Here is a 144179-nt window from a genome sequence, read left to right on the forward strand (position 1 = left end):
TATCTTTTAATGCTTTAGGTGTTCTGATACAAAGTCCTGACACTTGCTCTTCTGGCATACTCAACCATTGTTAATTGGAGTGTGTTGTTGTTGTTGGAGTGTGTCTTTGATGTTGTCTCTCCATCTTCTTGGTCTACCTGGTGTTCTTTGATTTCTTTGGTAGCTATAATAAAATGTAATTAGGAAACAAAAACATAACCTATCACATGCTATATGTCTTATACAGTATTTGCACATATTGAAAAAGGATTTTCTCTATAGATATATATAATCTCTGTTTATTATCAAGCAATTTATGTAGCTAGTCCAGCTTGGTCTGTAGGAACTTCTGATTGGCAACCCAACATAAGGCCTGGAAAGAGAAAAAGTCCCTGTTTGAGTTACCTGGTGACTCACACAGTGGAATCCTGCTCCCACTTTATCTTGAGCTGCATCAGTAGCCTTGATGCATTTGCTTCTCTGGAGCCATTGATGTAGATTCTGATAAAACAATGGGAAGAAAGCCCAGGGAACTAGGGAAAGGCTAAAGGAAAGAAAGCCCAGGCTGGTTGCTTAACTGAGAATGGGACTCTGGTTGCAAGTAAGAATAGTAGTGGCTAGAAGCACTTGTGATGTCCCATGAGGTTAAGAGGAACCCACTGAGCCAGACCGATTCTAAACTTTTGCCTGGTAAAACTGAGTGGAGACTCTGCCGGTCAGATTAATTAGGCTGCCCCTCTTCTCCTGGCTCAGAAAATTCACATTATTGTTGAAACCAATGTTTACCTATTTTAGATAAAACCTGTGTTTTTCACCACTTCAGAATATAATAACTTGAATTTAAAATTTTCAAATATAAAAACAGCATGCTTACCATACTTATTGCTGTGCATATTATATTATATTTAATACATTATTTTAACTTTTCCCTTTAGTTAAGCTATTTAAGTCTGTGATATTTGATGTTATTAAGGAAATGAGATTTTCTATTAGAAACAGAAAAAGTTGTATTGTTTCTGTTTGTCACTTGTACTGAAAACAAGTAATAACATTTGATTCTACTGGTTCTGGGTAATTCAGCCCAATAATTTGAAAAGTTCCATGCAAAAGACACATACACACACACACACACACACACACACACACACACACTGTGTATGTGTGTGTGTATGTGTGTGTGTGTGTATACAGTGTGTCCCTATATAGGGACGCAGTGGCTCAATGGCTAAGACGCTGAGCATGTTGATCAGAAAGGTCAGCAGTTCAGCGGTTTGAATCCCTAGCACTGCATAATGGAGTGAGCTCCCATTACTTGTCCCAGCTTCTGTCAACCTAGCAGTTTGAAAGCACATTAAAAATGCAAGTAGAAAAACAGGGACCACCTTTAGTGGGAAGGTAACAGCCTTCACCTTTGGCATTTAGTCATGCCAGCCACTTGACTACAGAGACGTCTTAGGACAGGGCTGGCTCTTCGGATTTGATGAGCACCACCCTCTAGAGTCAGGAACGACTAGCACATATGTGCAAGAGGAAACTTTGCCTGTGTGTGTGTGTGTGTGTGTGTGTGTGTGTGTGTGTGTGTGTATTGAACTATCCTAAAAATGTGAGTTCCAAGTGTAGCTATAAAAAAGAGAAAGACATTGCAAACTCCAGAACTTAAAATATATTATCCACTTAGCTTTTGTTAGCCTTTGCTAACATCGTCAGAGTGTAAAAATGACCATTGAAGAGATATTTGCCTTTATACATCATTGATCAATCTGGCTAATATATGTGTGATAGGCCCATCCACCTGCCTCCCTCCTGTAATTAACTCTGTCATTTTTACCTTGGACATATTAATTATTAGAGACTTAGCTGCTGTTGATTCCGCCCCTATCAAGCACAGCTTGGGCTGCTCATCCCCAAGGAATGCCGCTGAGCTGTCCACTGTTGCTTTAATAGCATTCTCTCCAGCACCCTCAGCATTCTGGAATACTTTCCAGAATATTCCTTCCACTGTTTTAGAAACCCAAAGAGACTTTTTACTATGCTGCTACAAAGAATGTATTGGCTATCTTTATAACTTCAGTATTCCCCAGCATGTTGTAATAATAATAAACTGATGCCCTTAAGCAAAAAAGATTCTCATCCCTGCATTAGTACCAAAACTGAACAACCAATACCCAACAAAATAAAAGTACAGCAGTAATAAGTCCACTTCCAAAATAAAATCAGCTTCAGAAGAACAAGCAAGACCAAGAAACTGTTGAGAAGATCACTTTCAAGGCTATCACATTCTGCTGCCACAGGCTCTGAAAACTGATCTTGTCTTTAAAAGAGAAGCTGTAGTTAAAGTAATATCATAAACAAACCCTAACATTAATGAGATGACATTCATGTCTTAAAGGAGTTAAAGTAAAATAATGTCATCAACTTTCAGAAAGCTTTGAAAACTTTAAGTAAATGCATGATAATTTGACAATATAAAATAAGAAAATAACCTGTCATACTGCGGCTTTTATGTCAATCCTTCAACTGTGCATTAACTTCCATAATTTAGTCACATGAAGAGAATAAATTGACACTCCATTAATATTTGAACCTATTTTGATCACCATATAGGAGAAAAAAGTAATGCAACTCCAAATTCATATGGTGTAGGAGACAGTTTGTATGTCTATTATAGTGGTAGAGCTATTGTAGCTGGATTGATATATGTATGGATAGGTAGATATATTGCAAGTAAAATAAATTTAGAATTATAATTTGGCATCAACCTATAATTGTTCAGCTAATTGAACTTAGAAACTAAGTACACAGTAGAGATTGACTTTAAGGTTCTGATGAAATATTGCTGTATTAACAAGGTTGTACTGCAAAACATTTACTCATAGTAACATATATTCACTAACCCAGGAATCTACTTTGGGAGTCCAAAGGAAGCAACCACAAATAATTATATCATTTGCCATGGGAACTGTTACATATAGGTACACTTCGTTGCTATGGCAAATGGTACTTAAGAAGTCTAAATAGCTGCAAACAAGAGAGCATGTTATTCAGGTATGCCTGCAGAAATAAAAGCAATTTAAAGGTTTTGTGTTACTTCTTTCCACCATAGCAATGTACATCAAAATTCAGCAGTCAATTCCAAACTACAATTACTGTTCATGATACAGGTTCTAAACCATTTATCATACTTATAAGACATTGTATTACATTATTAGTTGGCAAACAGGTACACCAGTGGGAATGGCCAGTCATAAAACACCCATTTATTATGAGAAGTGATCAAATTGCACCCCAACATAATCTCTAACTAGAATTATTTTACATTTTTTCTCTTTATAAAATAAATAGTTGTATTTCTAGACAAAGTATTGAACTTTAATCTCCATTTTATATTGGAGGAATACCTATTCGATCTATGTGTGGCCAGAGGTATTGCTAGAAATAAAGAAAATATTAATAATGATGTCTATAGCATGCTCTGTTATAAATAATATTTTCAATGTTTAATTTAAAAACATTGCTAAAAAGTGGTTGAGAGGACCAGGGTGCCAAGGGAAGTGTTTGGGCTATCATTTCTCATGCTGGCTCTCATGTGATGAGCATCAGATTGAGAAAAGAGCAACCTTAAGCCATCTAGATAAAAAGGTACCTTAAGGCCCTTCTGTACTTTTGCAACATTGAAGAATGTGCATTTAATTATAACTGCACTGCAATAGATACAGAGAGCCAGTCTGATGTAGAGGCCAAATCATCAAGCTAGGAACTGGAAGACTATGAATTCTAGTCCCACTTGAAGCACAAAGAAGCTTGATGGCCTTGGATCAGTCCTTATCTTTCAGCACTAGGAAGCGGGCAATAGCAAATCATTTCTGGATCTTGCCAAGAAAGCAGTTACCTTGTCTGGACAATTGCCAGGAGTCAATGCAGATCTTAAATGTGCATGCACATAGACACAAAAAGAAACTTATGCAAACATAAATAGCAATATGGCATTGAATTCATTAAAGTATATCCAAAGAACAAGTACAATAACTTGTACTGGTATGTATAGATTCTGGTTGAATAATATTTGGGAAATATGTTAGGTCTTCTCTTGTCACTTACATTTATAATATAGCAGCTGTATATATATATAGTGAATACAGATGGAAGAACATTTAAATGCTCATTGTTTTTATGTAAAATATCTGGCACGTTTATATTTTAGTTATTCATCAAATAAAATGTTCATTTATGGGTGAAAGAAAGGATATGAGAAACAGTATATACCATACCCACGCATATTAATGCACATACTGTATATAATATATTCAGCTCTGTATTGAAATTAATAGTCAGAATAAAAATATTTTATTACGTATAGTAGATCTTTCTAACTTCTTTGATTGAAACTAACATGATTCAAACAGCAATCCCTCAATCTTATTGATTATGTACCATCAAGTGGTTGTTAACTTTTAGTAATCATGTGTTCATGATCATGTGATCATGTGATCATGTGATCATTTTCAAGAGCGGAGGTGGCGCAGTGGTTAGGGTGCAGTACTGCAGGCCACTTCAGCTGACTGTTACCTGCAGTTCAGCGGTTCTAATCTCACCGGCTCAAGGTTGACTCAGCCTTCCATCCTTCCGAGGTGGGTGAAATGAGGACCCAGACTGTGGGGGCGATATGCTGACTCTGTAAACCGCTTAGAGGGGGCTGAAAGCCCTATGAAGCGGAATATAAGTCTAACTGCTATTGCTATTGCTATTCTCCATGAGTATCTGTTTCTGATCCAGATTATCACATCTTTTATCAGTGTACTCATCACCACTGTAACTGAGTCCATCCACTTTGCTGCTAGTCCTCCTTTTTCCTTTCACTTTTCTCAGCACTTAGAGCCTTCTCAAGAGACCTACGTCTTTGGGTAGTGTGTCCAAAATAGGAAAATCTAAAACTGGCCATTAGTTCCTAAAGTAAGAACTCTGAACTGACTTGTTCCCTAATCCAGCTGGTTGGTTTTTTTTTGGCTGTCGACAGTATTCTCATTGAAAAAGGAAAGACAAGGTCACTGAAAGAGAGGTCAGAGAGACCATCTACATTAAGACTAAACAGAATTTTATTTATTTGGCTGAAATCCAAGCAGAGCCTACCTTGTTAGATTTCAGGATCATTAAAAATAGAAAATAATCCCCTCTGTATCCCCTCTGTCTTCAGCATCTTCAGTCTATTTATCTAATCATCTTCCACTAAAGATATATATGGAAGATGATTTGATAAATAGACTGAAGATGCTGAAGACAAACAGCTAGAGATGACATGCAAGGGACGGTTATTTAAAGAGGAGATTTCAGCAGAAAAGCCTTGGCTTACTAGAAGGACTAATTTACTTTGAAAGCCTAAAGGCAGGACATAAATAAAAAGCAAGTAAGCAAGTAAGCAAGCAAGTTTAATTCTTTGCATCCAGCGTAAATTCTTTGATTTTCAGAATATATGCCTCAGGTCTTCAAAATATGCTATAAATATCCCTCCTTGAGTCAGCCACATACCCAAACAATCAGAAACAGAAGATACAAGAAATGATCTTTTGGAGATGCAACCAGTAAACTGATGGTAGCGGGAAGCTGCATATCAGAGAAGTAATTGAAAATTAATTCACATTGAAGATATAAAAATTATAATAAATATTGGTAACTCATTTGATACCCTAGTCAGCAATGTTGCTGTTTGTATTAATCCCATTGAATGAAGACCATACTAGATGTTGCCTGTGACAGTAATATCTCTTCTGATCTGTCAAAGAGGTCTGTATGAGTAGAGTAGAGTATAATAGAATAGAATAGAGTAGAATCGAATAGTAGAGTGGGACGGGGGTCTTCTATTCCAAGCCCCTGCTTGGGCAGGAAACCCTATACCACTTCAGACAAATTGTTATCCAATCTCTTCTTAAAAACTTCCAGTGTTAGAACTTCTGGAGGCAAGTTCTTCCACTAATTAATTGTTGTAACTGTCAGGAATTTTTTTCTTAGTTCTAGGTTGCTTCTCTCCTTTGCTAGTTTCCATCCATTGCTTCTTGTCCTGTCCTCAGGTGCTTTGGAGAATAGATTGACTCCCTCTTCTTTATGCATGCGCGTAAGCCCCGACTGGCTCAAATGCAGGTAAGAAGTTCGGGTAGGCGGGCCCTCTGGAGCACCCTACGGAACAGTACCTGTACTAGGGTGTACCGGTCATATCCCACTGCTGGTCAACACCCTGTTTCTATGGCTGAGAGAATGACTGGCCCAAGTCATTCAGTTGGATTTGGTCCGGCAGGTTTCCCTGCTGTTAATTCAGGGCCTTCCCAACAAAACCAAATTTACTTGGATGGTAATTTATAGCAGCTGCTAATTCTCTTTGCCATCCTGACTTACTCTAATTATTTTTCAGTCTACAACAATGGTTTTATTTTCATTTCTCACTCATTTCTCATGTTAATCTTAATCTTACATCTATTAAAAGGTCATTTTCTCTACTTCCTTCCAGTGTCTAACATGTGTCTATACTAGAGCAATGTCAAGTACAATAGAAAAAAGACAGATTTTTCTTTTCTTCTACTCCAGGGGTGTCAAACTCATGTTGTCACAGTGGTGTCACATGACGTACTGAGACTTTTTTCTGCCAAGCAGAAAAAAAGCAGGTGAAGCTTGGCAAAATCAGAAAGCAGCAGGTGAAGCTAGGCAAAATCACATCAGATACCTGTACAATTAGCACAGGAGCCCTCCAAGGCTGTGTATTTTCTGCACTTCTCTCTATACACAATGGCTGCATCTCAAAAGATCCCTCTGTTAAAATACTGAAGTTTGCAGATGATACAACAGTAATTGGTCTCATTTGAGATAATAATAAATCTGCATACAGATGGGAGGTCAAACAATCAGCCTTGAGGTGCAACCAGAACAATCTTGAACTAAATACACTCAAAACTGTAGAAATGGCGGTAGATATTAGGAGAAACCTCCCTATATTATCACTTCTTACAGTACTAGACAACACAGAATCAACAATAGAAACTTTCAAGTTTCTAGGTTCTATCATATCTCAGGACTTAAAATGGGCACCTAATATCAAAAATATCATCAAAAAAGAACAACAAAGCATGTTCTTTCTGCACCAACCTAGAAAGTTCAAACTGCCCAAAGAGTTGTTGATTCTGTTATACACGGGAATTATTGAGTCTGTCATTTGCATCTTTATAATGTCTGGTTTGGCTCTGCAACCAAACAAGACAGACACAGACTTCAAGAGATAATTAGAACTGCAGAAAAAACAATTGCTACCAACCTGCCTTCCATCAAAGACCTGTATACTTCACAAGTCAAAAAGAGGGTTGTGAAAATAACTTCAGACTCCTCACATCCTGGGTATAAATTGTTTCAACTTCTACCCTCAAAATGACGCTATAAGGCACTGCACACCAGAACATATAGACACAAGGACAAGGTTTTTTTTCCTGATTGCCATCACTCTGCTAAACAACTAATTCCCACAACACTGTCATATTAGCTACTAAGACTGTATTACTATTCTTCTTCTCTTCCTTCCTAGTATATATCTCTTCCCACTTATGACTATAACCATGTTGCTTGTTTCTTTAAATTTTATATTGTTTTGTTTCTTATTGCTTATTAGTAATCTATGATTATCACTAAGTGTTGTATCTTATGATTCTTGATGAATGTATTTTATTTTTATTTCTGTACCCTGAGAGCATATGCACCAGACAAATTCCTTGTGTGTCTAATCATACTTGGCCAATAAAGAATTATATTCTATTCTTAAAAGGTCATTTTCTCTTCTTCCTTCCAGTGTCTGACATGTGGGAATGCCAGAGCAATGTCAAGTACAATAGAAAAAAGACAGATTTTCTTTTCCTTTACTCCAGGGCTGTCAAACTCACATTGTCACAATGGTGTCACATGATGTATGGTGACTTTTTTCATCTTTGATAAAGTGGGCGCGAACAGCACACGACACATCCAGCCCATCGGCCAGGAGTTTGCTGTACTTCTGTAACTATTGTTCCTACTGCTCCAAGTATCCAAGCAATGCAAAATTTACAGCTAGTTTATATTATAATATAGCACAATGTCCACGAAAACAATACCATACTAAAATAAATAAACAAGTTAGTTAGGTTCACCTTAACTTTATACAACAGTTTACCTTTCTGCTTTATGAGGTGAGCATGTTATTATATATTCATACAGCCTTATCCACATCTGTATAAAGAGGGTTAATATTCACCTTTCCAAGCCTCATATTAGATTTGAACACTAATTATAAGCAATTATATCAGACTCTGCAATGTATGTTAAATATATTGCTGCAGTGAAACTTACAATACAATACAATAGCAGAGTTGGAAGGGACCTTGGAGGTCTTCTAGTCCAACCTCCTACCCAGGCAGGAAACTCTATACCGTTTCAGAGAAATGGCTATCCAACAAAATCTTAGACTTCCAATGTTGGGGCGTTCACAACTTCTGGAGGCAAGCTGTTCCACTGATTAATTGTTCTAACTGTGAGGAAATTTCTCCTCAGTTCCAAGTTGCTTCTCTCCTTGATTAGTTTATACCCATTGCTTCTTGTTCTACCCTCAGGTGCCTTGAAAAATAGTTTGACTTCCTCTTCTTTGTGGCAGTCCCTTTGTGGCAACTTAAAAAAATCTTAACAGATTATTGTGGCTTTATTTTTCAATGTGAACTTGGGGCATTTAATAGTTGGTATATAAATCATACTAAGAATCTTGGTAAGTAATCAAATTATTTTGGTGCCTCACTTTGAACACTATATAAGGCCAATTAAGATATATTCTGGGAAAATAGCCTTTGGGCACAAATATTTTTTGCTAATGAAATGCATCTGAGGATGAGTCTTAATGCCTAGCAAATAATTACAAATGCCTTTAATTTTGTGCTTATCATAGATCATACATAATGAGGAACTATATATACTTATATTCCAATGTACAGAGTATCCTTCCTACTTCTGGAACTCTCAGGTATGTTGAAGCTGAAACTTGCTATTTAACTTATTTGGCAAGCACATATAGGATCTAAATGAATGTTCATATAACAAAAAATGGTTACAGCTGTCAATATCTGTATGTAACTTGAAGACAACTTGTGTAAAATTGATATATATCACTTTCCTTTCAGTTACCTTTCTGCAAATGTTCTTTTAACAAAATTTAATTAATAGCTAGTCTCTTCTAAAGTACCTCTGCAAAATCAGATGCTAGAAAACAGGCACATTTTAAAAAATTAGTATTATCTCTAACATTAGCATTATATCAGCATAAACCCAATTTAAATCACTCCCTGCTGTGCTCCGGAATTAAACAATCCCTTTAGGCATCTCCAGCTGTTTTTAAATGACATCACCTCAGTCCTTCTGCAATTCCCTTCCATGACACTTTCACAAGGTTCACATTGCCAAAACAGCCTTATGGATTTTTCAGTATTCTTCTTTTGGGACCATGATGGGCCTGACTACTGCTTTTAATCATCTATGTTCTTTATATTCCTTAGCAAAATATCACTCTTGGGATTTCAGCTGCACTTTAGTGATATTGTTATGATACTCCCACTGCCTCTCATGAATATGCCTCTTGTAACATAATGGAAATAACAACTGCAACAGCAATAAGAAAAACTACAGCAACAGTATGGATTTCTTTCCAGAATATTTCTATTGCTATAAAACATCCTCTCCCCAATTTATTTTTGTTGTTGTCTTCAGTTTGAGTAAAAGGTCCTTTACAAAAATTGGATATATCTAATTTTAATTACAATCACCTTTTTATTGTTCTTGGATGCTCAAAGTTTATCTATCTATCTATCTATCTATCTATCTATCTATCTATCTATCTATCTATCTATCTATCTATCTATCTACCTACCTACCTACCTACCTACCTACCTACCTACCTACCTACTACCTACCTACCTACCTACCTACCTACCTACCTACCTATCATATATCTTTCTCATTTTTGAATTGCCTGTTTCCATCAGGGGCTCCCTTTAAGAGCTAAAATGTGCCACCCTTAAAATTTAAAATCTTATGCAAACTGGCTCTCACTGTTGTGTATATTGGGAAAAGTGAAAGCACATGAAGGTTACAATTTCTTTAGGTTTTTATGAGGTTAAGGCAATGGTGGGTTCCGGATCCCGTTCCAACCGGTACAGTGGTGCACGGATGTGTTGTAGCTGCCAGTGACGCTTCCACAAGCCTCTGCAATGCTCCAACTACTTGGCAGAGCATTGTGCAGCTGCTGTATGCGCCATGTGCGTGGACGGAAATGCCGAAGGCTTCAAAGGACAAGTAAGGAGCGCGGGTGGGTGGGTCCTCCGGAGCACTGTACCGGAACGGTTCCTGGTGCTCTGGACAGGCCGCGGTATGCCCATACCGGGGCGTACCACCTGTAACCCACCACTGAGTTAAGGTGTCATAGTTCTCTAAACTTAGGTAGAAAATAATGTAACAGTTGGGAGGTAAAATATATTTTTATTTTCAAATATTCAAAGCAATGCTTTTGCATTTATATAGTATATGTTTTTATTGTAAATATAGGCATAGATCATCTTACTGTTAATATGGAAATTACATATTACAGTATACATCATTCAGCAAAAGAAGATGGGATCATCAATATCACACGGGAAACTGTTTCACAAAAATAGTCACTGACTCTTTAAATCATAAATATGGAATATTTTAGTTCAATCACATTTTTCTTTCTGTTATGGATATAGTCTGGTACACATTCAGTATACCGGGACATTGAACACAAAACTACAGTAGCTTTTTGCCATTTGTTTTATACAGTTTGACACACACTTTTACTACTACTGGTTCAAATAAGAAAATTAGAAATGATTTATTTCAAAAATTCAAGTCTTCTATTCATGTAGATTTGTGAAATTTTTTCAGCTAAACTTCTAAGGTTTAATTTGCATGAAATTTGCATACTATAATTGATTTCTTAGGCTACCACATTTGCCTATTCTGAAATACTGTAGTAATAAAATAAAAAGAAAAGAGATGAGTCCCTAAGAATCTCTTAGATTTCTGCTAGAGGTTTTTTGGCAAAAAGCAGATATATACCTGAATATTCTTCTTTAATAGACTGTCTGACTCACGAACGTCTGTAAGCAGCTTGTAGATTATTTCCAATGCATTTTTGTCTTTTAATACAATTAGATACCATGTTTCCCTGAAAATACATGTCCTGAAACTAAGACCTTGCCAGATTTTCGCAGTGGGCAAAAATATAAACTCTCCCCTGAAAATAAGCCCTAATGAAGGGGTGGGTTTAGCTAGAAAAGGGGGCAGCCCTTCCCTTCCCCAATCACCTCAGGGCTTCTTGGCCCCTTAATCGGATCAGCTGGGCTGCTCCATTCATAAAACAGCTGATTCATGGGTGCCTCCAGCAAATGCGGGTCGCTTTTGCAGCCAATTGCAGCTGCAAAAGAAGGCGGAGGCCAAGCAACACAACCCAAATGCCTCTTGCCCTCCTTACATAATGGTGACAGTCACAGCTCGCAATTCCATCCATGGAACAGGAAAAGAAGGCATGGAAATCAATACACCTGGGACATTGGAAGAAGCCCTGCGAGGAGATGCCGCTGCTGATGTGCAGGAAATCCCCCCCACCTGCAGATCGTCCTTTTAAAGAGAAGTTTCACCAGGATGAAGGCGACACAAACGCCACCTTCAGCCACCTCTTCATCCTGGTGAAACTCCTCTTTGAAAGGATGATCTGCAGGTGTGGGGGAAGATTTCCTACACTTCGACAGCAGTGTCTACTCACAGGGCTTCTTCCAATGTCCCAAGTATATGGATTTTCATGCCTATAAGAGGTCACTTCTCACCTGCATATTCACATTGAAGGCTCAAAATGGGGCATTTTTGCAAACAGTTTGAAAATGTGGAGGAGAATATTCCTGCCTCTCACCCTGTTCTGAAGGTCAGCATAGACTGAAAACAGGATAAGAGACAAAATCCCCACTCCCCATTTTCAAGTGATTTGCAAAAACACCCCATTCCGATCCTTCACATTATCCAGGATTGCATGATTGAAGGCATGGGATTGGGGCGTTGGTTCTTACCTTCTCTGGGCAGGTGGAGACAGTAGTAATGCATGGGTTAATTCAGTCAGTAACCAATAGAACTGAGTCTACTAAAGTGATGTCATCAGCTCTAAGGAGCATGCGCTCCGCTTTTCTTGACGAAGGAGATTAGTAGACTGCTGTGTGTGAATAATTGCTTTCTCTCCAGACTCAATACCATATGCTCCCTGCACACCCCTGCGAGGTAGGCCAGAATTCCCGGGTGGGGATGACCGCTGTCTCCACCTGCCCAGAGAAGGGGTGCATCAGGTAAGAACCAACGCCCATTCTCCTAAGTTGGTGGAGACAGCAGTCATGCATGGAACGTATCAGAACTGGTGTGTCCCTGGGAGGGCATGAGACTGGCCTAGGAGCTGGAGAAAGGAAGGACCTACTGGAGCACTCACTGTCCAAAAGCTGCATCAGTCGATGCATACCATTGTAATGTCTGATAAAGGAATTAGGGGTAGCCCAGGTTGCCACCTTACAGATCTCCTCCACTGAGGCCTGCTGCGCTCATGCCACTGGCGTGGCTGCACTGCGTGTGGAATGAGCTGTAATGTTGGGTGGAGGAGGGAGATGATGCGAGATGTAAGATTGAGCAATGACAGATCTGATTCAACATCTGATCATGGAAGGAGAGGCTTTTAGACCCTTGTTGGTTGGATGAAAGGAGACAAAGATAACTTTGCTGCATCAGAAGGCAGCCGTCTTGGCGATAAAACTTACATCAAGAGCACGCCTGACGTCTAGCTTGTGCCATTTGCACTCCAGACTGTGAAATGGAGCCGGGCAGAAATTTGGAAGGGTGATATCCAGGGAATGATGGAAAGCTGAATTCACCTTTGGGACAAAGGTGGGGTCAATGCGAAGTACCAAACGGTCTGGGTGGAAGACAAACAGGTCGGCCCGGATGGACAGGGCCACCAACTCTGACACCCTCTGTGCTGATGTTATGGCCACCAGAAAGGCAGTTTTGAGGATGAGGTGTTGCAGAGTTGCCACCCTGAGGGGTTCAAAGGGCGGTTCTGTAAGGAAGTCGAGGACTTTGGTCAGATCCCAAGAGGGGAATCAGTGCATGACAGGAGGACAGATATTGGATGCCCCTTTGAGGAACCTGTGGACATGAGGGTGCAAGGAGAGGGGTTCATCCCGGTGGAGAGAGAGGACTGAGGAGAGAGCTACCACCTGCCTCCACAAGGTATTCGGAGAGAGTCCCCTATCAAGACCCTGCTGCAAGAATTCAAGAAGCTGAGGAACTGCAGCTTTCAAAGGATCCTCCCCTTGCGCCAGCTACCATGATACGAAGGTCTGTCAGGTAGATTCATAAGTCCTATTGGTAGCTGGGTGGCGTGAGACTTGAATGGTATGAACCACAGTCTCGGAAAGGTTATCTGCCCTCAGGACCACCTGCTCAGCCTCCAAGCGGTTAGGCATAACCAGCGTAGATCTGGGTGGTGAATGGAGCCTTGTTGGAGGAGGGATGGAATCATTGGCAGGAGCCACTGAGGTTCCACTGAAAGATTGATCAGGTCCGCGTACCATGGTTGGCGCGGCCAATTGGGGTCGACTACGATGAGCTCAGCCTCTTCCTCTAGCATTTTATGAATCACCCTCTGTATGAGGGGGAAAGGAGAGAAGGCGTTCAGGAGACCGCGAGGCTACCTGCACCTGAGAGCGTCCATCTCTTCCATGCCTGGTGTTGTGTATCAAGACAGGTACCTGGGCAGCTGGTTGTTGGCAGATGTTGCGAAGAGGTCCAAGGCTGGAATCCTGTACCTGGCCAACAGCTGATGAAATATGTGGTGATTCAAGCTCCACTCCACTGGGTCGATCGTTATGCAGCTCAGCCAGTCTGTTGCAATGTTGTCCGACCCCGAGATGTGCTCGGTGCATAGGGAGAGAAGGTTGGCCTCCGCCCAAGTTCCTAGTTGAAAGGCAGATTCCTTGAGAGAGATAGCTCTCATCCCCCCCCCCGGCAGTTGACATGCGCCTTGGCTGTGGTGTTGTCTGTCCGGATCAACACATGTGAGTTTTGGAGAAAGGGCTGGAAGTGAAGGAGAGCTAGATAGATGGCCCTCAACGTATGAGCTTTGAAGTATAAAGACAGTGAAATCAAAGGGGAAACAGGAACAAATGCGTGGTTTCAAAAAACTCTAGCCTCCGAGCAGCAGAATTCAAGTATTTTCCTTTCACGCTCTTATGTTGTCTCAGATTTAGGAGGGACAAAGTTCTTAAATGGAGTTTAATAGCAAATAATAGACGATTTTTGTTAGAGTAGAGAGGGAAATTTTAATCCTTAAATTGAAAAGTAAAGCAAGAAAAAGTCGAAGAAGAAAAACCGGTCCATTCAGTTTAAGAAAATGGGAGAGAGAAAAAAAATGTTGGGAGCACTTCAATCCACAAAGTGTAATTACAAAAAGAAAAGCATACTAACCAAAACAATCCAATGGAGATCAATTCCGCCACTTACTTCTTCTGCTTAAGGATTTAATTTAGCATAAAAAATAAATTCTTTTGGGCAATCCTTTTCAAAACAGAAAGGATTCACCAGATTATCACACTTTCTCCTTCCAACTTCATCAGCCTAGGCTGCCTTTTGTCGCCAGCTTGAAGGCCTTCTCTTGTATCAATCAGAGATTTGCCTGGTCCCTGAGATCAGCAAGACATGGTCTTCCTGTTCACCGTCTCTTCCGATTGGACCACCCAGCAGCAAAAGTATCAGTGGCAGTCTCAGAGCATCGAGACCGCACGTCTGTTTCGTAACATCCCGGCTTTGGTTTGGCTCCGGGTGTGTGGTATATATATATATATATATATATATATATATATATATATATATATATATATATATATATATATATATATATATATATATATATATATATATATATATATATATATATATATATATATATATATATATATATATATATATATATATATATATATATGCCTACAACTTAAATCCTGTGCAATAAATGAGCCATGAGCTCATTGGGGGATAATAATTAATGGACATGTAATGAAAAGTCATTAAAATGACAATGACTAAAGTGTTTAATTTCCATTGCTCAGGCAGCTATAGATGATATTTCAAGTAATTGACTATGAAGTTTAAATTACATCATTGAGTATGTGTATGCGTCTATGTGGGAGGGGAGGAGAAGTGTACATATATTCATCTCAAACATAATCATCTGATAATGCAGTATTTTATCTTTATAAATATTTTAGTACTGAGTAAAATGTATTACATTCACAAATAAATGAGGCCTAACGATTTGGTTGCTGATGGAGAAACGTCATCCTATAAAAAAAAGTAACTTACTTCATTTGGTATATATTTCATATATTTCACATAAATATATTCCATATAGATACAGTATTTTTCCATTTTTATACTTCTACATAAAACCATGTGAGAAATATACATTTAAGCTACAATAAATTTGAATCTGATTTCACACAGTTTATGATTACAGCCATATTCACAAATATTTTCTCTCTCAAAGATTTCCCGTTTGAGACTATGAAACTTATTAGAAAATTCATTTTTTTTGCAGTCATGATTCTTCTTCATGAATACTCAGAGAAAGCTTAGTAGTACTATTAAACTTTGCATTTGAAGTTTACTACAGGAGCAAGATTTTTTGAAAAAAAATTCATTAGATTTATGCAAATAAATGTTGATTCAATTTGAATGGGAGATTCAAATATAATTTGAACTTACTTTTGACTTGAGATTTGAAATCTGTTTATTTGAATCAATCTGAAACCAGACATTCAACTGAAAAAATTGTAAAACACACAAATTTGCATATATATATATATATATATATATATATATATATATATATATATATATATATATATATATATATATATATATATATATATATATATATATATATATATATATATATATATATATATATATATATATATACTTAAAGTCACAACCCCTGGTATGCCCAAGTGTGGGAGGAAGGTCACACTTCCACTCTCTGTCATTAGGCTCGTCACAAGAGTCCATCCAGACAGAAACCCAATATTTTTACTGTTGCCTTTGTTATATTTGTGTTTTTATTTGTGCTGATAAATAAATAAAGGAAGACTAGTATAGATCTATTTCAAGCTATTTAGCTCTCATCAGCTAGCCATATCCTTACTGGGATTCGAACCTGTGCTCTATTGCCTCCCAGGCAGGGAGTTAACCATTTGAGCTACAGAGAACGACTCCTTTTATCAGCCAGCCAGGGTGGGAGGTATATACTTAAAGTCACAACCCCTGGTATGCCCAAGTGTGGGAGGAAGGTCACACTTCCACTCTCTGTCATTAGGCTCGTCACAAGAGTCCATCCAGACAGAAACCCAATATTTTTACTGTTGCCTTTGTTATATTTGTGTTTTTATTTGTGCTGATAAATAAATAAAGGAAGACTAGTATAGATCTATTTCAAGCTATTTAGCTCTCATCAGCTAGCCATATCCTTACTGGGATTCGAACCTGTGCTCTATTGCCTCCCAGGCAGGGAGTTAACCATTTGAGCTACAGAGAACGACTCCTTTTATCAGCCAGCCAGGGTGGGAGGTATATACTTAAAGCCTAATGACAGAGAGTGGAAGTGTGACCTTCCTCCCACACTTGGGCATACCAGGGGTTGTGACTTTAAGTATATACCTCCCACCCTGGCTGGCTGATAAAAGGAGTCGTTCTCTGTAGCTCAAATGGTTAACTCCCTGCCTGGGAGGCAATAGAGCACAGGTTCGAATCCCAGTAAGGATATGGCTAGCTGATGAGAGCTAAATAGCTTGAAATAGATCTATACTAGTCTTCCTTTATTTATTTATCAGCACAAATAAAAACACAAATATATATATATATACACATACACACAAATACAACACAAAATGTAACAAAGGCAACAGTAAAATATTGGGCTTTCTGTCTGGATGGTCTCTTGTGACGAGCCGATGGACAGAGAATGGAAGCAATTAGCTTCCTCCCATAATTGGGGCATACCAGGGATTGTGACACTAAATATATATATATATATATATATATATATATATATATATATATATATATATATATATATATATATGTGTGTGTGTGTGTGTGTGTGTGTGTGTGTGTGTGTGTGTGTGTGTGTGTGTGTGTGTGTGTGTGTGTGTGTACACGTACACACACACACACACACACACACACACACACACACACACACACACACACACACATATATATATATATATATATATATATATATATATATATATATATATATATATTAGAATGGGATGTAAAGGAAGGTATAATAATCCATGAGAGAACAATGATCCAGGAAGCTACAATGTTTTATTGAAATATTCCCATGTTCCCCTTCAATTTTAAATCAAAATATTTAAAAAATAAAAACGCATTTAGCTTTTCATTTGGGTATCATAGGCTTCTATTTTGCTGTTTCTAATTTTGCTGTTTCTAATAGGTTTTCATGGTGCCAGGCATCTGGCATAATTTTGACAACTGTGTCCTTCACTACATGAAGTGCATCCTTAACACTGCTGGTAGGAATATAGGCTGGACAGTGTACTAATAGAATAAAATACTAACAAAGTTTCTACATTTGCAAAGATTGATTTTTCCTAGACATGTCAACTTTGCTTAGTTCAGACAAGAAATACACTGAGATAACTAATTCTACTGTATGTTAAGATTACACTTAGCAGTGCATTTGTCCCTCTTCAAATTTGCAGCCCAAGAAACTAGGCAGGGTCCCTTGCTACATTCCTGCTGTGGATAAATCACCTATCATATCATTCTCCTCACTGTGGCTCTTTCCCATGTCTCATTAGGTCATTCTCACATATGATTACAGGAAAACTGTTCAGGGAATGGTCACCTAGATGTTTTGTAGAGTACTGTGACTTTGTTACTTTCTAGGTTTTCTGCTATTTAGAAGCCTTTTTGGTAAGCTTGGTACATCCTAGGAAGAAGAATTCTCTTACCACTATCAGGATTCAGTTGTATTAATATGATAGACTGTTAGCAATACTCAATTGGTTAATTAGAAGTAGTAGAGATAGACATTTCCATAGATTCACTAATGCTTACTTTCTGGATTCCGAGATACCTTTAATTGTACCTTGTCTGCCTCTTCATTGTATCTTTTAAGGCTTTTCATAATAATATATGATTTACCCTATAGATCGGCTATCTTTCTCCTTTTCCAATAACTTGAGGCTTTTCTCTGCCCTTTGACATATTTTCTGTCTTGCTCAGGACTAGACTGTGACATATCTTTCTCTCTTGTATCATTTTAATCATATATATTGCAAAACCCTATGTTTTTCTTTTATATAGCTAGAGGGCCTGTCAGAATGATGTGTGGTTGATTCATTTTACACACCTAACTAGATTTTCCTTGCATGTTTTATCATTTAACTGAGCTGCTGACTTCTCTTAGGTTCATATAATGTGTCCCTCAGGGAACTCAGGTTCTATGTTTTAATAGTTTGAGCCCAATAAGCAAAAGCATCTGATTTTATAAATTATAGTTCAACCACAATGGCTGAACAAGCATAATCTTTCTCATTCTTGGATATGATCATCCTTATTCTTATTTCTATGGGAAAAGATAGTTGCTAGAGATACATTCTCTCTTTTTTCTAAAGAAAACCAAAAGGTTTTTTTTGAAAACCAACTTAAATAAGATAATTAAATTTTAATACTTATATTTCAACAGAATTACCACCTTCTTGAGTTATTCATTTAGTGTTTTGAAGGGTACCATGGTTTTCCCCATGGTACTGAAAATATTCTACATGTATGCATATGTAAAATTCAGATTCTAAATTCAGATTTCTATGAATGTAGACTCATACCAAATTGAAATTTCAATTATTGACAGCATCAGGAACTCAATATCAGCATCAGGGATTGAGATCAGTGTATGTGAATTTCTTACACAATAAGCACACAAGAAGAGTGTTAATGTTTACTTTAACAGATTATCAAATCTATAATTTATGAAAATTCTGTGCTATCAGCCTCTTTGTGTACAATTATTTAAAACCTTTCATCACTAATCACAACATTAATGAAAATGAACATCTATGCATGCTGCAACTCATTCACAATTTTCCATATCTGTTTGTCACTTCCTCCTAGGCCTTTCCATTTTCTTATTTTACATAATAGACAAAATATTTGTTATTTTAAACCTCCTTATTGTGATTGCTAATCATATTTGATTAGCCACTTTGATGTAGTAATTAACTAACTCCTGGTCTAGATGTCTGTGAGTTATACCTTAGACATGAAAAACCGGACGGGTTACTTTAGGCTAGTCACTGTTTCTCAGCCCAACCTCACAGGGTTGTTGTTTGGGGAGGAAGGAGTATTAAGTGTGCTTGTTTCCTTGAGTTACTTATAAAGTAATAAAGGCATGATATAAGCATATATTTCCTGGATGTGGCTTGTTAGTTCTTGATAAAAGTAACATATGAAAAAAAATGCTGGCAAGTGAGCATACTTGACATATTTTGACTAATATCTGAACTAGGATAAGCCACTTCTGCTTGGTTTGATGTTTGTATACCTTTATTTCAATTCTGCATGCTTGCTGATGAATTGGGTGGCCTTAGCAATATGAATAATAAATAAACAAACAACATGAAAATATAATGAGTTCTGAGACACAGTGAAAGCTGTTGGTAAAGTTTCTATGGTTATTTTATTTTTCATTTCTTAATCTTGTCACGTATTCATCCAGTCAGTAAGTTATATAAAATATAAATGTTCTCTCTCTCTCTTTCTCTTTCTCCATCTCTCTCTCTCACACACAAACATGCATGCACACAAATATGTATAGTTACAATTTACCATTTCTTTTCCTTTTTATGTTTTAAAACTGTAGCTCAACAAAAATACTGCTATTTGGAAAAAATAGAATACTGATAGTAATTTATGTCTTCAGGTTTTCAGATACTAAATTTAATGGTTTCCCCAAAGATAAATTAGCTCATGTCAAAAATATAATTTTTAGAGGAAAATCAAAGAATAGTTTTTAAAAAAATCTCGGACACATTTTCTCTGTATATTTTCTTACTCTTTTTCACTTGGTGTATTGTTGTTTGTTTTGTTTATAATAATCTTGGATTAGGAAGTTAGTGTAAAAGCAATATAATGCAAATTATGCTAACATGGGAATTCTCCTACATTATGTCAATGTATTTCTTACTTCAATGAATATGTGGTTCATAAATCTACAGTATGTGTAAAAAATAACTGCTGTTCATTTTCATTATTTGAAGGAACATCTATAAGTCTCTTAGATAACCAATTGGTAATCCTCAATTCTAATTTCACATAAGAGTCACAAAACTCCCAAAAATAGTAAAGAAAAAAAAACCATTTATCTTCACTGCAGTTTCTGAGAATTGTATCAGCACTGTCAATCATTCTCAATGATTTTTTTTAAAGTCAATCCCATTGTTCATTGGATGTCAAACATACATCATGAAGTACAGTATGTTAGTACATAGTGAACTTACTAGGATTCAGCATTTTGTTTTTTTTAAAAAAATACAATAATTCTACATATTTAAAAGTTAGACATGAAAGGAGCATGTCTTTGAGTCTTTAAAATAACCTGTTGTTCCAGAAATGTGCCTAGCCAAAGGAATTTTTTAATTTTTTTCACATTTTTGAACTGCCTATTGCCTTTCCCATTGTTGACATCCAAACACAGCAGCCATTACACAGCTGTATATGTAACATCGGTGGACCTCCCATGACATCATCCTAATGGGCCTCCTCCGGATCCCATCTGCCAGTCAATGCCGACTGGCGACTACACGGAGGAGAGCCTTTTCTGTTGCAGCTCCGACCCTGTGGAACGATCTCCCCGTTGAGATTCGTACCCTCACCACCATCCAGACCTTCCGCACGGCCCTTAAGACCTGGCTCTCCCAGCAGGCCTGGGGATAAGTTCTTAAATTACCCGCCCGAGTGTTGACTGTTGAATGCAAGTTGTGTTTTATTATTTATTTTGTTTACTCACTGTTTGTCTTTTATTATTGCATCCCCTTCCCTGTGATTGTAAGCCACCCTGAGTCCCCTCAGGGAGAAGGGCGGCCTATAAATCTTAATAAATGTCTTAAAAAAAAAAGTCTAATCATTTTAGTTGGTTCCCTACCCTTAATGGATATTATTAAGACTTGCAGGCAAAGGCAGGTCTTGACAGCTTTGCAGGAAGCTAGGCGGGTAGTAAAATATCTGCTGCATCTCAGGAAGAAGTTCAAAAGTGCAGAGGCTACTACTGAAAAGGTATGTTGGCTAGTCCCACTACATGGCAACCCTTGAGGAAAGGGACCTGGAGGTATCCACTGTGTCAGATTTAGTGGACCAAGTGGATTTACTCAAGGAGAAGTAATCCTGCAAGCTTTTTATTAATATATTAAAAATATTCAGGGCGCAAAGCAAAGCACCTTATGCATTCATAGTTTGTAACTCAGTATACTCAGAGTGTCAGGCGTGCCTCCTTCAGTAACCAAGAAAGAAATTTCCCAACTCCATTGTTTGTGGAATTAAAAGTACTTTTACTGGTTATGAACAGATAGCAGCGAAGTAAAGCAAGGTCTGAGTCAGAAAAGTGCAAAATCATGCATATCAAACATTTGCCAGCCCCCTCCCTCCCCCAACCCATTGCCCAATCTGCAACTCCCTTAGGTGAAGCAGAGATTCACAGACCAGAGGTGGGTTTCTGTAGTGATGGCGGTGGGAGGCTCTGCCCACCCACCTGGACGCTTCAGCGCATGCATAGAAGCCATGGCACGACAAAACCGCGAAGCACTTACCCGCAGAGACATAAGCGCGTCGCTAAAGCCGCGACGTCATCACCACGCGGCATCATCGCCGCGACAACAGCGCGGCAACAGAAGGGCGCTTTAAAACGGTGCCGCAGCAGAAAGCCGATTTCAATTAAGGTAAGGGTTAGGATTAGGTTCAGGGGTTTGTTTTAGGGTTAGGTTTAGCGTTAAGTTTAGGGTTAGGTTTAGCGTTAGGTTTAGGGTTAGGTTTAGGGTTAGGTTTAGGGTTAGGTTTAGGGTTAGGTTTAGGGTTAGGTTTAGGGTTAGGGTTAGGTTTAGGGTTAGGTTTAGGGTTAGGTTTAGGGTACTGAGTGCTTGGGAATGCGCGGATTTGCCCTCCGCAATTATGTCATCGCGGTAGGGTCGCGTTTTTCCTTAGCGCCTAGAATGGCGCGAATTAGTCTTCGCGCTTATGTCTCCGCGGATAAGGGCTTTGCGGATTTGTGGTGGAACCCATAGAAGCGTCATTTGAGCCTGTGTAGAAGCATCATTCGAGCGTGTGAGTGCACATGCATGAGTGAACTGGTATTAAAATAAATTGAAACCCACCACTGGCACAGAGATATATATTATGTTATGTTATATGTTATGTTGTGATGCTATGCTATGCTACGCTATGCTATATTATTATTGTATTCAAGATACACTATATTGCCAAAAGGATTCACTCACCCATCCACATAATCAGACTCAGTTGTGAGCTAATACTTTTGGCAATATAGTGTATATTCTTATAGAATATACAGAATAAAAGAAAAAGGAATGAACTGCTGGGATAATTAGAGCATTAAGTTACAACATATGTGATAAACCTATTATCCTTCAGATCTTGATCTGCAAATGCCAGTAATTCTAGCCCTGCCCCTTAGAAGACTTGAAGTTGTAACATCTGGAGGACTACAGATTCCTCAATTCTATATTTTAGATTTTTTTAAAGATGTAAAATATAACTATGATTCTCAGCCTTTTCTTAACCACACCCTTTAAAAACCTTTTGTGGCCATGGACCATGGCCAAGGACTCCCAAGACTTAACTCAAAATTTAAATCATAACATTTCGTCAAGCCGTCCTGAAGCCCCTGTGACAACATCGCAGCCTCCCTGGTCTCTGTAGACCACAGGTTGAGAACCACTGAAATATCAGATTACATATCTAAATAGTTTATTATCCAAGCCTTTTTATTTTTATCTTATTTGCTGCAATGACCATTTTACCCTTGCAGTGTATTTTAATGTCCATATTTCCCACTGCTTACACATGAAATATAAAATTTCATGTTATATACATTTAAATGCATTTACATCAGAATCACAAGAACTTTGGTTGTCTCAAGTTCATTAATAGCTTCGAGTTTGTTAGCTTTTGTGTCCACACGTGAAACTTATGTCTAAATACTTTGTTTACCAAGATTGAAAAGATATTGCTAAATATAATACTGTGCACTTCTGCATTGATTGCCACATCTATTTCTAGGAGAAAATAAAATTGCTGTAATAATCATGCCTTACATCACTGTTCCATCAAACACCAAGGGATTAGAAACTGCAAACTCTATCAGGACAAAATGTAAACATTTACCATCTCTGTCATAAGAATTCCCAGTGTTGTTCACACTTAGTGAGTCACTTTTCTGCAGCTAAATACCAGGCATATTTGCTGTTAGCTATTATGATTAAAAGTGATGCCTCCTTTAACTTTACAAAAACAAAAAACAAAATGGAGAATATAAAATGTTCTACTAAATAACACACTCACAAAACGCAGCACACAATCTTTTTCTATAAGTCAGAATAATGAAGCATCTTTTGTTACTATGGCCGATATCTAAAATGAAATATCAACTAAATTTAAGAAATTAAATGGGGTCTTACAAAATGTTATCGATATTTTCAGCTTTCTTCAGCAAATCGTCTCCCCAAATCTCCAATTCCATGAGGTGTTATAGTTATGAAACCACCACCCCATGGAAGCTGCCATGAACTTCCCAACAGATTTACACATTATGCTAAGGAGAAGTGAATAATATTTTTCAGCCTGTCAGTAATATTTTAACTTTGTGTCCTGTCTTTGGGCTACAGTTGGGGGCAGCATAACATCATCCAAATGAGTAGCGACACCATTCTCAGTTCATTTTTTTACATTTGGGAGACTTTAATAATTGAAATGGATATATTAAGAGAATTTATGTGTTGTTCTTTGAAATCCATAAAGCGTATAGTATCAGTGAATGCTTCAGAAGTCATCAGATGCTTTAAGGGGGAAAGTAGCATTTGGAAAGGAGTGGAACAGAATCCCTTAATTCCATCCAACCTTCCATAAACTAAAGGTCAAAAATGCAGCCTCACCCAATCATTAAAACTCTGAATGTTGCAAGTGTAGTCCTGGGTGAAATTTAAAGTCATTCTAGTTGGTTCCCTACCCTTATTGGATATTATTGACTACAATATAATTCTTCGTTGGCCAAGTGTGATTCTTCAAAGTCAGATTTTTAGACTGGATTTTTGTCCACCTACCAAATCCTTCACAAGAACATGGGATAGGCAGATGTTGTTATTTCATGGTATTAAAAGTATTACTGCAACTTATTGGGTAAAGAACAACAACAATAATATTCAGGGCAGTTGGCTGCAGGCCAGCAGCTGCAGAACTACTGGAAGAAAAGTTGTTTACCCATTGCAAATAGATAGTGATTGAAAACAAAGAAATAATCATCTGTTATTACAGACCAAGTGCAAGAAGAAGAGGATATTTGAAATGAATGCACTGGTTCTGGAAAGAACAATATACAGAATCAGAGATAACAAAACAGTTAGCTGTTAGCTAGAGGCTAGCACAGTGATGGTGAACCTTTTCAGCACTGAGTGTTGAAAAGGGAGCATGTGCGTGCTTGTTGGGACCACAACCCAGGGGCATGCTGGAAAATGAACTTCTGGTTTCCGGCATGCACATGTGTGCTGGCCAGCTAGTTTTCCAATTACTGACATGCATGCATATGTGACAATCAACTGGCTGGCTCATATGCTCACACCGAAAAATGGAAGACCAGCTCTTCCAGTTTCCAGTACTGCTGTACGCATGAAGGCCAGCTGATCATCACACACACATGCATGCCAGAAACCCAGAAGAGGGACAGGTGACGCTGCACATGCCAGGTGAGATGGCTTCGTGTGCCATTTTGGGCATACATGCCATAGGTTCACTACAGTGATGGGTTTCAATTTTTTTTTAGAACCTCTTCTGTAGGTGTGGCCTGCTTTGTGGGAGTGGCTTGCCAGCCATGTGACCAGGTGGGAGTGGCTTACCAGCCATGTGACTGGGTGGGTGTGGCCAACTTGTAAAATGTGGTGAAACTCACTTAACAACGCTCTTGCTTAGCAACCAAAATGTTGGCTCAGAAACTCTGGCATTTGAAGTCCACAAGTCTTAAAACTGTCAAATTACAAGACCCTTGCACCTCTAATTCTTTAGAAAAAAACCCCAGGGGTGTTCAAACTTGACAGCTTTAAGACTTGTGGACTTCAACTCCCAGAATTCCTCCTCCAGTCATGTTGGTTCAGGAACTCTGACATTGAAGTGTGCAAGTCTTAAAGCTGTCAAGTTACAAGACCCTTGCATCCCTAACCCTTTAGAAAAAAAATTCAGGGCTGTTCAAACTTGACAGCTTTGAGACTTGTGGGCTTCAACTCCCAGAATTCCTCCTCTTGCTCTTCATCTTGATGATGTGCGGATGGGCGGGGGAGGGAGCTGTAACTGGTTCAGAACGGCACTGTAAATTTGTGGAACCTCTTCTATAGAAGAGGTTAGAACTGGCAGAAACCCAACCCTGGTTCACGTTCATGGGGCTAGGAGATCAATGTTAATTTATAATTCGAAATAAAGTATTCACAGAAGCAGATTGGAAAAACTGTAAAGGTTTATCAAGAGTAAAGAAATCAAAGCCTTGCCAGAAGTAACTCAAAATATAGAGGCAAACCAGGGGAAGTTGGCAATAGATGAATCCAGCAGAGATATACAATTGTTTTCATTTGGAAATAAGGCACCTTCTCTTTCTCAGGAAGAAAAAAGACCTCTAACTAAAGAAGTAAAAGAATTGAAACAAAGAATAACTGAGCAATTAGAACAACAGAAAAGCATGAGAATAAGGCTGCCAGCATTGATGCTTCCTCCAAAGAAACTGCTAGCAAAAGCGTTAAAAGATGCAAATACTGCAATATCAAGTATAAACATCAACACACTGCAAGAAACAAGCCAATTATTGTATAGCACAGCTGCAATTATAGCTGAATATCTGGGATGCAAAATCAACAGAGAAGAAAAAAAACCCCAAATCATTCATTCACCGCAAAAATAGAAAATTAGACTGGAAAATAAGGTCAGTGAGTTAAGCTCAAAAGCAAGCAAGTTAGAACAGATGGAATTTTAAAAGCTGATGAACAAGAAGACCAACAAATATCTAACCAAGAAATCAATTGGAAAAAATTAAACAGAAAACAGCTATAGCCAAGAAGATCATCAGATAGGAAGCTATAATTTCAAATTATAGACAGAACCTCCCATTTTAATCCAATCAGGAACATTTCTACCAATCTATCGATGAAGAATCTGCAGTGAATCAGTGAATATCTGACAAGGAACAAACAGTGCAGTTCTGGGAGCAGATATGGGTAACCCAAAGAAACACAACAAGGATACAACTTGGTTAAAAGAGGTGATAATAATAAAAAAAGAAGATGAAATGAAAGAAATAGTAATAACAGCATAAATGGTAGAGAAAAGAGCAAGGAAGATCAAGAATTGGTCAGCACAAGGTGAAGATGAACTGCGTGGTTTTTGGTTGAAACACCTAACTGGTCTATACCCAATCATTGCCAAGCAGTTTAACAATATACTACAAGAAAGTTAAATTGAAGAGTGCCTAACATCTGGGAAAACCTACCTGGTAATGAAAGATCCAGCAAAAGGGGCAGCACAAGGCAACAACAGGCCACTTGGTACCTGCTTACTAACAATTTTTGAATTGCTAAGTGGTATGGTAGCTGAGGCAGTCCAACAGCATCCAGTTGAAAACAATCTCTTTCCACCTGAGCAGAAGGGAAACCCAGCTGATTTTCAGGTACTATGTTTTGCTATACTTTCATTTTCTATAGTATAGTTTCATATACTATAGGTTGTTATACTTTTATTAGCATACTTTAAAAATCCCATCAATTATAATTTATCAAATAAACCATAATCAGACAAATCACAATATAATATAATATCAAAATTTAATGTGAAGAAATACAGAGGAATGTTTCCCCTGACTTCCCTTTGGAGTGATACGAAAATAGCCTTTCCTCAAGCTATAAGTGATCCTCAGTTTATTTTGACCCTGTCCAAGGATAGCATTAGGACATGTAAAATCTGTTAACTTTATCGTTGTGTACATTAGAAGGAAGATAACAGTGGCAAGCAAGGAAATAAGGAAATGATTTCTTCCTCCTTCTTTGGAATCATATTAAAAGGAAAATATACCTGACTATGGTAAATAGGGACATATTTGAGCAGGAAACATACATTTTGAAATTTTCTCTGCTTCCCAATTCTGTTAATAGAGAGTTGAAAAGAAATATGTTCCATGTTTTCAAATATTTGTATTTTTCTAATATATGAATTTATCTGTTGTCATTGCTGTTGTTATGAGAAAACAGAGGCTTTCTGTGCATAGCAATCTCTGATTCAGCCCATAATTGGATTAATGTGTGAAAACATAAATTAGGATCTACAAACTACAATGGCTGGATTCATTCAAAATACTATATACATCAAACTACATTTTAGTGCAGTTTGTGAATTAATTCCTCTTTTTCAGTCACTTTGTATAAAAGCATAAATATTACTACAGCAAAATGACAACTGTCTGGTGATTCCACTGTGGAAACCTTGTCCTACTATTTTGTACACAAACAAGGGTTGTGATTTTGATATCATACAATGAATAGCCTTGTGCATATATTTTTAAAAGTAAAGTCTTATATTTTTTATTTATTTTAATAATATGATTTCATGCCTATAGAAAATTTTGTTTTGCTTACTGTTGTGGTTATTTCAAACGGCAAATTGATTTCCTCAATATTAGTTGAATATTTACCAATTGCAACTAATTTTATCCAGATTCTGCAGATTTTTTTAAAAATAGTAATAAAGTAGCACTCTTTGAATTAACATTTAAATAAAAGAAAAATATAGTTCCTCTACAAGCTCTCTAAACTGGCAGACTCTTTCATTGCTATTATCACCAATTTGATTTGTAGACAGAAGGGTTTGCTTATTGTTGGTCCCATCCTGAACCTGCAAATGTAATGCCTGGAGTCTCGTGGAAATGATCTCCCAACAGAAATTATGTGGCCAATATTACCATTGCCTTCCCTTGAGTTTAGCAACACTATTAATTACTATCTATGTATTTTAAAATATTTGCACTGCTTTTTATTTCAAAGTTTCAATATTTGACATTTTATTATTATAGTAAAACAAGAAATAAATGTAATAAAACATAACTGATATTTAAAAAAAAATACATTTAATATTTATTAAGGTTTAATCAATTTAACGGAGCGATTGGAAAATCTCTTTCAAACAGGAGCTTCTTCCTTTTAAATCAGCGTCATAGTGAACTGTTCTATATTTTGAGCACATCTTTCATCACTCATCTTTTTTCTCCAAATATAAATGAAAAGAGTAGTAATGAAGACCTGGGGGCATGATCACAATATATAGACAATGCACACAATGACTGAATTCATGAAGAAAGGTCTATGCTATTTTCAAAACTGCTGCCATTGTTTTCATATATTTCAGGAAGAACAGTGCATTTTTTAAACTTTTGAAATATATCATTATGCATACATCTCATCTATCATTGCATTTTAGAAAAGTCTGGGATCCAGTGATGAATGTTTAATTTAATTTAATTATATTGCATCATACAAGTATATCTTGAAGGATCATTAGTCACAGATGCTCAGTAACTGCCTCCTTGTAATTTATTATGGAAATCTGGGAAATGACATTAGAAGTTGAAAGCCATTTACAAGTCCATCATATATTTCTTTATCTAAAAATAAATAGGTTCCTAGGACTTCAGTTGCACTGTTAGGAGAAAAAAAAAGATGCCTATGTATTTTTCCCTTGAAGCTATTTTGCTGATTACGTATGTAAATACTACTATATATTATCAATTCCCTAACATGCTATTTGATGAGAAAATGCAACATATAATAAAAGAGCGGAGGTTTACCTACAGTATCTTTTGGATCATTTGGTAAACTGAGAAGTATTTAATTTTAAATGTTCCACTAATCTATTTAGTTTAAGATGATTTCATTTTAATCTACCAGCATCACAATCCTACAATCCAGGGAGATGTCCTATTAATACTGTAGAGGTTCAAAGGAAACACTCTGCTTCTGAACAATACAAGTAATAATTATAATCTGTGTGAGGGCAGTGATGATGATAGGAATTCAACTATGCAGTTCACAGAACAAATATTATTGTTTTTAATCAACAATATGCTAGGCTAATCCTAAGTATATATGAGTATTTATACTCATAATGATAGATTTATTGATTGTCTTTTCAGTAATAAATAAGATCTGTTTATTCTGTCTCATAGTTTAATCAACTGGTGCATTCATTTTTAAAATACTGCTATTTAGAAACTTATTTTCCCCCTACTGTTTCAATGTTATATTTTAATTAACACTTTTATGGTACATTTAATTGATTTTAGTCAAAAGCAAACCATTCAGAATTTTTAAAAGGATAATATATAACTTTTTTGAGGAAGTTTTTATATGAATGGTTATTAATACTGTTATTCCATTCCTCAAAGTATCAATGCTAAGCAGGTGCATAAAATGGTGTTTCATAATCTATTTCACAGACTTTTTAAATTTCAGTGGTCACTATTCAATATACAAGAATTCTCATAGTACTTATCTGTACCCTCATAAACATAGTGTTTCTCAACCTTGGCAGCTCTAAAATGGGAATTCTGAGAACTGTAAGATGAAAAACAATGCGAAAGCAAAAGAATGCATTAGCCTTAATAATATTATTGTATTGTATTTGTATTTGGTTTATTTGTATGCCGCCCTTCTCCAGGAGGGACTCAGGGCAGCGAACAACTCAAAGGGGAAAGGGAACATAAACAACAGTACACATAATTAAAATACACGAAAATCACACAGCCATACCAGTCGAGAGGGGAGGGGAACTCATCAACCCCAGGCCTGCCGGCACAGCCAGGTTTTGACGGCTTTCCGGAAGGCCTAGAGAGAGGTGAGGGTCCGGATCTCTGCAGGGAGTTCATTCCAAAGGGCCGGAGCTGCTACAGAGAAGGCCCTCCCCCAGGTAGTAGCCAGATGGCATTGGCTGGTGGACGGAACCCGGAGGAGGCCGACCCTGTGAGATCTGACGGGTCTTTGGGAGGTAATTGGCAGCAGGCGGTCTCTCAAGTACCCAGGTCCAATACCATGAAGGGCTTTATAAGTTACGACTAGCACTTTGAAGCGTATCCGGAGACCGATCGGTAGCCAGTGCAGCTCACGAAGGATAAAATGGGTGTACCAAGGTGCACCCACAATCGCTCGCGCGGCTGCATTCTGGATGAGTTGAAGTCTCTGAATACTCTTCAAAGGCTGCCCCATGTAGAGCGCATTGCAGTGAGCTCTAAAAAGAGTGTTGCATATTTATATCTTCCTTTTTAGACTGTTATGTCCATCTAACGGTCCCTTTATTTAGAAATTAGAAAACATTGCAAACATCTGCAAAGTTAGATTTTTTAAAAAATAATCTCTTATCCTTTTGTAGACTAAAAGCTTCTCATAGTAACATACTGCATCTTAGACATTGTTTGTCCCTTGTCCTTTGTCCTCAGCCAAAATCAATCTAATATATAGTATAGGAAGGCAATGAGGTCTAAAAGAGTGTTACAATTTTACTTGTGGAGCATTTTTATGACTGTGAAGATGTGAATACCTATATGTAAAGTCAAGGCTAAATCTCTTTCTTCAGTGTTTCACTTGCATTGTATATATTTCTGCTTTATTTCTCAAAACTCAACTATCAAAGGGAGATTTTTGCTGTGTGTGCTGCTAGAAATGAATTTGGAATTTTGCAGAAGTAGACCTGCAAATGGTGCATCTAAGTCAGAACAAAATTAGCAGAATAAAATCTTACTAGAATTTATTTTCCCATTAGTGGGAAAGAAATATTTTATAGGGAAAGTTGAAGTTAAACTGTATAAACTTTACAATAAAGATTAATTCTTTATAGACATTTTTAACGTATAAAATTTAGACAGCTTTCTAACAGGGCTAAATTATTTCCCATTTTACCTTGCACTTCTAAGAATAACTATGAAACCACAGAATTTTATTAAATCACATTGTCACTTCAGGAACATCTAGAAACAATCTTCTGTTCTTCAAAAAGACTAATTCTATTAAATGGGTCCTATTGTCTTGATGCCTTAAATAAAGATCTCCATTTATGCAAATGTGAGTGCTCTATATATTTGTTGACCTTATTGTTGATACAGATAAAAAGTACAATTATTAAAAATTATGGTTAATTTTAAAAAATTTATGCTGTAACATTCATTGAGAGACCACCTGCTGCCAATTACCTCCCACAGACCCATTAGATCTCACAGGGTTGGCCTCCTCCGGGTGCCATCTACCAGCCAATGCCACCTGGCTATTACCTGGGGGAGGGCCTTCTCTGTGGCAGCTCCGGCCCTCTGGAATGAACTCCCCACAGGGATTCGGACCCTCACCTCTCTCCAGGCCTTCCGAAAAGCCGTCAAAACCTGGCTTTGCCGGCAGGCCTGGGGGTGATGAGTTCCCTCCCCTCTCGACATGTATGGTTGTGCGACTGTTGTTTACTTTTATTATTTGTATTTTGTTTTTTATGTTCCCCTTTTTCCCCCTTGAATTGTTCGCCGCCCTGAGTCCTCCCGGAGAAGGGCGGCATACAAATAATAAAATTCTATTCTATTCTATTCTATTCTATTCTATTCTATTCTATTCTATTCTATATAAAGCCATACCTACATTATTGAGATTTATAGAAATATGATAACTATTTGGGGTGCAAATTTTTGCAGAGACTAGTAAATAAACTACAAGATTGATGAAATGGTGTTTCCACTAAACCATAATCATGATATATACTTCCTGAACCAGTAGCAGCTTCTTTCTGGAGAGCAGTTTTGTGGAAGAACAGTAGGATATACCCAATTCACATCTTGCTTGTGAATATAGATAGTGAAATGAATTCACAGTAGCAGTGTGATATGAGAGATTCTTTCTGTTTATAAAATCTGGACAATAAACATATCAGTTGATACCTGAAAACTGGAAGCAGATAGTTGAAAGCCTGAGGCAGACTGAAAAGTAATCAAAACTATCTTGCTTGAAAAATCTCCACCTACAGGTTTATATATTTCACTGGAGGGAGAAAAACACACTTTGTAATGCTTCTACTGTAATATAGGGTATTACTAATAAAAGATAAATACTGGTTTATTTGCATAAGATCTGTGTCATATGTTTCCCATTTTAATTTAATTTTCTGGAAATATGTTTCTATAATTGGTTGCTTAGTTAACATTCAAGTATTTTCTTAGTCTAAGAGGATTGCTGTAAGAACTTCCCACTAATATTTTGCTAGCTGCTGTTAGAAAAAGAATGCTTCTCTAGCTAAGATTTTTATCGGATCTAGCAGAGCTATTCTTATGCTTTGAAGGATATTTTCTTATGTATACCTGGTCGGCATTATTATATTTTGGATTTTTGGATTTCAATATACTGTAGATAAGGGCAGTCAAATATGTTGTAGTTGTTAAGATGTTATAATTCTCAGAATTTCTAGATAGCCCTATATTAGAACAGGTACTTTAGGTGAAACCCAGTTTGGTGTAGTGGTCAAAGCAACAAGCTAGAAAGGGCAGACCATCAGTTCATACCTACCTGCTTTAGATATGAAACCAACTGGATGACCTTGGATCAGTCACTCTCTCTCAGTCTAAAAAGCAGGTGATGGCAGACCACTTCTGAAATCTTGTCAAGAAAACTGCAGTGACTTGCCCAGGCAACCACCAGTAGTCAAGACTAACTCAAAAGTTCAATGTAATGTACTGTAGGTAAACATATATTTTGGGAAACATTGAAAAAGGGTCATCCAAGTAATATTAAATCAGGTAAATGCCCTAAGATACCCTACATCTCAAGAGAAAATAACACATACATTATTTTGTTAATTTCTAATGCCAACAACATTGTAGACAAGAACTATTATGCAGGTTTTAATAATGTTTAATTTGTTAAAATACACTCCATGAATATAAGAAGCCTTTAACTAGGTAGCTTTCTGTATTTTTGGAACATAAAGGTACATGTTGACCCTATTCAGATAGGAAGCATTACTGAGCCGAGGTGGCGCAGTGGTTAAATGCAGCACTGCAGGCTACTTCAGCTGACTGCAGTTCTGCAGTTCGGCTGTTCAAATCTCACCGGCTCAGGGTTGACTCAGCCTTCCATCCTTCCGAGGTGGGTAAAATGAGGACCCGGATTGTTGTTGGGGGCAATATGCTGACTCTGTAAACCGCTTAGAGAGGGCTGAAAGCCCTATGAAGCGGTATATAAGTCTAACTGCTATTGCTATTGCTATCTAAAATGTCACACATCCCAATTCAAAATGTTTGGGCAGGGTACAACTAAGCAATTGATTCAGTTTCAGATATTCAGCCCACACAAGGCATATTACATTTTAGCATGCAATGCTTATACGTATATGCTATATATACTTATATGTACTTATATACTGCTGTATATACTTACATATGGTATAAGGCTATGTTTGTTAGTTAGTTTGTTTTGTTTGTTTAATGTATTGGCTGTTCAATAAATTTGGGAGGAAGAGGAAGAAGAAGGAGGGGAAAAGCAGCAACAGCTCTACCAACTGCATGCTTTTCTGAGCTGGTAAAAGCTCTTGATTAGTGGCCTCCAAACCTAATGGAGACAAGATGGCACTAGCATCCATTTATTTTACTTCCATATTCAATAGTCAAAGTTACAGTTAGGATTAGAGTTACACAAATGAGAACTGGTCAAGTAAAGTACATGCTGCTGGATATTGTATTGGGGATGTTTAGCTCTTGTTTTATTTATTTATTAAATTTATATGCTGCCTCTCCTCACCAGTAAAGCATGGCAGAAGAATGCTTGGTTTCACCCTCAATCTCAACCCTTCTGCAGAAAGCTCACCTGTGCCTTTTCTCATGATAAACTAAGAGTAAAGTAAAACATAGTTTCTCAAAGTAAACTCAAAGGGCTGTTTAATTTGATCAGACCTTTCAAGATTTTTGACAATTGTGGAATTTAGCTACAATTTTGGCATGATCATAAAATATTCCAAATAACAAGTGCTTCAGTTGACTAAACCATAGATAAGCATTCTCAAGTGACCTTGGGTTTTACAAAAGACAAAAGTCAACTAATCTGGTCCAAAATGATAGTATGATCAGACCTAATTTCAAACTCACTCCTGATATTGATATCTGTAGATACATGTGGCAGAAAAAATATGTAAAATGTCAATATAACAGTCAGTATGATAAAAAGAAAGGAGGTCTCATTTGGTGAATACATGCATTTTTCATATAGCAAGTCCCTTGAATAGTAATATTTTTTAATAGTAAAAAACGAAACCTTGAACTGAAATGCTACTGACTAGCTGTCAGCTCCTAGTATTAAACTAGGATATAATTAAGATTACTTTCTAAATTTTTGGGAGGCAATAATCACACTTATAGGTATTTTAAAATTTTTGAATAGAAATAAAATAGAAAAGTCCATTAAAGACAAATAGCTAAAACAATATCTATGCTTAGAAATGCTTTCTGCATGGAGAGACACTAAATGTTCTTATCTCTGTGAATCACATAGCAAAATTATGACCTTCTTTCTGTTTATCTGTCATAAATGATGCCCTCCAAGCTTTAGAGAGCAATGATGCATAGCAGGAACTCTAATCAAGCAGGGATTTTCCCATATAACTTTTGTCAGATGTGTACTTGGTTTTCCTTGACAAAGATGAACAGAAAAGAAGAAAAGAAAATAAAAAAGAAAAGAGAAGAAAAAAGAAGTGCCTAGACTATGGCTTCAACATGTACATGGATGGGTTAAAAGGTAGTAATTTATGGAAGTATTTTTGAAACAGTGTGCAAAGATTATTATTGAGAAAGAGTACAAATTTCTGTAAGTACAATTTAGTTTTGTGGAAAAAAACCAACAGAATCCTTGGTTTGCATGAAATGTAGTTGGATTAAAGAATTTTTGCATTGCATCTATTTGCTTCTTTTCAATTGATCAATCATACAGATGCTTCTGAAAATTTCAGTAGACCGAAGATTAATTCTTATTAGTTCTATGACAATATTTTATTCACAAACTAAATTGAAAAATTGACTACCTTCGGCGGTGGAGTTTTGTGAAATAATGAAAATCATTATAGTCAGCATGCTTCCCAGAATATTGGTGGTGCTAGACCCAATTAACAAGAGCCCAATTTTGCAAATACTGTATATAACCATTAAAATCCATATATATCTTCATAGCAATAAAATCTCTGTGCACTAAGACCTTGAAAGTTGTAGAAGATCAAAAGTGGGGCCCCGACTGATCACTGTGAAAAACAAAATGTAGAACTGATGTGAACTTTGGACTAATCCAACAAGACTCTTCTTAAATTATAACAATATATCTTTATATTCATATTTTAAAAAATAAAAGCAAGAGTGTGTTCTCTTCTAGAATCAGTAATTTCTAATAGCGATGCTGGTTACAGTTGGGTGGTTAATCCATCTACACAGCATGACTTCTTCCCTCAAGGCTTGGGACTGAATGTAGCATTCTAATACACTCTGGCATTTTCTCTGTACCGACATGTTTTATTTTTTAGGAAATATGAAAGAAAGAAAAATCAATTAGTTCCACATTATACATTAGATAGCAAGAAATATTTAAATATGGATTTTATATACTGTATGTCATTATTAATACAAAACATTTATGTAGTTCCAAAATTGTATTGAAAGAAGTGCAAGCCATTTGTTCTTATGACTTATGAGTTACATTTGTTTTTTAGTTTCTATATCATCCTTTGTTCAAAGCAACAAAACAAATAGAATAGAATAGGATGTTGATTCAAACTCCTGCCCCATTTGATGACAAACAATTTAATAATGTGGTATCTTGCTTGCTTGAAATGGATATATCATTCATCTTAATTTTTTTAAGTACTGCTTGCATTGCAGCTCCAAATTATTTCTAGTGCAGGAAAATATATCACACACAACCCAATCCAACACCCAAATATGAATATGAGATAAATATAAAAATGCTATATACATTCTAATTGATATATGAACTAGTAAGGTGTCAAGAATCTAACAAAAACTTTTACTGGAAAAGGTTGTGGAAGAATCTTAGAGATAAAAGATAAGTGATATTCCAAAACAGCAATTGAGAATCAATATGCTTGTCGGCCACTGATAGCTCAGTGTACGTAGCTTTATGCTTGCTCATGGTAGAGTAAGGATAACAATGCCCTATATCATTCATTCATTCATTCATTCATTCATTCATTCATTCATTCATTTTTAAAAAGGTAGAAGTTTTCACTGTCAGTTATGTCCCACTCCACGGCACAATGCTCATCTCCATTTCTTGGCCGAGGGAGCTAGCATTGCCCAAAGACAATTTACATGGTCATTTACAAATGAGGCAGTGAACATATCCAATACACCTTCCCTTTTCCATACCAAGCACCCATGCCACTTTCATGGCTAAGATGGGATTTGAACTCATGGTCTTTGGTTTTCTAGCCTAGACCAAACCTTAGAGCAATATGGTGCAGTGACAACAATGTTAGTCATGGACTCTGAAGTCACTTTTATGCAGTACACATTTTTTTTTCTATTATAATGTCAGCCAAGTTGTAATCACCACAGCTTATTCCCAACCTTGTAAAATCTCTGATATCCTCCCTGGCCATGAAAATAGGATATGGTTGTCAATAGAAAGAATATTCCAAGAAGAGGCACATCTGGTCAGTTAACTATTAGCATAAGCAGATTCTCTTGGTAGATACAATAAGACAGTGTAACCCTTGGCTGCAGATGATATCCAGCTGCAGACGATATCCAGCTGCAGACATTTCAATTGTAACTGATACTCTTCTAGCTAAACATAAAATAGTTAAACAATTGTCTAAGTCTGCTAGAAACTGTATGTAGTATATACTAGGACAGATGTAAAATCACAGAAGATACATGGTGAGTATTTAAGCTGTATTCCTTGATGAAGCTACATGCTGCACATCCTCAGAAGGTCAGCCATGATTATTTCATTCTTTTCTTCCATGTATAGAGATTCATGCTCTCATGCCAGTTCAAAATATTTTCTGTTTTATTAATTGACTGCTTGATAGCTTCATAAATAAGGTGAAGAATATCTACCATCGTGTTATGTATGCATATCTTCAGTATACAAACTAATAGCCTGGGAATCTTCCATCACCAGAACCAAGTCTAAATAAGAAAATCCTTATCACTGATCTTCCCTCATTTCTGCACAAATATCCCTGCACACTTTCTGAATAGGCAGGTAGCCTTCTCACCATTCAACTTTCTTTCATGATGTCTGATAACAATCCTTACTTGACGTATTGAGAAACATATTTGGGAAACAGAAAGCAACAGAAATGCTTTCTGTCCCTGCTTATATTTCATGCTACACTGCTCCTGGCAGGGAAAATGCAGGATGAACACATGCAAAAAGCATGACAGAAATATACATGTGATACAAAATGGAATGGTTTGAAGGGATATATGGAGGAAGAAGGCCTAAAGGAAAAATAAATGTACTTTTATCCAATACAACATGAGCCTGAGCTATAGAAGCCCTTAAACCAGGCAAAAGAGAGCAAATATATCCTGCACTAGAAAGAATTATCACATCAGCAGTAATGTTCCCTGTGTGAGACAGTTTAATGGAGCAAATGACAGCAGATATTTAAGCTATATGTGGCCTGATGTGTAGAATACTAATCTGATGAAACTACAACTTTTAAAATAACCTAATGTGGTAAAGAAACATTTCAAATTAAAACTTAAAGCCATCTAACATTATTCTATGTCCAATATCATAAACACCGAAAGAAGAAATTCAGTATAGATCTACAATCACAATGATGTGAATACTGGCATCCTTCTACCTTCGCTCTCTCTTGTCTTCTATGTTTAGAAAATTGAGTTATCAAAGTACTTGGTGATCATTGATTCTGTGCTCTGATTACATTTAAAACATTTAGTAAAATATTCTTTATAAGCTGTTATATTTTATTAAGTGAAAATGGAAGAAGTAAAAAAATCAGACATTTTCCATTTTGTTAAAGAAATGAAAAGCTCTCTATAAGGAAATAAGCATTTATACATATGGGTAACAAAAAGGCACAAATAACTGATATTTGAAAGTTTTCTGCCCAACTTAAGGAAACCTTAATGTGCACTATTACTTAATGTGCAAACAATTTGCACTATTGTTTGTGCACATATAAAATGAATCCAGAAGTTTCATAATTACAAAAGATGTAAATCTTGGAGAATAAAAAGGAAGAAATATTTACTATTTCTTTTGATTTGGAATTCTGCTTTCTGTATATGGAAGAGTTTTTTTATTTATATCTGTATTGCTTGCTGTTGTTTATTATTTTAATTTATAGATTTATATTTTGTCCTTTTTCTCCAAAAACATAGGTTAGCTATGTAGAGCCGAGGTGGCGCAGTGGTTAGGGTGCAGTACTGCAGGCCACTTCAACTGACTATTATCTGCAGTTCAGCGGTTCTAATCTCACCGGCTCAAGGTTGACTCAGCCTTCCATCCTTCCGAGGTGGGTGAAATGAGGACCCAGACTGTGGGGGCGATATGCTGACTCTGTGAACCGCTTAGAGAGGGCTGAAAGCCCTATGAAGCGGTATATAAGTCTAACTGCTATTGCTACTGCTATTGCTATGTATACCATGGCTACTCAATTTATCTTTACAATAATGACAACCCTAGGAGCTTCAAAGTTAGTTGACACCTGTTTGTCTGTCTGTCTGTCTGTCTCCCTGTTTGTCTATCTATCATCTATCTATCTATCTATCTATCTATCTATCTATCTATCTATCTATCTATCTATCTATCTATCATCTATCTATCTATCTATCATCTATCTATCTATCTATTTTCAAAGCAAAAGTGTTCCTAGGTCGCTTACAAAATACTTCAAAATCATAAACAAATAATTTTAAATAAGGAGGTTATGAATATTATAACAAGTATTTAAAATAAATGTAATGGGTTTCTAATCCATTATATTTGATAACTCAGTCATAATCCTTTGACAGCACTACTTGACTCCATGAGTAAAAATAATTAACATGCAGTCCATAATCATATTTAAACAGTACATTATAAATAACAGCAATGAAAGCAATTTTAAAGGCACCATTATAGTATATTAACATAATATGTACCTTACAATAACCTGAGGTAATAAAATATCTGCCTAGCACTAAAAATATATATCAAAATATTTGTTATTTCTTTGACACTTAACCCTATTTTTTAAGGTTTATTCTTAGGAAACAGTCATCTTACATATGTAGGATAAGTAGGGGCAACCATTACACAGGTTTGAAAGATGATCTTAAAGCTGAAGTAGCAACATAGAGACATAAGACCCAAACAGTTGAAAAATTAAAAAAAGTAGTTGTCACACATGGTCTTCATTCTTCAAACACTGAAACCTCAGCACACATTTCATTGTCATTATTTAAAGGAAATGGTGAATAGGGATAAATTTTCAGTGTTCTTGTAATTATTATTTTTTAATTATACATCTCACCATGCACAAATATAAAAAAGGGAAATAATGTACAAGTTCAGATGTGAAGATTATTTCAGCTATTGAATTTTTAGCAGTACTTAAGTGACATTAAAGCAAGCATGAAAAACTAATTACCCTGATTATAGTCAGATCTAATATGGTCCTTTATGACTATCCTATACATTACAACTAATATCTCCCTACACTGCTATTTCTTTCAAGTGATTACTATCTTTTTTGAAATCCAATCTGGATTCTAAAACTGTAGCTCTTAGTTAGATTGCTGTAGAACAGACAGGGATGTTATCTAGGCAGTTAGGTTCAATTCATGTAAAGAAATTGTTATAAAAAGTTAGTTTTATAAGATTTAAGTACCGCAGTCAGAGAAGTTGAGCAGGAAACACAAGCTTGACATCACACCAACCAGCTAACACTGACAACACATCCTTCCCCAATACAATAAAATGCAAAGTAGTTGCTGGTTTACCATGGCAATTGGGATCAGAATGCCTGTTAATGGTAACTCCAGTATTCCTGGTTGCTATTGTAACCTCAGCACTACATGCATCGTTAAGCAAGTGATCTCACATGACTGCAATGTGGGAAGAGGTAGGAATCCAGTGAAACAGGCTGAGGAATAAAAGTTATAAGCGGGCAGGTGGGTAGGTGAGCACCAAAGGCATCACAAGTTGGTGGGTGAATGTGTGTGGGGGAAAGTGACTTGCAACCTCCTGCTGGCTTCCCCATTGTCTTTCCTTGTAGGAAGCTAGCAACTAAAAGAACTGGTTGTAAATCCTTCTCATTCAGCACCTTTGCAACTTTGGGCAATCCCTGAACAAATGGTCATAACCCAAAGACTGTAATAGCTTCCATTTTCATTTGGAGGTATGGTTTTAGCTGGAAATGCTTCTTGCTTCTTGCTTCCTTGTTCACCCGAATCTCTGTGATGTGAAACACACTGGACTTAAATGGGATTTTATTCTTCCATTTAAGTCCAGTGTAGTCCAATAATCAGAATTGTGGGTACAATGGGATTGAATGGGGAGGGTGAAGGACTAAACATGCAGGAAAGTAAAATGGAAGTGAGAAGGTGTGAGTATCAGAAACAGAGGTCCCTACCGGTTTGGACCGGTTCAGCCGAACCAATAGTAACTTTGGGGCCTGAGTTGCTGGCTGGCAGTGACACAGGCCTGCTACACCCCCAAACTGGTTCTCCTATGGTGCCGCCATCTTGATTTTCAATTCTGCGCATGCACAGAACAATTTTCATTACAGAAATGTATTTTTCCCTTTCAATCATTTTGTGCATGCACAGACGTTTTTAGATGCAAATGTGCATGCACCTAGCGTGCGTTTGGCATGTGCGCGAGTGAAGTGAGCAAACTTTTTTGTGCACCAAACCAGTGTAATACTGGCAGCAACCCACATCTGGTCAGAACCTCCAATGATAGAGATAAATCTCTTGCTCTCCCACAATCAGGTTTATGTTTTTCCGTGAATAAGTTGCATGACATATCATAGGACACTTTGAAAAAGAATTATTATAGATGTATTTTTGCCTAATTTAATGGGATGCTTGGGAATAAGCTTGTGCAGCACAAATTTGATTTGAAAAAATGGCCAAAAGGAATACCTGTTTGCAACTCTATACAACAGCTGGGGCTGATGACAATTTAACACCCAAATAACTAGATATTTCTTTTAAATTGGAGATTAAACTCAGAACTAATTTTACTAGAGATCCTGCATGCATACAAGTACAGCTATGAACTAAGCTCATTTTTTTTATCTCTGCTGATTACCGCATCTGTTACAGAGTTAGTCTTTCATTTATTTTTACATCCATCTGGCTGGCATTTGTAAGTATAATCTGCTAAAGCTTTCAGTAAGAAGTTTATAAGATTTGCTCTCCTCCTTAATCAAGTTATTTCTCCGCATGTAACAGCAAGCCACCAAATATTTTATAACACCTATCAATAAAACCCATTTTATACCATGTACATCACATATCCTGCAATTTCAATAATTTTCTGTGGAATCCTCAGTATCTTAGTATGGAGTTTAAAAGAGTTCTAATCATCTAAAGGACTTCAGGGTGAACAACTTTTGGCTTCTTTTAGTGCCATGAAATAAATTAGAGTCTAATTTATTTTGATTTGATTCTTCCCATATGTTTCCTTATCATTATTCTACTGATTTACCTAAATTTTCATTGTCCTTAACTTTTCAAGACACCAGAGTCTATGCATTGCATCCAAGTAGACTACTCAACCAACTAGGCCATATATCAAATTGCAAACGACTAAAAGAATAATCAGTCTTATCAGCTGGAGTAGACTATTAATGAATAAAAAAGTTGTGCCATTTCAACAGACCACTACTCTTGAGGAATTAACAGTACATGCAAATCTTAGTTTATTAAATATGTGTCTATATTTAATATTATAGATCTACAATATTACTTCAAGGGTTATTATTGTACACTTTCCCTAAGCTTATTTATTTAAAGTATAGGATATAATTCTGTTCTCTGTCAAATCCATAGTTACTTATTCACCTTCACAATCTCTGACAAAAAACCTTTTCAAAGATTTTGAAAGCCATTAAATACCTTTCTCTTTTTTATTAACCTTTTTGAAAAATTTGACAGGTAGGAGAGCATACAAGGTGAACATAAGTTTCTAAAACTGATGAGAAAAAAATGTAAAAGGGCAAATTCTGCAATTCACGAGTGCAAGCTTTATAAAACATTTCAAAAATCAATTGGCTAAAATGACATTTTATGGTAGACTATAAACCATTATTTTTTTATCTTTGATACTTGGTGCTGGAAAACGAGTCAGATATCTTGATTTTTGAATGAAAGAACAGGTTACTAAAGGAATACTTCCGCCCCTTCTCTTTAAATCATTCACAATTACTGAAAATTAAAATGATTGCAAAGATAAATAAAAAACATTATTTTCACACAAAAAAATATTTGAAACAAATCTGTGTATAAACCTACTCAGAGACCTGAATATATCACACATGTTTAAAAATGTTAGACTGAAGAGAAATTCCAATATTTCAGTGATTCTTTTTAACAAAAATAATGAAATATTTATTTATTTGTTTCATTTTTATGGCCACCCATTTCAGTCAATTAGTCTGGCAGCTTGCAATTCAAAAATATATATTACAGTAAAAAGTATTAAAAACAAAAACCAATAAAACCAATAAAAATATAGGGTCAAGATACTTGGCCAGTTAGAATATAGCTAGGAAATGGGGCCCATGATACATTCAGTGCCCCAAACATTGCAAACTTTGATAAGGTGAAATCATATACAAGATATGGTATTGGAATATTTTACGCTATAATACCAAGAAAATTTTATTGAAAGTCCCACCATTTTTAACTATGATGTTTACCTCAATTTACAATGCAGAAAGAAAATATTAAATATTATATAACCCTATACATTTATTGTTCTATTGAACTCCTTACAATCTTATTAGGTATAATTTCCAGACTAAGGACCACACATGAACAGTTAATCATGTTGTTTCTGATTTTAAAACTTCATCAAGCATTCTCATAAAATATATTGAAATACATTGTAATGATAATTAGGATCAACTTTCAATAATTAATTTTAATTTTTATCTCTTCAGCCAGCCTCAATGGGAAATTGTCCATCAGAAGATGGAATTCTCTGTGGTCTTTATTTTTGTATGTAATTCCTCCCCCGCCACTCCAAAAATCATATATTTACCAGTGGTGTGGTTATTTTTTGGAATATTCTTGGATTATCAGGCTAGGCAGACAGCAGATCAGCAATAGTGGTAGAACTATTTTTTTTTTACTTTGACTTTTAAAAATAAACATGAACAACACTCAAAGTGATCTTAGGACTCCAATTTATAAGGGACAGGAATACTAAATGTAACTGTAATTCTTTCCAGATGTTTTTATACTGGTTAACCAGGATGCCTATTTCTATAAAGCAGATACTAAATTCCCAATTCTTATCCAAAACTGTGTATTTTTTCCCAGTTTTCATTCTGTAAAACAATTTTAATTCAAGAAGGAAAAATTAAAGGGGATTCCCACATAAACCAACATGAGCTCTAAAAGCAAAGTTAGGTTACAAATGTGTGTATCTATGTGTCTGTGCATCTGTTGGGTGTATGTGTGTGAGAGAGAGAGGGAGGGAGGGAGAGGGAGGGAGGGGGGGAGAGAGATAGTATATGACTAAATAAATGCCTGTCAGAAACAATTTACTTTCAGTGGATCTCCTACAGACCAGAAGATTGCACTTGATGACCCTGGAAGCCTTTCATGGTGCTATTACTAGAATGCACAATATTGCAGTTAATAATTCTCTCTTTTTTTTCTGAAAATTCCTTTGGCCTCTGTTTGAATTGTTATGACTAATGGGTCAATAGCTAGCAAGAGTAAAATGGAAAAATGGTTGAAAAAAATACAGAAATGCTATTGAACGATATTGTGATTTCCAAATTATCATCTGAGGTTTTATATACAGCACCACACTAAGGAGCAGTACTTCAGCCAAAACAATGTCAACAGATTTAAATTGGGGTGGGGGGGATCTTTTGTCCATATTCCTCAATTTAACGTAAGGATGATGAAAAGGAGAGAAACTGTAAAAAAACATTGAAATGAAGATATTGATGGGCAGGCTTTAATTCATTTTGCTGTTAGTTTAGCTCTCATGAGGAGGCTGAATGGCACGTAGCTTAATCTAATACCAGACTATGATGCCTGTCAGAAATTTCTTTCAGAGATTACTGCCTCATTTTGTTTAGTCTTACTGCCAGTCTTCTATATCCATATAATCTCTGCAGAATTATTTATTGACATACGTATTAACTAAATTGAGAAGCAGTTTCGTGTAGTATTGAAGATATCAGTCTAGAAATTGAGTTCTTCCTTAGGCAGAAAGCCAGCTATGTGACCTTGGACTAGTCAATTTCTCTGAACCCTCGAAGGAGATAACAGCAAACCACTTCTGAAAAGCCTTGCCAAGAAAACTGCAAAGATTTATGCAGGCAGTCCAGGAACTGGACATGACTGAATGAAGGAAAAAAATAACAGTAAGTTTTATTTATCATAAAATAGAAAACAGATACATACCACACAAATATTAACTGATCATTCATCAACATTCTACTAAACTATCAGAGTAACTTAAACTGCATCTTGCTTCTCAATTTTACAGCAAATTAGTTCCAGATCTCCTTTGAAAATATGTCTTGATATTCATTTACAAATTTTAATTGTAATGGCCACTAACAGAACTTAATGGTTATTGGCGTTCAGATGCCTCCTCTCCCCCTGTATCTATCTATCTATCTATCTATCTATCTATCTATCTATCTATCTATCTATCTATCTATCTATCTATCTATCTATCTACCTACCTACCTACCTACCTACCTACCTACCTACCTACCTACCTATCTATCATCTATCATCTATCATCTATCATCTATCATCTATCATCTATCATCTATCATCTATCATCTATCATCTATCATCTATCTATCTATCTATCTATCTATCTATCTATCTATCTATCTATCTATCTATCTATCTATCTATCTATCAATCTATCAGTGTCTAGCTGTATGTATATTTTGTTATCATTCATTATTGTTGCCTACCAAAATTCTAGTCAATTTGGACAAGAAGAAAAAGAATAACTCGCTTAATATCTTTGTTTATGAGTACAGAGGGATATGAAGAAATATGAAATCACATCTTCCCAGGTCCATACTCTATTCACTGTATAACATGGGTTGAATGCAATGTTTTTAATAATTGAGGAATATTGTGCCCTATTGAATTTAGTAGGTTTACTGTAGTTGCACCATAATGCTTCTGTAATTAGAATATATATATATATATACACACACACACACACACACACACACACACACACACACACACACACACACACACACATATATATATATAGGCTAGTACAGCTTTAATAAAAAGTATACTAAACATAATTTACAATTTCTGAAATAAACTCCTAGATTAAAATTCATATCTTACTGGAAAATTGTTAATGAATTCATTCTATTTATATACCAGTTGTAGTATATTTAACTAGAGGTATATAGTTTGTAAAACTCTGACTAATATGTAAACATTCTATTCTTGGGCATTCAATTGGATGTTTTCACAGGGGAAGCACTCACATATACCTCTTTGACATACTTGCACACCTTCATGTAATGGTTTTTCTTCTCAAAGTCCTCAATAACTATTTCATATGCAAAATTGGAGATTATTTTACTCTGGTACTTGTCACCTTTAAAAAAAAATTAAAAATAAAATACAATACTAATTTTAATTTGGGCTTGGGGTAATTTCTCACAATTATTGGTTGGTATAGAAAAGTACAGAGATAGTCTTGAGGAAGGAATACAGTAAGTAAACAGTTCATCTCTGTGATAGAGCATGGTGTGAGAAAGATTACTATCTTGGTATTAGAAGGGATAGGACACTACTCTGTCAGACGTCAACATTATTTTATTATATGCTACAGCAATAAAGCTCCATTAACCTTTATGCTGTCTGTTTCCTGACCTGGCCTAACTGAAAGGCCTGACAGTTCTGACCATTAGACTAGTAGTTTACTATTAGATGTAATGAAGTACTATTATGTTAGTAAACTGATGGGAATGCATATGTGTGTGTGTGTGTGTGTACATGCAAAGCACACAACACAAATGCACAAAAAGAGAGGAAAACGTGGTCTCTCATCAAAATATTGTAATGTTCAACCTGGGCTAACATTAAACCAAGATAAAGTATTTTAGAGTGTCTGTGTGCATGAGACAGAAAGAAGAAAGGAAGGAAGAGAAGGAGGAGAGAGAGAGAAAGAAAGAAAGAAAGAAAGAAAGAAAAGTACTGAGAGCTAATAATAATCTGTCCCATAATTCAAGATCAACGGGAAGCATAATCTCACACATTTTATATGAAATTCCTATTCTCAGACAACTTTGAACTATTGAATTCATTGTTTCAATGTAAATAGATTCATAGCTGTTCAAGGACATTTTGAAACTACTTGATAGGTGTTCCTTTAAACATAAGCATTTACTTTTATGTCTGTGGACAGGTGTGCTTTTATTTTTCTAAAGCAGTTGGTGGTGTCTGGATGACTAGGTGCTATTTATTCATAAAAATGTTGCTGAATGATGTGCAATTGTGAGATATTTTAAAATGTTTCTGATTCTCATGGAGCAAGTATTTAAAATAAATTCTACATGTCTCTTTACTTTATTACAGCAGTTCATAGTTTAGAATCTCGAAGAACAAGCTCCAAAAGCATTTCTCTCATAATATGTATCAGCTAACCTTTGTTTTAATGAAAACTCTGAAAAGGAAAAAAAAAAACAACTCCAACTGCTCAGAGAATGCCGTGACTAGCTAATATAAAGTTAAAATAGATGAACAAATACTGCTTGTGCATGTGTGTGTGTGTTTGTGTGTGTGTGTGTGTGTGTGTGTGTGTGTGTGTTAAGAGCCATGCTGGAATGTGGAATCTTTCTTCTATTTTAACTAATTTTCTTCTAATTAAATAAATTTTCTTCTGTCTATGACTTTCACAAACAGAAGGTGTTTAAATAATTTATATTATATGTGCTTTAGTTATTTATTCATATTTATATGAGAATAATTAAATTCACACATTTTGCAGATTGACTATGCTAAAAGGATAATGGAAAGTCTTATTTGCAGTCTTAGTATGCATTTCAAATTACTATACATATTGTCCCAGTGGTATTTATCAAACACCTGAATCTAGTAGAAGAGATAATTTGAGTTTTGATTGATTATATTTATTTCTCCATTTCATCTAAATCCAAAAAGCTGTGCATGCTCCAGATCAATGTCTACATAAAGATTAGAAAGCTGAAGTTTATTCCAGACAAGATGAGAGTTGGACAGCAGATAAAAGAAATAGTATGTGATAATAAAAATTTCCTCAAGTTTACCATTTGGATGGTTTAGCCAACATCTACCAGTTTTGGCCCTGAATGTATTCTTTGTCACTATGTTTAACTATAACCATAGCTATTCCTGGAAATGATAGGCACTAGTGACTTATCATTAAGATTATTAGTGTCTATTTTGTATAGTGCTATTATTCAAAATAATATTTGGAAACATTATGTTGTGACTAGGGTGGGATTCAAAATTTTTACTACTGGTTCTGTGGACGTGGCTTGGTGGGCGTAGCAGGGGAAGGTTACTGCAAAATCCTCATTCCCTCCCAATCAGCTGGGACTCAGGAGGCAGAGAACAGATGGAATAGTCAGAAGTGGTATTTACTGGTTCTCCAAACTACTCAAAATTTCCACTACCAGTTCTCCAAAACTGGTCAGAACCTGCTGAATACCACCTCTGGTTGCAACCAAACAATTGATCATTACATTAGTGCATCATTATAATCATAAGTTGTTGATGATACTAGAATTAAACCAATACATTAGGCATTTTTATTTATTGATAGAATAAATATATATAATAAATATTTATTGAGACATATTTATCATTATTAATCACAAATTCATCTTAACTTGCAGCTAATACATGATAAACAGTTATGGACAGTTTAACTTAATTGCTTTGAATTACCATAGAAATTTGTCTTCATATCCTTCCCAATACATATACCAGTAACTAAAATTTCTTAGTGTTCCTGATGTCTGTTACCAATCTATGTTTGGTATGTGGATATGTGAACAAAAAAAGGTGGGAGAGTTTAATAATACATTCACATCCTTTCATATTTATGTGAAACAGTCTAAAAAACAAATAGGTAAAGTTTTCAGGAAAGATAGAATCGCAAGCTGAGGCATCCCACAGCATTCCACATCTCCAGGTCAGAGCTAAAGTAGCTATTATCATTAAAAACAAAGAATGTTAGAAACCAACAAATTACAGCATACAACTTTTCTAAGGAGTGACATGCTTCTCAGCATTTTGCTGTTTGAGAAGATGTCTGGAATATTAAGGAACAATGGCCTATGATAAACTGCTATATTTTAAAGCCCTCATTCTACCTTCAATATATCCTGGTCTGGTGATAATAATTACATGCAATTCTCTTACTACTCTATAATGTTTATTCTGACATTGAGATTGCCCAAGGTAAGCTATTCTTCCATCAAATAGAAGACTGTTTGTTCTTGTTAGGGAATTATTGCACTCAGTGAATAATTCTTCCTACACCCCCCCAACTTTCTCTTAAATATAGCTTTCTTTAGGTGTGTTTCACAGGTTTTTTTCTTGAAAGAGAAAGTCCATGTCCTAAAGGATGCTTCTAAGAATTTCATTAAAAAAATAAAAAAAAAATGGTACTCTTCAACCCAGAGTACCATATGGTTCAACTGCATAATTTAATAGGTTATTTTACTTGTGGGTAGTACAGAGTTTAGTATATTCTAGTTACAGAAATGTATGACTAAGATGCATAAAGAATAAATAATGAAATCAAATAGTTGCATAATACAATAGAAGTAAGTACCTTTACATTTGACATGTTTTCAAAAAGTGCTAAACATGCTTACATGCTTTAACTGAACATCTCAAACCAAAATGATTACAGTATACAATAAAGCATTCTGTTCAAAGATGGCTTTTTTTCACTTGCAATGGATATTTTTAATCCTTTGTTAAAAGCAATAGGTACATCAAATCAAAATATGTGAAATAAGTAAAATAAATTGCTACATATAGCACAACATTTTGAGACTACTGAATAATGCATATATAATGCGATACTACTTTACAAAGTAGAATCCCTTTATGTTTACATTAAAAATGCCATTATATAAGTTTTAAGTACTACTATGAAAAGTATTAGTGATCCCATCAATCTCTAAGAAAAACAAGACAATGACTTTTTAAAGTACATAAAAGGAACCTAAATGTGCTTTCACCTTTAATGCACTAGGCATCTAAAAATAATAATCATATTAATTAAATTTGGGTGGAATTTGCTAATTTCTACTTAAATGATAGTTGATGATTTCATTAAAAATGATGCTTATATGTAAAAATAATGATTACATTAAAGAGTGAAATTATAATGCTTATTTTGTCATCACCCACATATTTTTGTATATGTGTTTTAGCATTTAGACTGATGTGCCTGTATGTATGTTAGTGCACATAAATAAATAAAATAGAACATGCATCCTCAGAGAAGGCTATTTATGCTGCTTTGTTAGCAGAGCATTTATACTGATAATTTATGAGTGAAAGTTTTACAATCTCCAGTGCATTCATAGAGAAACAGAAAGGGAGATAAAAAAGACAAAAATGGATATTCAATCCATCTCTTTCTCCACAAGTCTTCCAAACACACAAAAGACTGGTAATAATTCTCCTTTTCTGGAACTCTAAGATCACAGATCCCTTAGCTCAAGATAAAATTGCCCCAACACAGGTTTTCTCCAGGCTTCCACACCTAAACCTTTGATATAAATTTCAAGATAAATTATTCCCAGAATGACCCATTTTTACGTTAAGCATACTAGGCATGCATATCAGTTCATGAAAACTGTAAAAAAAAAGTCTTTGGGAAGACTTTTTGAGCCTTTCAGTAGTTCTGTCCTGTAGTTCTGTAGTTCTTTCCTCTCTTTTCTTTGCTAAAGGATATGCCTTTGAGGAGATCACAGTACCAATTTTGTCCCTGCCCCACCTCATTTTTGCATCCCGTTCTTTCCTGCTCTTTAGTAAAGCAACTCTTGCAAAGCCTTCTGTCAGTCTGAGAGCTTCTTGACTTTGGGGTGGGGGTGGGGAGTCCACTTCTTTGAATCTGTCTCCGCCTCCTTCCCTTTCTAGCCTTGCTATTGCCAGTGTTCGGGAATGTGGCGAATTGGCTTCTGGATAGAGAAGGAAAGAAGGGACAGAGAAAAACCTCCAAGTAGGTGTACTTTGCTGCTGCTTGCCTTTTCCCGATGCTCTTCATTGGCTGCCTGGTCTTGCCCCCTGGGATTACCCTCTCTCTTTAGATGCACAATACAAACCTCGGCGAGCTGGTTGCCAACAACAACCCAAAAATGCACGACATCCCAAGCGCCGGCGAATAGATCACCATGGGAAAAGACGTACTCGGTTCGAACAGGTTCTGTCGATTGTCAGGGAGCTCTCCAGGGTCCTGAAAACTCGGCAGCTTTTCCTGCTACCGTAGCGATCTCATTCCGAACTCTCTGATCCCTCAGGAGCCTCCCCCTCCCCTTATGACTTGGACACGTTCTTTTGGGAGGAGGTTGTAAATACCTCGCCATACCATGGCCCACATTAAATACCTGCGTGCTGCTGTCTCAGGATTCTATCTGTGGGAAGCTGCGGTGCTGCTCAGGTAAGTCTTGGTAAATATCAGTAGATACGTTTTAGCTGATGTAAATGGATAAGAAAAAAAGTGCGATGACAGAGCTGTAAAAAGGATTCTGTAATCTAATATTCTATAGATATTGTTTAGGATGATGACCTAGTACATTCTGGACAATATTATTTTCTCTTAATGTCTTGTCCTAATATTTTATTCTGTTTTATAAATACTTTTTAATCTCAGTGTATTATTTTTGTAACTAATTCAAAGCAGCAAACATACCTAATACTCCTTCCTCTTCCTATTTTTCCCACAACAACAGCTCTGGGGGATGAGTTGGACTAAGAGAGAGTGACTGGCCCAAAATCACCCAGCTGGCTTTCATACCTGAGGCAGGACTAGAACTCAGAGTTTCTTGGTTTCTAGCGTGGTACCTTAACCATTAGACCAAACTGTTGGCAGTTCAAATGCTTCTTGCCTCCCTTTGCCCATGGTTCAGATACACTTCTGTTTCTTGCTTTAAACTCTGTCCATCCTCTTAAGCATCATTGCTTCATAGTGTGTGTGGGGTGGGGGAGAGGGTGTTTCTCATTCAGTACTTAAAGTCTGCTTTCAGCATCCATGTCTCAATATTATATATCTTTTAGTTTAAGACTACATGATATACTGTTTTCATAAATATATGAGCATTATGGTGTCTCTTAACCTGCCCTTCATAGAACAAATAAAACATTATATGTTACCTAGGACAATAATAACAAAATGCAAGTTTAAGTTTCTTCATAAATATTTCCCCTAAATATCTTCCCCACACTGAAACATGATGAAATAGAATACAAAAGCTTTCTTTTTTATTTGAACATATTATTAATACTATCAGATATATTTATATTTCTTGTAACTGACATCACAAACACTTCCAAACTAAGGTGTTTGGATTGAAGACAGTGTAATTTTATTCAAATGAAATGGGAAGATAAAACTGGATTTTAAAAAAAGGTTACATTAAATTATTTACAGAGGTATTACTGACTAGTAAAGCTCAAAAAATATATTGTAAATGTTCAGTGATATATAAGGTATACAAATCATATAGTATAAGAAATCTTTCCCAAAAAAATCATATGCCATGCTAAATTCTAAATATTATTAATAATTTTACCAAAATGCATATGAAATACAAGTCTTTTCTGATGTTTTGTTTTCAAGAATTGAATACATCTTGCATAACATATATGCCTAAGTTACTGAAAGGACATATCAACCCTCTACAGTAAATAATAGTCTCAAAAAATACAAATACCAATGGCAAGCCCTTTAAATGTCACTCTTAACATTGAAAATTATTAGATTTCATTTTTGAGAAAAAAGCTAACACAAACAATGCAAACTATATAAAAAAATTCTCTCTAAAAACAGTATTGAGAAGTGTTTATTTAAATAGTTTCAGTCAAGAAGTTAAAATATAATAATGATATCAAAAAATGTTTCTGACAGCAAAAAATAAATAAATCTATGGTTGGATAGATGATTCTATCCCTGAGTTATACAAAAAAAAAGTATATCCTAATGAGCAAGAGTCCTTCTATAGACTATGGAATTATTTTCAATTTTACACATCTGTTGTTATCAAAACAATTTTACAATCAATTATCTTGTGTTTTATGTAAAAAAGAGAAGAAAAGAATATATTCTAGTCTTGCTTATATAGTTTGTTAGCAGGGTGAAATCATCTTGTGGATGCTTACCAAACATTACTAAATGTTACTGAAGCCTTTATATCCAGAAGTGATCATTCTATAAATTCCTGTATATAAGCAGCAATTATGTAGAACAAATAAAATAAAACATATAGAGTGGAAAGGAGGAAAAACGGTTCTAAAACAAATTTTAGGCCTTAGGGATGGAACTGCCCCCTTCCTCTAATATTTTGGGGAAATAATTGAAATAAAGGTAGTTTTTAATGTCTTGCATAAATTGTATGGTATTGTTTTTATTTTAGATATTACATATTTTTAATCTTATTTATCCAAATAGAATTTGTAACGTGTTCAGAGTAAGTTTCATTTGGAGTTGCCTACAGCCCTGTAAATAAACAAATATAGCAAAACAAATATTTTTATAGAAACCTCAATTCATTCTAACAATAAAAACAGTAGTAAGTGGTAATATGCACAATAAAAGATACAGTATTTGACAAACCATATTAACATCATCAAACTGTGCAGAAGTGAATATCATTGTACAATGTTTTTGTAAGATCACTATACTGAAAAATCATTAAGACAAGTAAGAAATCACAATAAAATGTATGCAAGTTGCTTCTTTCTCAGAAAATGCTATGGGGAGGGCATGAAAAGGTGTGCATGCAAGTATATTTTAGTGCACTCAGAGTTTCTAAAGAAATTCAGCCAATCTGATAGAACATTACTCCACAGTGATCCACAGTGATCCATGGGATCTGATAGAACATTCCTCCAGTGATCAGATTCAGCCAATCACATAGAACATTCCTCCACTGTGAGCCACAGTGATCCATGTTGGAGTTTTCTGAATTTTCTGATTCTGATAACTCCTCCATATGTTGCTGAATTGTACTTATACAATTCTTCATCACTAGTCATGCTGGTTGAAATTGTTGTAGTTTGAGTTGTAGTTCCACAATTTCTGTAGTGTCACAGGTTCCCTACCAGTACTTTATGAAAGAGAGTTTTCTTATATTTATACCTACAATCCTAATTCCTCTCCTCATGATGTATAGGCTGTTTTGGACTTCAGGAATTCAGATATTTCCTATATAGATGCCTTTCATATTTGAATAGCAAACAATTATGCATAAATGCCTGGTTTTCTTTGCCTGGTCTGTTTTACTACTGGGATAAAATAGACAATGTATTGAACTAATTCATTGGATGAGATCCTAAAGTATGTTAGTCACACATTAGTCATCTTTAACTTGATTTCATTGGAATCAAAGGGTGAGTAACGTTGTTTAAATACAATCTGTACTATGTATCTTAATAAGTTTTAATTAGTGATTTTTAGAATGAACTGGTACATCACAGTAAAAATGCTGGTATTACCAATATTACTCATATAAATATAGTGTCCCTAATTTTTCCTGCAATATTTGTATGAATATTATAGAATACAATAATGTTATCACGTAACATGCAATGTCATGACTTGACAATGCCTTTCCTGTGTTTTGCAGTAAATGATCATCATTTATTTTTTGCTTAAAACTGTCAGGCTAAAGCATTTTTTTTTACCCAGAAGCCAAGGGTCAAGAATAATTTACAAAAGTTCTTTATTCATTTTATGTTGATATCTTTTTGATATTTAGATTGCACTCTTTTCTCTGATGGGTGGCATCCTTAAAATTATAGGTGATAGTATATCTTGTTCCCTGATAGAATGGGGCTGGTCTGCATCCAATCCATACAGAAATGCTAAGACCTTGTTCAGACAGAGAAACCTTTACATTTATCTTTATACATCAGAGAAGACTTACAGTATTCATGTTCATAGAGAGAACTGGCTGAGTTAAACTTTCATGTCAAACATTTGATGTTTTCATTTTCTATGCCACCCTAAGAGTCGTATGCCATTAATAGCCATATAGTGCCTATTCATTTGGAGTGTGCACAAAACCTTTCTTTCTACATGATTATTTGTATGGATAAATGGATCTTTTAAAAATTGACATGCCTGTATTGTATAGATTATAGGCTGATTTTGGCCCATTATTGTACATCCTGACTGATACACCTATATAGGAATTGGCAGAGCTACATTACAAATGTGGAAAGCATGTCATTGCATGCTTTCTCAAAAGATATCAACTGGGGTGCATGCCCTATTATTATTTCTTGAATGCATGTTCTGGGTTTTTATATTCCTTTATTTTTTCTTTTAGTTTGTATTACGTTTTATCTATATAGTTGTAATATTCAATGATTATTTAGAAAGAAGATGAACCATTGTTTTATAAATCCTAACGGGAGCCTAGAGGTATCGAAAGATAATAACAGAAGATGATGCCATTTTGCTTTTTGGCGTGCTAGCACCCCATCTTTTGTCTAGGTTCATTGGTACTCAGATATAATATTGATTGTATGTTATTGAGTGCCACTCGGAGTTGTTTAAGATGGGGGAGGGGAGCCATAGAAATCTTTTAAATAAATAATATTGCTACTCCTTTTCCAGCAAATCAAGATGAAGCCTTTTGCCTCTGTCTGTCCCATTTAGTAAGGGAAATTAAATCCAAAATATTTTTTCAGAGAAAATCTTTGTTACAATTTCTTTCTCCCAGCATCTTTGATTTTTTCCCCCTCCTGTGCGTCCTTTTTGAGTCACAAAGAAAATGAATATCCTATAGATCAATATTGGCAGCTTTAAAATGTATCAATTTTACTTTACTTTGTATATTCATTTATATACTGTGCATCTCACTAACTAAAGCAACTCTGGATCCTGCTGGCTGGGGAATTCTGGAAGTTAAGTAGTTTACACATCTTAAAATTGCCTTGGTTGAAAAATACTGCTCTAGATAATAAATGCACCTTTAAAATATATTAATTGAGAGAGAAAAAGAACCAGAGCCAGACATAATATGTGTTTGCATGAAATCCCAAACAAAACTATAAAATATCTCAAGATCCATGAAAACAAGCATAAAAATGTAAACCTATTTTGAAGTCTTCCTTCCTTGCATTTAGAAAGCAAGAATTTCCCATCCTTCATGGTAATATCCTAATAGAGTCTATGTTATAGGTTCTATATAATTATTTGTATTGGCTTGTTGCATGTTCTAGTACAGTGATGGCGAACCTATGACACGCGTGTCAGTGCTGACACGCGTAGCCATTTGGGGTGACACGCACAGGATTTCATACGATTCATCCTTGGCTCCTGCACGGCCACCGAGGATGAAAGAATCTGTGCTGGAGGAACGGGGGGGGACATGTGATCTCCCCCGCCCACACTCACTTACTGTATCGCCGCCGCCCCTTTCTGAGCGCAGGGGCTGCTGGTAAGGCGTGCGTGCTGTGCGCACACACGTCATCAGCGCGGCGAGGGAGGACCCGCAGGAGAGGAGCGCGGGAACAGTGCGCACCTCTCTCCAGTCAGGCCGGCACAGAGAGTCTACTCCTGGGACTGTCGGTTACGACCGCACGACACTTATCTCAGTTCACGGCAGGGCTGTGGAGTCTGCTGCTTCCAGCTCCACGTCCTCATCAACATGCCGCTCCGGCCCGCCCCCGCTATGAATATTCATATTCTTCGCCCTCGCGTCACTAGGAATATTCATAGCAGGGGCGGGCTAGAGCGGCATGTTGATGAGGACGTGGAGCTGGAAGCAGCCGACTCCACAGCCCTGGTTCACGGCACCCCAAACAAGTTCAATAATCTCAAGGGCAACATACGAAATCGACTGATGAACAAAGAAGTTACTAATCAGGTATGTTAAATAATTTGTTTTTGGTTTATTAAATGCAATTATATATTGCAATTATACATTTTTGTAGTTTAAACTATAAATTGCGCAAAATTATGTTTTTGTCAAAGTGACACACAACGTGAGTTATGCTCGATTTTTTGCCGATTTTTGACACACCACGCCAAAAAGGTTGCCCATCACTGTTCTAGTATAATGATTTGAAAGGGATGCCTCCCCCTCCCTCTCCCCTATCTTTCTTTTTACATGTATACATTTTATACTTAAAGAATCTAGCTTGTTTAACTATTAGAGAGGGCAGCCACATTTTTATAGATAAGGAAGTTATTTTCTGCCAATAGTCAACATTACTACTGAAATTAAGAATCTGTATAAAATGAAGAACATTGTCTTCCATAATATACTATAGTTGTGCATTTTTGTAATTGTAATTTATATGTAAATAGCCTTTTTGGAAGTCTCTTAGATTCCTTGACTAACCCTGTTCAAAATTTTCAGGGATATAAAACTTGTTTGATGCAATTTGTTTTCCACTTTCTACATTTTTTCATTACCTTGTGGGAGAGATTCAGGATAGCAGTCAGTGGGAAGCTCCAGTGAACATGGGAAAGCTTAGCAAACTTTGATGTACATTGTGTTACAAGCATCTGTCCCAAAGCCCAGAAATTTGGCATTAAATAATGATACTGTTAATGAGAATAGATGTTTCTTACTAATCGGGTATTAAGATTTGTAGACAGCCCTTTTTTATGCCCTGCCATTATTTGACCTACATTAATAGCCTACCTGAGAAAAATGATATTTTTTAGAGTACATTTATCCTTTGGAACTCTTTCTGCCTAGGGACCCATCTAAGCTCCTTAATCTTGATCTTTATTCATAGGCAAAATTTTTTGCATCATTTCATTTCACCATTCATTTCATCTACCAAATCTCCCAGTTTGGTCTTGTATTAGATGTATGAGAAATGACCAATACAGGCAGGATGAAACACAATTTCCAGATTTTAAATATACAAATACAATTTGTCTTTACTGATAATAGTTTTAGATAAAACTTTTCTAATGAAAAATAAGCAAAATATTTTATAATAAACTATAGTGAGTCCCATTATTTCTAGAAAACAAATTAAAATTGGCTTTCTATTTATACTTCAGACCCCATGCCGTGTTAAGCTCATTTTCTCACTGCCAGCACACATAATATGCCAATCAAATTGAAGTGAACAACAAATAGAAGGAAATCATAATGAGGTTACTAACATTATTCTATTTAAACTATTAAATGCAAGTTAATCCAATACCAAAAAAATTAGAGGCTGAGAACTCCCATCTTCTCCTGTTACTAGAATTTTGGATATTACTTATCCTTAATCACCCCACCCCCCCACACACATACACACACATGAAGGAATACATTTAGGCACACATCACTACAGCACTTGTCCTTTTATAAAAACACATATAACTGTGACACAGTGGTTAGAATGCAGTACTGCAGACTATTTCTGCTGACTGCTAGCTGTCAGCAATTTGGCAGTTTGAGTCTCGCTGGTTCAAGGTTGATTCAGCCTTCCATCCTTCTGAGGACAGTAAAATGAGGACAGATTGTTGCGGGCCATATGCTGACTCTATAAACCACTTAGAGAGGGCTGTAAAGTAATATGAAGTGGTACGTAAGTCTAAGTGCTAGTGGTATAACACTGACAGTGACATAATCGTGTAGAAGGTTGTATCTGCCCACCTTACAATAAAGGCATTTATAGCAGTCAAGCATGTCATTAATATAATCAAATATATATTGTGATGTCATAATGCAAGCTCATTATGTCCTAGTCTGGATACAACATGTTGATGTCTTATTGTTTGCCTCCCTCCCCATTAATGTTCATTCTTAAGTCAGCAGAAAATTTTGATGATATAAATCACACTTTCTCCAGAGCCAAGCTTTACTGTAACAGCAATGGAGCCAAGAAGTTATATTGTCCTTACTGTTGTCCTTACTATTTTTAATGTAACTTCTGGTGATCGGTGGATTCTATGGCATCATTTCTCCTAGAACCCAGCATCACCTATCAGCAGGATCAAACATCTATTGCTCTACAGAATTTGTAATGGAATAGGGCTGGAAGGATTCTGAACATTATGGGGGATGGGTTTGCCACAGAATTATTAGTAATTTAAGATAAAAAAATACTACTATATCCCTACAACCAAGTAACAAAGTCCTTCTTGGACTCCTTAGTTTTAAGGGCATTTAACTTTGAGGTTAAACGAACAAATTTATGGTAAGCTACTCATGAAATCACAGAACAACTTGCACTGAGTTTCCTATCTCAAACTGTTGGAAAAATGGCTTGAAAACCATGGTACTATTAGATTGTTTCCTTGCACTATAGAGAAATGTCTATATTCAATATTTTTTTAAAGTAGCATAATTTTGTAATTGTTTTGTTACTGATTATGAAAATAATTCCAAAATTTAGGTACATAAAGACAAAAACAAGGAAACCAAATAAAAAGAATAGTAGCAGCACCAAAAGCATGCAAAAGATGCTTTACTTTAAACTGAAAAAATGTTCCTGGATAAAGAAAAATTATTTGATGAATCTGTTATGTTCAGTGTTACCATAATTGAGCACACTGCTTCATAACAAATTCTTTCCAGATATGCTCCCATCATGTTAGGCATTCAAGTCGATCTTGATGGGGAACCACTCATCTTACCCTAATTATTATTAAAATAGATAAAAAATATTTTTAGTCTTTTATTTCATACTATTTGTGTTAAGTTCAAATCAATTCCATTTCATCATGTTTTTGGGGAGTTTTTCAAGCAGTTTATTATGCCAAATCTCTAGATTTCCTTTAAAAATAATAAATAAGGTATTTAGGGAATATGAATCTAACATATACTTTAATAATGGGAAAAAATAAGAAAATATGCATAGCAATGCCACAAGCCATGGCCATTTGTATTTGCATTCCATTGTTACATGCACATACCTAAGTCATATGTTTGTATCATGTTACACTTTCAAACATTTATTATTATCTATGTCCCTGGATGCCTATTATGCATAATGAACAACTGGTTGAACCAGAATAAATATGATTACTTTTGTTACAGTACTTCCTAGTTGTTTTCTTCTGAATGGAGTTTGGTTTATTTGATTTTCTTACATTGGACTTAGGGACTTTTTTGTTGAATCCCATATGTTTATTTGCTTTGTGTTCCAACTTTGCTAAATATCTTTAAATATTTCAATAAAGCTAATAAAACTTGGCAGCCTTTCGTATTCTCACTTAAGCACAAATATACTAAGTAAAGTGTTTTTTTCCTTGTTCTCATGATATTGTCTTGTATGAACTGTCACAGTGGCTAAAATGCAATATTTCAGGCAAAACTCTGACTGCAGCCCGGAGTTTGATCCTGACAGGGGTCAAGATTAACTCAGCTTTCTATCCTTCCGAGAACAGTAAAATGAGGATCTGGATTGTTGGGCACAATAAACAAATAATGCTTCTACAGTGTAAACTGCCCAGAGAGTGCTGTAAAGGGCTATGGGATGGTATATAAGCCTAAATGCTATTGCTATTATTTCATCTCCACTCATAAATGAAGGAACACGTACCACTCAGATAAATAATGGTATGGGCACAATCATGCTGTCTCTGGAATTGTTTTACAGGGTCTGCTTTGGAAAGTGGGAAAGAATCATTTCTTCCAGATCACTAGGCCAATTCCAGGATCATATCAACCTGAATATCAACTGACTAGCAGTAACAATAAGAAACCTTCACACTAGAACCCTCCCTTCGTATGTCAAATGTTGCTTGCAGTGCTTTTGGAGACAGATTTGTCATCTGGGATAGCACAAAACCTTTTCTAAAGAGTCTAACTATTTCAGTAAATGGGAAACACTATTGCTTGATCTAAAAATGGAACCAGTATATTAACTGCTTTGCTTAAGAACTTGCAAAATGAATAAAGTCATCCAAGAAATTAAAAATACCAAAAATAAGCAAATTATGAAAAAGACAGAGGGACATGAAATAAGATTATTAATCTAACAAAAAATTGATGGGAAAAGCAAGAGACTTTAAGAAGATATATATCTTCTTTATTGATTATTACAAGATTTCAAAATAGCAGAATAACAGAGTATGGAAGGGACTTGAAAGTCTTCTAGTCAAACCTCCTGTTCAGGCAGGAAACCCTCTACCATTTAAGACAAATGGTTATCCAACATCTTCTTAAAAACTTCCAGCGTTGGAGCATTCACAACTTCTGGAAGCAAGTTGTTCCACTGATGAATTGTTCTGTCAGGAAATGTCTCCTTAGTGCTAGGTTGCTTCTCTCCTTGATTAGTCTCCATTCATGGCTTCTTGTCCCATGCTCAGGTGCTTCAGAGAATAGACCAACCCCCTCTTCTTTGTGCCAACCTCCTGAGATATTGGAACATTGCTATCATGTCACCCTGAGTCCTTCTTTTCACTAAACTAGATATACCCAGTTCCTGCAACCATTCTTCATATGTTTTAGCCTACAGTCCCCTAATCATCTTTGTTGCTCATCTCTGCACTCTTTCTAGAGTCTCAACATCTTTTTTACATCATGGCAATAAAAACTGGATGCAGTATTCCAACTGTGGCTTTACCAAAGCATTATAAAGTGTTATTAACATTTCACATGATCTTGATTCTATCCCTCTGTTAATGCGTCTTGAACTGTGTTTACATTTTTGGCAGCTGCAGCACACTGCTGGCTCATAATTAAATGGATTCCAAGATCCCTTTCACAGTTACTACTATTGAGCAAGGTACCACATATACTGTACCAGTACATTTTGCTTTCCTTGCCTATAGTTCTTGTAGAACCTTACTTTTTTCACCATTGAATTACATTTTGTTAGTGCCCAATGTTCAAGTTTGTCAAGATCCTTCTGTATCTCCTGGAATGTTGGCTATTCCTGCTAGCTTGGTGTCATATGAAAATTTGATGAGTTCCCCATCTATCCCCTTGTCCAAATCATTGATGAAGATGGTGAAGAGTACTGAGCCTAAAACAGAATCTTGGGAAACCCCACTGCATACTTCCATGTAGATGCAGTTCTATTGAGGACTACATATTGAGTACGGTTGGTTATCCAGTTACAAATCCATCTGGTGGTGATGCTGTCTAATCCACATTTTTCTATCTTATGAAGTAGTAGGTTGTGGTATATTTTATCAAATGGCTTAACTGCATAGATTTCTGTTTAGATCATAGCAAAATGTGGAATTTATAACAATCACAGTCATGCCAGAACTTCTTTTTTTGAGAAACTCTTACAATGAAGCTAAGTGAACTTGAATTTGGAAAAACGTGATTCAAAATAGAGAAGAATGTGAACTATGTTGTATCTTGTCTCCATATTTGGCTAAAATAGTTTTTTTTACAATTAACAAGTAGAAATGTGCTTATGTAATGTGATTAGAAGGTAGACAAGAAGTTTGAGAGAGGTTTGAGGAAGGTACATAAAGGGAAAAACAGTAGAAAGGATCAAGTCTTCTGTGCACATTCAGCAAAAATGGTGGATACTGAGGATTCCATAATCCTTTGTCAGAGGCCTAGATATTGATAGTTTTTGTGATGCATATTGCAGATAGTTTTTTGTTTGGGATTTTTAAAATAATATATCATAATACTTTCCCTTTTGACTTTCTTACTTAGGTACTTTGCATGGCTACTGCAAAATGAACAAGATAAGGCTATTAGATCTGAGCTGTAAAAAAAACCCATTATATAGTAGCTAAAATGATAACTTTCCTGTTAAGGTTAAAAGCATATAGTAGTGGTCAATTGAATTTTGATGAATATTGGGCTTGTTTTTTGTAATTTTGGCTAATTACAAAATGTTAACCTTAACCTTTTCTAGTTCTCAGCAGCTTTATGTAAGATACAAAGTATTACATAATCAATTTTATAAAATATTGTCTTCCCTCACCAGAAGATTCATCCTTGGTACATTCATCTTTCAATGAAGATTAACAGGATGTTTTAAACAATACTAGTATTAGTTATTAATAGGTAATATCTCTACACAGCAGTTTATTTTTTTTAAAAAATAGTCATAGTTATTAGCCCATTGTTATCCATTGTAGTGGATCCTAACGCTGCATTCCTAGACTTAAAGAAACACTTTTATTATATATTATATTTATTTGCTCAATATAATTATATACTGCTTTGTTTGTATAGATTATAATTGATGTGCAATTAATTAATCCATATAAAATTAATAAATAATAATTAAGAACAAGAAACACATGCCTTATAGTTAACAGAAAAATCCTCATTTTTCATGTTAAAAACTGAGATTAAACTATTGATTTTTATAATACCTCCCAACTTTTAAAAGTAATTTCACTCTTGATTGTACTTTTATTTTATTGTATTAAGAAATAATACATAAAATCATATTAGGTGCCCAGAGTTTTCTTGAATCAAGATGGGCAGAAATACATTGAATAACTAAATAAAATAAATAATGTACATTTCTTAAACCACTAAGCAATAGCAATAGTATTTAGACTTATATACTGCTTCACGATGCTTTATGGTCCTCTCTAAGTGGTTTTACAGAGTTGTCATATTGCTCCCAACAATCTGGACCCTTATTTTACCGACCTTGGAAGGATGGAAGGCTGAGTCAGCCTTGAGCCTGGTGAGAATCGAACTGCAAAATTGCAGGCAGCTGGCAGGCAATAGAAGTAGCCTGCAGTACTCATTCTTACCACTGTGCCACCTCAGCTCTTAACAATAATGCTCTTAATAATTTAATTAAAAATAGAACCAAAGCAGTAGTGAGATCTAATTTTTTTCCCACTGGTTCTGTGGCTATGGTGGCTATGGCTTGGTGGAGGGGGATCATGTGACTGGGTGGCACAGTGGTTAAATGCAGCACTGCAGGCTACTTCAGCTGACTGCAGTTCTGCAGTTCGGCTGTTCAAATCTCAGAGGCTCAGGGTTGACTCAGCCTTCCATCCTTCTGAGGTGGGTAAAATGAGGACCCGGATTGTTGGGGGCAATATGCTGACTCTGTAAATCACTTAGAGAGGGCTGAAAGCCCTATGAAGCGGTATATAAGTCTAACTGCTATTGCTATTGCTATAGTCAACTTTTTTTCACTTTTTAAAGCATTTTTTCCTGCCAGTTCAGGTGAATAGGCAGGAAAAAATGCTTTAAAAAGTGGGGGGGAAGTTTCTGATGATCATGCAACTCAGCTGTGGGCCACGCGATTGTCGGAAGCTTTCCCCCCACTTTTTAAAGCATTTTTTTCCTGCCTATTTGTCCGAACCAGCAGGGAAAAAATGCTTTAAAAAGTGAATTATTTAAAATTTATTTAATAATAAAGAGAACAAATATACATCACAAACCAACCCAATATGGTTCAACCTAAATGGACATACCAAAACTAGCCATTTGAAAGGATAGTAGAGTCAAGGTAACAATCTACCCTTGAATTGCAGCTGAAAGCTCATTGGTAACTTGTGTAGTTTGTGTAATAAACATTTTTTTCAGAAAACAATAGTGAGTCTTGTTAAAAAATATTTAAATAAAATCTAGCAAATTGTATGGTGATTTGGGGAGGGTTGGCTTTGACTGTGGTGCTGAACTGAAATGATGAAATCTCATATTACAAGTATATCATTTTTAAGACCTGAAAAAAATTGTATGGTTACACTGATGAAAAATTTTCTTGCTTTTAGTTTGGTGGCAACCAAGGAAATTGACAGTGCGAGATCCCGTAATATACCAATGTCTCCTTCAGATTTTCTGGATAAATTAATGGGAAGAATGTCTGGCTATGATGCAAGAATCAGACCAAATTTCAAAGGTAATTTAATCTTCTAGGTTATTTATTTAATTCCAAATTACTTTCCTAAACAACACATTTGCCTAAAACTGTAATTTAGATTATGGCCTTGATTCTATACATTTTAATAAAAAAAATATTTCTATCCATATTGTAATTTGGAAAGAATTGGCAAGGGAAAAGTTTAATTGAAGATGAAGCATTTTTTTAAAAGAATAGAATAGATACTGGATGAATTACAATGTAAAAAGGATAATTATGGAAATTTCATTTCATAACCAATGTGTTATTACAGTGAAATCTAGGGTCCTTGCAGCTATTAAAATCCTATTATTATTATGATTAAATGATCATGTTTTTGTAATTCTAGATAACATTAGTATTAGTGTTATCTAGATATTAGTAGTAATATTACTAATACTAGTAAAATTATCTGACTAGATAAACACAAACAAAAATCTATGAATAGGGATTCAGTGAAAATAAATGTATCATCCTGAAATTTAGAAAGTAATTTCATTATTCGTTTATTACTTTATGGCCCCAGGTAAATTTCTTTTTATGTTTCCTATGAATTTTTATTCATTGATTGATAATCTTCTTGTGTTTTTAGAATTTCATATTCATTTGATTGTGAATTTATATTGTATTTAATATTATTATTGTTGTTATTATTTTTATCCATACTGTGCTGGATTTTGTGTTAGTTTGTTTTTTAAAAAAAATTATCATTAAGCACAATAAGAATAAAAATTTGGATTGAACTCTATAATGGTATCTCGTTACATGTTTGACTGCATTGTATACTTTCCATTTCTAGTCAAAGCTAGAAGTAAAATCCATAGTAGAAAGTAAATACTTCATGGCACAATAAAAAACGAAAGATTCCTTAGCAACTTTTATTCTATAATTTTTCAGCAGCAAATAAATGTAACAAGCAAGCAAACAAATAAATAAATATTCTAAGCTGATATCAATGAGGATGGTCAAATGTCCAAAAGCAAAATAGTTGGGACTAAGCGTTGGCTGCTAAAGAATGGAAAGAAATCAAGGCATTTAAAATTAATTGTGATGGAGGGAAAATTGGTGATTTCACCAGAAAAGGGAATACATTCTTTAATAATCTAATTTTTAACAACTACATAGCAGGTAGTTCATGCTCCCCTTTACATTGGGAATTTAATGTATATAGAGTATGTGAGTGTTTCAGTTGCTTCAGTTATTTGATATATGTAAGAGATGACATGAGTTTTTTTTAATGTTTTTCTTTCCACATACTTGATTTTATTTGGCTGTTTTTAATGGATAAAGAAACGGGACGGCGTGGCTCAGTGGTTAAGATACTGAGCTTGTCGATCAGAAAGATTGGCAGTTTGGCGATTCAAATCCCTAGTACTGGATAAGAGAGTGAGCTCCCGTTACTTGTCCCAGCTTCTGCCAACCTAGCAGTTCGAAAGTACATAAAAATGCAAGTAGAAAAATAGGGACCACCTATGGTGGGAAGGTAACTGAGTTCCATGCGCCTTTGGTGTTTAGTCATGTTAGCCATATGAGCAGACGTCTTCGGACAGCGCTGGCTCTTCAGCTTTGAAACGGAGATGAGCACCGCCCACTAGAGTCAGGAACAACTAGCACATATGTGTGAGGGAAACCTTCACCTTTACTAATGGATACATAAAATAAAAAGAAATGCATAATCCAACAATGCAATGGGAGAAATTGTGTGAAGGTACAAAAAAGTATTAAAGGAAAGCTCCAAATCTACTGGAATCTTGAAAAGACTTTGATAGAATCAAAATCAAATATGAGAAAGTTGAAATAGTTAAAATAAGCATAAGATTATGCCTTAGTAGGACGGATGATCTTCTTCGGTGTGCTTTCATAAATATAAATCCTGAATTATAGGAATAATATAACTTTCCAAATACATTAGAAGAGAAATCTAGAAAAGCAATATTGAAATCTTCACACAGAAAAAAGCAGGAATTAGAAATACTATTAGAGTTACTACATCATTTTATTATGTGTGTACAATTCAAATAACAAATACTGTATTTTTGGAGTATAAGATGCACCGGAGTGTAGATGCACCAGAGAATAAGATGCACCAAGGTTTTGAAGAGGCAAATTTTTAAAAAAGGTAGGTAGGTAAGTAGATAGAGCAATAGAGAGGGAGAGAAAGAGAGAGAAATACAGTAGATAGGTAGGGTGAGAGAGAGTAGGTAGGTAGATAGATAAAGGGATAGAGAGAGCAAGAAATACAATAGGTAGGTAGGTAGGTAGGTAGGTAGGTAGGTAGGTAGGTAGGTAGGTAAGGAGAGAATGTAGGTTGGTAGGTAGAGGGATAGAGAGAGAGAAGTAGTAATAGAGAGAGAGAGAGAAATACAGTAGATAGGTAGTTAGATAGGGAGAGCAGGTAGGTAGGTAGATGTTTCCAGGTGTATTTATCCATTGCTGGAGAAGGAAATTGCTGACAATCTGCAGCACCTAAGACTTTGTTTCTGCTGGCACAGCACTTGATCAATATAATTCTCATCAATCAATTAAAGAGCTTTCCAAAAGGAAAAAAAAGTTTTTGCACTCTGTAAGCCTTCCAAAAACAGCCCGTTTTTCACAAAAACAGGCCCATTTTTGATCAAAAACAGACATGAATGGCCTTGGGGGAGGCTCTCAGAGTGCTCCTAGGGGGTAGGGGTAAAAATGAGCAAAAAACAGCCCATTTTTCACAAAAACCAGCCCTTTTTTGTCAAAACAATTGCATGCATAGCCTTATGGAGACTTATAGAGTGCTGCTGAGGGCTGGCGGGGCAAAAAAGGCCAATTTTTTCCTGATTTCTGCCCTCCACAGCCCCCAGAAGCTCTCTGAAAGCTTCCATAAGGGTATGCATGGCCATTTTGGTGAAGGGTGGGTTCGGGAGGTACAAAATGCTGTATTCAATGTATAACACGCACCCAGATTTTCAGCCTCTTTTTAAAGGAAAAAAGGTGTGTTTTATACTCTGAAAAATACGGTAACTATTTGAGTTAAGCGGTATGATTAGCACAATCCTTCCCAACTTTTAAATCTGGAGGAAACCTTGTATTATTTTCAGGCCTTGGAGAGCCCCTGCCATTCAGGCCAGACGCTGAAAAATAGTATCTTCATTTTATGTGTAGACCTGCATATATGCATTAAGAGTGTTCTTAAACTTAAAAATAAATAAAAAGTTTTTATTCCTCCCACCTTCCCTCCTCCCTAAATCTTTGTGGTGGCTCCTGCTTCCACTGGTGCCCAGGCCAGTCTCAGATCTCCTCAATCCACTTTGAGATGGAGTCCCCCAGGGCACTATACTTTCAGAAAAGCAGGCTAGTAAGCTGGCAAGCTGGCAAAGAGGCCTGGCATGGAGGTCCTGGTAGCATCTCTCTTGTGCATTCTCAACCATCTGCTATTCCTCTGTCCTTGCTCCCTCCTCATTTATCGGCTCAAGCTTTACTCATATTCCTGCTTGCACAGGGACCATACACTCCAGTGGGTCAACCTAGGGTTGGATGTTGGAGAATTTTTGTTCAGTCACTGTTTTGTTATATATATAAATCATGATCTGGAAATCCCTAGTAGCCTTTTGAAGAATCCTAGGTTTCCCAGAACCATGGTTGAGGAAACCTGGTTTAACATATATAAAATACTGTTAACATGAGTTTAAATTTATTTCAACAATTCCTTATGATTAAATACTTTTTCGCAATACCCTTATTGCGAAGGATTAGAACCGATTTACCAAATTGCTTCATTTGCAGACACAGTCTGCAAATCACACAAATATTATAGACACAAAATACCTAACAATGATATGTAGCCATGCAATGGTACACTGATCCTCAGACCATTAAAGATAAATTGGGATGGGTATAAACTTATATAATTACTTAAGATGAAAGATATTTCTAATATTGCATTATAATTTCACTACTTTTCATTCCTACACAACTATTACCAGAACTTAAGCATTAATATTTATTTATCATTGCTTAGCTTATCAACACAACTTCCAGTTCAATTTAATGTACAGCTATTCTGAACAAAAGATTGTTTCAAACATATAATTTCCCCTCCTTTAAAAAGATCTCAGAAAAGAAGATATAAATAGAAAGCTTAAGTCTTAGTAATTCATTTAGTGATTGGATTCTGAGACTTAGAATATATACAGTACAATCATCCTGATCTACTATATTAGGGTGTAGAATGGGACAGATGTAAACCCATTAGTAGATTTTGCAACTTTAAAATATTTATATGATAGTTTCTAAATACATCCCCCCCCCTCTCCCCTAGTGATAATTTGTGGTATTCTATAAGTACTTGGGTTCCAGTTAAGCAGAAAATAAAATAAAAAAAAATTATCTGAAAATTAAAAAATATGTAGGAATTATATACAACTAATTTAATTAACTCAACTAATTTTATTTAAATTTAATCAAAATTAAAAAGGAAGTTACCATGCTTCAAAATAAAACATCAGCTTGGAAATTTATATATATAATAAAATCTAAATAGATATCTTTCACCCTGGCCTGACTGATAAGGAGTCGAGCTCTGTAGCTCAATGGTTAACACATCTGCCTAAGAGGCAATAGAGTACAGGTTCGATTCCCAGCAAGGGTATGGCTAGCTGATGAGAGCTAAATCGCTTGAAATAGATCTATACTAGTCTCCCTTTATTTATTTATCAGCACAAATATAACAAATGTAACAAAAAGGCAACAGTAAAAAATATTGGGTTTCTGTCTGGATGGTCTCTTGTGACGAGCCGAAGGACAGAGAATGGAAGTGTGATCTTCCTCCCATATTTGGGCATACCAGGGGTCGTGACTTTATATATATATATATATATATATATATATATATATATATATATATATATATATATATATATATATATCTGTGTGTGTGTGTGTGTGTGTGTGTGTGTGTGTGTGTGTGTGTATAAATTTAACAATATGTCTCATGGCCCTTTAAAAAAAGAATGGCTACAGCATTATTTATTAGTTTATAAGTAATTGCTTATATCCACAAAAGAAGGGGAAGAGATGTAGGTAGATAGCAGGTGTCCTATGAGAATGAAGAACATGATAGCAAGTAAAGCTATTGTTTTTTTCCCCTATTGAATTAGTGTTTGGGCATTATAAATTGGGCAATTATGTCCTCAATAGGGTTTGATCATTCACATATAAAACATGGAAGTGATATTAAGATAGGCAACTAAAATCATATGATCATCTTCATTTCACTAAGATACATTGAACCATTTAGGAAGATGTAGTTATGAGAACAGAATTTAACGTTTCTCTTTAATTTAATGAGAAGAAGGCATGTTTCAAATTATTTTTAAAAATGTTAACACTATAGTAATTGCCCAGAAATGGAATTAATTCCCTTTCACTACTACATTCCTGTCATTTGTTGGAAATAATTTACATTTTATTTGTATACTGACCTGTTCTGACGCTCCCTAGCCTGTGAATAAACCAGAACACAGGCTTGGCTGATTGTCACTATTTAATTAATTAGATAACAAATCCTTTAGCTGAGGGCCCAGGCAACTCATGTTCAGGATAATCGCTTGGCAGCAACCCAGAAAGTTCAAATGAAGTAACACAGATGACACGGCTAGAATACAGACAGATTTCTTCAATACTAGTTCGAACGGTTGTTTCCTGCAAACGTCCCCTCCCAATGCCTCACTTATAAACCCTCTTGGGAGGGGCCCATCCACAACCACCTGTGCATAATTATCTTCTATGAGACTGCCTATGGAGTTGCTGCTTGCGTTTCTCAGCCTGTCTCAATCAAGCATCAGGGACAAACTGCCTTTGATCTTCCCCACTGCTCCATGCCTCAGGTGTCTCCTGGTGGCCAACCAGCCTCTCTGGTCCCAGCTCTGAGTCTGAACCCTGCACAGGATCCTCCACATCTTCCATGGCAGACTCATATGGTTCCTCACTATCCGAGTCGATCAGCAGCTCAACTGGATCCAGCCACAACACTATCCCTCACCACAGGACCCTTTTCCCGGGTCTCATGCTCAAGGTGTGGCCTTGAGAGATATTGTGCATTGTAGGCTCGCATTAAAGCGGGGCTATGTAAGTCTGTCACATCGGCCCAAGTTCCCCTGTCCGGCCAATTGTCCTTCCAGTCCACCAAGTACTGGAATCGTCCCTTTAGCTATCTCGAGTCCCGGATCTGGGCCACTTCATGCATAAGCTGCTTCTCCACCTCACACAGTGATGGCTGGGGCAGAGACAGTTGGCAGAGAGGACAAACCGACTGCTCAGGGACCAGGAGCAAGCCATGGAACACCAGGTGCACTTGCATCAAGCATGGCAAGGTCAGGTGATAGGCCACCGGGTTGATCACGGCCTCCACCAGGAACGGCCCAAGGTACCGGTGGTCCAACTTCTTAGCTGGTCGGTGGGACAGAAGGTGCCGCGTGGACAGCCACAAGCGATCTCCCACAGCCAACTCTGGCACCACACGCCGAGACCTATCCACCACCCTCTTGTAGTCCTCTTTAGCTTGATTCTGACAGTGGCGCATCACTTGGTGGACCACCTGGAGCTCTGAGAGGAAGTCCTGCACTGCAGAGACTGGGAAGTCGACTGGGGTAAGAGGAAAGAAGCAAGGGTGATACCCGATGTTAGCCAGGACGGGTGTCGTCCTCGTGGAGGTGTGCTGCGAGTTGTTGAATGCAAACTCTGCCATGGCCAGGTAGTCCATCCACTTGTTCTGTTGCTGATTCACGCAGCAGTGCAGGTACTGCTCCAAAATCCCAATCACCTTCTCTGTCCCCCCGTCGGTTTCAGGATGGTGCGCTGAAGACAAACAAATTGGGACGTCCAGAGCCTCCATCAGTGCTTTCCCAAACTGGGCCATGAACTGCATCCCACAGTCCGACATGACCCGATTGGGTAGGCTGTGCAGCTGGAAGATGTGCTGGATGAACATGCAGACGGTGGCACGGGCTGTCGGCGATCTCTGATACGGAATGAAATGCGCCATCTTCGTGAGCATGTCTACCACCATGAGGACCATGGTAAAACCTGAAGACGGAGGCAATTCCCATCAGAAAGTCCATGGCCACAGCTCCCCAGGGTCTGTCCGTGGTCGGCAATGGCTGAAGCAGCCCTGGAGGAGCTCCCATTGCTGACTTGGCCTGCCGACACTGTACACAAGAGGTGACATACATCTGTACATCGTGTCGTAAGTGAGGCTACCAGAAAGTATGGGATACCAGGTTCAAAGTCTTGAAAAGGCCAAAATGTCCCGCCGTCGGATTGTCATGGCACTCAGAGAGTATAAGTCCCTCGAGGGGCCCCGCGGGCACATAGAGCCTGTCCCGGTACCTCAAGAGGTCAGCCCTACCTCTCCCCTCCATTGCTCCACCCACTCGTCATCCTGCTGCTTGTCCTGCATCCAAGACTGTAAGTCCATGGGCTCATGAACTGCAGCGAAGGATTCGATGGGCAAAACTGTCTGGGGTGGAAGCGGGTCTGCAATGCAAGAGTACTCAGGTTTCCAGGACAGGGCATCTGCCCTTTGTTGCGCGCACTCGGGATGTAGGTCACTCTGAAATTGAACCAGGCAAAGAATAGGGACCACCAGATCTGGCGCTGGTTCAACTTGCGCACCGTTTTCAGGAACTCTAGATTCCTATGGTCCATCCGGACCTCGACTTGATGCCTGGCCCACTCCAGGTGATGCCTCCAGGCCTCAAATGCCACTTTAATGGCCAGTAACTCCTTCTCCCAGATGGTGTAATTGCGCTTGGAAGGATTGAGTTTCTGCGAGAAGAAAGTGCAAGGGAAAAGAATACTGCCAGAGGCGTGAGCCTGTAGTAACACTACACCCACTGTGATGTCTGACGTGTCCACCTCCACCACAAACGGCCGATAGGAATCAGGGTGTTTCAGGATTAGCTCCTTAATGAAGGCGTGCTTCAAGGCCTCGAATGCGTGTTTGAGCACCTGGCCTGTACAGACGTGATGGGTGTGGTCGACACATTGCAGGGACGGGAACGTGATCAGGTTCTGGGACCAATAAATTTGGGGGTCGTGCACCCACAGCCAGGCCAAGCCCAGAACCATGGGGAAGTGCAGGCCCGAGGCAATGTAAAACTGGATGGCCTCCTCGTGATCCCTGATGACCAGGTGCATGGGCTGCGTGGCGGCCTTAATAGGCCCAGACAGGAGCACCCGGCCATCAATGGTCTCGACCAGCATCGGTGGGTCCACCGGACACAGAGGGATGGCATACTTAGTCACAAACGCCTCACCTATGAAGTTCATGGTAGCCCCGGAATCGACCAGGGCATGGCCCGGAGTCCCCAGCGGACTACCAGACAGGAGAATTGGTGCTGCCAAGATCAAGTGCCAGGGAGGGCTGTCAATCTCTGTCTCAGTGTGCGCCCGACCTAAGGTCTCCCTCAGATTGGGCTCTGCCCGTTTCCCAACAAGTTGTTCTGGAGCTGAGGGGTAGACCTAGACCTCACAGCCCCCTACTCTTCTTGGCGCAAACCGCTGCCAAGTGTCCAAGATCCCTGCAATAAAAGCACAAGCCCCCCTGCACGCCATCTGTCCATCTCAGTTCACAACAAACAGGGTTTGGCAGCACCCAAGTCCATGGGCTCTTCCTGTGGTGCTAGGGTCTCCTGCAGAATTGGCACCTCTCTGGTCTCCTGGGACATGCAGCGACGCCCCCACCTCTGCAACCGGGCATCTATTCTGAGGCACAGGTGGATCAGCGCATTGAACGTTGGTGGCCTGTCCACCCGCACCAGCTCATCCTGCAGGTCGTCCGACAGCCCATCTTGAAAAGTGTCCATGAAGGCTGCCTCATTCCAGGCTGAATCTTGGCTAAGGAGCCGGGATTCACTGAAATAGTCCTGCAAGGAGCCAAGGCCCTGCTTCAGCATCTTGAGACATCTGGTGCCTGTTTCCTCCTTAATGGGGTCCTCATACATGAGTCTGAGGTGATCACAAAAATTGTCCAGCAGAGGACTAGCCTGAGCCAACAAAGGAGTCGCCCAACAAGCTGTGGAGCCAGAAAGTAAGCTGACGATAAACCCCACTTTAACCAGTGGGAAAGTCCCCCGCTCTCAGACTGATAAAGAGCTGACATTGTCCCAAGAAAGCTGGAAACATGGCTTGGTTGCCGCCAAACATATCCGGCACGGCAACCGGACATTTTCTCTGAGGCTGGGGGTGGGGGATAGCATGCCGTTCAAATGGTTGTTTCCTGCAAATGTCCCCTCCCAATGCCTCAGTTATAAATCCTCTTGGGAGGGGCCCATCCACAACCACCTGTGCATAATTATCTTCTATGAGACTGCCTATGGAGTTGCTGCTTGCGTTTCTCAGCCCATTTCAATCGAGTATCAGGGACAAACTGCCTTTGATCTTCCCACTGCTTCATGCCTCAGGTGCCTCCTGGTGGCCAACCAGCCTCTCTGGTCCCAGCTCTGAGTCTGAACCCTGCACAGGATCCTCCACATCTTCCATGGCAGACTCATATGGTTCCTCACTATCCGAGTCCATCAGCAGCTCAACTGGATCCTGCTGGGCCACAACACTGACCTATGATGGAATCAGGTTTTGAATTGGAGGAATAGCTTTGTGAAATAAAGTCACTTTTAGTCATTGTTCTCTAGTGCTGTACTGTCTATTGCAGGGGTGTCAAACTCAATTTCATTGAGGTCCGCATCAGAGTTGTGTTTGGGGGTCTGGGTGGGTGTGACCAGGGTGGGCATGGCCAGCTCAACATCACTCATGTTGGGACATATGCAGAGGTGGGTTCCATCTGGTATGGATCAGTAAGGACATACCCGTAGCGGAAATTGGCCATATCTTTCTGTACCGTTGACAATGGCAGCCTGGCCATGCCTCCATACTAGTACAGTCCCTGGCCTGTCCCTGCTCAGTCCCCCCAACCCCTCTCTCTCCCTGATTTCTCCCCACCCCATTGCAAGCAGCTGTCAAAGAGAACAAAGCATGGGGGCTTCTTCCAACAGCCGAGGAAGGAAGAGGAGTGAAGGCTTTGGCTGTTGGAAGGATACCCCGCACTTTGTTCTCTTTGACAGCTGTCTGGCTTGCAGTGGGGGGGGGGGAGAAATCAGGGGGAGAGAATGAAGCACAGGGGCTTCTTCTAACAGCCGAGGAAGGAAAAGGAGCAGAAGCTTTCACTCTTGGAAGCCTCCACTTCCTCAGCTGTTGGAAGAAGCCCCCGCACTTCATTCTCTTTTTCAGCTGTGATGGCCTCCTGATAATCTCTTCCAGCAAAGACGAAGCTCATGAGGGCCACATGCAGCCCTCCTGGGCTCTATTTTTACTAGTAGAGGCACTGCGGGCTGGTCCATAATTGTTTCCAGCAACCCTGACCCTGCAGGCCAGATCTAAATACCCTGTGGGCCGGATCCAGCCCCCAGGTCTTGAGTTTGACACCCTTGGTTATTGTATCCCTCAAAGTAAAATCAACTATTTTTCAAAAGCATTCAAATATTTGATTCAACTATCATGAATTCTTTATTGTTTAAAAACAATAGATCTAGAAGCTTGGTCAATTACTAATGGATTTCAAGAATTACCAGCATCAATCCAATATAGACACATGATTACCATGCCAGTATAATAGTCATTATTCAAACCATATCCTTAAAAATATTTTTATTTTCCACTGAAATTTAGCCATTTCATAAATTTTGCAAATAGTACAAATTTCATTTTCATAAAGACACTAATTTATTCATGCCTTAATGTTTTATAGGGCCTCCAGTAAATGTTACATGCAACATCTTCATTAATAGTTTTGGATCCATTGCAGAAACAACAATGGTAAGATGCTCTTACGGAAAATTCTACATATTAACATATTAAAGTTTATTTATTTAGCATATGGCATCATTGATATACAACTAAAACACATTATATATACAGACACAAACATAAGTTTAAATGAAATATCAGCATATATATATATATATATATATATATATATATATATATATATATATATGTATGTATGTATGTATGTATGTATGTATGTATGTATGTATGTGTGTGTATATATATATATATATATATATATATATATATATATATATATATATATATATATATATATATATATATATATATATATATATATTCAATATACAAGATAAAATATTAAATAAGGTAAAATTATAATAAAAATACCATAATGTAGCACGATAAGTCACCATAGGATAAATGTTATAATTCACTAGTAAGCTAACCATCTAACTGCAACCTATTGAAGTAACAGTTGCACCCAAATGACTTTGAAATAAGTGACTTAATATGTGCAAGAATGAGAGATGGATCAACTAAAATATTATGCATTTATTATATAATAAGTATACATTAGTCTATGTCAGTGTTTCCCAAACTTGGCAACTTTAAGACTTGTGGACTTCAACTCCCAGAGTTCTCCAGCCAGAAGAGCTAGCTGGAGAATTCTGGGAGTTGAAGTCCACAAGTCTTAAAGTTGCCAAGTTTGGGAACCATTGGTCTATGTAATTCCAATCATCCTTAATAAATATATATTTCTATACATTCTTTAGAAAAGAAAAAGAAATTCCAAATTCTCCTTTCATCAACCCATTTCACATTGCATAACATGTCAACTCATGCTCAGGCATACAGCTTATTTTCTGATTATTTTTGTTACCTTGTCATAGATCATTTTCAGAAGCACATCACTTTGTATAATACTACAACAAAATTAACCTTCTTCTGTAGCTACTTTCCATTTATTCTTAAACTTGAAATTATTAATTTAACTTTATTCTCTTTATATATTAGTTCTTATTGTTATACTAACACTTGTACATCACGTTGAATTGCTTATTTATGTATGTATGTAATACTTCCCACTAAGGTTTGAAATAAGTCAATGGTTTAAAATAAGTAAGTGCAGCAGTTAAATTAGATTCTTCCTCTAGTCAAAATAATGAATTTCTGATTGTATTCCATGTCATATTGATCTTTTTCCTTTCTCTCCTTGGGGTTTCTTACTGTCCTTTTGCATTTCTTTTATTTATTCAAAATTACCATCTCTCCTGAACAGAATTTTCTTCTATGTTTATTTATTGTTTGCTATCATATTCATATGATTGTTAAGTCTCTGTTTTCATTGATATCTCTTTTTTCCCTATTCTTATTTGTTTGTGTGGCTAATTATTTATTTTGTAGGATATCTCTGGATAGCTTAACAAAATTAAATTAACAATTCCATGCACAACTTGTCTGAAGGAACAAAACTACACTTCCATATACTCTCTTGGCTTAAAGTGACTTATCCAAACATCTTAACCCAAGGCCTAGCAGAAGAACTAGTATTTTAAAAACTCTTGAAGGTAGACAAAGTGAAACCATGTGAATCTGCAGAGTGATGTTGTTTCAAACAGCAGGTTCAGCAACATTGACTAAACAACATGACAATTCTTAATGAGTTTTGAAACAAGTTGACTCTATTGGAATGCACAGACAGTTAAATACTACGGGGAAACAACCAGGGCCTATGATATTTATGGTTTTATAGGCAATAACTTGCCCAGCTCCATTGTGTTTCCCCCACAGGGTGGGAGAGAGAGAGGGAATGAGAGAGAGAGAGGAAGGAAGGGAAAGAGGGAGGGAGAAGAAGAGAGGGGGGGCAGGCGGGAAGGAAAGAGAGAAAGAGAGAAAGAGGGGGGAAAGAGAGAGGGGGAAAGAAAGAGAGGGAGGAAAAGAGAAATAATATCAAAAAAGCTTTATTTTTTATTGTTGCTAAATGTAATATTTCAAAAGCAGAAAAAAAATGAAGTAGCGTAAAAGTGCCTTTATCACATTTTTCTTAGAACAATTAGCTGAACTCTGCCTTATTTATCATTATTTTAGGTAGAAAAAAATCTCAGTATTCAGGTTAAATTGCTGTGTTGGCACTTTGCGATAAATAATTGGGGTTTGGGTTGCAGTTTGGGCTGCAAAAGATTCTCGGTCTCTATAAGGTTCACCATATCAGTAAACTAGCACTTTGAATTTCATCTAAAAACTAATTGGTAAAGAATATGTTTTTATGTGAGTTTTTTATGGGCATAGAAAGGTCTGCTCCTCCCATAGTGACTTAATGATTTGTAGCCAAATCTATAAATAAAAGTGCACTTCTGGTTCTTAAGAGTAACATACATTAATTCAGTTTAATGATGAAGAAGAGCAAATCTAAATATATTAATTTGCTTCTGTCATATAAAGAAATGGAAAAATATTTTAAGTGGAATCATATTTGAACTGGACATCCATTGGATCTGTCATTTTATGCAAACCATATGGTGAAAGTTCCTGATTGCTGAAGAGGAATGAGTACATCTATTCTGATCACACTGACTGTGTTTGTTCAGCTTTGAATAGAACTTGTTCTTGTATCCAGAGATCTCTTCATTTCATCTCTCATTTTAATCAAGAATGAAAACTCCAATTTTGGATACATGCTGCACATATAAATCTCTAGGGCCCTGAATACAAGCAGTTATAATTTTTCATTACACCAAGTACACAGTTTTCATCAACTAGTATTCAATTGTAGTCCTGATTTCAGAGATTTTCAGTATCTAATGGTTTCCTTTTAAATTATGCATCTTTGCAGCTAAAATGATTTTTTGTTGCCAAATTTAGTTAGGATCAAAGCAGCTGTTTTATAATATGAGCTTCAATATTCTTTAACATTTTTCATAAAAAGACAAAATAAATATTTAACTACCCTGAGTCACCTGGTTGAGTTGGGCAGCCTTAGAAATTGAATAAATACTGTAAATAAATAAAATTAAACTAGGCCACATATGCATTATGTATTACATATATGTAATACTTTAATGCTTTTTTAGTTGGGAGAGGCAGGTACGGCGGGAGCTTCAGGGCGGGCCATTACCGGGGAAGGAGGGTTCGTTACATCACAGTGGTCCCTCATTCCGGCCCTGATAGCTCATCTCAAGGACCAAGTGGCAAGGGTGATCAGGGCCCTGGTCTCATGTTGCTGCTGCTAAATGCCAGATCTGTGATTCACAAAGCTCCCCTCATCCGGGACTTGATATTAGACAAGGGGGCAGATCTGGCATGTATTACTGAAACCTGGCTGGGCCATGAGGGAGGAGTCCCCCTCTCTGAAATGTGCCCTGAAGGGTTTCAGGTGCTCCACCAACCACGACATCAAAGAAGGGGTGGGGGAGTGGCTGCCATCATCCGAAGGTCATTAGTTCCTCGTGGGATCCCTGCTCTGGAGATCATCGGGTGTGAGTCCCTTCTGGTGAAGCTGGACCTTGGGGGTCAAGTGGGTCTGTTGTTAATGTACCTGCCTCCCAGCTGCATTGCAACAGCTCTGCCTGCGCTCCTAGAGTCAGTAGCCGGACTGGCGGTTGAATTCCCCAAACTGATAGTATTGGGGGATTTCAACCTGCCATCTCTCGGCGAACGCTCTGATGGGGCGCAGGAGTTCATGGCTTCCATGACAACCATGGACTTGACCCAGGTAATTCAGGGTCCAACTCATACAGCGGGTCACATGCTCAACCTCGTGTTTCTCTCGGGGCAGTGGGCAGTGATCTGGAATTGGAGGGCATTGAGATCTCGCCCCTGTCATGGTCAGATCACTTCCTACTGAGACTCGACTTTCAGAAACTACTCCCCCACTGCAGGGAGGTGGAGCCAATTAAATTGTTCCGCCCCAGGCACCTGATGGACCCATCGGGATTTCAAACGGAGCTTGGGGAGATACCTGACTCCCTTGCCCGCAGTCCAACAGAGTCCTTGGTCGCTGCTTGGAATATAGTGGCGGCTGGGGCTCTTGACCAGATTGCACCTTTGCGGCCTCTCCGTGGCAGTGGATCCAGGAGGGCTCCTTGGTTTACTGAGGAACTCCAGGAGATGAAGTGCCAAAAGAGATGCCTAGAGCAACACTGGAGGGCTAGTAACTCTGAATCTGACCGAACACTGCTAAGAGCCTTTATTAGGACTTATCTTATGGCGATACGGGTGGTAAAATGTGCGCATTTTTCCGCTCTTATTGCATCCGCAGAATCTCGCCCGGCCGCCCTGGTTAGGATTACTCGCTCCCTCCTGAAGGGGAGGGATGCGGAGGAACCCTTACAGGGAAGAGCTGAGGAATTTGTTCAGTTTCTGTCGGACAAAGTCTCCCAGATTCGGACGGACCTGGACTCCACTTGGACAGTTCCTGTCGAGATGCTGGGGGTGGGCCTTGATCGGATTTCTTGGAGCGAGTTCCAGCCTGTTACTCCTGAGGAAGTGGACAAGGCCATGGGAGCGGTAAGTGCCTCCACCTGCTTACTGGACCCATGTCCGTCCTGGCTGGTTTCGGCCAGCAGGGAGGTTACACGAGGCTGGTTCCAGAGAATTATTAACACCTCTTTACAGGAGGGATCTTTCCCGCAGCCCTTAAAGGATGCGTTGGTGAGGCCCCTCCTTAAGAAACCTTCTCTGGATCCAGCTATTCTTAAAAACTATCATCCAGTCTCCAACCTCCCCTTTGTTGGGAAGGTTGTTGAGAAGGTGGTGGCCTTTCAACTCCAGCGGTCCTTGGATAAAGCAGATAAACTTGATCCCTTCCAGTCGGGTTTCAGGCCTGGTTACTCCACCGAAACTGCTTTGGTCACACTGACCGATGATCTCTGGTGGGCCAGGGATAGAGGATATTCCTCTATCCTGGTGCTTCTTGGCCTCTCAGCAGCCTTCAATACCATTGACCATGGTATTCTTCTGAGACGACTGGGTGAGGTGGGAGTGGGAGGCACCGTCTTATGGTGGTTCTCCTCTTACCTCTCAGACAGGTCGCAGTCAGTGTTGGTTGGAGGACAGAGATCGACCCCTAGGCCCCTGAAATACGGGGTGCCGCAGGGCTCGGTCCTGTCCCCCCTCCTATTTAACATCTACATGAAGTCGCTGGGTGAGATCATTCGTCGGCACAGGATTAAATACCACCAATATGCGGATGATACTCAATTGAATCTGTCCGCCTTGTGCCAACTCAGCGAAGCAGTGGAAGTGATGTGCCAGTGCCTGGAGCTGTTAGGGTCTGGATGGGAGTGAACAAGCTGGCACTCAATCCAGACAAGACTGAGTGGCTATTGATGTTTCCATCCATTAGCCTGGGGGGGGGGGTGAAAGTCTACACCCCTCAGAGAGGGCCCACAACTTGGGTGTCCTCCTGGATCCGCAGCTGACATTAGAACACCATTTGTCGGCTGTGACCATGGGGGCTTTTGCCCAGGTTCGCCTGGTGCACCAGTTGCAGCCCTATCTGGACCGGGAGGCACTTTGAATGGTCACTCATGCCCTCGTCACCTCAAGGCTCGATTACTGCAATGCACTCTACATGTGGCTGCCCTTGAAGAGTGTTCGGAGACTACAGTTGGTCCAGAATACAGCCGCGCGAGCGATAGCGGGTGTACCTCGGTACACCCATGTTACACCTATCCTCCGCGAGCTGCACTGGCTCCTATTGGTCTCCGGACGCGCTACAAAGTGCAGGTGATTACCTTTAAAGCCCTACATGGCCTTGGACCTGGATATCTGAGAGACCGCCTCCTGCTGCATACCTCCCAACGGCCGATAAGAACTCACAGGCTAGGTCTCCTCCGGGTGCCGTCGACCGGACAATGCCAGCTGGCGACCACTCAGGGAGAGCCTTTTCTGTAGTTGCTCCGGCTCTGTGGAAAGACCTGCCCACAGTAATCCGGACCCTTCCCACTCTCATGGCCTTCCAAAAAGCCACCAAAACCTGGCTGTTCCGGCTGGCCTGGGGCTGTTGATCTATATTCAGGTCCAACTCCCAGCCAAGCCGAATGTATGTTGTGTTTTTTAAACTGTTTTGTTTTCTCTCCCCTATTTTGTTATTTTTATTTTATCTCATAGTTGTAAGCTGCCCGGAGTCCTTCGGGATTGGGCGGCATATAAACTCATTAAATTACGAATTATGAATTAGTTAGTAGGATATCATTCTATAGATGCATGCTTACTTTTGACTTCCTTATGAACACTTTCCATTAGAGATTCAAGTCAGACAATTTTATTGGGAACTAGTTGTCAAAGAAAACATTATAGTAGTAAAACTGTCCCTTTACATTATATAATCTTTCAAATTTTTATATAAATGTGTCAACAGTACATTGCATAGGTGGAAATATTTGTCATTTAACTTGCATTCCTCTTTATTTGATGCATTTGATTCTTTCTGTTTTTGTTATGTTTTGAACTCTAATTGTTTTTTAAATGATGTATATGCATTTTAATATTCTAATTATAATCAGTTAATAATTATTTTTTAAAAAAATATGTTAAATCTTTTTTGTTTCTATTATACAAATTAAAAATAGATGAGAAATGGTACATAGCTACAATGTATCAGAACAATTGATTTTAGGCCCAGTTTACACAAAAGGGGGCTCCATGACTATCTATCATTATGTCAAAATAACAATCTATATATTTTGATATCATCATCATTATGAACTTGTATATATCTCATATAAATATGTAATTTGAAGCCTAATACATAATGATCTGAGAATGAACAACAATTAATGCCCTTTTTTCATGAGCTGAGCAGAGCAGAGAAGCAGAGAAGATTTGAAAAGTTGGATTCTCATACTATTTATCAAAATGGACTACTGCAGCAAAGTGATTATTCAGAAGCATGAATATACAGAATATACATGAGATTGTGAAATTATTCTGAAATGATAGTAACATACAATGGCTACTGTATACATATACATATACATATACATATACATATACATATACATATACATATACATATACATACACACACACACACACACACACACACACACACACACACTGTGTCAAGATTCTGACTAATGAACTCAACCAAGCAAGCACTGTTGAAACGATCCAACCTCTTTATGCAAAACTTTATTGAGTACTTCATTTCAGCGCAGAATGAAAGCAAAACCAGCCATGGATAATTTCTGGCAATTCAATATAATAAAGTATAAAATATTCCCTATCCCCATTAGTGCAGATCACGTTTGCCAATTAGGTATCCAGGTGTTGTTAGAGGTTAGGATAACTGTTTGCAGGTTTGTGGGACTTGCCACTCCAAAATACCTTTGACCTTGCCTGGGTCCATCTCAACTCCTTCGCAAGACACTTATAGCCTAGATAGTCTAGGCTGATTTTATGGGACTCACATTTTAACAACGTGGCATACAATTTAGCATTTAAAAGTTTTTACAGCATCTCACTAGTTTCACATGGTCCTTAATTGTCTCAGAATAGATAAGAATGCCATCCAGATATACAAGGACTCCATTTACAGGTCCTAATACAGCTCCTCATTAATTAGCTGCATAAATATGGCAGGGGCTCCAAGTAGTGTGAAAGTCATCACTTTAAACTGGTAGCATCCTAATGGGGAATTAAGGCAGTTTTCCATTCATCGCCTTCCTTGAATCTCACTCAGTAGTACGCCTCTCTCAGGTCAAACTTGGTGAACACCTTCCTGTTGGCTAAGTGTCCCAATATGTCTTTCATGAGGGGGAGAGGGTACATGTTTTCTACATACGCACTCTCTGGTTCTTTTTCCTTATCTTTCTGCCACTCAAGATCATTTTGCTTTTCCTCCATGGTGGTGGGACCATTTCCTGCCATCACTACATGTCTTGCATTTTTTCCACAGTGTATGACTGAGCTCCACTTGGTTAACCAGGATAACCCCAATATTATGGCTTCTGCCATTTTTGGGGCCACTATGAATCAAATAGTTTCTTTGTAGTCCCCTACAAAGCCAATGAACTTCATGGGCTGGTGAAGCCTTCTTACATGCAATCCCAGCTTTTGTACCACCTGCAGCCTGACTAAGCTTTGGGTGCACCCTGAGTCAATTAGGCTTTTACCAACCCCTTCACCCCCGAGTGGGGCACTATGATCTCTACTTGAGCTGACAAAAGATGGATGAACTTGCTTATTATCATGTCATTTCCCCCCTCACTGTCATTCTTGTAGAGAGTCAATTTGGGGTCCCCCCCCCAGTCAGAGTCCCTCCTCTTTGCTGCTTGGGGGGACCACCACAACGTGGCATGCCCCTCATGATTTATATTTCCTTGGTGGTTCCTTTGGCTTCTGACAGGGTCTGGGTTCTCAGAGCTGCCCTGGGTGCTATTCTAACACACGCTTACTCCAAAAAACCCTCTTTTTATTTCAGAGGCTGTGAATTATGTTTATTCACAGCCCATAATGACCCCCAAATAGTTGTAAAGAGTCCTACAGTAGGCTGCCAAAGTATTTCGGGATAAGGCTGATAAGCACCTACCTTTATCTTCCTTGAAATGCTGCCAAAGACTTAATTGGCAATTAGCTTGACAAGGCCACATGAACCCAAAGAGTCAAAAATGGAGCTTCAGAAGGTAAACTGACCAGCATGAACCAAGTTGCTTCCTGCAAAGGCTCACATGAATTCAGGGAATTATTTTGAAATAAATAAAATTGCCAATTTCATGATGTCTTCAGGTGTATGCATCCTGAGAATAGCATGGTTCTGACCACTTATTTCAAACCATATACTGTATACTGTGTTTCTCCAAAAAGAAGGGTGGATCTTATTTTCTTTTGACCCCTGAAAAAATGGCTAGGGCTTCTTTTTGGAGGGTTCTAATTATTGACTCACCTCATGGCAGGCTTCGACAGCCCTACCAAGCAGGAGTTCATTGCTGGTCCACTTCTTCTGCAGACGCTTGCTGCCACTCGCACACCTCACCCCAGCTTCTGTTTCACCTTCATATGCCTGCCAGAAGGCATCTGCAACTGATAACAGAGCTCTGGGGCGATGTATGTGAATGGGGGCAAGCAGCCCCAGAAGAAGTGGGCCAGAGCAGGTGTCAGGATGTGCGAGGCCTGGTAAGTAGGGCAGCTCCACCACCCCCATCCCCAACCTAGCTTATTTTTTACCTGTTTGCCCCACCCCATCCCCTGCACTCTGGGGTGGGTGGGGTCTTTATTAGGGCTAATTTTGTGGGTGGGGCTTAATTTGATCACATGCACTCAAAATGTGATAGGGCTTCTTTTCAAGGTGGCTCGTCCTTTTGGAGAAACACGGTAATAAGGAAAATTTAGAACAAGAATAGTAAGTTATTAAAATGCTTCAATAACTCTCGAGTGTGGAACATTACAGCAGCTGTGCTTTACTATAGAGAGGGGGGAAAAGGAAATTTAATTGGTTGGTAATCCCAATAAAAGAATGCTCCTAAATTCCAAAGATATCTTAACAATATCATAAATAATCAAGAAAAGCAACAATGTGTCATTTATACCTCAGTCAAGGTATAAATGACAATATTTAAATTATAATATTTTAAACATAGTATATGAAAAGCTAGATATCATGACAAACCTATAGTTTTGGGAGTGTTGGAGGAAAGAAGGAGAAGACCAGCCGGAGCAAGATAAATTGTACAATGTTAGAAGACCTGAAGGGCCAGGAGACTAGCTATCTGTCTGTTGCTGGGAGTCAACACCAACTTCTTTGTGCATAACTAATAAGATCATTTACAGTAGAGATATAAGCAATTGTTTGTGATGAAGAGAGTATGGATATTGGTTTTTATTCCTCTTCAAAATATGAAGTAACTGAAGTTAAGGGTGGAGAGGTCAGGATAGATAAAGAAAAAATGCTGTTACACATACTGAATAAATGACTCAAGGAACTTGTTTTCTGAGGATGCAAAATGGCCATCAAAGCAGATGAATTGTAAAAAAGACGAACATATTCATGGAAAATAAGTGGCAATATATCATTCAAAAATAAAAGAAAGAAGACATAACATTATCAATTGCTAGAACCCATAAGGGGGTGATACTATTACTCAAATCCTCCCTGGGGACTTTTCATTGGTCCATGGAAAAAGAATGCGAGACCTTCATCCTAATCAGGATAGCTGTCATTTTTCTGGAGAGGTGTCAGGAAGTTCATGTTAAAATGCAAACTAAACACATTCCTGTCATAACTTTAATATCACTTCAGATAATGATAAATGTAAAGATAAAGTAAGTAAAAAATAGCAGAGTACTTGGCATCCTTCTATTGCCAAGTGAATCCCCAGCAATTGTTTCACCACTAGTTCAGTTACTTAGTGATGAGTTTACACTAGAACTAAGTATAAGCATGGGGATTACATAAACATCAGTGCATCTTCAGTCTGTCAGTAATCACAGCTTTGGGCTTGTAGCTTATTAGTGGACTCACCCCTGCCGAATAAATTTATCAGAGCAAAAAAAAAAGGGCATTACTGAAATTTGTAATGCTAAAGATAGCTAAGGTACAGAAAATATTTTGATGATTTTCAAAACAAGGTATTTTTTTTTCATTTCAATTTTACATTAATTTTTCCATCCTTTTCAAGTTTTTTAGGTAACTAACCACAGTATCAAAATAGGTATGAGAAAACCATTTTAATTCTGATTAGATTAGATTAGTTATTTAGTTCATTATTGTAATTAAGATTTTCAACAAATCAAAACAAAAATGTTTCCTGATATCTGTGGTGTTAGAATATACCATTATAAAGTATGAGGACAGCAGAGTTATTTAATTAAGATTCTTTAATTTTTGGCATAGTCTCAATATTCCATCTTCAATTCTACCTTTTCACCTTCCAGATTTTACCAATTTATCTCATAGGTTTGGACCGCTGAATATATATATATATGCACTCTTTAAATTCAACAATGAGGTATATAAAGTAAGATGTTATTTATCTACTGTTGTAAGAAACAAACCTGGAATAACGTTTTGTGAATGCTCAAAGATTTAACAATATGCACATGTTTGGAGCCAATACTGGGCTGGCATAATTTTTCTTGATTAATGAATTGTGCTGTAGAACTTCAAAGAGCAAATGCAAACAGGCTTTAAAGCATCCATGCTTTCCTTTGACTGTAGAATAAGCAATATCAAAAGGTTTCCTTTTCTTAATTTAAAAAAAAAATCCAATTGCTTGTTTGTATCGGGAAAATCTGGCAATTGTAAATTATCCTGGAAGAGGTTGTATTGTTTTTGTTGTTGTTAGTTGCGTAGTCGTGGCCGACCGATCGCAACCCCATGGGCAATGTTCCTCCAGGCCTTCCTGTCCTCTACCATCCTCTGGAGTCCATTTAAGCTCACACCGACTGCTTCAGTGACACCATCCAGCCACCACATTCTTTGTCGTCCCCTTCTACTATTGCCCTCAATCTTTCCCAGCATTAGGCTCTTCTCCCATGAGCCTTTCCTTCTCATTAGGTGGCCAAAGTATTTGAGTTTCATCTTCACGATCTGGTCCATTTTTTAAAAAAAACCCCACAATATTTTAGTATTGATATCATCTGAAACTATTGTAGCTTAGAATGAAAAAGAAAAGCTCAATGATTTCAAATCATAACAGTATTAAAGTTTCTTTTTTACAAATTCTGAATGATAATAACAATACAAAGCAATATAATACAGTCAAAAATTAATAACACAATCTTTGTACAGTAGCATTTTTGCCTGAATCTCTAAAAATAAAGCCATAGAGTAGAACCTATTCATTTTTACATTAATTATTGACAATATGAAAACACAAAGCACTATATTTGATTATAACCTTGCTGAGATTGCATTAAATACTATTTGTAAGCCCTAATTGAATTTCTTTGGAAACATATTAACTGAAAACTAATTTAAAACTCCATTTTCATGTAAAAGTTCCATTTAGCATAAATTTCCCATTCACTCCAGTGGAAGAAACTATTTTCAATCTGCATCCTTTTGTCTAGACTAGAGTAAATTTTAGTGAAATGAAGTGACATATTTTCTCCCAAAAAGCTTAATGAGAGAAACGCTCAGAATACTATTACAAAGTTAAAGTTAAAGCTGCAAGAAGAACTTGTAAAGAACATTTTAAATACAGTAGGTTGAAAAAGGAATGTCTTGCTTATACGGGAAAGGAATTTCTTTTGAAATAGTTATAACTGTCCATTCAGAATGGTAGAGTATTAAACTGACAGAAAATAACCCTTCTGGTTATATTCCATTATTTTTAAAGACCTATACTATATTTCTTATGTCAACTGCATGTGTTTTAGCAATGTGTCTGGAGAATAAGCTCATGTCCTTAGATTATTCTAACTGCAACTAAAATAAGAGAGATTATGAAAAGCAGAACTCTATTATTATTATGTTCAATTTCTTCTGTTGGAGGGTGAACATCAGCAACGTTTACAAAAGTAAATGTAATGTAAATGACAATTGTATGTATTGAACATTTTTCCTATTTTATTAGCCTCAAGATGAAAATGAAATCACACTTTTCTTTGGAGTTCTACTAGCCTTAACAATTTATATATATATAGCATTATTTAAATGCCTGTTATTCTTATTTCTTTTATAATACATAAATCCTCAATTTTCAGATAAGTATAATATAAACATTTTAAATAAATAAAGCAAAAGTACTAAAGTCTGATGTATGATACCCTGTTTCCCTGAAAATAAGACCTCCCTGGATAATAAGCCCAATCAGGCTTTTGAGTGCATGCATTAAAATAATCCTTCCTCCGAAAATAAGCCCTCCCAAAAATATTGTAACACAGCAGAGGCCATGAGGTGACCATGCTCACAACCTCATAGACCTCAAAAATAATAAGATCTCCCCAAAAATAAGGCCAAGTGCTTATTTCAGGGGTCAAAAGAAAATAAGACAGGGGACACATGGTATGTATGAAGAATTCTCCAGATATAAAGGGTCTCCAATCTCATCTGCCGCTTGGTTACTTTTGTTGGAATGCCAAAAGCATAAGCAGGCTATAACTAAGAATTCTCAGGGCTGTATATAAACCTTTAAACATATTTTAAAACATTTCTTAGAAAAATACAGTGACAAATCTCTATTACGGTACTTGTTTGCAAGAAAACTGTCTGAACACATCCATGCAATTACTGGAAACTGCACTCAACTGTCCTTATTTTCAAACAAACATGCCTCATGTGGTAATGGATTTGTTATGTTTTTAATCACAGTGGCCAGTTCTATAAAATTCAGTTTAGTAGTTATTTTTCTAAAAAGTAAAAAGTTAGTTGTTGTTTTAAATTGAGATCAATATTCATTCACTCAATTCTGGACATTAGTAATAAAATTTGAAACCCAGGGGTTGTTGGTTAGCTACTCTTAGGAAGCTAACATAACTGTTTTGAAAGAAAAATCAAAGCCAGAATGAAATTTGTGATAATTGTGAGACAAAAGCAGGAAGAGAAAATAAGAGAGCAGAATAGAAAAAGTTCCTTTAAGAGTCAACGGTGAAGCTTATTGTTTAATGCAAGGGAATCAATTTCTATCTGAAAATGAAATAAGGCAAGATTTTTTTTATTTTGTAACTTTTGTCAAATTAACATAATTATTATGAATTGCCTTCAATCCTCTTATGCCCTCTTTTGGCATGTTCACTAGGAATTTATCAAAATAAAAATATTCTTCAGGGAGATTCAAGTGAGCACAGAGACAATTTTACGATAGAACTGAATATAAAAAATGAGCTATTATTTTCTGTTCTGTAATGCTGAATGGCTTAAAGGTGCATACATAATCTTGAATAGGTCACTGAACATATATTCTATCTCAAAAAACAGCAGGGGAGGTCATATCTGAACTCTTAAATGTTCAGCTGTCAATGAACATCATCAAAGACTTTATTTCAGAAAGTGCCAACATTGCCAGAAGGATTTTAATTCTGCCTTCATGACTCACTAAGCAGTTTCTGTGGTTGGAGAGGCTGTCAGAAGTTATCAGGTGAATAATTTATTTAATATAAAGAAAAAAATTGAGGGATGGAGTAGAAAGGACTTTTTAAAAAATCTCATAACAGCAGGGGAGGGCATATCTAAACTCTTAAATGTTCAGCTGTCAATGAAAGTCTGGACACGGCTTCTTTTGTGTGCTGTGTTGTGGTTTTTGAAAAAGTTGAAGATTTGATTCATGTGAATGGATTTATGGTGTACAAATGTAACCAGTTCTAGTTTGGGCAGAGAGAACAACAGTTAAAACCCAGAATCCATGAACACCAGCTGGCTGTCAAATGGCATGACTCAAAGTCCTTGATCATCAGTAACACTGACAACAAACAACATTGCTTTGAATGGACCAAAGGCAAAGTTACTGGTCACACCAAAAACCCTTCAGGCACTTTATTGAAGCCTGGCATTCTACCAATAGGTTCATCAACAAACACATTGTCATACTACCAGATACAAACCTATAAGGAAGCAGACCATTCTAACCACCTATTGATGACAGATCCGACCACCCCCTCATCAGTTGAATTTCACACCTCACAGCAACCAGTCAGAAATCACAAGACCAGAATCAGCCTTGTGACACAATCAGCCTTGTGATTCAACCAATCACAAAATCAACTAATCATCCAGGACCTATATAAATGATTATGACACTTCACCCCAAAACCTGACTAAAGATGTTACCTAGTTTGGTCATGAAATGTCCGGGAGAAAAGCAACAAGCTCAGTGGACAATTTTTTTCTTATATGTTGATTATATGTCATCAAGTTGGCGCAATTTAGTGACTACATAGTTTTTAATGCATGCCTGATGATATTATGATATTATAATTAAAAGATTATGAATTACTATGAACAATTATAATAATTAATACAATAAGGAGAATAATGGAAAAGGTTTGCAAATGGACAACTAATTATATATGCAATGTTTACAAGAACCTATCCTGCTTAATTTGGGAAAAAATGTTACTGGTTCATTTAATTTTAACCGGTTTTTCTTCCAAGCAGTTTCCTCACTGTACAGATTTATGTACCCATTTTGAGGCAGACTATGGTTCTTGTAACTTAAAGTGACAAGATTCCTAAATCAGTCAGTTATACCTTCCTTCTCTTCTTCACTCTTTTCCTCTGACATGATATTCAGAAAAACAGTAAATCATGATTTTCACTCTTGAAGAAAAGCCTGCAAATGTACATATATTAAAACATATTTTTGTCACCTGTCTCAAATTTATTTCCAAAGTTTTAATTAAGAACTTCTTAACATACATACATATACATATAAAAAGAGGCTTGTAACTAAACTAAAATGAAGCTTGCTGCTTGCTTCTTTGTAGCTTTGTATATTGCTGAACCAACAAAATCTGTTTATTTAGTAAATTATTGTTAAGTAAATTATGTGGCACAATATCTGAATCCAATCAGTGTATTTATTAATTTAAGAAAGTAAACTATTTCTTTCTGATAAATGTATAGTAAGAATTGTAAAGATAAAGTTTATGTAGCAATCTCTTTACACAAGCATGAAATTGCTTATAAATATTCTGCTTTGTGTTTATGCAAAATTTTAGAATTTTGCTTTTATACAAATTCCTGGAGAAAATAGAGATCAGAATGTGCTCATCCAATGGTTAGGTTTCATACAATAATATGCCTAGCATTTTAAAAGTATATATTTAAAATATGTGTCAGGCAAAATAATTTGTTTTCATTAATTGGAAAAGTTAATTAAATACTGTACGTATTGTTCAATTAAATGTAAGAGTAAAAAGAACTTTCTTTTTTTCTTTTTTTCTTTAGGATTATCGAGTGAATATTTTTCTCCGCCAGAACTGGAATGATCCACGCCTTGCTTATAGTGAATATCCAGATGACTCTTTAGATTTAGATCCATCCATGCTCGATTCAATCTGGAAACCTGATTTGTTTTTTGCCAATGAAAAGGGTGCCAACTTTCATGAAGTAACAACTGACAATAAATTGCTTCGAATTTTTAAAAATGGAAATGTTCTTTATTCTATCAGGTATTGTTGAATACAAAAATATGTGGTTATAGCACAATTTCAAAGTAATCTAAGTCCCATTTAAACATAATGATAAAATGCTTTTATAGATTGTACATTTTTCACATTGATGTATATAAGTATATATATTGATCTTCAGGATATAAAATAACATGCAATTATTGAATATAGATTCAAATGTAATAAGTTATATAAAAACAATACTGATTCCCCCAAATATTGGAAATTTTAATTTTGAAAGCAAAAAGCAGAACTTTGCTAAATATAAAATATATTAATTTTTAGTGTAAAATTAAGTCAGGCATAGGATATCTTGTGATAACAAAAGTCATAACTTCTATACTCTTGTTCTTGTAGAATGGTTCGATTTTCTTTCACTGGCTTATCATGCTGTAAACCAGAAGCACACATGGGCACCTCACCATTTCGTTTACATTGCCAGAATACCTATACAAAGTACAGCCACAATATTCAGATTTTTTTTATGGAAGGGAGTAAAAAGGGGGCGGAATAAATAATTATAAATAAACATTACTAAAAGCCTTAGTAGGATTTTTAACCTCAAATTTAACGAATTCCTTCTTTCTATATGTAGGCTCCATATGCCTACAAAGCCAATTTGCATGCTCCTGCTGTAAGCCATATAAATTTGTTTCTATCAAAAGCCTGTGCTATAAATACATCCAATATTTTAAAATTCTGCCTTTTCCTTAAATGTTCCATAACTTCATTGCATATATGAGTTTTAAGTTATAGTTTATTAGCATACAAGATATTGCAGAATACACCTGTTGTAGATTGCATTGATTTTGAATAAGGGTTTAATACTCCTGTGCCTGTTTTAAAATCAGTTCTAATAATTTGGAGTCTCATAAAAAGACAACTTTATAATATTTAATCATTTAAATTAATTGTAGTTTATTATTTTGTATTAATTATACACGTACTGGATTTGCCAACCTTCCTCCTTGTTGTAGAAGGATGTAAGGAAATGTATGTGAAGAAAATATTCTTTTTGCTTCATTTGCTTTACATTCTTTCAGGCTGACTTTAATACTTTCCTGTCCAATGGATCTCAAAAATTTCCCAATGGATGTCCAGACCTGTATAATGCAACTGGAAAGCTGTAAGTATAAACTAATCTATTCATAGAAAAAAAAGTCATGAGATACATTATCTACTATTATTTGTGATAATGTGAACTTTCATGTGCAGGAAACTTCTTTTTCCATGTTCAAATTATGCTACTACACCTCCCAGGATTCCAAGCCAGTGAAGTAAGAAATTTGGTAAGTTGAAGTCCCAGTACATTAAGTGGTCACTCAATTGAGTAATAATGTTTGGAAAAAACAAACATTAAAGATTACATAATCTTGGCAAAGATTGTTTCCTGATACAGAATCATGGGGAACTCATTAGTTAGGGGAAATTATTCATAAACCCTTATGAGACAAGTTGTCTGCTATACCAGCAATTTTAAGTTTGAGGGAGAGATGGTAAGTTTGTCGGGAAATCTGTATTTTCAGCCAACAATTAGCCATCAAAATCCATACTCATACCAGAACTTTAAGCATTCCTGTTTCCAAACTAACATTGGTTAATGGCTAGGCCTAGGGCAACAAATAGGGCTACAGATTTCAAGAATTTGCCTTTCCAATATCTCCTGACTTAACATTATATGTACAAAATAGTTACCTTTAGTCTTGTTATTAATTCTTTTCCTGAGTTGTCTTGTTTTCTTTTATTTAGTACAGAGGTTTTTGTTTTTCTTCTTGTTCAAGTTATTTTCAACTATTTTGTCACATCACAGTTCAAACACCTCATTTTGTTCAGATTTTCTGATCCAATTTTCAAAACTAAATATGAAGTTAATATGTAATTAATAAAATCATAGCACAGTGTTGTCAGTAAGGTTTCTTTGCATTTTAATATTTTGTTTAGAGCTATCATAGTATTTTTTTTACGTGTAGCAGGTGACTCTGTTTCATGATTACACTCACCCTATAATTTTTAAATCTATCAAGAGAAAGCTTAGGAAGATTCTTCAATTTTATCTCCTATCATAGGTTGGAAGTTCTTGTTGACAAAATCTTAGCTATTTTTTATTATTGATAGCAGACCAGCTTCTGTACTTGCTTCTTTTTTTAAATAATTTTTTATTTTTAATTTTCAAAACAAACATGACACATAAAATCTTCTTTCTTTACATACTGTAGAAAGTATTTCAGTTGGTTACAAAAGGCTTTCGTGCATCTCTTCCACCATCATCAAGTATAGTTCATATTAACTCAAGTATTTTAACTGTACTTGCTTCTTTCACCTTTGACAAGGAATGCCTTGAGTCTTCCCCACTCCCAGATAGTGGTAGCATTAATATTTCTGAGGTTTCATTCTTATGTGAAGCAATTTTAATTTCAAATTTCCCAATCCATCATTTTGAAATATTTTGCATGTAAATTAAATAAATAAGGTTTAATATACAGGTGAAACTTGAAAAAATAGAATTTCATGCAAAAGTTCATTTATTTCAGTAATGCAACTTAAAAGGTGACACTAATATATGAGATAGAATCATTACATGCAAAGCAAGATAGTTCAAGCCATGATTTGTCATAATTGTGATGATTATGGCTTACAGCTCATGAAAACCCCAAATCCACAATCTCAGAAAATTAGAATATTGTGAAAAGGTGCAATATTCTAGGCTCAAAGTGTCCCACTCTAATCAGCTAATTAAGCCATAACACCTGCAAAGGGTTCCTGAGCCTTTAAATGGTTTCTCACTCTGGTTCACTAAGAATCACAATCATGGGAAAGACTGCTGACCTGGCAGTTGTGCAGAAAACCATCACTGACACCCTCCATAAGGAAGGAAAGCCTCAAAAGGTAATTGCAAAAGAAGTTGGATGTTCCCAAAGTGCTGTTTCAAAGCACATTAATAGAAAGTTATGTGGAAGGGAAAAGTGTGGAAGAAAAAGGTGGAAAAAGAGCAGCAGGGATGACCGCAGCCTGGAGAGAATTGTCATGAAAAGACCATTCAAAAGTGTTGGGGACTTTCGCAAGGAGTGGACTGAGGCTTGAGTCAGTGCATCAACAGCCACCACACACAGGGACTTCCAGGTGGTGATGTCGGGACGAGTGTGAGTGTGGGGAATAAATCAGAGCTCTTATCTCAATCTACACATTTGGAGGACCCTTGCGGGGGTACACTGATGTTAGTGAGAGATGCGGAGGAGTAGGGAAACCCTAGGACTAACGAGGTGGAGGGCAACCAACTGCTACAACATGGGGATACCTTTTTAATCCAGTGTGCAAGTGTCTGCCTTGTTTCAATGGCGGACTTGAAGTCTCGACAAACTATCTAAAAGGGGAAGGAAGAATTTAATCAACCTGTTGTGTCATCAAGTGGATTAGTGGATGGCTTGTGAGTGGAAACAGTGGTGAGTGTATGTATATATGTATATATGTATATATGTATATACGTATATACGTATATACGTATATACGTATATACGTATATACGTATATACGTATATACGTATATACGTATATACGTATATACGTATATACGTGTATACGTGTATACGTGTATACGTGTATACGTGTATACGTGTATACGTGTATACGTGTATACGTGTATATGTGTATATGTGTATATGTGTATATATATATATATGTATATATATATATGTATATATATATATATATGTATATATATATATATATATATATATATATATGTATATGTATGTATATATATATCTGATATATATATATATATATATATGTATGTATATATATATCTGATATATGTATATATATATCTGATATATATATATATATATATATATATATATATATATATATATATATATATATATATATATATATACATACACATACACATACACACACACACACACACACACACACACACACACATATTATACATACAGTACATACATACAATCAAAATGGTGAACATATCTAATAATCCTGCCTCCAATTTTCCCCACCACAATTTGGTAAAATGGATTGAGCTGAAAGAGGGACTGGTCCAAAAAGTGTTTTTCTTGAAATGGTATATGTAATTTTATATGTGAATTACCACCATAATAATTTCTATACTATATGATTAGTTGTGGAACAAATTGCTATTAAATACAGGTATCCTTGACCTACACCCACAACTGAGCCCAAAATTTATGTTGGTGAGTGAGACATTTATTAAGTGAATTTTGTCCATTTTACAACCTTTCTTGCAACTGTTTTTAAGTGTACCCCTGTGATTGTTCAGTTAGAGACAAAGTAGTTACCCAAATCTGGATTCCCCATTGACTTTGCTTGTCAGAAGGCTGGAAAAGGTGATCACATCATGTTGGGACATTGCAAGCATCATAAATATGAACTAATTGCAGGTGTCTGAATTTTGATCATGTGACTGATCAGTGATTGATGGGGCTATAAGTGTGAAAAATGATGAAAAGTCACTTTTTTCAATACTGTTGTAACTTTGAACAATCATTAAAATAACAATTGAAAGTCGAAAACTATCTGTATATGACAAAATTATGGATATATTACTTCAGTCAAGGCAAAAGATTGCCTTATTTTATTAATTAAAATTAATAGAGCAATGACATGACCGGTGCAGAAATTGCATTTTCTCATATAATACTTCCGAAGTTCATACACTTTAAATTTCACACACATAATTTAATATGAGCTACATGAAAGTGATACAAAGATTTTTATTTGATAATGGTATTGTTGTTTATATTTGATCCTGTGCTCTTGAATTGGAGAAAACATTGGAATTCAATGTGTGTTAATTTCCATTCAACTTTTTTTTGCTTCCTTTCCTAGTTGGCTACACAATGAATGATCTTGTATTTGAATGGCAAGAAAATGGTGCTGTTCAAGTAGCTGAAGGACTCACTTTGCCACAGTTTTTGTTGAAAGAAGATAAAGATCTTTGTTACTGCACAAAACACTACAATACAGGTGGGAAAACTATTCAGTGTTTTGACACTTGAAAAAACATTGTAACTCCTTGTTCTTCAAGAATATATTCAATGTATAGTTAATCACAGAGTACCGTATTTTCACGACCATAAGCCGCACCGGATTATAAGCCGCAGTATCAGTTAACATTAATTTTTCAAACTTTTTCCATATATAAAGCGCACCGGGTTGTAAGCCGCACGTTTTTTTTGCAATTACTAACGAAATCGCAACCTGCCACTCCTCGCACTCCGCACTACATGATACCCCCCCCACCGTTCGTCCAGTAAGGTCAGGGAGGCGTTGGGCAGAATTGGGAGGGAGATTTTCAAAGAAGCGCACCAAATATCTCCCGCAAACTGAATCGGCTTTAATAAAGCAATTACCTGCTCAGCTTTAGTTCCCTTTGTGAAAGTTAGAATCTGCAGCTTGAACCCGAGAAACTATTAATCCTTCTCCCATTAAGCGCTATTCCATCGGACCTCCCCATTAAAACCAATTGGAGGAGAAAGCCTGGGCGCTGGGGAGGGAAACTGCTCAGACGGTGGAAGGGACGGTAGGCGCGAACGGAGAAGAAAGCCTGGGCGCTGGGGAGGGAAACTGCTCAGACGGTGGAAGGGATGGTAGGCGCGAACGGAGAAGAAAGCCTGGGCACTGGGGAGGGAAACTGCTCCGACGGTGGAAGGGACGGGAGGCACGAACGGAGAAGAAAGCCTGGGCGCTGGGGAGGGAAACTGCTCAGATGGTGGAAGGGATGGGAGGCGCGAATGGAGGAGAAAGCCTGGGCGCTGGGGAGGGAAACTGCTCCATATATAAAGTGCACCGGGTTATAAGCCGCACTGCCGGTTTTTGATCAAATTTTAGGATTTTCAGTGCGGCTTATAGTCGTGAAAATACAGTAGTAATGATTCTTGAGCCAAGAAATATTTACATCCAGGAGAAGAGTTTCATAACACACATTTTAACTTCAATGTGGAGTGGCAATTAAATAGATAATAACATCAGCCACAAAATATCAGACAACAGACAATCCAGTACAGTGAAAGAAATAAAGTCAAGGTATTTTTTTCTGGGAAAATTGTAGAATTTAGAGAATTTGCATGAGTGTAGACAAAATAAGGAAAAACATCGTACCCGAGAGTCGTATTTTAAAGTATTTTGAAGGTTTTAGTCTTCAGTTTTAAATATATGATTACTTTTATTAGACTAATTTTATTTTAATTTGCTACCTCCAATTACAGAACTATAAAGTAGAACATAGATATTGTTATTGATATTGATATTAAAAAAACTGGAGATTGCTGATTCAGTGGAAAAAACTTCCCATGTCCTTATGATAAAATAAAGATTCTGCTGCTGCTATCCTATGTTTTTGGCTTATTTTTCACATATAAAGGTTTTACATCTGGAATGCTGCTGGATATTTTATCAAAACAGGAAATCAAACATATTTATAACCACTGGGAACAGCTGTGTTCTGCCACTGTTGATTAAAGAAAATGATCATAGTGTAATAAGTAGGAATAGTAACATGTTGATTACCTCCAATTTTAAAAGAAACAATTATTGTTGCATTTTGCACATATTTTACATTCCTTTTGTTTGTTGTTAGCATGAGCCCTACAAAGAAGCAGAGTAAAGTGAGTTTTAGACAGCTAATTGTTATTATTAACGTTATTACTTAAGTAACTCCATCTTTAATTATCTATTTAGGAGGCTATAATAAATCTCTTAAAACGAATTCTATTTGCTTTAAAGTTATTTAAATGGATATTTTCTGTAGATTATACTATAAAACTCTATGTAACATTTAACTAAACAAAACTGTACATAGTGAGACTTCTTTTGAACCAAAGTAACTCAAATCAGAATGTGTCCAAAATTCAGTACCTATGATTCCTGTGGAATTGAAATTCAGTAGATTTTATAAAACATTTTATGATATTGAAATGATCATAAAACAGTTTCTGATACAATACAAAATGTTCAAAATGGGTTATTGGGTTCTCTAAAGTAAAATTAAATCTGGATTCAATCCTAACCCTAACCCTAATCCTAAAGTAAAATTAAATCTGGATTCACCCTGGAAACCCTTACAGGATTTTCTGCCTCATAACCTTGGGTGCTGGGTAGAATTCAGCTGTACTCAAGTTGCTTTCAAAGAATTTGACCATTATAAGCATGCAATTTGTTTGTACTACTCCAGGCAACATTGGTTTAATCACATTGACTGGAATTCACAAGCTGACCATTATATGCTCTTATTTCCAGGAACTTGAATGAGAACTATAGGAGTTGTAGAGTACAGATACAATAAATAAATGAACAAGTATATGAACAATTAGCGGGAGGGATGTTGTAATATATTACAAGCAAAAAGTAATTGACATTATTTTGTCATTGCATCAAGGGTAGTTGATAATGGAATATAACTGGTTCCTCTAACAGTTGTTCTCTGTTATAACCAGGAAAGTTCACCTGCATCGAAGTTCAATTCCATCTTGAAAGGCAGATGGGATATTATCTCATTCAAATGTATATTCCCAGTCTCCTGATTGTCATACTATCATGGGTGTCATTTTGGATCAACATGGATGCCGCTCCAGCTAGAGTGGCTCTAGGTATAACAACTGTACTCACTATGACAACCCAGAGTTCAGGATCACGGGCTTCACTCCCAAAGGTGAGCCTGAAGGTTTTAATCTTGGTTGATTATAGAGAATTGTCTCTTATATATGCAGTAGCTATTAAAACTATTCTTCTTATATCGTAAATATTAATTGGATATATAAATATAGCAATAGCAATAGCAGTTAGACTTATATACCGCTTCATAGGGCTTTCAGCCCTCTCTAAGCGGTTTACAGAGTCAGCATATTGCCCCCAACAACAATCCGGGTCCTCATTTTACTCACCTCGGAAGGATGGAAGGCTGAGTCAACCCTGAGCCGGTGAGATTTGAACAGCCGAACTGCAGAACTGCAGTCAGCTGAAGTAGCCTGCAGTGCTGCATTTAACCACTGCGCCACCTCGGCTCTTGATATAAATATAAATATGTCATTACATCTTACAAGATATATACTGTATCTTGATATAAATATAAATATGTCATTACATCTTACAAGATATATACTGTATCTTGATATAAATATAAATATGTCATTACATCTTACAAGATATATACTGTATATTTCTAAATAAGTCTGGCTTTACAATATGATATGGTTTACTACTTTACTTTTGTAATAGGGTCCTACATTTATTTCTGTAATCATGGCTATTATTGACAAGTAGCATTAGTCAAGCCATCACATATCCATAGACATAAGAAAAGTGAGTTATTATTCTAAAAAGGTGAAAACAAATTAAATTATTTCATTTCATTTTACAGAAAACAAATTGTGGCAGTTATGTCAATCTGATTTGTTTACCTGATAATTCCTGTAGAATGATGCGGGCCATAAAGCATCATAAATGGTTTACCAAACGTTCAGTAATTTGAGTCAAAGTTTTCTGCCTTTCACTATGAATAACCCCTGATGATTACTTCAGGTGATCTAGCATATTTTTGCCTAACATGGAATGTCATAAAGATAAAGTCTTAAGATTCTGTTTTGACACTAGAACGTCTTTCTAATAATGTTGCTTGTAGGACATACATATTTTCCTCTTTTATCCTTTTGTTGTAGTTCACTCTTTACTATGATTTGAGGAGACACATTTTCTTCCTTTCACATTTGGAGACATTACACTGTCCTATGTTTTTATACCAGCAATCTTCTACTATGTACTACCTATAGGTATCATATGTCAAGGCTATTGACATCTGGATGGCCGTTTGCTTGCTTTTTGTGTTCTCGGCACTTCTGGAATATGCAGCTGTAAATTTTGTTTCAAGACAACATAAAGAACTGTTAAGATTTCACCGAAAGAGAAAGAAGAATAAGGTAAATATGACAAGCACAGGTTTCAGAAATATAAACAGCAAGAAAATTCTGACAATTTTATAACAATGATAGATTGTTCTAAGTGACTTGTAAAACAATGAATTGATCTAGAATGACATTTTGTATTTGGTTGACATAAAGCACATGTAATTCAAAAATTTTGTGATGTCTTCAAAGTAAGGGTTTAAAAGAATTTAAAGAATCATGTAGAGGTTTCTGCAAAGTTTAATGTCACCAAAATACTAAAAGGTTTATTTATTATGGAAACAAATGATTTGAGCTATCTTAACATTATTTTGTACAACTATTCTATGGAAGAAAAATGATGGATATATTTAGGATTTTAAATGAAGGGAAAAAACAACTCATAATGCAGTTTTCTTTTTATGTAGGTGAGAGGCAAGATGAGTTTTTTCAGGTGAAATAAATGTTAAAAATGTGAGGCATATTACAAGGGTCAAAACTATTTATTTTTTATACCTGAGATTTAATTTTAAACAGTGATGCAATAAACTGAAGATTTTTCTATGTGTTTTTTGACAACATGCAGTAGAATAGCATATTGCAAGATAGCCCAAGAGTATTATTATACCATGGAAATTATAAATGCGTGGTTTATTTTAGGGCAAGTGGGGGCAAAATTTATGCAGCTGGAAATAAAGGGTGGATATAGAAGCTTCTCCATGTTAAAGATTTTTTTTCTGATTCTGTCATAAGCACCTTAATATAAGGAAGTATATTAAATAACCCTGATGTATTAAATAACTATGAGATTTCTGCGTACCTCTGTGATCTTTATACAATCTTATAATGGAAATGTCAAAAGAAACAAGGATTATATCTGGATTAAGTATAAAGTGCCAGAGTGAAGCTGCACCAATGACTATGTGTGGATGTTGCTTCTTGAAATTCTAAGGCATGTTTTTCTTTCCCTCGGACTGAGTCTTTACATGACATGGGTACAGATTATATATGCTGCATATTTCATTACTTCATATTTGAGGTAACACAGTTGAGTCCATTTTCTTTTCACACACACAATTACTGGATGTGCACTACATTAAATATTAAATCATAGCCATGAAAAAGGCTCTTCGATATTTATGGATCGTTGGCTTATTTAAACATCTGGTTTGAATGAATATCTGTAGTTTCTTAATGTTATATTTTACTGTGCTACACTTACACAGCTACGTTGATAGTCTTTTTAAAGAATTATATTTTATCCAGCCTCAATAGTGCAGCTATTGCAGTGACTAAACCAGTTCCTCCAGACCCTTTTCTATGTAAAGTGCACAAACGTACTCAACACATTATATATATTAAATCATTTAATCATTTAAATCAGAACGATTTAATATGGCCTGACTCATTTATACTATTATTCATCTTTACAACATGTACCTCCCTTAATTGTGAATGTGGTTGTGATTTAATATTTTCACCAATTCTATCCTATCCCAGAAAAAAGATAAAAGAGTCCCTATGGATTTTACTCAACTAGTAAATGCTGTCCCACAGTGCTGTTACCTTCCCACCAAAGTGATACCTGTTTATCTACTCATTTTCCTGCTTTCTAACTGCTATGTTGGCAGGAGCTGGGGTGAGGATGGAAGCTGACCATGTTCTTGGTATTCAGGTCTTGTATCTGAAGTACCACTTTCCAGCCGACAAGCCCACCATTTTAACTGCCACTGCATTGCCTCCGTATCCCTGATGCCCTTACCTTAAATATTACTCAAGCAGATTCTTCAGGATGCTCCCAAATTTTTAAAAAAGTGTTTTACTATCATCTTTTTTTGGCAAAGGTATTTCAGTCTCCAGAATGTATTGGTCTTTTCCATTCCATTCCATTCCATTCCACAAGCCTGACATGCTTAGCAATTACATCTAGATAAGTCTAGCCATATACTGCCAATGGTAGAAACGACAATGGAATTATTGTTGTGATAACTATACTTAACAGACTATTATGAATAATAAAAAGGGTAATGCTAAGTAACAACTTCAAATTTGATACAGAATCCCTAAGTCCTTTGGGAATGGTGCTTATTTACAGCAGTATACTATGTTACTGTATACCAGTGCTGGGTTCCGGATCCTGTCGCAACTGGTACGCTGTGACAGGGCCGGGCGTCCACCACATGCAAGCATGCGCACCCACCACCCTGCAATGCTCCAGCTACTTGGCAAAATGTTGCTCAGGCGCTGTACACTGCACCCGTGTGCGCAAATGGCCTTGTTGACTCAAATACAGGTAAGGAATGCGGGTGGGAAGGTGGGCCCTCCAAAGCATCATTCCGGTATGGTGCTTGCTGCTACCATCAGCCACTGGTACGCCCATACCGGGGCGTATCGCCCGGAACCACCACTGCTATATACCAAGAGTGCCATTCCTGTTTGGGCAGCCAATTGCAGATGGTGATAATATTAATATTCTTTTCAGACTAAGCATTTATTGTTCACATTAAGCCAAAACTATTCTATTACTTTAAATTATTGCCTTTAACATTCTTATGATGTACAATAAAAGGCAATCCTTCACCATGTTTTAAAAGAAAAACAACTTTCAGTTGCATAATAAGCATTCCATTTCTCATTTTATATGTCTGATTAATATTTATTTGTTAGTAAACCCTACAAAATTATCTGTTGGTTTGTCTGTCCATCTGTCTATTGATCCATCCATTCAAAAGATTTATATTTCAACCTAACTCAAATAACATAACTCTGGATAGCATAAAAAATACTAAACAAAAATATAAAATAAAGTGACACATACAATTATTAGCGATAGCAATAGCACTTAGACTTATATACTGCTTCACTGTGCTTTTACAGCCCTCTCTAAGCAGTTTACAGAGTCAGCATATTGCCACCAACAATCTGGGTCCTCATTTTATCCTCCTCAGAAGGATGGAAGGCTGAGTTAACCTTGAGCTTGGTGAAATTTGAACTGCCAAATTGCAGGCAGCTGGCAGGCAGTAGAAGTAGCCTGCAGTACTGCACTCTAACTATTAGGGTTATGCTCACTTTAAATTTCCTTCTCTTGATTTTGTGGATTTCAGTAGTTGCAGCAAATCCATAAAAACATTTTGTTTGCTTGTTGCCATGAGCTACAAATGTGAATTGCTATTTTAAGTTTACGTAATTTTTATGAATTGGTTTGGCTCCATCTGCAGGTTTTCAAGGCAATTTTCTACATGGCTGTATTCATTTGATTGTTTGATGTAAAACATTTTTAATCAGGCTCACTTGTGGATAATTCATTGGCATACATACTGTATATGCAAAAATCTTCTGAAAATAGTGGGTTTTTAAGAATATAACATATGTCACAAAGAAATGGCATGACAAATTCTCTGATGTGATGACTTGCCAAATTAAAATGTAAATTGGCCCATCATTAACTAGAATCACAATCATAAAGTTTGAAGTGGGCATTTAGGTGATCATGTCCAGTGCAGGAATCTAAATTAAAATGTCTACAACAGATGGTTATTTTAACTTTTTTTAACATATTCAGTGAAAGGAAGCCTACCACCTCCCTGGTTAATTAGTTCCATTGACAAATACTTTTTACTATACTAATGTTTTTTTTCTAATAGCCAATAGAACCTGCTTCCTGTTATTTAAATATAAACTATCATGCATCTTGCACTCTGGAACAAAGAAGAGAGCATCTTTCCTATGCCATCATTTACCCAAGAATTTAAAGAGTCTTATTGCATTCTCCAGGCCTACAGTACAATAGTATTTACCTTTTTCTTTATAGCAACACTGAGAGGTCACGTTCATATTTCAAGATACTTTCCCCACATTTAATGTTCAAATAACATATCAGCCCTTCAAGGCAGGCCAGTTTAGAGTTATTTTCAAATTTCTTTCTAACGTTTTCTATACGTTTTCTATAACGTTTTCTTTTCTCAGCCTTATTTAACATTTTGCTAACTATTCTAAGGTTATCTCTGTAGTTGCTGAAATAAAAAAATCTCATGAATGAATACAAATTAATAACATAAAAATTAGACTAGTAGTCCAAATCCAGCATTTAGATTGATACTTCTCCAATGAAGAAACACATAAATGCTACAGTTTGGCCTTTAACTACAAGTACAGCTAAGTTTAGGTGGGGATACATGATACCCTTCTAAAGTATTAATGAAAGATTTCCCTGTCAATCATGTCCGACTCTAGGGCATGATCCTCATCTTTGTTTCTTGGCCAAGGGAGCTAGTGTTGTCTGAACACAATTTTTGTGGTCATGTGGCCAGCATGGCTCTATAGCAAAACACACAGAATGCTGTTATCTTCCCGCCGAAGTGGTACCTTGCTGTTAGTAATAATTCCTCATAATATTATGTAAAATAGACTTTTTTGAATCACAGAACTTGGATCAAAGTGGAAACAAAATACAGCTGGGGGAAAAGCTTCAGAAATTGAGGCAAGAAAGTAGTCAAATATATATACAGAATATGGTAAAATATCTACAGAATATAGTAAAAAGTCTCACACCCTGGCCTCAGCTATGCAAATGAAGCTCTGATGGTTTTTTATGTGTAATATATGGAAGATACACATCCAAAGTAGACAGTGCACCAATGTACTGTCCCAGCCAACATCTTCACTCTTTTACCACATTCTGTAGATAATATAAATTTTGTTTAAATACCGTATTTATTTATTAAATTTGTTTGCTACCCATTTCATTGTGACAATAGATACCATCTCTTGAAAGGAAAATAACTCTTAATTTAAGATGATTCCATCTCAAAAAAGTAAGTGTGGACATTAAAAAATAGCATAAAATTATAGAAAGTCTCGGGCAATGTCCAATAGTTATCTCATTGGCTCTGACACCAACTTTTGAGATTCTTTTTTTTTTTAAATGTGTCCATTTGACACACATATTTTATTTTTTATTGCTTTAATACACAAAAAGAAACTGAAAAAGAATATAACAAAAAGAGAAAAATTTGTATTAAAATATATTTAGAATAGAGTTGAAAAGGACCTTGGAGGTTTTCTAGTCCTACCCCCTGCCTAAGCAGGAAACCCTACACCGCTTCATACTTCTATGGTCACAGAATTTAAGGGAAGGAACCTGAGTGCATTCACCCTGATTAACAGAGTTGGACGGGGCCTTGGAGATCTTCGAGTCCAACCCCCTACTTAGGCAGGAAACCTTACACCACTTCAGACAAATGGTTATATCCAACATCTTCTTAAAAGCCTCCAGTATTGGAACATTCACAACTTCTGAAGGCAAGTTGTTCCACTGATTAATTATTGTAACTGTCAGGAAATTTCTCCTTAATTCTAGGTTGCTTCTCTCCACCCATTGCTTATTGTCCTGCCCTCAGGTGCTTTGGAGAAGAGTTTGACTCCCTCTTCTTTGTGGCGTTGCCCTGAGATATTGGACTACTGTTATCATGTCTCTCCTAGTCCTTCTTTCCATTAAACTAGACATAACCCAGTTTCTGCAACTATTCTTCATATGTTTTAGTCTCCAGTCCCCTAATCATCTTTGTTGCTCTTCTTTGCACTCTTTCTAGAGTGCACATCTTTTTTACAGCGTGGTGACCAAAACTGAATGCAGTATTGCAGGTGTGGCCTTACCAAGGCATTATAAAGTGATATTAACACTTCATGTGATCTTGATTCTATCCCTCTGTTTACGCAGTCTAAAACTGTGTTGGCCTTTTTGGCAGCTGCTGCACACTGCTGGCTCATATTTAAATGGTTGTCCACTAGGACTTCAAGATCCCTCTCACAGTAACTACTATTGAGCAAGACACCACATATACTGTGCTAACTACTACTGAGCAAGACACCACATATACTGTGCATATTACTAATGGAGAAAATAATTCAGTGTAATTTTAAATACATCATAAAATTTTTACCACACATTCCATGTCATTAATAAAGGGCCAGTTTTTAATCAGAAAGCAAACATTTATTTTTGATCCAAGGTTGCACATAGATATCACACCATTTTCTGATGCTGTCATCCTTTCTTCTATGCCCCATGCTGAGTAAACCTGTACTTCTTTAGAGAGTTATAAATTTTACATTGCGGCACATAATTTCAAAAGTATAGTCATGTTCTAAACCAGGATGTCCAATCCTGGCAACTCTTAGAGTTGTAGACTTCAATTTCCAGAATTCCCCAGTCAGCTGATGAATTCTGGGAATTGATGTCCACAAGTGATAAAGTTGTTCAGGTTGGCCACTCCTGTTCTAAACAGTATGGCTCTTCTTCAACACCATATCAACAAACTTGAAAAGAGAAGCTTTTGTCATATAAGTACCCATTTTTATATGTGACAAACTTGTATACTAATTTACTATACATACAGTATAGTATGACTTTACATTCCATAAATTAACTTTCCGCTGATAGTAAACATTCTTTTTCAAAAGCAAAATCACTCATATATGTTCACAGGCAGATGTATGTTTTTCTTACAGAATAAAAATGAGAAGAACCTTTTTCTTCTTTGAGAAGCAGGTTGATGATAGAGTAAGGAAAAGGGTTAACTGCACATGAAAAGAAGCAAAAGAGAAATAGGGGAAATGATGAAAGCAAGACGATAAGAGTAAGAGTAAGAGATAACAGGACGGGGAATGGGGAAAAAAACAGAAGGACCCTATTTCAAAATTAAAGAGTCAAGCAGCAACAAATCTTCAAGCTAATATTTAAAAACATTTCCTACACTTTGCAGCAGCAATGTTTTTTTTAGTAGCTTCTTTATTTTTTCAAGGGATACCATCTTTCCCCATTTATATTATTTAGAAAAAGAAAAAAAGATTTTTTTAAATAAACACAGAATTTGTTTTAAAGGAAGATGTAAATTTGACAAAAATATTTAGGTTCAAGAATTCTAATTCTTTCTTTTTCTCGTCTTTCTTTCTTTCTTTCTTTCTTTCTTTCTTTCTTTCTTTTTACAGGATGATGATATAAGGGACAATCGGTTCAATTTCACAGGCTATGGAATGAGCCCACCATGTATACAAGCAAAGGATGGAGTGGTTCCAAAAGGGTCCAATAATCCAGTTCAGTCTGCATCCCTTACTACTGAAGAAATGAGGAAGGTATTCATTGATCGGGCCAAGAAAATTGATACCTTATCCAGAGCCTGTTTTCCTTTAGCCTTTCTTATATTCAACATTTTCTACTGGGTTATCTATAAAATTGTTAGGCATGAGGACATTCACCAAAAACAAAATTAAGGTTTTCCCTTTTCAACAGTTCTCATTTTGATTACAGTGGTAAAAATCAGTATGGAAATACTTTTTAATGAACAGGAGCTCAATGGGAAAAAATACCCCAAGACACAAAATATTTATGTGACTTGCTATGCAAAGTCATAATGACAGATGGGGGCGGGGAGAGACATCCAGTGAAGATGCAGCATAATCTACCACAGTATTTCTACTTGTTATTAACTTTAGTTTTTCAAAGTAAATGACAATGTTGTTAGGTAAAAATTTACTGCCAATCTTTCTACCTATTGTTACATAATAATATAGTATTCTTTGAAGTCCTTGTTATAATTTTTAATTCAGCTATATATTTTTAATCTATGAAAAGGAAGTCCACAAAGTCCTTAGATAAGTGCCATACAATCAAGCCTCCTTTAAATTTTATAAGTGAACACTGTTTTGAGTCTTGAGTCTAAAAATGTTAACTATTTTAAATAATGAAGCTTGTTTTCTAGATTTAAGGACACTGCCAATGGCCTTTGTATTAAACACACAATGCATTTTAGATAACACACTGAAAAAAAGAAGCTGCATGCAAATACAAATATGTGCAATCACAAATCACTTATTTTATGAAATTATACTGAGGTTTCCTTTAACATGTCAATTCTATTCTGGAAAAAAAGATACACTGGTAATTGCCAGCCATGTCACAAATATGATTGACAATTGAATTCAAATTCAAGATTTTTGACATAGAAAAAGGCAGGCTAGGTCATTTCATATTATTCAGCACAATATTAGAAATTTTAATCTTCTATTAAAGCTGGGTGGGGAAAAAGACAGTAGCCAAAAAGATGGGCAGGTGTTAACCTTTTATATTATCCTTATAAAATAACAATGTCATAAAATTTTAAAATGTATTATTTATTTATTTGTTTGTTTTATTTATTTAGGAAATTTATACAGCTCACAGTGACTCTATGCAGCTTACAAACAATAAAACACAGTATGGGGGGGGGGGAGAATATTCCCTTATTCATCCGCCCTTGGTGACAACACAGTCAAATAAGCCATTTGATGGGCTCCATTCCATTCTGGGTCCCACAGGGCCACTGTCAAGTCTTCAGGGCCTTACGAACCAGTGTCAAAGTAGGAGCCAGTCTAATTTCCGAAGAGATGATATTCCAAAGGGAGGGAGCCACAGAGAAGACCCTTCTTCTGGATCCAGCCTCTTCCTCCACTGGGGACAGGAACCACAACATTTCTTGCCTGCCTACCTATTGGGTGGATGTGACTGGCAAGATATGTTCCCTCAGATAACCATCTCAGATGTGACTGGCAAGATGTGTTCCCTCAGATAACCATCTCAGATATTACGATAGATGATAGCGCAGTATTTCCAATTCAGTAACATATTTTTCAACAAAAAAAATATTATTGCAATTTGTGGCATAGCTTTGAAAAATAAACTGGCCCTAGTGCAATGATTTGGCTCTATCTATTATTAGATAGGAGGTGATTTACCAATCCATTTATGTAAGCACATTATAAATAATACTGGCCTGAGAATGTTAACCATGCTTAAAACTATTCAACTTATAGATAACATATACTCAATTAATTAATTAATTAAAACCCTTGGAATCAAATAAACTTCTGTGGTAAATACATTTAAAATCAGTCTGATCCAGCATTCATTGACAAATCTAATAATAAATGCTTAAATAATTTTGAACCACTTGTAACCAACGTGTAATAAAGGCAGCATCTCTCAGACAAATATAGGTTCCCTTGGCTGAAAATCGAAGATGAGCACCACCTTCTTGAGTCTGTCATGGCTGAATAGGGGAAACATTTAATCTTTTAATGATGATAATTATGCTTTCATTTATTTGTATCCTTTCAAATAATAGCTTGAAATGAAGCTGTGTATTAATTTAGTGCAAAATATAGATAACATGCAAACAGATTTTGTTACCTGGAAGTTGCTTTTTCACTGAAAAATTAGTGCAGCAGCCAAAGTATGTGTTGTATAAAGACCTATATACTGTTATTGCCTTGGGTGGTTTCTGAAAGAAATAAGAGACTGAAGGAAGCATTTGGATGAAAGCTGTAAAATGATGCTCATGCTGATCTCTTCAATGTTATTGCTTTTTCTTTTTTTGCTATTTCCACAAAATATACATAAGACTTGGGCCCCAGGTTTGCAATGATCAGAAAATAAAACCAACTTACATATTACAGTTTTGGATGTTTACTTGTAAGCTACCGTATATAGTTGTGCCATATGCTTTTCATACGAAGATTAAACATTAAATACAGTACCTTGTGTGACAGTGAACTTCACTAGCAGCTTCCTCAAAATGTGATAACCAAACCCAACCAATCAACCAACCAACCAACCAAACAAACAAACAAAATGAACATAATAGTGTATTTATTATGTCTGTAAGTTTTAAGACAAGAACAAACATCAGTTTATGTCTAGAAGTGTTTCCTTTTAGTAAAATCCAATGAAAATGTTGTGCATGATTAATTTTTCTTTCTTATATTATTTCTATATTCTGCACTACTGTGAACATGTTCTGCTGACAGAGGTATTAAGATGTATGCAGCCATAATGTTCATCTAATTGTAAATATTTTGTCCTAAAACAAGAATAAAAACCACATTTTTTCATGAATTACTCAGTCTGTCACCATTGTTTTAGGCACTGACTACAAAATGACAAAAGCATAATATCTCAAACAGAAAACTTGGTTCCCTGTGGATGGTAATACCCAATCCAATGTAGAAGCAAGTTTATCATGAATTTTTGAGGAAAACAAATGCTAAGAAAATAAAGAACATTTTAAGAGATGGATTCCTATGTCTTGAATGAACAGTTAGGGAATCCTCTTGGATTCCCTACTATTGGATAAGGAAAGGTTTGCAAGCAAACAATCAACCTGAGAGAGCACCAGACTCACAGTTAGGGAATAAAATTATTATGAATGCAACATTCCAGATACAAAATATGATCTGGGTCATCTAAACAATGAAAGATTCAAAATATTTTATTTTATTTATTTTTTATTTTATTTTTATGGCATTGCATTAATTAACACCATGATTCGCCACCTATCATTACAGTAGAAGAATTTCTACCATTTTTAAAATTAGGATTGTCTAGCCAAACATTTACCTAATTCTATTTCAAAAGATTGGAAAATGTAACCGATTCTAGAAAATTAAAGTTCACATCTAAAGTAGCATAAAACACAGGAACTGATGAATCATTAATCAATCAGTGTGACACTGACAACTAGACATTATGCAATATGAAACAATTGATTTGCAAGGATATTAAAACAGTACTAATTATTAATCCCACATTTATTTGTTAAGAAATAAAGATTCATTTTTTATTAGACAATTTCCTACATAGATGGTGGAAAGACTATTGACATAATATATGTGACTTCAGCCCATAATATTCTGTGTAACAAGCTTAGTACATAAGGATGGTGATGTGTATCTACAGCCACAGGTTGCTCAAAAACTATGGTAAAAAAATGCTTGTATTTCGATTCATCATCAAATCTATTATTTTAATCCTTACTTGCAGAAAATTCATAAGTAACAGTATGAAGAACAGATTGACATTTAGGTTGAAAAATAGCCAAGGCAGACAATTCACTGAAATACTTGATGGAAAGCTCTTCAGTGGTTTTGATGGAAAATGGCAATAGTGCACAAAATTCTTTAAAAAGCAGTAAACTTGTCCTCTATACCCTACATGCATATATGTGTATGTATAGAAGTCATTACTGTAAGTTTACAATATTCATAATTTTTGTACAAGATCTTAACATTAAAACCAACAAAAGTACAGAATAATAATTAAAGATATTAAAGTGCAGGTGAAACCAGAAGATGGAGAAGCAAGCATTATTATGGGATTGGGATGATCACCATCACTAAATTTTTATTTTTCATTTTTCAGCCTATCCTTTTTAAAAAAGATGGTTTAAACTTTTGCATACAAGATATTATTTTTTAAAAACTTTGCCTACATGATATGATATTTTTAAACTTTTAGCTTCTTTTTCTTTTTGCAGAGTGCTTCTTTCAGTGTGCTGAAAATATTACTAAATATTGGTAGAACTTTATACATCTTGTTTCTTTTCAGATTTACTGTTAATATAATTATACATTTATCTTACAAGCATACTTTCTTATATGAATGAAACAAAGCTCATTGTTATATTGTTATATTGTTATATTTATTCTTCTATAAAAACTTCAAGAGCAATGTTCAGTATCACACTTTTAAATATATAATGGGGTACTGATATATTACTTTTAATAAGTAACTTTTTGAATATTTACCTTGAAATTAACATCCAATAATGACAATGTATTAAATGCTTTGCTGGCCACATCATCTATGAATAAAATGACAAAGAATCACAATGCCACAGATGCAAATACTCCATTTTTTGATAATGACCTCTTGGTGGAATTGTGTTTTTTTTTTTTTTTACAAATGGGTGAATGCTTTCATTTATGCTGCTCCTAAACTATGCCACGAACACTTCCTCATCTATTCAGTCATGACTAAAAAGTTAATGACTTTGGTTTTGTATCTTCTTTGCTAAAACATGTAAAATATATTTATTGACTTTTATTTATATTTTATACTTTTCTTTTATATTTGTCACTTAAAGGCATTTTATAAATTGAAAGTTGACAGAGTTTGTTTATTTACTTATATAAATGTATGTAGTTGCACATCTCATCAATATAACCCTTTGTGACTTTAGTTTGTTGTTATTGTAAAATACTAGCTAACAAAGAACAGATATGAAGTTATTATGATTCACTACTACTTTTCAGCAAGAGCAACTGGGGAAATTTTTTCCTGAAACTCTCTTAATAATAGATCACATATATCTTAGAGCAGGGTTGGGTTCTGGGTTCTGTTACTGCCAGTTCGCTCAGGGACTCACTTCAGGCGTGCTCACTCACTTGATGCATGCTACACGTGCATGTGCAGTAGTAAAAAAAATTGCTTCTGTGCATGCGCAGAAGCAAAAAACAAGATGGTGGTGCCTATAGAACCAGTCAAGTTACTACCTTCTTGGTCAAACCGGTCCGAACCGGTAGGAATCCAACTTTGTCTTAGAGCATTTTAGGAATGTAACAAATAATATTTAAAACAATAGATAGTTTTGGTGAAAAATTTGATCCACAATTAGAAGACACAGAATAACAGAAAAACAGAATTGAGAGGGACCTTGGAAGTCTTCTAGACCAAGTCCCTACTCAAGTAGGAGACCCGATACCATTTCAGACAAATGGCTGTCCAGTCTCTTCTTAAAAACCTCCAATGATGGAGCTCACACAATTTCTGAAAGTAAGTATACCACTGGTTAATTGTTCACATTGTTAGGAAATTTCTCTTTAGTTGTAGGTTGCTTCTCTCTTTAATTAGTTTTCATTCATTGTTTCCTTCTGGTCAGGGGTGAAATCAACTTACCTTTGCTACCAGTTCGCAAATGTGAGCATGTGTGCATGTGCAGCACCTTCCACCCATGTGCAGAGCATCAAAAATGGGACGTGATGCCATTTGATGTGGGTGGGCAGAGCCTCCTGCCGCCACCGCTACCAGTTGGCCCGAACCGGATAGAACCGGCTGAATTGCACCACTGTTTCTGGTGCTTTGGAAAATAGGTGGACCTATTTACAGTTCTTTTTTTGGTAGGATGGGCTATATTTTCTTTTTGTGTGAAGACAGATGCAAATAATAAATTAAACAGATCTGCTTTCTCTCTACGGCCCATTGCTTCCTTGCCATCCCATTTGTGAACCAATTATTTCCTTGACTTTATTATTTTTTATATGTGGTATCTTTATTTATTACTTTTGACATTTGTTACAAGTCTTACTTCATTTTGAACTTTGGTTTGTATACCATCTTTGCAGATTCAGACTATTTGCTGATATTTCTTCTTTCCATTTTTGTATTTATCCTTTTTTTTCTTTCAATTTATTAGAAAGTTCTTTGTGTAACAATGCTGGTTTCTCCTTAGATTTCTTGTTTTTCCCCCAGTATTGAGTTGGACTGGGCTTTTATAATCATATTTTTCAGAGTCTCCCAAGTTTCTTAACTTGTTTTCTTCTTTAAGATTTTCATCCATGGAATCCTTCCTAAGCTTTCTTTAAGTTTGTTAAAATCAACTCTTTTAAAGTCTATGACACTGGTTTGATTATCTTCTATTGCTTGTGCCTGCATTATACTGAATTCCAGTACGACATGGTCATTCATTGTCTTCCAAAGTTCCTGCAAATTCAACCTCTTCAATCACTTCTCTTTAGTAAGAATTAAATATAGATCTCCATTTAGTTCTCTCCTCTATCTTTTGAATGACAAAGTTGTCAGGTAGGTTGGTCAGGAACCTGTTCAATCTCCCACTCGATGCAGAGTTTGTCTCCCAATTGATGTCAGGATAGTTAAAGTCCCCCATTACTACTGTGCTGTGTTTCTTACATACATTTGTAACTGATAAGCAAAAAGTTCTATTTATTTATTTATTTCCTTTGTTGGATGGTAAGTTATGGTTTCATCTATTTTTTGTTTCATTAAACTTATTTAAATTGTTAATTATATTTGTTAGACTATATCTTTTTCACAATAATGTGTTCCTTTGACAGCTATTGTAAACAAAGAAGTAATAAGACAACACTTGGATAATTCCAACAATGCTTTCCCTCCTAATCTTCTGAAAACACTTTGAATACTCCATTACATTTATATCATAGATGTTAGAAAAAAATCAAATACAATTTTCAGCAGATGGCAGCATTTAACTGGTCTTAACTCAAAAAAGCTAAATGGGTAAACAGATATTATGCAAGATTGTAGGAAAAACTGTGTGGTTACAAAACAAGCAAAAGTAAACAATGATAAACTATGTCCATATTGTTGTGAAGAAAATTATGTGAACATGCTCATGTTGTCATCAGGAGTATTCAATCTTATCACAATGTATAATGGAGATTGAACTAGCTGTGAACTGATTTTTTTTAATGTACATGTTTGTTTTAAGTACACAAAAATATTCCACTAATTTCATACTTTCAAATATCATACAAAACTTTTTGCTAAACCAATTCTTGAATACAACTCATCTGTCTGGAACCCTCACTGCATATCAGACATTAATACAAGCGAATGAGTCCAGAGATATTTCACGAGAAGAGTCTTCCATTCCTCTGCTCACAACAGAATACCTTATGCCACTAGATTTGAAATATTGGCTTAGACAACTTAGAACTTCTACGCCTTGGATCTGACCTAATTATCTGCTACAATGCCCTACCTGTCATTGAATACTTCAGCTTCAACCACAACAATACACAAACTGACAATAGATACAAACTTACGGTAAACCACTCCAATATTGATTGCAGAAAAGACGACTTCAGGAATAGAGTTGTCAGTGCCTGGAATGTACTACCTGACACTGTGGTTTCTTCCCCAAACCTCCAAACTTTAACCTTAGACTGTCTACTGTCAACCTCACTCCTTTCCTAAGAGGTCTTCAAGGAGCGTGCATAAGTGCACCAATGTGCCAATTGTCCCTGTCCTAATATTTTCTTGTATTCGTATTCATTTCATGTATACATAATCATGTTTATACTTACATCTTTTATCTAATTCATGCTTGACAAAATAAATAAATAAATAAAATAAATCATATATATATTGCTGAGCCATTTTGTTCAAGATTATTATCTGTAGTTCATATGTACACATAACATGATTCAGGTTTATTTGATTCTTCCTTGCCTTCTTCAAACAATCCCTTTCCAAAAATGTCAGTTTAACATGTTTTAATAGGCAGTGTAGATCTAAATTCACCACAAGATGTCTCCCTTCCATTATCTTTAGAGGATAGTTCTATTCAACAGTTTTTAAAGAATCTTACTATGCTCATGATGAAAATGTCTGGCTGAAAAGGTGAATCAGCATGCCAAAGCAAATTGTGTTTTTAATTTGAGCTTCCTGTTTCTTTAGAAAATATTTCAACTCATCCATCAAAAAGAAAAACCACTTTAGCAAGTAAATTTTACCTTCTTGCAAGCATATCTGTTCTGGCATTCTAGACTTAGTAAATTTATCTGACACACTTGCCTAATGACGCAATCAGAAAAGTTCAGTAGGAATGCCTCTTTAATTATGCAATGTTGTCTAAGATTGAGCTCATGTGACTCACTAAAATGGTGTGGTACCAAGGGCAAAGACACTGACTTAATCAAAAGTTCTTAGAAATCAGAAAACAAAAAAAGAAAACATTTCAGTGAATTAACAGCTTAATCTGGCACATGTCAGCTCAAAACTATGTCAGTTTGATTTTAATTGCTTCAACTGCCAAATTTTGTGTTTAGAGAATTGCAGCCTTAGAGTATAAGTGCATAACTAGCTTTTGTTTATGTTATTAATAATAAGTTAGACCTTGCCATAGCCATACTCATCAAAATTAATGGAACTTGCTGATCATGTATAACTAAAACACATTTGATTTCAATTAGTGTTCTCTAAATAGGACTAAGAAACATGGTTTATTATCTTCTTCAAGCTAACTTGTGTTATTGACTAAATATCTAAGGAGATGCATTTATTTTCATTCTAAACATGTGTACCTGATGTAGCCCATAGTTCTACTTGAACTTAATCATAGTCCAAAAATTGCTTGATATTAGTAATTTCCTCCTCTGTCTCAATTACACTGTCTTTATCTCATCTCCTGCCCACGACTGATGCAGACTTCAGCTGTCCTTAGTTATAATGGTATTAAAATAGTATCTTCTTTCTCTTGTTCTAATATTCAAGATGCCTCAAGACATATAAAATTTGTTAGGCTTTGTGGCACAGTCTTTTTAAAGATATCTGTGTCAACCCTGAAGCTGTCCTGACCAAAGTCATCTTGGAGCTTCAGGAGCTGAGGGATGGGGGGGTGGGGGGAGAGATTAGAGATAGCTGAGGTTTTGCAGGCAGAATAAAATATTTTCTCTTGGGAACCAAGGACATTCTCACACCTGACCAGAGGAAGGAGGAGTAATGTCACCAGGCACCCAGACAGTTGATTGGACCATGTGACTGATTGGTTGGGTTGAGGGAAAACTTTTACTTTTAATTAGGTGGAAACCGTGGGAATCTTCAAAGCCGGTTTTCACCAGATCTGTGCTAATATGATATATCCAATAAAGATATTCTTTGAAGAATACATCTGCCTCGGGGTTTTACTTGCTATGGGTTATTACTTGGAATGCTGACAATCAGATGATTGGCAACTGAGGTAAAATAAGGATTTGAAATGTCATATTGGATTAGTATTCTGCCAACTCAAAGATGGTGGATAACACTTTAGATCAGTAGTAAGGAAAGGACCACAAAGTAGACATTTTAAACAGAACTAATGTGGCATAGAGGTTAAGGAGAGGTCAGCAATGGGAAATCCAGTTCCTAATCCACTCTCAGTCATGAAAACTCAGATTAATTTTGAGCCAGTTGCTGTCTCTTAGCCCAGCTCATAGTATTATTTTTACTGCATTAATATAAGTACATACACGCATACTAGTTTGCAATAACATTGTTTTAAAAGCTTTTCTAAACTATATTACAAAAGATAAAAGATAAATCCTATTATTTAGATGTGTATTTTTATATTTATGTGTGAATTACAGGTTTTGGAACAGAGTAGTCAAGAGATGCCTCTGTAAAAAAAGGCTCTCCTTATTTTTTATTAATTTTATGTTACCTAGTTTCTCTAACAATGCAACAGGTAAGAAGATTATAACTGCATAGTGGCACAGTGGTTAGAATGCAGCATTGCAGGCTAATTCTGCTGACTGAAGACTGCAGATTGCCAATGGTTCAGCAGTTTGATCTTGACCAGCTCAAGTTTGACTCAGACTTCCATCCTTCCAAAGTGGGTAAAATGAGGAGCCAGATTGTTGGGGGAGCAATATTCTGACTTTGTAAACTGCTTATAAAAGGCTTGAAAACAGCATGAAGTCTAAGTGCTATTGCTATTTTCTTTTTCAGATAGCTGATTAGGTAAAATTTTGAGTCTATATGATCAGTATTAATTCATTGAAAATTAGAATTTTGTGTTTTTCTAAAAAATAAATGGAAAATTGGCCTACCAGAGGTGAAAGGTGGACTACAGAAAAAGAAAACAAGAAGATCCTAATTCTGATGGTCATCTGAGTTTTACCTGCCGTTCTGCTTCCCCCTCCTTCTTTTCCATGTTGTCCACAATTACAAGAAAAAGAGCAGAGAGAGAAGTAGATATCATAGTTCATTTATTGCCATTTATCCAATTCCATAAGATCATAAGAAACAGCCCCATCCTATCCCCATGAAAAGAAAGGTAATGGGTACATTAGGGGAGCAACTGGGTTCTTCTCTTGCCCTATGTCAATTGCCTATAAGACAAGGAAGCCAGGGAAAATAGGTTTCTGCAGTTCTCCAATCTTCAAAGTGATCATAGCACCAAAGATACCTGTTAAGTCCTGAAGTCTACCATGCCATTGACTTACATTGCTGGCTCCTGATTGGCTGAGACGCGAGCAGACAGCTGGTGGGAGAATTCCGCTATCCTATTGGTTAAGCGTCTGACAGCTCTAGTATAAAAGGGCTGTCAGCTGTCCTTGGCTTTTGCTGTTTGCCGGTTCGAGGTTTGCCTTACATTGAGCTGTATGTCACTGTAAATAAAGGTTGTGTTAGCTTCAACCTGCCTTGCCTCAGTTTCTGTCTGCCTTGTTCTCCCTACAGAACAATATCTTTTTTCCATTCTGAATTTCTTCTTCCCGCAGGCTCTTAGTGTGGACAGAACTATTTCTCTACTTTTAGCCAGGATACAGAACAGCATCTCTAGGTTTTTACCAGCAAGCACACTGGAAAACCACATTTTAGTGCTCATACACACTATCATAAAAAAATTGAATATGTCAAGAAGATTTATATTTCCAAAATAGAAGCTTTCCAGTGCCCCACCTATGCTAAGGACTAATTAATCATTCACAAAGGTGGTTTTTAAACTGTTGACTATCAACTGCTATTAATGGAAATTAAGGTCTAATTTCAACAGTATGTAATTATGTTGGTAAAAAGGCTTTGTTATAACATGCTCAAAGAATAAAACTGTAGCAAAAGAATATTAAGGTCACAGAGATATATACAGAAATGCAAACATTGTGCTCTGTAGGTGAAAAGGAGACTATAATCAACAGAAAAATCATTACTCATACAAAGCTTTCTCCATAATAGACTTGATTAAAAACATTGCCTTGCTTAACTGGATGTTGGTTGGGATTCACCTAACACCAAAGGACAAATATTGTTCTATTTACATAATAACAACATTTAAACCTGTTTTCCATGTTAAATTAAGGAATGTTGCTGTGATATCTGCAAATCAGTTTACCAAGATTTTCTAAGGCTGCTTTACACATGAAGAATTTCTAAGAATGTCTAGCTGCCAAACCATAAGTAGGTTTACACATTATATCTCTATGACTCAGTGAAGAAGGCGTAGTTATACCTGAAAAAGTGATAGATAAAACTGATTTCATTTTATTTAATGTGAAATATAATGAATGTGATTATACACTAATTGGCTAATAAACTTCTTCATTCCGCATATTAAAAACCAGGTAAGTGGCAGCTCTCACTCAACCTTGTCTGAATTTGGAAAGCTAAACAAGATTTCACCAGGTTCACACTTTAAACAAGTCACTATTTGGGACTGTACGTTAGATTAAACACACAAAAAATCATCTCAGAAAACTCAGGTTCTACTGGGCTACTTCTGCAACTATAAAATCCCATTGTTAGCCTCATGTGTGAATCAGTACATTAGCGGAAGGCAGAAAAAATAGGCCCAGGCACCTAAGACTAACAGAATTAACCAAAGTTTTTCTTAATGTGTATTATGTCAGCAGCATCTAAGACTGAACAGCATATGCTGATCAAGAAAAATGCTGCAGTCCTAGTTTCTGTAAATGACTCAGCTTGGATGATTCACTTGCCCTTTGCTTGCGAAACTATAACATGGTAAAACATACTAACTGTCTTCTTCTATTTAATGTATCAGCAGAAATTTAATCAACATCAACATTTACTGTGCTTTTTAGCTGAACTCAAGGGAACCTTTCAATTTCATTTCCCTGCCAATTTAAACAGCCCAACAGAGTTCTGCTGCTTCTCAACTCTTTCTCTGTTTGAATTGCACTTGAGGAAGAGTACTTCAGAGGCATAAAAATTTGAAGTTTGGGAGTTTATGTTGCGGTAGACTGAGGAGTTAAGTTGCAGCTTCTTATCTGTAAAATTAACTGATAGTTGATAAGCACAAATGTTCATTCAAAATGTTCATTCAAAAAAACATTGGTTTTTTTTTAAAAAAAATCTAGGGTAAGGAGAAATCTTCAACATCTTTTCAAGAGCAGGACTCCTTGTTAGCAAAGATGGTACCACTACAGCAACTGGAAAAAAAGAAAACACTTATTATTACACTGCATTCTAGTACTTGTCTTAAAGAGTACTTTACATAAACTGTGAATACAAGTTTAAAAGGCAAAAGTACAAAGAAATGTAATGTTTTTCCCCCACTTGATTTTTAGTTGAAAATTGAGTCAATGATACTGTTTTATCAAAAGTACACTCAAACCTTTGTTCCAATTGAAATGAGATATTTATATATAGTAATATACTTAAAGATAAGAAACGAAAGGAATAGGCACTTCAAAAAAGGAAAAATAAATAGTAAAAAATTAGTCAACTATGCTATTAGCACTAAAGGGAACATGAGAGCATGTTAAGATAAGTAGGACACAGTAATCAACCCAACTGAATTGTCCACTATGACAAGAACTGAAGAATCATAAATTCCACATCTATGCTATGTTGCAGCGGTAAGATGGGGAAAGTCTCTTCCACTTTTCTGTTCACCAGTCAGATATGCAGCAGGAAAATCTTGTTTCTCATTTCCTCAGGCTTTGACATGCATTATAGAAGCTCTTATCACATTTTGGAGCAAGAGGTGGGAACTAGTAAACCATAAATTAAACAGGAGAACTTTGAGCACCTCTGACCAAGTAGCTATAGCAAGAGCCTTTGTGAGCCTTTGAAAATCTTGAGTGACTCAAGGCAAGTTATGGATGACTGCCAATGTAGGGAGAAATGCCTGTAGTTATAAACACATTCAATCTGCAAGCCACTTGGTTTTTTAAGTCTATCATATTTAAAGTTGGGACACCGTCCAACAAATAGCTTGGCACAAACATCACTGGGTTTAACTGTGCCTTAGCCTTGGTATTTATTCTTAATGTGTAAAATGGCCTTTGCTCAAGTCACATTTGCAGTACAAATAATTGTTTACATTTTGTACATTTCTCTATTGTGTGACCATCAATGAGATTTTAATTTATATTTCAGAGGCAGTAAGATTGTGTATTGAAAGCAGCTACATAAAAAGGGCCAAACGGGATATTTGAAATATAATACTGGCATAAATGTTGATTATTCTTCCCCCAGCATTTTTGTATTCTTTTTTCTCCTCTCTTTACAATCTTAGAATGTTTAGCTTTAAATAAAAAAGGTGGTTATTGGACTAGTGCCACTTTTCCTTTGCTCCTAATAATATCAATTTCTGAGACAGGTTTGAGGGACAGTATGTAACAGGATTTATAGTCATCTAAACCTGGATCTAACCTATGGTAGTTAACAGTTAACAAGATAATTACCTTGTTGCAGTCAGTCTTGAAAACAGAAACAAAAGTGATCCTTCCTGGATTTTACACTATAAAGGCCCTTTTAAAAAAAAAAATAAGCACAACAATTTGTTTTTTGTATCACATGAAGTCTCACACCACAGATATTAACTTAATCAAAGGGAGAAAATCATTTCTTTCCTAATGTAACACACATGCACATTTACTTTTAAATAAAAGTAGTGCTACTCCTGGAAACACCAAACCTGAAGTAGTCAGCAGCAGCCTGAAGATGACGAATGTGACTTCGTCGAAACGTCGCAAAGACATATCCAATTCTACGCGGGAGAAAACCCGAACAACTAGAGACCTACATACTAACACCCGCGAAAACCTCAGAAAACATATATATATATATATATATATATATATATATATATATATATATATATATATATATATATATATATATATATATATATATATATATATATATATATATATATATATATATATATATATATATATATATATGGTTGTGTGTGTATGTGCGTATGTTCCAGCATATCTCTGGAATGGAATGCCTCAAGCAATTTCAAAGAAAGTTGGTACAGAGATGACTTATACTCTGGAAACAAATACTGTGGGGCTAAGACACACTTAACACACCTTGGAGGGAGTGTTCTGTTAAGATACAGTCTTTTGTGCCTTAAAATGGCTTCTACTGTAGTGCTGTAAAATGCCTTCTACTGTACAGCGTAGTAGAGTTGCCATGGTAATGGCTTCACAGTACTCCACAAGGGGGTCCCCTCTGGTAAGGGGGAAAATACAACATTAAAAATTACATTTGGTCTGGACATTTTCAATAACATCAGGACTTTTCCTGTCTAATACAGGATTAGGGTAAATAAATAACCGGGCATAGCTGGGTTATCAGCTAGTTATAGATAAAAACCTAGTTTGATGAAAGAGAGGGGGGAGGGGGAGACTTATGGAAAGTTTGTGCTTGCTAGAAATACCACTAACACCCTTAAGTAATACATTTGGGATACTGACCTCCTATTTATCAACTCTTCCAATTTTGAATTTTTTTAAGGATCTTTACTTTAGCCAGGTTGGCTACATTACCTTTCAGGCTTTCTGAATGTTTTAAAGGTACTCCTCTGCAATTTTGGCTAGGTCCATATGGTGATAGTTCAATAGAAACACTAAACTATTTACTACTATGCTGCTTCCTAAATAAAGGGAACAGTATAAGAAGACCTTTATACATCCTGCCTAGAAGAAATTTGCAGATAGGGAGTAGGATTTCTATTTAATGTTCCTAGTTTTGGACAAGGAGTCAAAAATAACCTATCAAGTCACCCAGTTTTAGGCTACCATTTGTATGATACACCACATCATTAATTAGGGTTGTAACTTCTTTTAATAGTATTTTATTTGGATTTATTTTATATCTTTGTCCTTAATTATTTTATATCCTATTACACTTACCTTTGTGTGTGTGTGTGTGTGTGTGTGTGTGTGTGTGTGTATGTATGTATGTATGTATGTATGTATGTATGTATGTATGTATGTATGTATGTATATATGTATATGTAATACTGGTTTTATTAGATATTTCTGTTTTCACCTGGTCCAGTGGTCCACATGGCATCTGTTTGATTTGTTGTCCATTATTTTCTGCTATGAGGATGGACTTTAGAGAAGCCACAAACATTGGTATGCAAACTGAGTCTCCTGTTTCACCTTTCAGAAACATAATTGGCAGTTTCTCAGTAACATGAAATCCTCTTTACTCAATAATATAGTCAGGGTCCAATTTGGAAAGAGTGGTTGAGAAAAAGATTCTTGTTCATAATGATACAAAATGAACTTGAGAAATAAAACTTGCTATTCCACTATCAAATATTATTTCTCTTTTATTTGAAGTTTTACATTTTTATGCCTCTGTAATTATTGCATTTATTAGTGGAGAAAAGTACATTTGGAATGAATTTATAACAATTCTAAGTAAATAAAAACTTGTTCCAAATACCTTATAAAACACATTTGTATTTAAAGCATTGTCGTGAGGTTGTCCTAACCCTATCTCCAGGAATGACACTAATGGAAACTTTCTGTTGACATTTCAATGGTGATAGATACCATATGTTTCCAACTGTATTTAGATATCACAGTTACAAGGTCATTTGGAACTGCTGACATGTTCAAACCAGCTCTGTGTTAGATGTGCCAGAATTAGTGATTATATTGTTTGAGCCAAAACAACTTCCTTCCCAATAACATTTACGAAAAGTAATATTTCACTTTCTCTGCTGTTTTCATTAATGAACAAAATACAGGTGTGAGATCCAACACATGCTCTTATCATTCATATTTGTTCAGATGAGAGATTCACAAACTAAGGTTGCCAAGTACTGTTGCAGTACTAGGGGAAAATGAAACTTCAGGAACAGAGTCAGATTTTGGGGAGCTCAGTGCATGGTTTCTGCTGAATGTTCCTATTCAATCAATGCCATTATGTGAGAATATGTCCCCTTATAATCATCTTGTAGCTAAGAAACACAAACTTTGTTTTACAACATTGGCTTTATAAATCTAAGAAAAGTGATGGTAATAAATAAATGAAAAATAAAACAAAAAATAATAAAAAGCATGAGAATGCAGAAATACAATAATAAAATTGTATAATGTGTTGTTTCCCATATCATTATACATAATGATAAATAAAATATTTATTTATCAACAATTGTATGCTGCCTATTCCTTGTGATTCTTTGTGACCAATAACCTATATGAAAAACAAATTTAAAACATAATAAGTAAAACAAATACTCTTCATATTAAGCTATTAAAATAAGCTATTGGGACTGTTCCTATCCGAATAAGCTATTGGGACTGTTCCTATCCGAATAAATTCTTTAAAAACTGTTTCTCTGCAGCTAGTTTTACATGGAACATAATTTAAATGCAGCATTGATTTCTAAGTTTACAGTTAGTAATAATGCTGCAGTCTTGTGCATGTTTATTTTGAAATATCATTTCAATATGGCTTAAATCTAAATCTTCTATAGTTCATCAAAATGTGGGCAGTTGTTTGGTACAACAAAGCTATATGTAACCACAGTGGTTATAAAATTAAAAAGTCACTCCTGCTTTTGCATGTGAAATGTTATAGTATTTTTAGTATAGTCGTTTTTTTAAAAAAAAATACAAATGGCAGTTCAGCAAATAAAGAATATCAAACATAGTACTCAGCTGATTAGGCTTAGCTAAAATGTAAAATTGGTTTTACATACATAATAAATAAATTTCTACCTTATAAATTTTTACAACCTTTCCTACTTCCTGCTGCCTGTGCTATTAAATCACATATAGAAAAAGAAAATTGTTCCTGTACTTAGATCCCAGATTTTTGTTGTGAATGCACAACAAAAATGATAAGCTCTAGAAGGCAGATAGTGTGTTCCCAAGTTAAAACCTGAAACCAGTATCTCTAGGAGAAGTCCGGATTATTACAAAAATATCATGAATTTAGGAGTTTAAGAATTTCATGCAGAATAGGAAGTAAATAATACTATATAATTATGACTATTTGGGAAAATTGGTAAAGTTTATGATTTAGCATTCAGTTCTGTGCTAAAAGACTATTGAATCAAGTCTTGAATGAGAACTAGCTTTATCAATAATATTACAGGAAGAGAAATATATTATTTCTGAAAAGCATCAAGGATCAAATGTTACAATTAAACATTTTAAATTCAGTGATTTCTTGATAGCATTATAATATTTTAAAGAATGACTTGTCAAACGGAGCTTTAAATTATGGTGAAGACATGAATAAATGAAAGATTCTATAAATTTCTTCTTGGACAATCATTTAAATTGCATAGGCAAATCTCTGTTTCTACCAAATAGCATCTAGATCTCTTACTTCTACAAGTATTAACATATCCTGATCAGTAACTTGTAAATTATTATAATGACTTTATCCTAAAGCATAATTTACCTTCTCTATCATGTTTCTTTGAGAGTATGTATTTCATTAAAGCAAAAATAAGTTTTCTTAAATGTTGACTTACTGACTCCTATAATATTGGAATATTTCTTAGGGATGTTATTCACCTAACCGTTGTATTGAAGTCCAAAAATGCAATTCTAATAATGACTTTAAATTATGCAATTCTCTTTATCAGACAGTTTATTTCAAAACAAGCATGCACTATCAGTTCCTGGAAAAAAATATTAACTTGATAAATTGCTTTTTCATTATGTTCTGGTGTGTATGTTTGTACTTTTGCTTGTTCCTAACTTCAGTTTATTTTGGAGATCTTGCAAATGAGAACACTGATAACAGTAGTTGAAGCTGGGAGCCAGACTCATATCACTTTCTCATGCTATTTTACTAATGAACTCTCATTAGAGTGTTGACATAGCCACCCTTTTTTCTTTCTTATTAAATCCCAAGGCTGTGTAAAACTTTAAAATGACTTATAGAATCAGACAACAAAACCTCCCATTCTTTCTAAAAATAATAATAGAAGCTTTACTTCTTTCCTTGACCTCTTTGCTTATACAATATTTCTTGCAGCAAAGAGGAATAAGCGCATGAACAAAAGTCTCTCCTGATTTCTCCAAATAACTGGTGGAAGTGCTAGAAGAGGCTTTTATTCATGTCTATCAGAAGCACAAAAGCTCTTCTCAGCGTAATTGCTTATCTAGATCTCATAAGAGCAATAAAATTGTTGGATTGCAACCAATACTACTACTACTACTAATAATAATAATAATAATAATAATAATAATAATAATAATAACAATAACAATAACAATAACAATAACAATAATAATAATAATAATAATAATGAAAATCAGGTGGCAGAGGATTATTACAAGTGAAGCAAACAGTTGAAGAAGAAAAACAGTTGAAGAAGAAAAACATGAAGAAGAAAAAGACTGCTCCTTAGAAGGAGCAGTCTGGCTGCGCAAGAACAAGCTATCCGCACAAATGCCATTAAGGCCAAAATCGAAAAATCCTCTGATGATGCCAAATGCAGACTTTGCAAAGAAGCTGACGAAACTGTTGATCACATACTCAGCTGCTGTAAAAAAATCGCGCAGACTGATTATAAATTGCGGCACAATTCAGTAGCACAAATGATCCATTGGAATTTGTGCAAAAATTATAATATTAAAACAGCAACAAACTGGTGGGAACATCAGCCTGAAAAAGTCACAGAAAATCAGATGGTCAAGATCTTGTGGGATTTCCATATACAAACCGACAAAATACTGGCGCATAATACACCAGACATCACACTGGTTGAGAAAAATAAGGTCACAATCATAGACATCGCAATACCAGGTGATAGCAGGGTCGCCGAGAAGGAACATGAAAAAATCGCAAGATACCAGGACTTAAAAATCGAAATTCAACGACTATGGCACAAACCAGCAGTGGTAATTCCAGTGGTAATTGGCACACTGGGTGCTATTCCAAAAGCACTGGAATTACATTTAAAACAGTTAAAAATTGACAAAATCACCATCAGTCAAATGCAAAAAGCCGCAGTGCTTGGATCTGCACGCATATTACGAAAATACGTTACGACGTCCTAGGCCCCTGGGTGGGGCCCGACTAGTAACCAATGCCAAATCCGGCGAAACAACTGGCCGCTGTGATACAATTGTAGTATAATAATAATAATAATAATAATAATAATAATAATAATAATAATAATAATAATAATAATAATAATAATAATTATTATTATTATTATTATTATTATTATTATTATTATTCAGAAAGATGCAACTAAAGGAACAACACCTGAAAACTACAGACCAATAACATGCTTGCCAACAACCTTCAAATTACTCACAGGCATTATTGCAGATAACATGATGGATTATTTGGAAACAAACAACATCTTGCCAGTAGAGCAAAAAGGCAACAAAAGAAGGAGCAGGGGCACAAAAGATCAGCTTCTAATTGATAAAATGATATTAGAAAATTGTAAGAACAGAAAAACAAACTTGAATATGGCCTGGATTGATTACAAAAAGGCATTTGACTCACTGCCACATAGTTGGATCATAAAATGCTTAGAAACAACTGGCATTAGCAAAAATATTACATCCTTTACTGAAAAGGCGATGAAACAATGGAGAACTGAGTTGGCAGTGGGGAATGAGATCTACGGAATGGTTAATATCAAGCGAGGAATTTTCCAGGGTGATTCACTTTCACCTCTTCTCTTCATCATCGCAATGATCCCACTATCAGTAATCTTAAAAAAAATGAAATTAGGCTACCAAACAGCTAAAGAAGCTGAAAAAATTTCACATTTACTATATATGGATGATTTGAAACTCTATGGAAAGTCAGAAATAGAAATCCAATCATTGACAAACACAGTCCGAGTATTCAGCACCGATATTTCAATGCAGTTTGGCATGGAAAAATGCGCCACTGTATCCATAAAAAGGGGCAAAATCACTGCATCTGAGGGAATTGAAATGCCCAATGGCCAATTAATTAAATACAAAGAAAATGAAGCCTACAAATACTTAGGCATTCTGCAGTTGGATAACATCAAGCATGGAGAAGTAAAAACTATTGTCAGGCGAGAGTACACCAACAGAGTTAGGAAAATTTTAAAATCTAAATTGAATGGTGGAAATACAATCAAGGCCATAAATACCTGGGCAATACCAGTTATAAGATACACAGCTGGTATAGTTAACTGGACACAAGCTGATTTGGACCTTTTGGACCGAAAAACCAGGAAACTAATGACAATGCACTACAGTTTACATCCACGTGGTGATACTGATAGACTGTATCTGCCCCGAAAATCAGGTGGCAGAGGATTATTACAAGTGAAGCAAACAGTTGAAGAAGAAAAACATGCACTGGCTGATTATTTAAAAGAAAATCAAGAACATCTATTAATCGAAGTAAAGAACAAAAATCTACTGAAGGCCCAACAGACGAAACAAGAATACAGAAAAGATGTGATAAAATCAAGAATGGAGAGTTGGCAGAACAAAGCACTGCATGGCCAATTTCTGGAAAAAATAAAAGATAAAGTGGACAGTGAACAAACTTGGTTATGGTTAACAACAGGTACATTAAAGAAAGAAACAGAGTCACTAATCCTGGCTGCGCAAGAACAAGCTATCCGCACAAATGCCATTAAGGCCAAAATCGAAAAATCCTCTGATGATGCCAAATGCAGACTTTGCAAAGAAGCTGATGAAACTGTTGATCACATACTCAGCTGCTGTAAAATAATCACACAGACTGATTATAAATTGCGGCACAATTCAGTAGCACAAATGATCCATTGGAATTTGTGCAAAAATTATAATATCAAAACAGCAACAAACTGGTGGGAACATCAGCCTGAAAAAGTCACAGAAAATCAGATGGTCAAGATCTTGTGGGATTTCCGTATACAAACCGACAAAATACTGGCGCATAATACACCAGACATCACACTGGTTGAGAAAAATAAGGTCACAATCATAGACATCGCAATACCAGGTGATAGCAGGGTTGCCGAGAAGGAACATGAAAAAATCGCAAGATACCAGGACTTAAAAATCGAAATTCAACGACTATGGCACAAACCAGCAGTGGTAATTCCAGTGGTAATTGGCACACTGGGTGCTATTCCAAAAGCACTGGAATTACATTTAAAACAGTTAAAAATTGACAAAATCACCATCAGTCAAATGCAAAAAGCCGCACTGCTTGGATCTGCACGCATATTACGAAAATACATCACGACGTCCTAGGCCCCTGGGTGGGGCCCGACTAGTAACCAATGCCAAATCCGGCGAAACAACTGGCCGCTGTGATACAATTGTACAATAATAATAATAATAATAATAATAATAATAATAATAATAATAATAATAATAATAATAATAATGAAAATCAGGTGGCAGAGGATTATTACAAGTGAAGCAAACAGTTGAAGAAGAAAAACATGCACTGGCTGATTATTTAAAAGAAAGTCAAGAACATCTATTAATCGAAGTAAAGAACAAAAAACTACTGAAGGTCCAACAGACGAAACAAGAATGCAGAAAAGATGTGATAAAATCAAGAATGGAGAGTTGGCAGAACAAAGCACTGCATGGCCAATTTCTGGGGGGAAAAAGATAAAGTGGACAGTGAACAAACTTGGTTATGGTTAACAACAGGTACATTAAAGAAAGAAACAGAGTCACTAATCCTGGCTGTGCAAGAACAAGCTATCCGCACAAATGCCATTAAGGCCAAAATCGAAAAATCCTCTGATGATGCCAAATGCAGACTTTGCAAAGAAGCTGATGAAACTGTTGATCACATACTCAGCTGCTGTAAAAAAATCGTGCAGACTGATTATAAATTGCGGCACAATTCAGTAGCACAAATGATCCATTGGAATTTGTGCAAAAATTATAATATTAAAACAGCAACAAACTGGTGGGAACATCAGCCTGAAAAAGTCACCGAAAATCAGATGGTCAAGATCTTGTGGGATTTTCACATCCAAACAGACAAAATACTGGTGCATAATACACCAGACATCACACTTGTTGAGAAAAATAAGGTCACAATCATAGACATCGCAATACCAGGTGATAGCAGGGTCGCCGAGAACGAACATGCAAAAATCGCAAAATACCAGGACTTAAAAATCGAAATTCAACGACTATGGCACAAACCAGCAGTGATAATTCCAGTGGTAATTGGCACACTGGGTGCTATACCAAAAGCACTGGAATTACATTTAAAACAGTTAAAAATTGACAAAATCACCATCAGTCAAATGCAAAAAGCCGCACTGCTTGGATCTGCACGCATATTATGAAAATACGTTACGACATCCTAGGCCCCTGGGTGGGGCCCGACTAGTAACCAATGCCAAATCCGGCGAAACAACTGGCCGCTGTGATACAATTGTATAATAATAATAATAATTTGCTTTCAGTAACTTATTTCAGTAACTTACTATACTTAAAATAAGGGTGAAAACAATTTTTATGGCAGCAACACTGAAATATACATTTAAATGAAGGAAAGACTATTTTCTACTAAAAACTATCATCCTTGCATTTATTTATTTGTTTGTTTGTTTATCTGTTTATTTATCCTCAATCTCGTCGTAATCTCCAAGAATATCAGAACTTGTAACTGTGAAATTAAGCATACCATATGAACCTTGATATCAATAAAATAAAAAAGATGGCTATCCTCCCTTCCAGTTAGGTCTTAAAGATATTAAAATCTACTTGAAAACAAAACAAAAACCAAACTGCACCTAAAAGCTATGAAGTGAACAAATATAACCCCAACAGTAGTTTGTTCTATAGAATTAGGATCACAATGGAAAAAGACTGGTCCATATCCTCCTCACTTCACATGGTACCTGGAGAAGGCCTCTGTTGGTTACTAAACTAGACAGCAGACTTCATCATGTGGTCAAAGATCAGGTGGCATCCACAGTGGTGGAACTGAAGCTCTGCCTGGCTTTTATGTATAAAAAGGCCCATCAGCCATTGCATATGCTGACTCTGTAAACCGCTTAGAGAGGGCTGAAAGCCCTATGAAGTGGTATATAAGTCTAACTGCTATTGCTATCATCATGATCATGGTCTTGACTGTTTTAACTATACTCTGTGGATATTCCTGTTGGACAGATAGACTGATTGTGAATCAGGTGGTGCTTGATCCATAGAAACGTATAGAACTGATCAGTTAAAATCCAACATTTTGAAATGGATCTGGCAGCCCGTGACCCGACAAAAGCATGAATGTCAAAAGCGCGCCGACAAAAACGCGGCGCTAAAACCGTGATGTCAAAAGCGCGCCGACAACAGCGTGCTGACAACAGCGCACCGACAGAAGCGCGATTTAAGTTAAGGTAAGGTTTAGGGTTAGGTTTAGGGTTAGGTTTAGGGTTAGGTTTAGGGTTAGGGTTAGGTTTAGGATTATGTTACAGCGCGCTTCTGTCGGCGCACTGTTGTCGGCGCGCTTCAGCGCTCATTCGTCGGTGCGGTTTTGTTGGCGCGGTTTTGTTGGTGCGGTTTTGTTGGCGCAGTTTAGTCAGGCGCGCTTTTGTCGTTCGCGCATTTGTGGTGGAACCCTGGCAGCCAACTGAAAACAACCAAATAATGTTATTGTGTAATGGATGGATCTACTTGCCAGCACTCTGGCTGCTGCACTACATATTACCCCTAACTGACCAAGTCGTCTTCAAAATCAGCCTCATATGTATACTTTAAGTATGCAGCGTAAGAGTATAAATTACTTTCTCCCATGACTTTTTATTTCTGTAGAAAGCAAAGATATTATCATTTACTTGGTGTTATAGGAAACCGTTAGATACTAACTACAGTTATAATGGTTTCCACCAAGGTCCTCTGTTCCAGCGTTTAATCTCAGTGGTCGAAAGGTCTGACAGCTTCCTATAAAAGGGCTGCTTTCAGACTGAACCTTCGCTGGATTGTACATACTTCTTCCTTTAAAATAAAGAGCTGTTGTTGCCTTTAGCCTGTGTGTGCCTTTCCATTACCTGATCTAACAGAAACGACTATTAAAAGAAGGACCAAGCAAGTGACATTTCTTCCCCCACACTTTTTCTTCTTCCTTATGTAGATCTTAAGAAACATGTTTGTTAATAGCAGAAAATACAGCCTTGTGTTATGATAAACCTTAACTTCTGCAGAGTATGGGTTTTTTGAGTTCCTGCCCATGACCTTTCCATGAAGTGAAAATTCTATTAGTTTCATTTCTGCATTTTTTAAAAGAAAGAATACAAATTACTTCAAATTCATTCACAGCATCCCTCCCCCCAATGGTCTGCACCAAGAATAAGGTTTCTAGCTGCGTTTTTCTGACATGGACTTCTCTTTCATCAAAAGGTAAACTATGGACAATTGTAAACAAGTCAGTTTTTGATAAAAGGAAACAATCTTTTGTTGCTCTTTAGGTGTATCATATGATTAATGATATTTAGTGAAAGCTCAGCAATCATTTATTCATATTTCAAATATTTACAATACTTCTTTATCTGCTTCCTTACTTGGATAAGGAAACAAATAATATTTTTAGAAATATTTAAAATGTAATTATATTCATAATACATAATTCCAGGGCACAATCCCTGTTACAATCTGCTTTGACATACCGTATCTAATGAGAAACTAGGTAAAAGTTTAAATAGGTAAATAAGTATGTATGCAAATGAAGAAGTTAATGATATTGATTCTAAGCCTGTACCAGGTTTCTGCTTGAACTATGTTTCGAAAAAAGCTATCTCATGTCTTGCTTTTGGGCTTTGTGGATGGATTCGTGAATTCGTCTCTAGCCTGATCCAATGTTTTTATGGCAACACAAATTCAGTGTTGTTTACCAAAGGGCATACATTGTGCTTTATGCTGTCCAAATCTTTTAAAAAGCTCTAACTGAGTATATAAGGGTGTTGCCCAGCATCTCGTAATATAACTGTATAAACATTTGCTATTTAAGAGCCTCTGTTATGCTTTCGACTTACTAAGCAAGACAAATGTGTTTACAGTGACTTTGTCAATAGAAACCAAACATACTATATAGGATGTTGCCAACCCATACCAAAGGAAAACTGTGAAAAACATAGTCTTACCTATATAAATAATGGAGCAAAAAGAATTAATCAATCAATGGTGATATGTGTACCGTATTTTTCAGAGTGTATGGTGCAGAGTATAAGACGCACCAAGGTTTTGAAGAGGCAATTTTTTAAAAAGTAGGTAGTTAGAGGGATAGAGAGAGAAAAATACAGTAGATAGGTAGGGAGAGAGAGAGAGTAGGTAGGTAGGTAGATAGAGGAGGAGAGAGGAAGAGAGAGAAATACAGTAAGTAGGTAGCGAGAGAGAGTAGGTAGATAGGGAGAGGGAGAGGGAGAGGGAGAGAGAAATACAGTAGGTAGGTAGGGAGAGAGAGAGAGAGGAGGGGAGAGGAGGAGAGAGAGAGAGAGAGAGAAATGCAGTGGGTAGATAGGGAGGGAGAGAGAGTAGGGGGAGAGGGGGGAGATAGAAATACAGTAGGTAGGTAGGGAGAGAGAGAGTAGGGAGGTAGATAGAGGGAGAGGGAGAGGGAGAGAGAAATACAGTAGGGAGGTAGAGAGAGAGAGTAGGTAGGTAGAGGGAGAAAGATAATTACAGTAGGTAGCTAGGGGAGAGAGAGAGTAGGTAGGTAGATAGAGGGAGAGGGAAAGAGAAATACAGTAGGTAGGTAGGAAGAGGGGGAGAGTAGGTAGAAATACAGTAGGTAGATAGGGAAAGAAAGAGAGTAGGGTGAGAGGGGAGAGAGAGAAATACAGTAGGTAGGTAGGGAGAGAGAGAGAGTAGGGGAGAGGGGGAGAGAGAGAGAGAAATGCAGTAGGTAGATAGGGAGGGAGAGAGAGTAGGGGGAGAGGGGGGAGATAGAAATACAGTAGGTAGGTAGGGAGAGAGAGAGTAGGGGAAGGGGGAGAGAGAGAAATATAGAAGGTAGGTAGGGGGAGAGAGTGAGTAGGGGGGGAGAGAGAGAGAAATGCAGTAGGTAGGTAGGGAGAGAGAGAGTAGGTAGGTAGGTAGGTAGGTAGATGTTTCCACCATCCCAACCTCAAAACCAGCAAATGAACTAATGTGCTGAAGTTTATGCCCCACCATTCCCAACCTCAAAACCAGCAAGACAAGTAATGTGTTGAAGCTGACCAGGCTAAGGACTAGCCAAATGAATGCCTGGTAGGGAGAATCACCCCCTATTTTTCTCCCCAAAAACTAAGGTGCGTCTTATAATCCAGTGCATTTTATACTCTGAAAAATATGGTAGTCTCAGGAGCAAATCATCAAAATGACTGTCCTCAGCTGTTCCACAATGAGTTGACTACAACAAAACACTGTGGAATTTACTAAGCAGTCTTTAACATAAAATTTCTTTTTGTTTATAGTAGTAATGTACAATTCTGCTTATAGTACTAATGTAGTAGTAGTAATGTATAGCATTAATGTTGGTGCTGCTTATTATAATAACATTATAGTGTACGTTAATTATTTTTGCTCCAAAAGAGGAACACAACTTTTAACAATATTTTTTCTAACAGGGTCTTTATTCATTGTTTGTTAATTCTTATATTTAATTGTCAGCAAAGTTAAATATAGTATTTTTACTGTTTTGTATACTAGTAAAAAAATTGAATACTCAACTCTATACGTTCAAGTGCTAAAAATCTTCTTAAAAGATCAGTATTGCTGTAGACTTTAAATGACCTTACAAAGTATGGATCTGCATTTTTTAAGATTAGCCTTTTAGTTGAAACTGCATTAACAATTTTAAGAGGCATTGCAATAATTTAATGTGAATTGGTTCAGATGTATACAATGTAAATGCCTGACAATCAATAGAACAGGAAGTATGCTTATTCATCTTCAACCAACTTGAAATAAATATTTTATTTCTAACATAAAATCTTACTATCTTAGACAAATTGATATCATAGCTCAACTCTCAGCTAGACAACCAGACAATTGCCATGAAAAAATTTAGGAAAATTTATTTATTAGACTAAGAAGTCAGAAAAGGAGAATATGGGATATCATTCACTTGTTCTCTAGATAGCTGCTCAGCACAGCTATCAACAGACTTCAGAACAGCTGTTTCCCACAAGTTTGAAAGTCATCAAGCTCTCAACCACGGTGGAGCTTCTATAAGAACACCAGGTTCATTAAACTCATTTTCTAATCGCTTCATAAATTAATTAATTAATTAGTTATTTATCTACCTTAAGTCTGTCTTCAAAATGGCAAGCTTACAGAGCCATCTGATGAGTATGCCTTCATTACAGAATACAAGAAAAATCAACTGTAAGCTTAAGGACAATGTTGGGATTCAAATAATTTAACAAGAGGTTCTCTGCCAAATGATTTCTTCCCACAACCAGTTCACCAAACTGCTCAGAATGTTAGCAACCGAAGTGGTGCAAACTGGCCGAATCCCACCACTACTTAAGGATTTCTAGAATATGAAATAAACAGCAAAAAGATAAATAAGACTTTCATTTTAAAAAGTTATAAATTAACATCCCAGACATTATTGGAATATAGGACTTTTGCTGCTAGGTTTTGGAAATAATTATATAAATAAATAGCACCTTTGTGGCAAATAAACTGTTACATCTACCTTAAGTCTTAACAGAAATTCAAGACATTTTGATTTCAGAAGTTGGTTACTAGAGGGAAATAAAGATTCCAGGCAGAAAAGGAAAAAGAGAAAGAGAAAAAGAGAGAAAAACTTGCCTTTTATTTTTGGTCAGCAATGGCACAAAATGACTTTACAAAATACTTGAGATATTTCATGAGTGGTGTCAGAAAATAGCAGCTGTAATATCAGCAATGAATCCTGTGTCTATGGACAGACTATTTCCAAAATATTTTTAAGAAGATATGACAGATAAAAGAGAATACAATGAAAGAACTACAGGATAAAGAGCTGAAACCACCCTCATCTGATGCAAAATTATTAGAATATAAAGAATATAACAACACAGAATAACAGAGTTGGAATGAACCTTGGAGGTCATCCAGTCCAACCTCCTGCTTGAGTCGGAGGCCCTATACCATTTTAGACAAGTGGTTGTCCAGTCTCTTCTTAAAAGCCTCCAGTTAAGGGGCACCCATAACTTCTGAAGTCAAGCCATTCCACTAGTTAATTGTTCTCACTGTTAGGAAATTTCTCCTTAGTTCTAGATTGCTTCTCTCCTTAATTAGTTTCTATCCATTGTTTCTTGTCTTGTCTTCTGGTCCTTTGGAAAAAAGTTTGACTCCATCTTTGTGGCAGCCCTCAAATGTTGAACACTGCTGACATGTCTCCCCCTAGTCCTTTTTTTCACTAGACTGGACATACCCAATTCCCGTAACCATTCTTCATATGTTTTAGTTTCTAGCCCCAGAGGTGGGCTGCTGCCGGTTCAGACCGGTTCGGACGAACTGGTAGTTCTGACCAGCAGCTGGGCCCACCCACCTGTCCCAACGCTATCCCATCCTATAATCGCCCTGTGTTTGCAGCTGTTTGTATGTGCGAAAGGCATGCAAGTGAGCAAAGTGAGCATGCACGCACACTCACATTTTTGGTTCTGAGCAAACTGGTTGTTACATTATGTGACACCCACCTCTATCTACCTCCCCTAATCATAATAACCTTATTGTGAATAATAAGATTATAATAAAATTATTATTAACACTAAGAAATTGTTGAAACACCGGAAAATAAAAAGTAGGGATTAGAAAACAGAGATGACACTTAAAATAGAAATAGAAATGCAAAGCCAAGAGAATAACTAAGATTATGACTCCTTACTGGATTTACAAGAAAAGAGATTGAATCCTACAACATCTGAATGAATGAAAGACCAGGACTGTTCGAAGAAAAAGTAAGGAGTTTAAAATTAGTTTGTTTGGCTAAAATTAAAATAAGACATATTTTTATAAAGTTCCAATAACCTTTTATGGATTTCTTTGCTGACATCAGAACTAAAAACTTTATTATTTATGAATTTACATACAAATAAGAGATGGGATATAGAAAGATATTTGCATATAATATTATATGGGATGAAGGACTACTAAATTTGTTGGTAGTTGCAATGTAGTTGTAGTTTATAGAATTGGAAGCCATTTTTAAAAATATTTCTTTATCCTTTTTCTTCCTTCGTACTCTTTCTATTCTCTCATTTCTCTTTTTCTGGGTTTAATTTTACTATTATTTTTTCACTAAATATTAATTAGGATGAACATAAAGCCTTTTAAAATCTGATGCATTGCTTTGAGCAAAATGAGAAAAATCAAGGGCACCTTATAAGCTATGCTCTACAAAAGGGACAAAAGTTTATGGTTCATTTGCTTTCCCTTGATACTGTAAATATCTCTGGATAAACTGTTCATTCCATCCAATGCAAAGGTATGATAGAAAAAGCTGCTTCCTGAATTTTCATTATGTGGTAAACCAATTTCAAGTCAATTAAGAATTGTGGCAGCTGAACTTCAGCACATCTGAAGGCTCTTGATTGAGGAAAGCTAATCTTATACAGCATTCTGCCTAAAGGCTGCTTTCACTTAGAATAAAAGAGGCAAGCAAGGAAATATGGAACAATAGATTTACATATTGCTTCTATTAATTTTAATTAACAAACGTAGGTTGAGATTATAAGTCACCACTGTGGCTTCCTTTCCATGAGATTACTTTCCAAATAGCATGTGGCAACATGTCTCAAATGAAAGGCAGATGGTAGAGGGGGAAAAAACTCCATGCAGGTATGAAAAAAAACTATTTGGAATTTAGATCCTGTTTTTCTTGAATAGCTCTAATCAGTTCAATTGAGGTGAGATGGCCTTTCACTGGCATTCCTTAATTATGGTTCTTTTGCAAAATGTACAGTTGTTAGACTACTTTTAGAAATATTCTCAGCTGAGGTTTGATAAACTGTCAGATTTCCAAGTAGGTTTTGACGGGGGGGGGGGCGCTTGATTTAAAAAATTTATACGGAGCAACAAAAGTTTTCATACAACGCAAAAATAGTATTGCAATATTTTTTTATTTCAACATAACTACAATTTATAAATATAAATTGTAACTGTTGCCAAACATCAAAATTTTGATCATGTGACCATGAGGATGCTGCAACGGTCGCTAAGTGTGAAAATAGTCGCTAAGTGTTAAAAATGGTAATCAGTCACTTTTTTCAATGCCATTGTAACTTTGGTCACTATACCACCTTTCTTGCCACAGTTCTTAAGTGAATAACTGCAGCTGATAAGTTAGTAACATAAGTGAATCTGGTTTCCCCATATGACTTTGTCAAAAGGTCACAAAAGGCAATTACATGACTCCAGGACACTAAAACCATCATAAATACGAATCTGTTGCCAAATATCAAAATTTTGATCGTGTGACCATGAGGATGCTGCAACGATCGCTAAGTGTGAAAATGGTTGCTAAGTGTGAAAAATGGTCATCAGTCACTTTTTTCAATGCCACTGTAACTTTGGTCACTATACCACCTTTCTTGCCACAGTTCTTAAGTGAATAACTGCAGCATAGACCAACAATGGAAATGAAGAGGTTCTGCACAATATCAATTTACACACACACACACACACACACACACACACCTTTGTCTTCAAGGACTATGCACTCAAGATTTCAGAAGCAATTAAAATAATGCTGTGAATAAAATAGAGTTGAAAGGAAGGTTTGGAGGTTTTCTAATCCAGCCCCCTGCTCAAGCAGGAAAACCTATACTATTTCAGATAAGTGACTGTCTAGTTCAGTGATGGCGAACCTATGACACGCGTGTCAGTGCTGACACGCGTAGCCATTTGGGGTGACACGCACAGGATTTCATGCGATTCATCCTCGGCTCCTGCACGGCCGCCGAGGATGAAAGAATCTGTGCTGGAGGAACAGGGGGGGCGGGACGTGTGATCTCCCCCGCCCACACTCACTTACTGTATCGCCGCCGCCCCTTTCTGAGCGCAGGGGCTGCTGGTAAGGCGTGCGTGCCGTGCGCACACACGTCATCAGCGCGGCGAGGGAGGACCCGCAGGAGAGGAGTGCGGGAACAGTGCACGCCTCTCTCCAGTCAGGCCGGCACAGAGAGTCTACTCCTGGGACTGTCGGTTACGACCGCACCACAGCAGGGAACAGCGGAGTGCCAATGGGAACTGTGAGCGCCATTAGCAGCAACTATAAATTGCGCAAAATTATGTTTTTGTTGAAGTGACACACAACGCGAGTTATGCTCGATTTTTTGCTGATTTTTGACACACCACACCAAAAAGGTTGCCCATCACTGGTCTAGTTTCTTCTTAAAAACCTTAACTAATAGAACACCCACAATTTCTGAAGGCAAGCTGTTCCACTGGATAATTGTCCTCGCTATTAAGAAGTTTCTCCTTAATTTCAGGTTGCTTCTCTCTTTGATTACCGGTAGTTTTGATTCATTGTTTCTTGTTTTGTCCTCTGGTGCTTTCAAAAATAATTTCAACCCCCCCCCCCTCTTTACCTCAAATACTGGAATACTGCTAATATGTCACCCCTAATTCTTCTTTTCTTTAGACTAGCCAAACCCAGATCCCATAGCCATTTTTCATATGTTTTAATCTCCAGGCCTTTGATCCTCTTAGATGCACTTCTCTGAACTTTTTCCAAAGTCTCAACATCTTTTTCATAGTATGGTGACCAAAATAAGGCAGTTAAAGTTGTTAAATTTGAATGTTTTTGTATTTCTTGTATAACAATTTCTCTCTATGTGTGTATGTGTGAGGGAGGGAGGGAGAGAGAAAGAGAGAGGGAAAGAGAGAGAGAAAATGTGTTTACAGAAATTGTCCTTCAGGACAAAATAATAACAGTGCATTGTTCCATACATATTTTCTACAGGACATAGAAATTCAGAGGCCTTTTTTTGTTACTTGGAAACAAAATGTTATATGAAATAAACTTTGGCCTGATTCAATGGTATTCCTCTGTTTTTATGTTTGCTTAGAGGAATCCTTTATTTTCTTTATTCTGAAGTATTCCAGTGGAATTCCATCCCATCTCTAAGGAATTATCTAAGCTCTGGATCAGAACAATAAGCCAAACCAAAAAACCAAATCCTGTCAATATTTCTTACTACGTTCATATATTAATAAGCTGGGTTTTGTTTAATATAGGAGTGTAAACGTATTATGTTCAGTGCTTAGGAAAAAAAGGTTTATTCTTACATGTTCAAGAACAATTGTTATTATTAACTTTAGTTCATTATGATTTCTGTTAACATAAATGTGCATGTTTATTTGTTTTGAATGTTCTGAGTCATTTCTATGTTACTACTTATAGTTTGAGTTGAAACATCTGTTTTCACGTATGGATGTACTGTATGTATATAAAATATATTTTCTAGTATTATTATAAAGGTAAAAATTAAATTTATGTAATTCTATTGCATACAGTTTCAAATACTTTATAATCATAAGGTTGTTCTTTTAAGTTTAATTCATCAGCTTGTGAAAAATCAGTCCAATCCTTTTTTGCCCATAAGACATAATGTTATTTTAGATCAAAATTATCACACCTTATTCCTACAGCAAACAATATCAAATCAGAATGTTGGCTTTAACAAGTAAACTTTGGACATTAGTTGAACTTTGAACAGCAGAACAAGTAGTTACAAAACTGCTATACAGTTTGTGCATTTGTTTTTAAGTAAGAGCAAACTAAGACAGAAAGAAATATTTTTATTTCTGTAGGCTTTAAAAATAAGATTGGTCTAGGGCTAGGGTCATTCTGGTTTGTGGCAAGACTGTTGGGCTTTGTAGGCCCAAGTGTCATTCTACATTTTCATTAAGCAAATGTCTTGGTTCAGTTCATATCTCATTCTAAAAAAACATGTATTAGTTAACAATAGCCACATATGAAAACTACTGTGCACACTATTTGCTGGAGCAGAAGGGTTTAACTGTTTTAGTTTATCTACTTTCAAGCTAACCAGCTAGTCTTAATCTTTTAAGACTACCCAGGCCATCTGGAAGGAAAAGGGGGAAATCCTTCTCATGAGATTTGGCTAAATGGGTTTTGTATGTTACATCAACCCATGACCTTGGCAGTTTTGTTCTTGGTTGTTGTGAGGAGGCTTACCCACACCGAGTCTTATCAGTGAGGTTAGTCCAGAAAAAGAACTAGAACTACTGCTATATATTATACCTCTTAAAAGGGCCCTTCCACTGCTACTTTATCTCATTGCAAGATTGAAATTGATTTATCTACTGGTTGATTTAGCTACTGATTCTAGGCAATTTTAATATCCTAACTCTGGGGCTACATAGAGTTTGGAAATTCATGATTCCATAACTGTCTTGGTCTTAGAGGAGAAGAGATGTGAATGGATACTTGCATTTTTCCCCCCATCAAACTTTGTCATCGACTGAACAGTTATTTCTGCCAATGGAATTGATTTCAGAGAGTTGGAACCATTTAAGATACAATAGTTCATCTCAGAAATTGCAAAAAGCTGACAGTTCTCTATAATGTTACTCCCAGAATGAGGAATGAGATGGGAAAGGGGATTCAGGTAGTAATCGGTATGTACATAAAGGAGGGAGAATTCTGATTGCCTTGAAACAGGTGCTGGCTGCCTATTCCTCAAAAGGCTACTTCTGGATCCAATGTTACTAGGCAACTACTGGCATATTTCTAATTTCCAGTTCTTGGGAAGGTAACTGAAAAGGCAGTAGGCAAAAAAGTATAGAGAATATTGCAGAATATGGATTAATTGGACCTGTGGTACTTTGGATTTAGAAATCGACATGGAATGGAATTTTCTGTTTTTTATTTAGAGCCTGGAAATTGTATAAATATGGAAAGGAAATATAAAGGAATCATAAGACAGGGGATGGAGGTGGGAATAAATATATAAAATATAGAAACTCCCAGATAGCTATACTGTTAAATTATTATTTGAGAGCTTACAAGGACCATTTTACAAATAATTCTCATATTAGTAGTGGGTTGGAAAACATGTCTCATATTCCCCCAAACATTTCAGAAGGTAGAATATCAGGAATATATTTTAGCAAGGATTACTCAAAGGAGCCTGTAAAAGAATAGTAGCAGCTGAAATAACACAGCAATGTGGAAGGAAGTTCAGAAGGGTTAGTTTGGTTCTTCTCCATTTTATCCTTCCTGATTTATGATAAACTTCCTTCTCCTATAAGGAGAAAATGTTTTTATATTTACAAAAAATATTCCATAAATAAATGATAATACAAGCTTTCCTTATAACGTTTTTCCATATTATTTTTTTCTCTGTAAGGTGAGAAAATAATGTTCTCTTTAAGTAAAAAGCAAGCTACAGATTTCAGGTAGGAATTTTTCCTGCTTACACTAATTAATCATTAAAGTATTCATTTAGATCAATGTATCAAATATGTACTTTAATACTATAACTTGTTTTTAAAACTTTAGTTTTACAAATCAAGAATCTACTCTCAATGTTTTTGGTGATGCTTGCTTGCAAACAAGATTCATATACACATACATACATACATACATACATACATACATACATACATATATACGCATATACACATATACATACAAACAATATATGGTCTCAATGATTTTGCGAAGGCAAACAAAGTAGTGTCCACATCGAATGGGACAACTCACCACAGACAACTCACTGCAGACAACTCACCATGGACATTGCCATGGGACAATTTAACAATTCAATTTAATCATGTAAATTAAATTTAAAAAATATTTTAATTTTTATCATTCACATTTCATTCTGTCCCTAGTTTTGTATCCTTTCTTTAATGATTCTATCCCACCATTTCTTCGGCATTAGTATAACTCTTTAACTAATAAGATCTACAATGAGTTATTCCATGGCAAATTGGTTGTGGTGAGTTGTCCCATAGTGACTTGTCTGCAGCAAGTTGGCCATGGTGAGTTGGCTATGGCAAATTGTCATAGACCCGTCCCTAATGCTATCAAATTATTGTTGTCTGGTTATAGATGAAGCCCTAAATGGACTATAAACTAATATATCATCAGAGGAAAATTGCCCTTCAGTTTGAAGCACCAAATACTGTGCCCTCATCTGTAAATGAGAATATTTAAGCCAGTTATTGAATTATGGCAGAGCTTTACATAATCCTTTGACACTTATTTTCTGATTTGGTTTCAATATTTCATGCTGGTAAACCACTTCAAGAATGTTTATCAGAGATAAATGACCTAAAGCAAGATAATGTATGAATTCTTCTGATATTCTGCGCCCTGTTCATGAAATAACAACCAAGAATAGAGTAGAATAGAGTAGAGTAGAGTAGAGTAGAGTACAATACAATACAATAAAATACAATACAATACAATACAATAGTATAGTCTGAAAGTAGGATTAGTTTTCTCCCTAAATAATCATTGTTGGGAACCCCTGTTCTAGTGGTTTGCCCTATCAGTGTTTGTGGGAGTAGTTTTGTTTCTTTAATTGGACTTCTTTGGTTATTTCTTTGGTTAGGATATTTATTGTTAGATTGTTTGGCAGTTCCTTGATTAGAATATTGTTTACTTCTTGATTGTTGGTCTGATGTTAAACTTGGACTTAATCTATGCTCCTCTGAATGTTGATTGTTGTTGGGGAGGTGTTTTGATCTTTTTGTTACCTTTTTGGCTTGTTGATTGTCTTTTTTTTTTGCACAGTATGTAGATATTGTCCATGTCTATGTCTATTGATGGCTAATTTGTCAGAGTTCCAGGCTTCTAGAAATTCACTATAATTTTTGGACTTAGCTTGGTCTAATATAGTCACATTTTCCCAGTTGAAACTATAGTTTGAGTCTGTCCATATCTTGTGAGATTCAAGAGTTTTTATCATGTCTTCTGGGCTACTAGTGTTCATGAATACATTCTGCTAATCTATTTTTCCTACGGAATGGATGCTACAGTCATTACACTGATGACTCTTTGTTTTCTTCTGGGGAGGCTCAGTCTTTTTGTTTGCTAAGGATATTTTGGGGAGCTTTAATTGATTGTGTGCTATGAGGATTCTATGTGGTTGTAAATATCTATTGGTTTCTGAGATGTTTTTGATGTATGGCACTGCTATTCTTTTTATGGCTTGTGTTGGTTGTGCTATATTTGGCTGAATGAT

General features: G+C 36.3%; 1 protein-coding gene across 3 annotated transcripts; it reads left to right on the forward strand.

The window, feature by feature from the left end:
* Positions 1 to 26965: 26965 nt before the first annotated feature.
* On the forward strand, positions 26966 to 108167 carry GLRA3 (glycine receptor alpha 3). Of its 3 annotated transcripts, none has more exons than XM_087724570.1 (9): positions 26966 to 27091; positions 64542 to 64669; positions 75444 to 75511; positions 91317 to 91540; positions 92584 to 92666; positions 96407 to 96544; positions 99013 to 99227; positions 100345 to 100491; positions 107446 to 108167. In XM_087724570.1, exons 2-9 carry the CDS (start codon positions 64591 to 64593, stop codon positions 107725 to 107727), a joined length of 1236 nt encoding a protein of 411 aa, XP_087580696.1. In that variant the 5' UTR covers positions 26966 to 27091; positions 64542 to 64590; the 3' UTR covers positions 107728 to 108167. The 3 variants fall into 3 exon arrangements, with proteins under 3 accessions (XP_087580696.1, XP_087580695.1, XP_087580697.1); XM_087724569.1 differs by lacking the exon at positions 26966 to 27091 and adding an exon at positions 50037 to 51356; XM_087724571.1 differs by lacking the exons at positions 26966 to 27091; positions 75444 to 75511 and adding an exon at positions 50037 to 51356.
* Positions 108168 to 144179: the final 36012 nt, after the last annotated feature.

The sequence above is a fragment of the Thamnophis sirtalis genome, unplaced genomic scaffold, assembly GCF_051295495.1.
Source record: "Thamnophis sirtalis isolate CommonGarterSnake01/CBP01778 unplaced genomic scaffold, rThaSir2_p1.2 scaffold_10, whole genome shotgun sequence".
Lineage (NCBI taxonomy): Eukaryota > Metazoa > Chordata > Lepidosauria > Squamata > Natricidae > Thamnophis > Thamnophis sirtalis.

Coding starts and splice junctions, on each gene's coding strand:
- GLRA3 (XM_087724569.1), top strand. CDS start 51,286: ATGGCCCACATTAAATACCTGCGTGCTGCTGTCTCAGGATTCTATCTG. Junction 75,512..91,316: donor CCATTGCAGAAACAACAATG/GTAAGATGCTCT, acceptor TTTTTTCTTTAG/GATTATCGAGTGAATATTTT. Junction 99,228..100,344: donor CACGGGCTTCACTCCCAAAG/GTGAGCCTGAAG, acceptor TACTACCTATAG/GTATCATATGTCAAGGCTAT.